General features: G+C 33.8%; 13 protein-coding genes and 3 non-coding genes across 17 annotated transcripts; 11 read left to right on the forward strand and 5 right to left on the reverse strand.

Moving 5' to 3' along the window:
• Positions 1–1104: 1104 nt before the first annotated feature.
• Positions 1105–1943, forward strand: LOC107496431 (leucine-rich repeat receptor-like serine/threonine-protein kinase BAM3; the record flags this gene model as incomplete). Its single annotated transcript, XM_021127197.2, is given in 1 exon segment — positions 1105–1943. A coding segment is annotated over 1 exon segment (356 nt), but the record flags the coding sequence as incomplete, so codon positions are not given.
• Positions 1944–4520: 2577 nt separating this feature from the next.
• On the forward strand, positions 4521–5900 carry LOC127740479 (uncharacterized). Its single transcript, XM_052251451.1, has one exon. The coding sequence runs from the start codon at positions 4521–4523 to the stop codon at positions 5898–5900; it is 1380 nt and encodes a 459-aa protein (XP_052107411.1).
• Positions 5901–16403: 10503 nt separating this feature from the next.
• LOC107496434 (pentatricopeptide repeat-containing protein At2g13600) lies at positions 16404–17942 on the forward strand. The gene has a single exon (XM_016117683.2). It carries the CDS (start codon positions 16404–16406, stop codon positions 17940–17942), a length of 1539 nt encoding a protein of 512 aa, XP_015973169.2.
• A 5501-nt stretch (positions 17943–23443) lies between these two features.
• LOC107496480 (protein CHROMATIN REMODELING 5) lies at positions 23444–38689 on the forward strand. Its single transcript, XM_021127200.2, has 31 exons — positions 23444–23857; positions 24637–25401; positions 25543–25601; positions 25828–26280; positions 27588–27812; positions 27960–28043; positions 28765–28824; positions 28920–29023; positions 29254–29305; positions 29437–29500; positions 30122–30215; positions 30291–30378; positions 30453–30587; positions 30903–31094; positions 31193–31260; positions 31606–31699; positions 31804–31928; positions 32025–32088; positions 32649–32861; positions 33170–33412; positions 33487–33597; positions 33772–33861; positions 34031–34213; positions 34354–34434; positions 34586–34822; positions 35602–35757; positions 35849–36026; positions 36114–36295; positions 36992–37345; positions 37435–37528; positions 37703–38689. The coding sequence occupies exons 2-31, from the start codon at positions 24765–24767 to the stop codon at positions 38182–38184; spliced, it is 5202 nt and encodes a 1733-aa protein (XP_020982859.1). The 5' UTR covers positions 23444–23857; positions 24637–24764; the 3' UTR covers positions 38185–38689.
• A 2488-nt stretch (positions 38690–41177) lies between these two features.
• LOC107496470 (serine--glyoxylate aminotransferase) lies at positions 41178–45331 on the forward strand. The gene is made up of 6 exons (XM_016117729.3): positions 41178–41344; positions 42017–42294; positions 42876–43160; positions 43614–43980; positions 44234–44444; positions 44958–45331. Exons 2-6 carry the CDS (start codon positions 42090–42092, stop codon positions 45093–45095), a joined length of 1206 nt encoding a protein of 401 aa, XP_015973215.1. The 5' UTR covers positions 41178–41344; positions 42017–42089; the 3' UTR covers positions 45096–45331.
• Positions 45332–47372: 2041 nt separating this feature from the next.
• Positions 47373–48446, forward strand: LOC107496435 (F-box protein At4g18380-like). The gene has a single exon (XM_016117684.1). The coding sequence runs from the start codon at positions 47373–47375 to the stop codon at positions 48444–48446; it is 1074 nt and encodes a 357-aa protein (XP_015973170.1).
• A 1277-nt stretch (positions 48447–49723) lies between these two features.
• Positions 49724–50824, forward strand: LOC107496436 (F-box protein At5g46170). The gene has a single exon (XM_016117686.1). The coding sequence runs from the start codon at positions 49724–49726 to the stop codon at positions 50822–50824; it is 1101 nt and encodes a 366-aa protein (XP_015973172.1).
• A 3165-nt stretch (positions 50825–53989) lies between these two features.
• Positions 53990–54634, forward strand: LOC127740480 (uncharacterized). Its single transcript, XM_052251452.1, has one exon. It carries the CDS (start codon positions 53990–53992, stop codon positions 54632–54634), a length of 645 nt encoding a protein of 214 aa, XP_052107412.1.
• Positions 54635–60906: 6272 nt separating this feature from the next.
• Positions 60907–64701, forward strand: LOC107496471 (probable magnesium transporter NIPA3). Its single transcript, XM_016117731.3, has 9 exons — positions 60907–61241; positions 61316–61372; positions 61678–61768; positions 61864–62024; positions 62101–62228; positions 62657–62794; positions 63581–63673; positions 63760–63880; positions 63995–64701. The coding sequence occupies exons 1-9, from the start codon at positions 61112–61114 to the stop codon at positions 64111–64113; spliced, it is 1038 nt and encodes a 345-aa protein (XP_015973217.1). The 5' UTR covers positions 60907–61111; the 3' UTR covers positions 64114–64701.
• A 527-nt stretch (positions 64702–65228) lies between these two features.
• On the forward strand, positions 65229–67325 carry LOC107496566 (mitochondrial fission 1 protein A). Its single transcript, XM_052252088.1, has 5 exons — positions 65229–65482; positions 65856–65991; positions 66116–66237; positions 66830–66893; positions 67019–67325. Exons 1-5 carry the CDS (start codon positions 65381–65383, stop codon positions 67102–67104), a joined length of 510 nt encoding a protein of 169 aa, XP_052108048.1. The 5' UTR covers positions 65229–65380; the 3' UTR covers positions 67105–67325.
• Positions 67326–71089: 3764 nt separating this feature from the next.
• On the forward strand, positions 71090–75178 carry LOC107496552 (GTP-binding protein At3g49725, chloroplastic). The gene is made up of 13 exons (XM_016117840.3): positions 71090–71589; positions 72212–72276; positions 72368–72430; positions 72515–72604; positions 72706–72818; positions 73029–73097; positions 73259–73403; positions 73492–73547; positions 73654–73704; positions 73820–73874; positions 73996–74052; positions 74293–74412; positions 74504–75178. The coding sequence occupies exons 1-13, from the start codon at positions 71214–71216 to the stop codon at positions 74990–74992; spliced, it is 1749 nt and encodes a 582-aa protein (XP_015973326.1). The 5' UTR covers positions 71090–71213; the 3' UTR covers positions 74993–75178.
• A 60-nt stretch (positions 75179–75238) lies between these two features.
• On the reverse strand, positions 75239–75310 carry TRNAE-UUC (transfer RNA glutamic acid (anticodon UUC)). Its single transcript has one exon. It is a non-coding gene; the product is annotated as a tRNA-Glu (tRNA).
• Positions 75311–75953: 643 nt separating this feature from the next.
• LOC127740774 (U1 spliceosomal RNA) lies at positions 75954–76114 on the reverse strand. The gene has a single exon (XR_008001633.1). It is a non-coding gene; the product is annotated as a U1 spliceosomal RNA (small nuclear RNA).
• A 1141-nt stretch (positions 76115–77255) lies between these two features.
• Positions 77256–77416, reverse strand: LOC127740730 (U1 spliceosomal RNA). Its single transcript, XR_008001589.1, has one exon. It is a non-coding gene; the product is annotated as a U1 spliceosomal RNA (small nuclear RNA).
• A 1740-nt stretch (positions 77417–79156) lies between these two features.
• On the reverse strand, positions 79157–86144 carry LOC107496437 (PH, RCC1 and FYVE domains-containing protein 1). 2 transcript variants are annotated; one of them, XM_021127205.2, is made up of 9 exons: positions 85641–86144; positions 85453–85504; positions 84430–84516; positions 83587–83676; positions 83165–83245; positions 82846–83040; positions 80612–82750; positions 79811–79957; positions 79157–79595 (listed from the first exon to the last, which is right to left on the reverse strand). In XM_021127205.2, the coding sequence occupies exons 1-9, from the start codon at positions 85652–85654 to the stop codon at positions 79212–79214; spliced, it is 3189 nt and encodes a 1062-aa protein (XP_020982864.1). In that variant the 5' UTR covers positions 85655–86144; the 3' UTR covers positions 79157–79211. The 2 variants fall into 2 exon arrangements, with proteins under 2 accessions (XP_020982864.1, XP_020982863.1); XM_021127204.2 differs by having other exon boundaries at positions 85453–86144.
• Positions 86145–97061: 10917 nt separating this feature from the next.
• On the reverse strand, positions 97062–101656 carry LOC107496533 (uncharacterized). Its single transcript, XM_016117812.3, has 8 exons — positions 101433–101656; positions 100592–100699; positions 99827–100480; positions 99209–99288; positions 98116–98583; positions 97929–98009; positions 97724–97812; positions 97062–97499 (listed from the first exon to the last, which is right to left on the reverse strand). The coding sequence occupies exons 1-8, from the start codon at positions 101437–101439 to the stop codon at positions 97418–97420; spliced, it is 1569 nt and encodes a 522-aa protein (XP_015973298.1). The 5' UTR covers positions 101440–101656; the 3' UTR covers positions 97062–97417.
• Positions 101657–107545: the final 5889 nt, after the last annotated feature.

The raw sequence follows: 107545 nt of genomic DNA on the forward strand, positions 1-107545 counted from the left end.
AAGTCTTTTTTTACTTTTTTCTTTTAAAAATATACACATTTTTTTCAAATATTTATTTTTATGTTTAATATAGGATGACTTGTGAAATATTTTAAAAGTAAATATTCTAAAATATTAGTATTTTATACAAATAATAATTAGTACAGATTTAATTATAAATTTTTATTTAATATAAAAATTCAATTACAAATATTTAAATTATAAAGATCTAATTAAAACTTTTATACTGATAAATTTTTTTATAAACTAGATGTTGTTTTAAAAGTTATTTCAAAATGAAAGGTCAAAGGGAATCTTGAAAGAAAATGTTGCATGGTTTATATATTCTTTCTTCTTTAGCAGTGCTGCAAGAATAGCATATACTTTGGATTACTTGTTGTTTTTCTGGGTCCACATGCATACACACTCTGCATCTACGTGAATTCCTAGAGACTACTTACTCACCCAAATTAAAGGTTCCACTAACACAAAGGAATTTTCTTTTGCTTTTTTTTTTTTTTCTCTAAATGGGTTTTGTGTTTGTGCTTTTGCATGCCTTGAAACCATAAATACTCTGAATTATTCAAAACATTGCACCTTTTTTTTCTTTTTATTTTGACCAACTCCCTCTATTATTATTACACATCATATATAATTATATATGGTATATGCCTATATATATTTATATTATATTATATATATATATATATATATGGTTTTTTCATCAAGGTTCCTGCCTGGGATCTAAAAGATATGCTTTCCCAAAACCCAAGAAAAAGAAGCATGAGCATGGTACAATAATAGATTCATCTAGATTATCTTTTCATAAATTTTAATTTAATTTTACAGTAACTTTTTTTATTATTGTTTCAAAATTCAAAATGAAGCTTCTTCTCTAGCTTTTATATATAATAAATATTAGTTTCTATATATGTCTTCCCACCCTCACTCACATGGTGTATGTCCTTAGAATTTTATTTATAAATAACTTTAATTTCTATTAAAATAATTAGTGTAATTTATCTATATATTTAATAAAAATTTAACTATGTCATATTATTTATCTGTTTGTTTCTCTATTTTACTGTGTTGAGCTTTTTTTGTTAATATGCATAATTTTTGCAGAATATGCATACACATTGAAAGTGGACGAGAAAAGTGATGTGTATAGTTTTGGAGTGGTGCTGCTAGAGCTTCTCACCGGAAGAAGGCCGGTGGGCGGCGATTTCGGCGAAGAAGGGCTAGACATAGTTCAATGGACAAAGCTCCAAACAAATTGGAACAAAGAGAAGGTGGTGAAGATCCTTGATGAGAGGCTAAACCAACACAATAAAATCCCAATGGAAGAGGCAATGCAAGTGTTCTTTGTGGCAATGTTATGTGTTCAAGAACAAAGTGTGGAGAGACCAACCATGAGGGAAGTTGTTGACATGCTTGCACAAGCAAAACAACCAAACACATTTCAAATAACAACAATATGATGAAAAAAGTGTATGTCTAGGGTTTATGTTGGGTTTAATTTTTATCACTGCTAGTAACTCAAGGTGCGTGTTTGGTTTGCGTTTTTATTTTTTGTTTTTATTTTTAGTATTTTCTATTTTTTAAGTTTTATGAAAAAAAATTGTTTTCACCTTTTTTTTCGTAAAATTCTGAAAATAGAAATTATTGAAAATAAAAGAAATAAAAATACGAACCAAACACACTTTTAATTTTGTTCTTTGAGTTTTCAATTTTCTGTTTTTTTTTTTATTTTAACTTTTATTAACACTTATTAGCACTAGAGTGAGAGTGAAGCAAGAGAAATGTGTTGTGAGAACATTTTGAAAAAGTCACTATATCTATAGTTGGACCATGATAAATTAGACAAAGAGAGGGGGTGGGATCAATGTTAATACCAAAACTCAAGTTTGTATCATACATTGGGATTGAGAATGAAGTTTGACTTCTTGGTTTGTGTTTGCTAATTCAGAAATGTTTATTTCTTCAGTTCCTTTTTTAGGTAAACCAAGTTGATGAGATATATGAGATTCATACAATTTTTATTCAGCATTTTATTTAAGAATTTAATTTTAATACATTAATAATATAAAATATTTTATACAATTGTATAATCTTAATTATCTTTTTAGTTAACTATTAACACGTTCAATATAAAAATTAATTATTTTTGCTAATGTGATGTTATAGAATTGGATGCACGTGTAAAATGATTTACATTGACAATACATAAATTTTTTTTTTATTTAATACTATTTTCATTGAAAAATAACTACGCATGTTTTAAGATTTTAGTTATTAAGAAAAAGTATACAACTCTAAAAAAGGATTATATTATTTTATAGAAAAATATTTTTTTTAGTAAACAATTGTGAAATAATTATTACAAAATTGAAAGAGATAATTAAAACATAGGGTAATTGAAAAAAATACCTATAAGAAAAAAAAAAGAAAATGAGCACAGACGCTTCTCTCACAGAAACGGATGAACGCTCGCCGGAAGAGGAAGACCTAATATCAAGAAGTAAAAAAAAAGTCAAGATGAATGGAGAAAATATCGTAACAGAGTGTATGGAAATCACAGAAGGAGAAACAAGAGAAACAAAGCAAATATCAGTTAGTGCTAATGATAATCAGAAAACTAATGAAGGTACACATGATGCGTATAAGTCACCTAGAAGGTCCTACCGGGATATGGTGGTGGAAAATGGCTTCGAAAAACTGAACCCACAAGAAATTGTGGAGATGGTTTCAGAAGAGTATGCTCCAGAAGATTTGGATGTGGACCTCTCCACGGAGGACAAAGTTCCTTTCAATCCCAAACCTACAATTGAGGTCTCTTTAGAAGAATATGAAGATTGGTGTAGACCCTGGAAACTCTCTCTGATTGTGAAACCTTTAGGAAAAACTTTCAATCTCCAAGCCCTTGACAGATGGGTGCAACGGAGATGGATGAAAAAAGGATCCATAAGAGTCATGGATTTGGCTGAAAATTTCTTCCTGGTTAGATTTTCAGATCACGATGATTATGCTCATGCACTTTTTGAAGGGCCTTGGATGATAGCAGACCACTATCTATTAGTGCAGATGTGGAGGCCGCTTTTCTTACCACAAGAAACGAATGTGCAGAAAGTTGCTGTATGGATAAGAATCCCAAACCTCCCAGCTGAGTTATATAACAAATTCTTCCTTTGGAAAGTTGGAAAGACGCTTGGCACAATGCTAAAAGTGGACGAGCTCACATCTATACACTCTCGAGGTAAATTTGCTAGAATTTGTGTGGAAATTGACCTGAGAAAGAAGATTGTTCCATCCTTTACAGCTCTGGGCAAAGATTTTAACATTGTTTACGAGGGATTACACCAAATTTGTTTCAACTGTGGCAAATACGGGCATAGAATCGAACAGTGCAGTGAATCGTTGACCGGAACCACCACCAACACCGCCATAGATCCGACGGGAGGCAGGATTCCCGGTGGAGATGAGGGCAGCAACGGTAAAGAGACTAATCAGGGACCAAAAAATCAGCAACTTATTCAAAAAAGAAAAGAAGATTCAGTGGAAACAAATCAGGAAAGAACACCAACTAGTTTAGGAGAGTTGCAACAAAATAGGCAAGCCTCACAAAACTAGGAAGCAAATCAGGAAGAAATTAAGGAAATTAAGGAGGACCAAGAAGGCAACCTATTTGGACCGTGGATGATAGTTAAGAAAAACCAAAGAAGAAACAAACCAAAATCAGATCCTTCTAAAAAGGATAAAAAGGAAAGTATACCAACATCAAGATTCCATATCCTTGCAGAGGAAATTCAGGAAGGTAATCAAGAAAATGAAGAAACTGGCCCGGATACTACTCCCATAGAGACGTCAGAAGCTTACAAGGACACCCAAGAAGCAAGAACTAGCAAAATAAGTGCTACCAAACAAACTAGCAAGAATGGAAGTAACTCTCCTAATCAGAGAAGCCAACAAAAACACAAAAACCCTATTCCTATCATAAAAGGAAAGAATACTGCCATTAGTAAGAAAACTCCAACAGTCTCCAAGCATGTAAAACAATCCAGCCACAACCAAAGAAACATCAAGGGTCTCCAGACAAATCAGGACAGCCATAAAGTCTTTTCAGATAACCAGACAAATAACCAGAAGGCACAAGACAACCAAAAAGATAAAGAAGAGAGAAACCAAGAGTATTGGAAACAATTCTCATATCTTACTAAACAAATTTCACATACTAACTGTATGCAGCCTACTTTAATGGGAGGACATTCGGATCATACTACCAGAAATCTCATCTCAACTATCATGGGAGGTGGGAATAAGGAGTATTCCAATAATACAGAAGCCAAAAAGCCTCCAGATCCAGGAGAATCCAGCAACAAAGCAGGAAATGATGACCCAATGGAGGGACAGCAGAGGGGAGAGGAGTGTCTCCGAAGCATAGAGGAGGTGGCACAGGCCACTAATGACAAGCCAATCGAGGCCTAGATTCCTGACTTATTTCAGGGAGTTTTTTTTTTCTACCTTGTTTTTTAATGGTTATTATGAATATATTAGCTTGGAATTGTAGAGGGGTTTCCTCCAAAGGATTTCCCATTATGATTAGAGACTTAACTTATCGTTATAATTTAAAATTATGCATCCTTCTTGAAACCCATGTCTCAGGAACCAAAGTTGAGGGGATCATTCGCAAATTAGGCTTTGACTCTTGGTGCATTAGTGATGCAGAGGGCTTCTCGGGAGGGATTTGGTGTCTTTGGAATGGAAAAGATTGGCAGGTGGAGCCTGTTAATGTCCAAAGACAGTTAATTCACCTAAAGATTAAAGATAATGATAACCGGTCTTGGTATTTCACGTGTATCTATGGCAGCCCCCAACCGGGAACGCGAAGTACCTTGTGGAGGGAGCTAGAAAGTATAGCAGCAACTAATCAAGGGCCTTGGTGTCTTGGTGGAGACTTTAATTCTATCATTTCTCTTGAGGAAACTGGGGGCAATCGTAACTTATCTCAAGACTCAAACAGATTTCAAGAATGCATGCTTAACTGCGGTCTAAATGATCTAGGCTTTTCTGGTCCGCCGTTCACTTGGCAAAGAAATCAAATTAAACCCAGGCTTGATAGATTTTTATGTAATTTGGAGTTCAATGTTTTATTTCCATCCGTTGGAGTGAAACATCTACCTAAATTGAAGTCTGACCATCTACCTATTCTCCTAGATTTTGACACCTTTGCGGTAAACGGGAGAGAGAGACCTTTCAAACTGCTCGCGTCCTGGCTACTCCATGAGGGCTACAATAATTTGGTGAGAAGTAACTGGTACAAACAAGGTGATCTCATCAACAACATTCACCATTTCACGGAGAAAGCCAAAGAATGGAACAAAGAGGTATTTGGGCAGATCTTTAGAAAAAAGAAAAGAATTCTTCTCAGGCTTGAAGGCATCAACCAAAACCTTTCTTTTAATAACAATCCTTTTTTGGAAAAACTACAAAGGGACCTTTGGAGGGAATATGAAATGATTGTGGTACAAGAGGAAAGCTATTGGATGCAAATGGCTAAATGTAAAATCATCAATTTAGGGGACAAAAACTCTAAATACTTCCACCAGAAAGCTAACGGAAGGAGACGAAGGAACCACGTTAATGCTCTAAAAAACAGCGAGGATGAATGGATTGATAACGTGGATGAACTGAAGGAGATCGGAGTATCCTTTTTCAAATCTTTATATGCTCCTAATAACTACAATTTATTTTTACCTGATTTTCCTATCACAGGTAAGTTTCCTAGGCTGATTGAGGCTGACTTAAACCATTTGAGCAGAAATATTACCCATGAGGAAGTTAAACATGCTGTGTTCAATATGGGAAGCTGGAAGGCGCCTGGAAGCGATGGACTGCCAGCAAAATTTTTCCAGCATTCCTAGGACATTGTATCTGATTCGGTGGTGAATTGGGTGCATATGATCTTTAGAAATCCTGAGAATATAGCTGGAGCAAACCAAACCTTAATTTCTATCATTCCTAAAGTTTCCTCACCCGAAAACTTTGCACAGTTCAGACCTATCAGTCTCTGTAACGTCTGCTATAAAATTGTTACTAAAGTTATTGCAGAAAGAATAAAGCCGCACTTGGGGTACATTGTCTCTAATACCCAGGCCAGTTTCATTCCAGGAAGAATTAGTGCAAATAACATTCTGGTAGCACAAGAGGTGATCCATACTATGAGGATGAGAGCTAGTGGGAAAGGACTCATGGCGATCAAAATAGACTTGGAGAAGGCCTATGACCGTCTAAATTGGAATTTTATCATTGACACTCTCAAAGATATTGGCATCCCGGAGAATATTGTGAATGTTATTCACTTCTGCATCTCCTCTCCCACTATGAGTTTGCTTTGGAATGGTTCTCCATCAGAGACTTTCAACCCAACAAGAGGCATTAGACAGGGAGACCCCTTATCCCCTTATCTTTTTGTCCTATGTATTGAAAGACTCTCTCAACTAATTAACTCCTTAATAGAGCAGAAAAAATGGAAACCTATCAAGTTGAATAAAAATGGTCCTCATCTGTCTCATCTTTGTTTTGCAGATGATCTCGTTCTTTTTGCGGAAGCAAGCAAGGAGCAGGTTCGAGTAATCAATGAAGCTTTGGAGACCTTTTGTAAAGCTTCTGGTCAGAAAGTCAGCCCCAGCAAATCTTGCATCTTTTTCTCCAAGAATGTTAATCACAATAGAAGAGAGGAGCTCAGCAAAGATCTCGGTATTCCACTAACCAGTAATTTAGGAAAGTACCTCGGCGTACCGCTCATCCACGAGAAGTGCGGAAAACACCACTTCCAACCAATTCTAGACAAGATGCGAGCCAAATTGTCAAGTTGGAACATGAAAACCCTTTCTCTTGCCGGAAGATGCACCCTTGTTCAAGCGGTTTTATCTACCATTTCGAGCTATACTATGCAAACAATGAAGATGCCTAAGGAGGTCTGTAATAAAATTGATAAAATGTGTAGAGATTTTCTTTGGGGATCTAATGTGGAAAACAAGAAAATTCATCTTTTGAATTGGGATACCATTTGCCAGCCAAAGGAATTAGGAGGGCTAGGATTGCGGAAGGCTCAAGAATCCAACGACCTTTTTCTCATGAAATTGGCTTGGGGGTTGGTGCATAATGAACAAGCTCTTTGGGTGAAAGTAATGAAAGCGAAGTATGGTTGCGGGGACAGCCTTATCCCAAAGGTTACTAAAAAAGCAATGTGCTCTAATGCTTGGAGAGGTATTGTTAAAATTTGGGACCGATTTCAAAGCAATTTAATATGGAGGATTGGGAATAGAAGAAGTATTAAATTCTGGAAAGATCACTGGATTCCTGGTATCTCAGATCTGAGCGAGTTATCGATGGAACAGATCGGGGAAGACAGAGCTAATGAGGATCTAGCAACCTATGCTACGGCGGAAGGATGTTGGAATTGGGAGAGGTTAGATCAACTACTCCCAGAGGAGATTATTGTTATGATTCGTACTGTTAAAGCTCCCCACCACTCTCTCGGACCGGATTCTCTAGGATGGCTACCAGAACCTCAAGGCAGTTTCTCTATCAAATCAGCCTACAAAAGCTACTATGTTGATGATAGGGATCCAGACCAGATTTATAGAATTTGCTGGAAAACCAGGGTTCCCCAGAGACTGAGAACCTTTGCTTGGCTCCTAAGCCATAACGCGCTGCTAACTAATCTAAAAAGAAGAGTTCGGGGGCTTACCGATAATGATTGCTGTCCGAGATGTCCGAATCTTGAAGAGAGCATGCTCCATGTGCTGAGGGACTGCCCTTACGCCTAAGGCATTTGGATGAGCAACTCAAATAGAGACCTGCAGGACCCTTTCTTCAGCCAGAACCTCCAAGACTGGCTCTACGATAACCTGTCCAGGACCTCTCGCACTAGCTGTGGGACTTCATGGCCCATTTTCTTTCTCACTTCTTGTAATATTATCTGGCGGAAAAGAAATGAATTAATTTTCAATCAAGATAACATCCCTTTTCAAAGAGTAATTCCAGAAATTAGAGGGGTGGCCAGAAACTATGAGGAAGTGTTAGACCTTACAGAGAGAAGCATCAAAACCCTTAGAGCGACAAACTCGATCCTTATTGGCTGGAAGCCACCGGAAGTGGGCTGGAGCAAACTTAATGTGGATGGCTCAGTCCTGCAAAATTCAAATTATGGCTCGTGTGGCGGCGTTCTCAGAGATTCGAATGGCCTAGTTATAGCAGGGTTCATGATGAACATTGGAAAGGTAACCATCACTAAAGCAGAACTTTGGGCAATCTATACAGGTCTTAAAATTGCAATTGATATGGGAATGGAGAAGGTTTAGATAGAGACAGATTCTACCTGTGCAGTGAATCTGTTGCAGCATGCATCTACGGGCCTCCATGATAGCACCTCCCTCATTCGTACAATTAAAGAGCTCCAGGCAAATCCAGGTGACTTCCGAGTGACACACGTCTTGAGAGAAGCCAATTTCAGCGCCGATGTTCTTGCCAAGCACGCGCATAATCTTCCGGCAGGGCTCCACTGTTTTGTTTTGCCTCCCCCCTTTCTAGTTCCAATAATTGAAGCTGATATAATGCAAAGAGTGTTTGCGAGAATAGGAAATGTCTGATTAGTGCGTTTGTTTTTAGGCCTCTGCCCCCTTCACAATAAAAAAAAAATATCAAAATGATAAATATTATTTCACAATAATTTAATCTTAATTAATAATTATTTATGGAGAGACAAATAATTATTGAAATAATGGAGTATATCGATTGTGTACACATAATAATGTATTCTGTGACTTATTTATAGCTTTCCTGCATAATTATTCACCTTATGCATCTGATGAAAATAATAATGAAATATGATGATGTCAAATGTTTTGGCATGAGGTAAATTTTTGTTAATAATTATTAGAGACATTTTTTTTAATCATCTCTGGTACCCCATAATTCAAATGTTTTGGCATGAGGTAAATTTAACTAGTATGTCTTGTCACTTTCGTAGGAAATTATTATTACTTTTCTTTTTTGGTCGGCATGGAATAACTTTTTTTTATATAATAAGTATAATTTTCATTATATATTTATTTATCGATATAAAATAAAATAATTACATAAATTTCAGTTGAAAATACTATGTTATCCTTTTAATAATATTTTAACTAATATTAGTTAGATTTTTACGTTCTTCAAAAGATATATTTATCTTTCTAAACTATATGAGAATATATAAATTTGTAATCTTAAATTTTTTTTTGGATTTTCTTTCTTTTCAAAGTTTCAGAAAACACAGAAAATTTGTTTATTTTCTGATTTTTTTTAAACACAAAAAAATGAATAAAAAATAAAATAAACATTAAAAAATATGTCTTTTATCTCTGAAACTACATTAATTCTGTTACATGTACATTTTTTTTATAATAGACATTATTTTGATATCGATATGTTTTTAACAACTAATATGCATTCTTTTTTGTTAATTAGAAACAGTTCTAAATATAGAAGAAATTTCTCTTCTATATAATAGAATTCATCTTTAAATATATAATTAATTAATAATAATTAATAGCTATATTTTTATATGAATGTCAAAATATGTAGTGTATAAATAATATTATTGAAAATACATAATGTAACAGCTAAAATTTTTAGATATGGATAATTCTAATGTAAAATATAATAATATTTGTTCATTTTAGTATTTTATACTGCTATGATAGTAGTATTGACGTTTTGTAAAAAAAAAAAAATTTGAATATAAAAAGACAAAATATCACTAATATTTTGTAAAAAAAAAATATATTTTTTAATTATAAAAAGACAAAATGTTATTGACGTTTTGTAAAAAAATATTATTTTAATTATATAAAGAGGAACGTCACAGACGTTTTATAAACACCCACAACAATGCTTAACACCTAATTTAGATTATCTTTAAAGACTTTATCACTCATAATCTAATATACAAAAATAAAAGTTCTAATCTAACTACCTTTTTTTTTTGGGTGTAGATCGTAGAATCTAACTAGCTAGGTACCATAATGTGTTGTAGTTTATACGTAGGTGGAGGTGGTTTGGGCCTACTAGCTAGTAAGTACTTTTTTTTGTTGGGACTAGAGCTAGTAAGTACTTTAAACATTTGAGCCACCTAACACTGATCCCTAGAATCCTTTTCCAGGAACCTGGGTCCATTACCAAAACATCTTTTTGGGCCCAATTTTTCTTGGTTGTTTAACCCAATATTAGTTCAATTAATTCTCTGACAAAAAACAAATCAATTAATTCCGACCAAAAATATTTACTAATTAACTTTTGAGTACCATTTGTACCTGAGGAAAGTTGTTGATGGTGACAAATATATCCACGAAATAACAAAATTAAAATTATAATTATAAAAGATTAATTTTGTATGATAAAATTATTTAAGTTCTAAAAAATTAACTAAAAATTTAAAATTATTCTTTTTAATCTAATCCAGCCTACCTTAATCCCTAACCCTTTATCTCTGAAAAAATTTTTCAATTCCTCTCCATATCACCATCATCACCATTGTCGTTCCCACTATTCTTTTTATTCCACTTCATCAACAACTTTTTTAACCAAAACCAACCTGTATAACTAATTAATACTGAGAAGAAACAGATTTCTAAAACTAAAGAATCAATAGGTGTTTCTATTTCCAGAATCATATTCATACAACATTCTCATAATCTCGAACAACATAAAAACATCAACGCAAGCGTATTGAACTTGTTTTGCTATGAGCCACACGTTATCCCACGACTCCGATTGACCTTCTAAGGCTTCTCAATCTCCAATTCGTGCACTCTTTTTGCAAGCCTCTTTAGATCGCTCTCTTCATCTCACTCTCACCTAGCATGCTCTCCGCCAGACCACTGTCGTCGCTTCCTTTTATTTATCACCACCATTCTCCTCATTTTCTTCATTGAAGAAATTTTAGCTTCCCTTTTCTTCTCTTTATCACTGTCTTCGCCGCGTCTTTTGGCCCCGCTGCTGTCGTCGCTGTACCTGGAGCAGTTGGCGCCGCCAAAGCACACGCAACGACGGAAGAAAAAACAGAGTTCGACATTGATCGAGGAGGTTTTGAGCAACACGAGAGTCGCTGTGATTAAGACTATGAAAGAATTGATGCGTGCGCATCATGTTGTGTTTTCCATGCTTTTTCATATAAGAAATCAATTCATAATGCTTAATTATGGAGTGTTTTTGGTGCTTAAGTTGGAAATTACTTTTATTCCTTTGATTTGATGAATTTTGTAGAAAATAAGAGAAAAAGAAGCAAAAAATACAAAACAAACTCAAAAGAAGAAAAGAAGAAGTTTTGGACATGCTTTAAAACTTAGGATACGTTTTGAAGCTTTAGGCCACGCTTTTGAAAGTGTGGCCCCTAAAGCGTGCCAAGAGAGTGTGGAGTGGCGTGCACTATGGCGTGTGAACCCAAGTGTGGATGGGCGTATATGTGGCGTGTGTGTGTGCTTAGCGTGCACTATGGCAGTGTTTGGTTTGAGAGACATAGACACGGTAGTACACGTTCATTGTTTGTTTATTGAGACATGGATTTTTAGCAGACACGGAAGGACACGCAAGTACACAAATACAAAAAATTTGTGTACTGGACCAAAGGGTAGAACACAAACTTTTAGACACAGACACAATTTTTTCCATTTTTCGAGTTTTTTCCTTTACAGATCTTCTTTCTCATTCTTCCATTTTTCATGTTATCTCTCTCTCTGCATCAGTTCTTCTTCCGTTTGTCCCTCATACTCAAACCACCATCATCACCTTTCTCCTCCCTTTCTCCGACCAAACAACCATTGCCTCTCTTCCTTCCCTTTTTATTCTCTCTTTTTTCTTTGTTCTTCACTTCTATTCCATCACCGCCGGCGTCGCCTTTTGCCATGGTTGCCTTTAGATTTGTTTTTCACGTTATCTTCAGATTCGTTGTTCTTCTTCTTCCTCTTTGAGTTTGTCACGTTCGCTTCTCATTGCCGCATCTCACCTACTCTTTCTCTTTGCCTACTCTTTTTCTGATTTGTTTTAATTTTTCTTTTTAAAAAATATTTATTGAATTAATTATTAAATAGAGTTCTTGCAGCCATTGATTGTTAAATTTTTTGTTCAAATTATTAAAATTTTTTGTTATTTATTTTTTTGGATTAACGAAAAGTCTAGTAAATAGTAATGGTGGTGGTGAAGGTAGATAATGAGGATATTATAGTCTTTTTAATAATTTATGTATCTTGTGTGTTTATGTTCCAAACATAAAATATGTATACATATATTTTGTGTGTGTCTCTCTTTTATTTATGTCTCAATGTCTATGTCCTTTGGTATACACTAATCAAACGCAGCCTATGGCACGTGGAGTGACGTCTCTTAAACTACACGCTTTCGAGCCCCCAAAAAGTGCACTATGAATGTGTGGAAGACGTGCTGAGAAGTGGCATGCTGGGCAACTTCCTAGAGGACAAATTCTAGCAATCTGGGCATGTGGAGGGCGTGCAAGAGAAGCGGCACACTGGGCCACACTTCAGCCACACTCCATAGTGGACACTGAATCTGAGGATACAAATCACTATTCTTTTAGTGTTACAAACCCGGCGTGTGGCTGGCGTGCCTGGGAAGTGGCATGCTGGGCCAACTTTCCATAGGACAATTTCCTGCAAATACGCAGGGTGACCTCTTCACTTTCAAAAGATCATAACTTGAGATACATATGTCCAAATGAAGTGCTTCTAACGGCGTTAGAAAGCTGACTTTCAGAAATTTTCAACGATATATAATAGTCCATAGTGAACACTGAATATGAGGGTGAAAATCACTAATCTTTCAGCTTTGCAAGGTTGGCATGTAGCCAGCGTGTAGAATTTCACATGCCCTTGAACCTGTAAACACGCTAAACTGACCTCTTCACCTTCAAAAGAGTATAACTTGAGTTAGAGAGATCCAAATGACGCGCTTTCAGTGGCGTCAGAAAGCTGACTTTTAGAGAGGTCCAAACCTTTAAAAGCCCAAAGTGTCACCAAAGTACTACTTCAAAGGCACTCCACATTGAGTCACTTCCAGAACCCCAATTCCTTCATTTATTCTTCAATTCTTCAAGTCTCCAATACGAGAATAAAAACTTCACAAGTCCAACCTTCAACCAAGTCCACTCTAACCTTTATCCAAGCCACAATTCACAATCAATCAAAGCCCAAAGGCCCACTAACAAGCAATCAAAGCCACAAGAATCATCTAGAAGTAGTTAGAAATTTTACATTTGATGTAATTTGAATTAAATTTCATTTGAATTTGTAATTTATGATAGCTATAAATAGGACTTTAGATTCATCTTTTAGACCACCACTTTGGAGGAGAGTCTTCAAACCCTCTCTTCTCACCCTCGTTATCTTCTTCTCTTCCATTTTCTTTCATACACTTTTTGTAAATATTTTGTTACGAGTCTCTAATTATTTTTATTGGGAAAGAGAGCTCTATTGCAATTTAATGGATTAATTTATTTTCATTATTCATCTTCAATTCTTCCTTTCTTGTTTCTTTAGAAAGATTTTTCGTTCTTCATTTCAATGATTCAAATGTTTTGAGAGAGAATTTGAATCTCATATGAATTCCATGAGAATTGAAAGAGGATTATGGAATTGGGGCTTGAGAATCTTTCTCCCAATTCTTATGAATTTGAGTTGGGATTGATATGTGACATATAATCAACTTATAACTTGATTCATGAAATTGTGTGGTTCTAAATTAGATACTAATCTTCATCTCTTCTCATGAGCAATTATATCAAGACATTGACAGTTGATCAAGTTAAGAGAAATTGAATTTTCAAGACATTGAAATTCAATTACTTATGATTTGCCAAAAGATAAATGAACGCATGATTGAAGAGGAGATGAAATTTATTGATCCTGAGAATGCAATATCTCTTGATTCCAATGTTCTTTTCGTTCTTAATTCTAATTATTTACCTTCTTACACATTATTTTCTTGCACTTTATTTTCTTACACTTTATTTTCCTGTACTTTACTTTTTTTGTAATTTAAATTTCAAGTTTTTTACATTTTCGTCAATGTACTTTCTTGTCATTTTATTGCTTTATTTACTTCTTGTTCTTTAATTACTCATTATTCAAATACGGCTGTCTAACTAGAATAATCAATTAACTATTGTGTGCTTAATCTGTTAATTTTGGTGGAATCGACATTCACTCACCATGAATTTATTATTTGATACGATTCGATGCATTTACCGATAATTCTACAAAATATTGACTTTATAAATTCCATATTAAGAATTGACGAGCCTTGTGCTAAAAGAAGTGAAGGAATTGATCGAAGGTTTGCCGAAGTAATTTAACAAATAGGTTTCGAAGGATTAAGCTGATGAAATAAAGAAGTAGCTTGAAGAAGCTGGTGCCAAAAAGGGTTAGGGATTACGTGCTTGTTTAGACGCCGTTATGTGGATAAAAAAAAGATATTTTTTTAATAAGAAAAGATTTTTTTATTTTTTAGTGTGTTTGAAAAATTTTTATTAGTAAAAGTAAAAGCATTAAAAAAATAAAAAAATAATCTTTTTTGAGAAACTATAATTTACATATTTTTTTTTAAAGATATTTTTCTTTTAAAAAAAATATGTTTTTCATATAATAAATAAACAAAGAAGTATTTTTATATTGTTATACCCAAACATAATTGATAAATAAAAAAATCTTTTTACACGAGATATCCAAACATAAAATTACTTTTATTTTTTCATAAGATCTTTTAAAAAAAAATAACTCAAAAAAATATATTTTTTTTGAAACTCACCCAAACAAGCCCTATAATGGCTTGGGTTAGGTTAACAAGAATAATTTGAGATTTTTTAGTAGTTTTTTAGGATTTCGAAAGTTTTGTCATACAAAGCCAATCTTTCATAGATATAACTTCAATTGTATTGTTTTGTTGCTATATTTATCAAATACAGTTAATTCACTTGGGTTGGTTAAGTGATCAATTTATTTGTCTGCTTAAGTATGTGTCGAAAGTTTGAATTTTGTGTACATATAACAATGTCATTAACTAGTGACAGATCTTTAGATAAAGTTTAAATCTGCGACGAATTAGTCTTTGTACTATCAAAAGATTCCGTAAATAACAAAAAAAATTAAATACATTTGCATGAGAAAGCATCTAGTCCTTTTCACACACAAACACAAACTTAGATGAATGCTTTGATTTTATGAAGCTTGGTCACTAACTCACACTATCAATATATATATATAAACTACCAAAAAAAATTTATATATATAAAAAGTTCACGTTGGTCAACATCAATCTATTATGTATTAAATATGAATAAAGTAGGATTTATCAACTTGTAAGATTTGTATTTATTGGCCATTATTAACATGTGATATCACGTTATTAAAATATATTTAGATGGTGTTTATTTTGAGGTGTTGAGACAGAGATTAGAATATTGAGATTCAATATCATGTTTGTTGGTGTAAAATTCCTATCTATATTCTCAAAATTTTAATATTTTAATACTTCTAAAATTTGGAGACACACGGGGCTAAAATTTTTAGAGATAAAGATTAAAATTTTAATAACATTTTATACTTAAAATATCTTATTTTAATTANATACCAAACAAAATACTAAAATTTATTTCAATTTGTATCTATTAATCTCTATCTCTCCATCTCAATTTTTTCATCTCTCTTCACCAAACACTACCTTATGACCTAAAGGATATGTTCTAGACTCCTAGACAAGACAATCCTTGTTGGGAATTTGTGGCTTCACATCTTAAAGTGAAAGGAATAAACTCTCTAGTGGACAAAGTACCATCCAAGATTTGTGTCTCTACTCTCCTAGTCATTTTGTTGTCCTTAATAATATTTTTAAGATACGTGTTAGATAAATAAATTTATGACAAATTTATAATAATATATGGGATTAGTCTTTTTTTATGAAACTAAAAGACTATTCTATTTTAAATACTTTTAGAATAACAAAATTTTATGTATTCGATTTGAATTTCAAACAAATTTAAGTGTTTACTAATAGATTATTAAGATACAAACCAAAGAAATTTATGAACAAAACCAAATTAGTTGTTTACTCTTGAGAATTAGCGAGTTTTAAAGGTACTTGTTCATATCTCATGCACAAAGCACAAACCTTTGATGCATCTCTTATCAAGATTTGCCTTGAGAACAGTGTCTACCATTGCAACTTTGTCATCCAATCTTTCATGCCAAACACCAATGTTGTCTTTGTTTCCCACAACACCCATTAGTAGTGATCCCCATTCATGGAACATTGCTATTTCAAGATGTCTCAAGAATCATAGAAACAAAGAAGCCATGATCCTTTTCCTCAAAATGAGGAACAATACTATTCTTGTTAGGCCAGATAACTTCACCTATTCCATTGTTCTCCCCTGTTGTGATCATCTGGGTCTTGTTTATCAAGTTCATTGTGAAATGATCAAGCTTTGTTCGGTTTCAGACACTTGTTTGTGGACTAATCTTATGCAGATGTATGCAAGTTTTGGTGTTTTTGAAGATGCAAAGAAGGTGTTCGATGAAATGCCTGTTAGAGACTTGGTTGCTAGAAATGCTTTGTTGTCCAGAATCTCTAAGTGTGGGCTGAGTGATGACTGCTTCAATTTGTATAAACAGCTATTTGAGGAAGGAGATTTTGGTGACGAGTATACTTATTCTATTGTTTTGAATGCGCTAGCGTCTCAGTCGCAAGTGGTGGAAGCAATGCAAGTCCATTCGAATGTGATCAAGTTGGGGTTCTGTTCTGATGAGTACATTTGTAATTCTTTGTTGGAGTTGTATTCTAAGCACAGTTTAGTGGACTCTGCAATGGCATTGCTTGAGGAGTTACCACATAAAGATGCGTTTTCATGGACAACTATTGTTACTGGCCTTTCACAAAGTGGAAATATGGATGATGCTATCTTCTTGTTTCATAAAATGCAGTCATCTGGTGTGGAGCCTAACTCATTCACCTTTGGCGGCTTGCTTAGCGCATGTGCCGCCACCAACTTGCTACAGAGAGGAAAACAACTCCATGGTCTTGCCGTGAAACATGGATTTGAAGATAACTTGGTGGTGGGGGCTGCAATTTCGGATATGTACTTTAAATGCGGCGAGATGGACCATGCATTGATGATGTTTAAGATAATGCCCGAGAAAGATATTGTTGCTTGGAATGGAATGATATGTGGGTATGCTCAGAATGGTGAAGCAAGAAAGGCCTTGAATGTTTATGATGAGATGATGCTGTTAAGTTCATCATCAGCATCCGAAATTTCGCCAAACGATGTAACTTTCACTGGTGTGCTTAGTGCATGTTGTCACAGTGGTTTGGTGAAAGAGGGTTGTGAATACTTCAGCCAAATGATTCATAAACATAGGATCAAACCCAAAATAGAGCATTATAATTGCATGGTTGACATGCTTGGAAGAGCAGGGTTACTTGAAGAAGCTGAGGCTCTTATGCTACAAATGCCTTATAAGCCTGATGATGTAATGTGGAGTACACTATTGGGAGCATGCAAGATGCATAGGAATTTAACAATGGCAATGAATATATCTCAAAACCTTCATATTAATGGGCCATGGAGTTCTTCAAACTATGTGCTGCTTGCAATTTCTTATGCCAATGTTGGTGAATGGAGTGAAACTCAGGAGGTTAGGGAAATGATGAATTTGAGGGGGCTTAACAAAAGTTCAGGATGTAGTTGGATTGAAATTGGAGGCTACCTGTATCCATTTCTTGCTGGGGATGATAAATCACATTCTCAAATTGAAAGAGAGCATCATCATGCTTTAAAGAGCATGTGTATTCACATGCATGGAATATATGAAGAAAATAATGTGCTGAATTTTGATGCTAATGATGATTGATGGTTCAAAATAGCTTATATTAATACCATTGAGCCTTTATTGTAAATTTATTTCATGTCCTATGGGCTAATTTATATGTTCTATTTCGGATTATATTCACTAATCACTAGTATATCAATATATTCACTTTATTTATTTATTTACTTATTAAATGTGTGTAAAAGTAATAAAAATGAATTAACTGATATGACAAAAGTCTTATTTGGGTTGGGCCTCATGAAGTAATTGTTGGTACTTTTAAAAAGTTTTGAGAATCTGTGCAGCTGTGCTATAATATAATAAAAAATAAAACAAAAATAGAGAAGCACTACATTATTGTGTTTAGTTTTTGGTCCAGGCCTAGAAATATTTTTGACCCAAAAGAGAGGGGAAAAAAGAAAAAAAAAAAAGAGCAACTTTCTTTCAACGTGTTAAGCTATGCTTAAGCCTAACCTTAACACTTCATTATCATTAAAGAAACAAAGACAAAACAAACTATCATTATTGGGTTATTTTCATCTCAGGACAAAACTAAGGAGAGAATGGGATGGTACAGATGTGCATTCAATGTCCCCTTTTCTTTTTCTGAAGTGTAAAAAATAATTTAAAAAAGTTGCCCCCAAAATATATATATCCTCTATCCTTTTTGTGGTTGTGAGCATAATTAAATCCATAGAAAATAGTTTTTTTTAAATAAAAAATCTTTTTATTTTTTAGTATATTTAGTAAAATTTTAATAATAAAAATGAAAATATTAGAAAAATAACAAATATTTTTTTAAAAAGTTAAAATTTACATCTTTTTTTAAAAGATTTTTCTTTTAGAAAAAAGTTTTTTTTACATAATAAATAAACAACAAATACTTTTATCTTGTTATATCTAAATATAATTGATAAATAAAAAGATATTTTTATATGAGATTTTCAAACATAAAATTACTTTTTTTTAAATCTTCTAAAAAAAGATCATTCGAAAAAATATATTTTCTTAGAATATTTTAAAATATCTTTTTAAAAAATATAACTCTAAACAATTTTAATTTGTAAGAATCTGATTTTCAGTAAACAACCTTTTTTTACTATTTTAAATTTACTTTACAAAATTTTGAACCACGACTTAATAAGAAATAGTGAGGCTAGCCCAATGGTAAAAAAAATTAAGAAAATGGCCATTAATATGATCAAAATTAACTTTATGAGAGTAATTAATCCCTCTAAATCAAGTTTGACTAATAAATAATAAATATTAGCTTCTCATTGATTTATTTTTCTCACTAGAGACTTTTTGAGACGGAAATTACTTTTAGTGACGGTTTTGCGTGCGTCGAGAAAAACTCTAGTAACCGAAAACCTCGGAATCAGTGGTTAAAATAATTTTTACCCAACTAAATGTGCCTCAAAATTTATATTAGCCATCCATTCATGATTTGCTCCTTTAAGAATAGATATTATCCATTAATTATTTTATAGCACGGTAAAAATTAACCGAACCGAATTTCTGACTAGTATTCCGCAAACGACTCCTAGAGACCCCAAATCTTCTTACTTGGCATCCAAGTAACTTGTATCTCCTTCTCAGTCTTTCACCCCTCTCTGGCTCTCTGCTATGCTTTTAACCTCGAGTAACTAACTGCGATTAACCGTGGATAAGCTCGACATATACGCGCTAACAAAGTTTCCTCGTTTTCACGCCCCTTATTCGTTGAAGTTCAGCCCTTGACCACGAAAATTCCAGCCCATTTTACCATTATAAAATCACTAAGACTTTGATTTCTTATTTAAGGAAGCATTTGCCACAAAATTCACAAAACACTTTACACATTTTTACACTCTTTTGACCAAATTCTTGAGAGAGAAAGAGAGAAAATTCTGCACACACTACCTGTGTTTTCAGCCTCTTATCCCACCATTCATACACTATTCTTCAAGTGTTCCTCAAGGACTCAAACCATACAAGTACAAACTCTTGTCCGTTTTCGCCAATCTTTGCGTTTATACCGAAACTTTTTCTTTTCTCTTAAAAATAAACAGCAACCATGATGAATCCTTACTCTCCTGAATGTATAGAGAACTCCTCTTGAAGCACCCATGGAGCACGCCTAAGGAGTTAAGGAGTTTCGAGCTCACCGTGGTTGAATTTTGACGTTTTGCGACACTTTAGGCCCAAAAACGAAACTCACCACCACCAGCTGTGTTTCTGCCCTTGTATGCACGTTTTCTAGTGTGAGAAAGATTTACTAACTGAATTACATAAGAGGTAAGGGTTAGGATTAGTTAGAGTATGTTTGTGCTTGTTTTCAGTGTTTATATGAGTCACTTTGTAGTGATTTTGTGATTGATTCTTAATTATAAAAATTCAGTGATACTTCTCTATTTTTGAACTATTATTTGAGTGATATATGAAGCTATTTGCTTCTGAAAAATGTATGAGACTGTCAAAAATTAATGAAGCACTTGGGGTTTAAGTTTCAAGCCTTAAAAGTCACTAAAAGTGGATAAAAATAAAAAACTGCATCTCTAAAAATTCAGCCACTAAATGATCATGAAAGTCACCCATATAAGGGTTAAAAAGAGGTTAGAAAACTGATTTTTAATCCTATGGAACAAAAGTGTAAAAATAAAAAGAGTGTTATGGTCATTTTTGGATAAAAAGAGAGTTAAAAATATAATTTAAATGAAAAATAAATAAAATTCTGAACTTAATATCATTAGGGGTAAGATATTAATTATATAAATTAGTTGAGTCAAAATTATAATTATAATAAAGTATCGGGTCTAAATAAAAGCTTTAGTAAAAGTTAGAAGTAAAACGGTAAAAAGTGGTAATTAAAATGAGTAAATAAATTAATAAAAGGTGAAATTGTTTTTCAGATCCATAAGGGTAGAATTGACATTAACTAAAAGTATTATGGATAATTTGGTCATAGAAAAATATTATGATTAATCCGATATCATTTTGACCCTAAATCAGGTTAAACGATAAATTAGACTACTTAGAGACATATTAGTAATTTTAGGCATAAAATCAAAATAAAAAATTACTAATTAATTTAATGAAGGGTAAGAATGTCTTTTTTAAAAAATATGAGGGTAAAATGGTGAAGTATACTACTGGTGAAAGTGTCAATAAAAGTCTAAAGAAACTAGAAAAACGAAATTATGTACAAAAAGGATAAAAATAGAAATGTACAAAAATTCCAAGAATAAAATGGTAAAACGTGACAAGGCTGAGATATTTTAAGAAAGGATCGGGTACAAGTTTTATTTAAAAAAGAAGGGCAGAGAAGTTCCTTAGAGATAAAGTTTATTGAGATGTGACGCGAAAAAATAACTGTAAACGTCAAGGTGTTAGAGGTTGTTTGGAGACGGGTATTTACCCACTGATTGCTAAAAATATGTTTTCCCTTTGTGCGTATATTATGGTGTCAAGTTTTGCGACGATTGCCTGTTGTCACGGACTGGTGGTATGCTTAACCACATCGACATGTATACACGGACGGACGCATTTGGGAAACCATATCTAGGACTAGTTCCTAGGTAACGTCAGGTTGCGGGTAGTCAACCGACGCATGAGCTCATGGCCTACATAGGACTAGACATGCATCATACTTGGTTGCTGCATTATCTATGTCTGTGGTTGCTTACTTGTACCTGTGATTGTATTTTGTTTCTGCTTCCTGTACTTTGTGTTTGTTTACTATTCTACTATATACTTGTGCTTGTACTTGTTTGTGTGACTTACCGACCTAACTGCGTGAAGTCTTAGACTTAGGCTGCACAACCCCATAGGATTCCTGTGTAGTACCCTGTTGGGAACCTTAGGTTCTCACTCCTTACATCCCCATTTCGCAGATGCAAATTGGCGAGATCTTCTTTGAGTTTCCAGTCTTGGGACTAGTGAGCAGTAGTAGCATTACCGGAGGGTCAGTGCAACTTCTCTTACTTCCACACAGTACTTCCGTGTTTCTTCAGCTACCAGGGATGACCAGTAGTAGTTATAATAGTAGTAGTAGTAGTTTTCTTTGCCCTCGCTTTGTATAGACTTTTAAAGGGCTATGTGCTTTATAAATACCTATATAAACAAGTTAGAACAGGTCCCAGACTAGGGTGACTCTTGTGAGTCGAGGCCTGTTAGTATAAATATGGAGTTTGTAAATATTTTTATGAATAAGCAACGACGTAACCCGATGTGAATTATGATGTACTAAATGAGCCTTCAGGCATATATATATATATATATATATATATAAGAAAAAACCATATTTGGATACTTCGCTATGCAAATATTTTTTTATCTTCTTATTTACATGTATTTTGTTCAATTTTTACAGGAGCAACCAGCTTTTGATAAGAAACAATTTGTTACTTTCATGAAGAGATACATTAAGTTGCTGACAGCCAAATTAGAGCCAGAGAAGCAAGAGCACTTCAAGAAGAACATTGAGGGAGCAACTAAGTTCCTCCTCTCAAAGCTCAGTGACCTTCAATTGTAGGTTCTTCCCCAATCTAATTACATTATCCTACTCCTTCAATTTTATAATAAATTACACTCACCTCTCTTGAGCTTTAAGTCATATAACCGTTTACATTAATCTTGTCTTGAGATTTATGTGATACTGTGGTATAAATAATTGATTTAGTAATTAACTTTTTATACATAAATAGCATAGTTATATTTAATAATAAACATTTTTTTTTGACGTGACAAAACTAATTCGTTGTGGATCAGAGTCTAAAAACTTGTTATTAATCAATAAATTATTGTATACATAAAATGTGATCGAACTCCAATAATTATTTAATCATATTAGTGAGTTATATACTTGATTAACTCAATTTAGTTTGCACATTTTCCACTTTGTTGTTTGTACCAAGAAAAATATGAACAGTGGAGTTAGGTCATTTTTGGCCTATAAACGAAAACGTTCCTACCCCCACGCCCTAGACCTTACCAAAAGTTACTGGGAAGAGAAACACCAACACGTTGCTACAAAATAAAACACCCTCTTCCCTTTTGGTGATTGATGTATCCTTGTTCCACACATACACTCTCCAAATTACAAAACACCCCTCCTTTTTACTATTATTATTTTTTGTGTCTAATTATGCATCAAAATATGACAATTCACATAAATTTTATTGGATGTTAGAGTAAATTAATTATGTGTTATAATTGCATAAAATTATATAAATTTGAATATACTTTTTTTTATATGTCGATCTACAATCTAAAATTTAGATTGTGTAATTAATTGATGACATTAAATATTTCACATGAACAATTCATAGAAATAAAATAGATGATTAAAACTAAAATAAGAAGGTGCTAATTTACCAACACCGTTTGATTGTCACGTGGACCTATCTCGTTGGTTAAAGAGTTAAAAAAATAAAAACGAAATGGCTAATTTTATTTATTTATTTTTTCACGTCATTATTATTAATGTGCCCTTTTTTGCGTGTCTCTGTAGAAAAAATAAAAAAATAAATGAATAAAAATAAATTAGGGAAAAGGGGAAAAAAAGGACTTTGGTTTTTGTTTTCTCTCTCATTCGCCTTTCCATTCTTTCGTTCTTTCTTTCATCTTCACATCGTCGTCGATTAATCCAAATCCCTCGTCGTTTCACTCAAAATCGGAAGTTACCGCCGCCGCCGTCGCAACCGGCGATTCTCAGCCACTACCTCCGCCTAACCTGCCTCATTCTAAATCTCACTTTTTAGCGTTTACCTATAAACCGTAAACTGATTTTTTTGCTCTGTTCCTCCGTTTTCCCTTATTTCGATTTCCGCCACCGGCGATTTCGTTTCCGGTGAGTCTATTGTTCGGAGGAAGAGGTGCGCACGATTATTAACCTGCGCACCGTCGGTTCATCGCGGTTCCTTTCCTTTCGGAGCCGAATTCCATAGAACTCTGTTTCGCTCTCTGTTTGGTGAAAGGTTAGAGCTGCGCTTATTCTCTTTCCTTTAATCGCGCTGTGCTCGCTTTCGATTCGTTCATTGCGTAGTGATTCGCTTTCGGAAATTAGGTTTTCCGATTGTCGATTTAGGTTTGTTTTTTCCCTCTGGTTAGGGGTTTTAGCGATATGCTTCGTTGAATTTGCTTGTTGATCCGTTGGTTTCCCTGCCTTGATTCTTTTTTCCGTTGATTTTGGGAGATTAACTTGTTTTTGTTTTGGTGTTGATGGTTTTGTGCATTGCAAGGGTGTGGGTTTTAGCTGAATTCAGTTTTGACCGTTAGACACTGGTTTGAAGCTGTGCTTACACTCGTTGCTGAATGGGAGAATTTGTGAACTTTCTTTGATGTTGACAGGATTGATTTCTGCCTATAATAAGTTCAATTGAGTTTGCTTTGCCAGCTTCAAAATTGAAATTGAACTTGCCTTCCCTCTTGCCAGTTGCTTGGTGGCAGGAGGTGTGTGGAAAACTAATAGCACAGAGAGTTTAACTCACTCATAAACCATTTGCTTGCAATGATTTTCAACTAAACTGTAATTTGTTTTTAAAAACTGTGCACCTTATTAGTTCTGTGAAAAGAAGAAATGTTCTTAAAAATTGCTGTAATGCATTTTCTCTGTCCTTATTACCTCGTGTTTTCTCTTTTGTGTATTGAAATTAACTTGCATTATTTCTGTAGTATACTTATGTTATGACTGCGTGTATCTGCTCCAGCTGAGCATAATTCAAGACCCTACTAAACATTTATCACTATTCTCCAGGTTTTTGGGAGACATCATAAACAAAAGCATCAAGCAATATATAGGACTAATTTGTTTACTATGATTAATCACTTTCACTGTGACGGAGATTGAAGTTAAGAAGATTTAAGTTAGTTATACATCACAGGATGGCTTTCTTTAGGAATTTTCTAAATGATAATGTCTCCCATAGCGTCATTGAAGATAAAGACCAAGAACAGAATGCTGATAGAGTACATAGATCAGTAGGTAATGAGTGTGTGGATGCAACGTCTGGTGAGAAGGAATTTGATATGAACATGGAGGCACAATACCAGAGTGATGGTGAGCCAGATGGGGCTAATGGAATGCAAAATGAAGCAACAACTGATGATGGAGTTGGTGAGAGAGAATCAAACTTAGAGACTACTGGTAGTAAAACAGCTATGGTTGGAGAGTGGGGTTCAACATTTTTTCAGGACTGCCGGCCTATGTGCCCTCAGGATGGTTCTGACTCTGGGCAGGAATCGAAAAGTGGATCAGAATATAGAAATGAAGATGTCTCTGAAGAAAATTCGTTTGATGGAAGAGGGGACAGATTAGACTCAGAGGATGATGAAGGACAAAATGAAGCAGGAAAAGCTCCAAGAGGCCAGTCTGTGAATTCATGGCCTCATCGGATGTCCAACAATGCCAACAGCACTGGGCGTAGGAGGTCTAGAATTGTAGATGATGGCGAAGATGATGATGGTGATAATGATGATGACGACGGTGATGCTGATTATGAGGAGGAGGATGAAGGAGATGGTATGTTAGCACTGCATTTGTATAACAATTTTTTCTTAGAAGGAAGTGCTGCACTTAAAATAATTTCTTGTCGTTGTTACTTATTATGGTTTGTTATATACCCATGATGCATTTTTAATATCTTTTTGTCATTTATTGCAGAAGATGACCCGGATGATGCAGACTTTGAGCCTGCAGCAGGTGGTCGTGCTGCAAACAAGGTGCTTTGTTTTTCTTTTTTCCTTTTTGTGTGTGCGGTCATTCTTGCTACCCAGTTCTAACATTTTTTTAATTAATTAATTTTTCATATATCTTATTCATTTTGGGGGACGAAGGGTTTATATATGTTATTTTGAGGTAAAAAATTGCTGTACTATTAGCTTTGAAGTTAACATATGTTTTTGTTCTGGTGAATTTCTAACTTATTATGCTGAACTGCTATTCCAGGATAAAGATTGGGAAGGTGAAGGCTCTGATGAAGATGATGACAGTGATGTAAATCTAGATGTTTCAGACGATGATGATGACGACGACGATGACGATTCTTACTATGCCAAAAAACCCAAGGCAAGGCAAAGAGGTAAAGTTGGACGAAGCATAAAGTCTAGTAGAGATCGCAAAACATATGCTTCGTCTGGTCGACAGAGAAGAGTTAAATCTTTTGAAGATGAGGAATCAACAGCAGATGATTCTGACAGTGATAGTGATGAGGATTTCAAGAGCGTAAAGAAGAGAGGAGCTCATGTCCGCAAGAATAATGGTCGCTCTTCTGCAGCCAGTAGTTTATCTTTGCGCAACAGTGAGGTTCGCACGTCTAGTAGATCAGTTCGGAAGGTATCATATGTTGAAAGCGAAGAAAGTGAAGAAGCTGATGAAGGGAAGAAGAAAAAGTCACAGAAGGTACAGCCTACATTTGACATATTTGAACATGGTTTTTGTCTATCTGATGTCGGTATTGTACTGTTAAATCTTTAGGTATTATTAATGTACTAAAATCAGCATTGCACTGTCAATGTGATATCCTAGAGGTTACTTTAAACATTTAGTAGAATATTGTGAGGAAGTTATATGCTTCTTTGGAAAGGAAATTTTTTGCAGAATTTGTTTTTTTAACATAAATAGAAAAATGTTTTATTAGATAGAAAATACAGAAACACAAACCTTCATGAATAGGTGTATTTTGCATAAGAATATTGTGCAACAAATTAAAAACGATGATAAAATTTGCGATATTTACATAGAGCTTACAGTGTTGCAACAAATCTACAATTTGCTTGTTTAAAATTTATTTATGGAAGATTGAGAATTTTAAGGGGTGCAGTTTAGAAATTGACGCTTTTATCCCATTCATATTGCTTTTTAAGTGAAAAAGAATGAATCCTTATTGTGGTTTGAAGAGGGTTACTTTTGTTGGCTTATGAATTTGAATGTTTTGTCTATAGAGAATGGTTTTTGGCCACTTTGATAACTATCCACATTAGTAAAAATTCAATTGGGGAAAAGTATTTTTATTTTATTACATTTTTAAAATTTTTTTTTATTTGAGGCGTGGTGGTGGAGAGATCTCAGTTGTTAGGTTTTGTTGGCATATTATGGAGCTTAGTGTAAAGTGGCCAATTTCATTTGTTGTGGCTTTCATGATGGAGATTTGTCATTTACGCACTATACCACTTTTCCAGAAGAATTGATAAATTGTATGTCAAGTGGTTATATATCTTTGTTGTGTGCTTCACCGGCCCTTGTCAAAAATCTAGTTAATTGTATCTATCAAATGTTCGACATACTCTGATCTAGCCATGATGATTGCTGGATGAAAAGAGTTTTTGGTTCTTGAGCAAACTTATTATCTCTTTTACATTACTATGATTTCACCCGACTTACTTTACACTCCTGAATTATCTATATTGGTGTGATCTTTTTTATAGCATGCACCTTCGATGAAAAATTTTATGACAAGCTATTTTAATGGATATGACTAGATACCTGGAATCTATATGGTGTAAAAGTTCCCAATCTTTATATAAGATTCGCTCTCAGACATGCTGAGAGTTTGGAAAGTTATGCTTTATAGATAATTCCTTTGATTGGCTTCTGCTCTTGTATAGAGGAACGCTTATCCTCTATCTTGTAATTTCCTACTCTATTTTAATGAAATTCTTCTTTTATATATACACAAAATTGGCATGATCTTTTAGAATATTTTTCAGGAAGAGATTGAAGAGGATGATGGTGACTCTATTGAAAAAGTGCTTTGGCATCAGCCGAAGGGCATGGCTGAAGATGCTCAAAGGAATAATAGATCAACAGAGCCTGTTTTGATGAATCACTTGTTTGAGTCTGAAATTGATTGGAGCGAGATGGAATTCTTGATAAAATGGAAGGGCCAGTCGCATTTGCACTGTCAGTGGAAGTCTTTTGCTGAGCTGCAAAATGTATGAAATTTTTTCCTATCGTTTATTTTGTATTCTCTATAGTTTTGGTTCTATTAATCCTTCATCTTTCATCATTCTTCTTCTATTACGACCTTTTTTCTTTTCCGGTTGAAATGTAATGCATTCTATTTATGTGTGATATTACAGCTTAGTGGTTTCAAGAAGGTTTTGAATTATACTAAGAAGATAATGGAGGACATTAGATACAGGAAGACAATCTCTAGAGAGGAGGTAATATTTGCAGGAGGATATTTTAAGATACTATTCAATTATTGTTAGGGCACTATAGATAGTCAGATACTGCAATACTACAAAATCTTTTGCTGAAATTTATTTAGGGAAGTAGTTTATTTTATAACTCCATGTTGTTGTTGGAAGGTTGCTTCTGGTACAGTTGCCTTACGGGTTATTCTTATAATACCATTATTAGCACGTTGTAGTGAAATCTTCTTTGTGGAAGGGTCTATTCACTGGATTGTGCGAAGTGGCCGATCATCCATTATAAATTATTCTTGCCCTTTAATGTTGTTTTCATTTTTACTCTTATTTTTTTCACCTTAATTTCTTCAATTTATTTCTTTTTTGTATCTGCAACATGAGAGAGGCGTCTTGCATCTGGCCTCATCAATAATTCGTTGAAGCATGTAGACAACCTTTTTTATCTTTTAAGCTGTTGGGTTGGGGGGTTAACTTATGAATGAGTTTTTATTTAATTTTATTTATTTTTAAAAGTGTTGACATTGTATGTTAATCTGTGTTCTAGCTCCTTATAGTTTTGATGAAATTTCTGATAGCAACTAGGAACTTATATTTTAACTTATCTTCTAAGATGTCTTTGTGCATGTGCTTTTATCCAGGATTTTCTCTTAACATTTCCGCAAATACAAAAACAGTTAATTTGGTATTTTGGGTCAGTGTTTACTTTTTAATGGCTTCTTGACTCCAAATGCAGATTGAGGTCAATGACGTGAGTAAGGAGATGGATTTAGATATTATTAAACAAAACAGTCAGGTTTGCTTTCTTGCAGTTCATGATTGTTATTGCTTTTGTAATCCCTTTTACTTGTTATGTTTGAAATATTCTTACTTTGAGCTTTGGAATTTCAGGTGGAAAGAATAATTTCAGATAGGATCATTAAAGATAATGGTGGCAATGTTATTCCTGAATACTTGGTCAAGTGGCAAGGATTATCCTATGCTGAAGCGACCTGGTACATTATACTACTGATTTTGTAATGCTTTTTTTCCCAGTTAGTTTTATCTGCATCCAGTTTCTTCATAATAGAAAGGAGGAAGGATTAAATCTATGCATCATTGGTGCATTTCTTTTTACAACTTCATACGCCTATTGCATATGGAGTTGCTTTTTACAGTTGAATGTGGTTTAACTGTTATTAGGTATATTTTCACACTTAATTTGGTTTTGCTCAACTGATATTAGGGAAAAGGACACTGATATTGCTTTTGCTCAACATGCTATTGATGAGTATAAGGTCTCTCTCTCTCTCTCTCTCTCTCTCTTTGGACGGTGGTTGGTTTTATTGTGTTGCTTGGATGTCTTATCAGTTGTCTGCTTGTATACTTTACTGTGTACTAAATTTTTTGTTCTCTCATATTTGAACAGGCTCGTGAAGCTGCAATGTCTGTTCAAGGAAAGACGGTAGATTCCCAGCGCAAGAAGAGCAAATGTTAGTATCAATTGCTGTTTGCATGTTTCAGTATTTTCTGCCCTACTCTTCCATGAACCCTTGGCATTTCAATTGATCCTTGCTTTACAGTTGGCATGGTTGTTTGCACAGTGCTGTTTATTTTCTTATCATTCAGCTAGTACATATCTTTTATCCTACTTGATTTGCTGGAAAAAAGCATCAGTAGTCTGGTAAAATTTTGCTAATTTTTCTGTTATTGCATAGCTTCTCTTTGTAGTTCTGAACACTAATATAGCTGAAAATCATTAGCATAATATAGCACAAAGCTGCTATAATTCCCCCCACGGCCCCACCCCCTCCCAAAAAAAAAAAACACATCACAGGAGCAGTATCAGACATGATTACTCTCTGTTTTTTAGTTTGCATATGTAATTTTCAAGGATAATATTTTCTGCATTCTTTTATTAAGGCATGAGGTTGAGTGTTTGATTTTCCTATATTTGGTCACTTTTTGTTTCTTTTAGGTGTTATGTATTCCTTTGCTTTCCTGATGGAGTGTTATTTATTATCATTATTAATAACAGTACAATTATACCATGTAATATTACCTCTCTCTAAATTCTGATTTTTGAACTTCTACTTTATGGATGAATTGTGTAGTAAGTCTGCGGAAGCTTGAGGAACAACCTGAATGGTTGAGGGGTGGAAAGCTCCGTGATTATCAGCTTGAGGGTCTGAATTTTCTTGTTAACAGGTTTGCATGTTTATAGGTTTACATAGGATATGCTTGTCCTTTTTGCATTCTGAATCTATCTATTCTATTTTGCAGTTGGAGAAATGATACGAATGTCATTTTAGCTGATGAAATGGGTCTTGGTAAAACTGTTCAGTCAGTTTCAATGCTTGGTTTTCTACAGGTACAGTATCTTCTTTGTTAGGTTACAAATACACTTGCAGAATGTTAAATTAATCCACTTGTTTCTTTATACAGAATGCCCAGCAAATCCATGGCCCTTTTCTTGTAGTTGTACCACTGTCTACTTTATCAAACTGGGCCAAAGAATTCAGGAAGTGGCTTCCTGATATGAATATCATTATATATGTTGGAACTCGTGCAAGTCGAGAGGTGAGGCATATATGTGTGAATTTTGGTTTATATGGGAATGAAGTATTATCTTCTTTCAGATATGTTAGTTTATCAGCCTGGCTAAGTATGCTAACTGCCAAGTGAGTAACATCAAAAGGAATCTTGCACTGACTTGGTTATGAACCTTTTTATGTAGCTTATATTGTGAATTTTCTTGAATCTGCATGCTTCTGTGTTTTTGTCCTAGTATTTTTTATTATCTTGCTTGATGTTAGAGAAGATAAGTAAGCTATATTTTATGTTGTATTACGGTGTTATTTGTAATCAATCTTTATTTTTTCTGTGTTGTGATAGGTTTGTCAACAATATGAATTTTACAATGATAAAAAGCCTGGAAAACCTATTAAGTTCAATGCGCTGTTGACTACATATGAAGTAGTTTTGAAAGACAAGGCTGTTCTCTCCAAGATCAGATGGAGTTATCTGATGGTAGATGAGGCTCATAGACTAAAAAATAGTGAGGCGCAGCTATATACAACACTTTCAGTATGTAATTTCTCACTTAATGTTATTGTTAAGTAGTTCTTATGATACTGAGGTCCATCTCCTTCTTATGATGGTTTGTGTTTTCTATTATGTTTTAGGAATTTAGCACCAAGAACAAGTTACTTATCACTGGAACTCCTCTACAGAACAGTGTTGAAGAACTATGGTATTAATAACAGTTTCCTTTTATGTTATGCTTGTCGAAATGGAATTTTCGTTTTCCTGGATTTGTATGATTTATTGATGTTCATGTTCAGATAATTGTCAGAAAAATGTTGATTGCACATTATATTTAGATTATCCTTCAGCCAGTCAGATGCTTGATGCCTGACTAGCTGAGTCGTCCATGATTGTTGGTTTATTGTCATATCACGTCCACTTGTCTGGGTTGTTTTATGCCTTTTCTTTTTCCCTTTTTTTCCCCTAAGTAGGTTCTGTTATTTTGTTTGTAATTTCATTTTTTCCTTCTTGTCTGGGTACTAATACCCTTCCCCTTATTCCTTCTTTATAGGGCTTTGCTGCACTTCCTTGATCCTGACAAGTTCAGTAGCAAGGATGATTTCGTACAGAACTATAAGAATCTGAGTTCTTTCAATGAGAATGAGGTATAAGTTGTCACCAATACCCTGATCTTTCATATTAATTGTTTTTTCTGGTTTTGAAATTACGCTTAGTGTAATTCACTGTTGATATATTACTTTATCATTAGCTTGCAAATCTTCATATGGAATTGAGGCCTCACATACTGCGAAGAGTTATCAAAGATGTCGAGAAATCGTTACCCCCTAAAATTGAACGTATCCTTAGGGTTGAAATGTCTCCCCTTCAGAAACAGTAAGTGAAAATTTTAGTTTGGGGAAGATTTTTGAGTTTGAAAGTTATTCCTGTAACTTACCTTCTAAGTTTCTACTGGTGTTTCCATTCTTGTAGGTATTATAAGTGGATTTTGGAGCGCAATTTTCATGATTTGAACAAAGGAGTTCGCGGGAATCAGGTTGTAATTCTTCTACTGATTCTATCACAGCAAAATTTGTAAATAAACCTACATTTATCCTAAATCCATTCTTAGCATTGATGTTTTAGATAGACTGGGCTGTAAAATGTCAGTACTGTCCTTGTTATAAATATTGTCTATATTCGTTATCATTTTTTTTAATATAATGCTTTTACTTGGATTTCATGTGTGGTTTCTTGATTCCATTCACCATTCATTCTTATAGGTAATAAGCTGAGCTGTTGGGGTTTCTTTTATTATTTAGAAGTTATATTTCTTTCTTTTAATGAAAAATAGGTGGTGGATGGACATGCATTAACATTTACAGTGTGTCAATAAGATAAAATATCTTTCTTTTTAAACTGTAATACAATGCTATTGGAGTGGAAGAATCTAGAAAATGTTGATCTCTATATTGCCAGTTGAACTGAGAAATTTTCTTGTTTGTGTCCACTGTTGAATTGAGAGGATTGATTTTATATTGCATATATACGTCTGAATATTTTTCTCCTTATCTTCATTACTAAATTCAATTGTATTCTGTTTCTTCTATGTTTCAGGTTTCCCTTCTAAATATTGTAGTGGAATTAAAGAAATGCTGTAACCATCCCTTCCTGTTTGAAAGTGCTGACCATGGCTATGGTGGGGACTCTGGAAGTAGTGACAACAGTAAGCGAGAGAGAATTGTCTTTAGCAGTGGCAAGCTTGTCATACTTGACAAGCTACTTGTCAGATTGCATGAAACCAAGCATCGTGTTCTGATTTTCTCTCAGGTTTGTTTGTTGAAATTGGTGGTGGACTTGCTTGTTAGATGGCTTTCGGAAGCTTCTAGCTCACAATTTTACATTGTACTACTACTGTCGTTTATTACTTTGAGGTTGCACACACTCTTTGAGATAGTTACACTCTTTTAATCGTAAAGGGTGAATCTAGTTTTAGGTGTTTTGGAGATTGTCTATTGTTGTTTACACATGTAATTTGTAAGACTGTAACTATCTTTTTTTGCTTTAATTTGCAAACACATATAAAATGCTTTAAGCATTGGTTCATCAATTACTGAGTTATCATAGGTGTAATGCAGATGGTCAGGATGTTGGATATACTGGCAGAGTATATGTCGTTACGCGGGTTTCAATTTCAGAGACTTGATGGCAGTACAAAAGCTGAGCTTCGTCAGCAGGCAATGGATCACTTTAATGCACCTGGAAGTGAGGATTTTTGTTTCCTCCTTTCAACACGTGCAGGAGGTCTGGGTATCAACCTTGCAACTGCAGATACTGTCATTATATTTGATTCAGATTGGAACCCTCAAAATGATCTGCAGGTAGATAACTCATCTGGTACATTATTAATCAACAAAGAATAATGGGTACTTACAGATTGCTGCGTGTCTTACAGGCAATGAGTAGAGCTCATAGAATTGGCCAACAAGAAGTTGTGAACATATATAGATTTGTGACGAGCAAAAGTGTTGAGGAGGATATTTTGGAACGTGCCAAAAAGAAGATGGTATATTCAGAGCCATTGGATATCCAACTTTTATCTCGTCTTCTAAAATATCTTTGCTTCCTGACCTTTCAATTATATTTGCTTTTACGTGAATATCATATATCTGCCTGGTTATTGACAATGCCATATGGGTAATATTTTACATTTTCTTTTTCATGTGAATGTGTTCTACAGGTTCTTGACCACTTGGTCATACAAAAATTAAATGCAGAGGGTAGACTGGAGAAGAAAGAAGCAAAAAAAGGAGGATGCTTTTTTGACAAAGTAAGGGCATTGTGAAATCTGTCTACTTCTACCTATTTTTGTCACCCTCTATCATGTCTTAGTACATAATTTAAAAAAATGAAACTACTGGATGATACCATATTTGTATAAATTGTGGATTCAATTCAATTTTCGTTTTAGTTTGTTTGTTTTGTTTTTTACATGACAGAATGAGCTATCCAAAATATTACGATTTGGAGCAGAGGAGCTTTTTAAGGAAGAAAGAAATGACGAAGAAAGCAAAAAACGACTCTTAAGTTTGGATATAGATGAGATTCTTGAAAGAGCAGAGAAGGTTGAAGAGAAGGAAGCTGAGGGAGAACAAGGAAATGAGTTATTAAGTGCATTTAAGGCAAGATATTTGGATGGGACTCTGGATATTATTTTGCTCAACTTTCATATAATTCTTTTTGATTTTATAAAGGGTTAAAATCATTCCACAGGTTGGTAAATTGCTTAGGTATTTCAACTGTTTAATTTTCTTGTTTCCAGGTGGCCAATTTTTGTAATGATGAAGATGATGAAAGCTTTTGGAGTCGTTGGATTAAGCCCGATGCTATAGTCCAAGCAGAGGTTTGATCCTGTTCTTCTCCATGGATATATTTTTCTTCAAAAGAAATATGCTTCCTTTAAAAATGGGTTTATTTATTCTTTAGATGTTTCTTGTCGAGTTTTGAGGATTATATATACCTCCATGGTTATATTTTTCTATTTCCTTTTTTAGGATGCTCTTGCTCCGCGTTCTGCAAGGAATATTAAAAGCTATGCAGAGGATAATCAATCTGAAAGAAGTAATAAAAGAAAAAAGAAGGATCCTGAACCACCTGAACGAGCTCAGAAACGCCGGAAAGCAGAGTACTCAGCTCCTGCAGTACCAATGATTGATGGAGCATCTGCCCAAGTGAGAAATTGGTCATATGGGAATTTATCTAAAAGAGATGCACTCCGTTTTTCTCGTTCAGTAAGATTCAATGACTCAGTTTTCAATAATTTCTAAGCAAAGTCTGTTGCATTTGGTGTGCCCCAATGGTTGAGGACCCTCTTGTATTTACATGATAAGTATGTTGATAATTTTAAGCAGTTAAGGCAAATCAGTCTCATGCTAAAGAAATGGCTAGTTATACACTGTAGGATCATCAGTTAAACTTTATGCATTTCCACTGTAAAATGAGTGGAGGTAGGGCTGTACGGGTGTAGATGCTCAGAAGGAAACTAGATTGCTGGAGCCTTTACTTATCCTGAGGATATGATGATGTGAGGCTCGAATTTTTTACTTAATAGCTTGTTGTGGCTGCTGGTGCCAAACTAAACTTTGGTCGGAGTTTGGGTAATGGGTAGTTATTTGCATGCAATTTAGCAGAGAGAAAGCACATTCTATTTCCTGTGTGTGAATCTGAAACAATTGATGTTTGGATTTCATTTCCTTCCATGAATTGTATACGAAAGTCATTAAAATGCATCTGGAAAGTATCTGCCTTGTTTGTGTAGTTTGCTACACTTGTTTTTCATTGATGGTATTTTATATGATCACCTGTATTTGTTTCTTGACATCTATTGTAGCGGAGTATTTTGTTGGCATTTTGAAATCGGGGTAGGGATGGGTTGTATGTCTTGTATGCTTGTAAGTGGTTGGCTATGTATCTGTCCATCCTTGCTGTTTTTGTACGTGTAATGTATGTGCTCCGTGTTAGTTTCTTTGCACTTAAATATTTTGTATGTTCTACCCAATAAAATGACCAGGTTATGAAATATGGGAATGAGAGCCAAATTGACTTGATTGTTGCTGAGGTTGGTGGTGCACTTGGAGCTGCTTCACTTGAAGCACAGTGTGAACTCTTCAATGCTCTAATTGATGGCTGTACAGAGGCAGCAGAACTTGGCAGTCTGGATCCAAAGGTTGTTTATATATATTTTCTATACAAATTTACTTTATTTATTTATTTACCTAATTTCCTTTGATACTTATACCGTCTAGTATTGTAACCAGGGGCCTTTGCTGGATTTTTTCGGTGTCCCAGTGAAGGCGAATGATCTACTTGCCCGTGTCCAGCAACTTCAACTCCTAGCAAAGCGTATTAGTCGGTATGAAGATCCCATTCAACAGTTCCGTATTTTATCATACCTCAAGCCTTCAAACTGGTCGAAAGGTTGTGGATGGAACCAAAGTATGTCTATCCTCTGTAGTTTGTATTGTGCATTCCAATGGGTTACTTGTTTGTTGCTTTTGTTGACTCTATCTTGTTCATGGACAGTTGATGATGCAAGATTGCTTCTTGGAATACATTTTCATGGATTTGGTAATTGGGAAAAGATTAGATTAGATGAACGGCTTGGTCTTAACAAAAAAATTGCACCAGCAGAACTCCAACACCATGAAACTTTCTTGCCACGAGCTCCAAATTTGAGAGATCGCGCAAATGCCCTTTTGGAGCAGGTCTGCTATTTCTTCAATTATAATCTCAGCATTATGTTCTTTTGCTTTCTCTATATGCAGTATGTATAGCTGAAAAATCTTTTAAGGGATCTTAAACTTGTTCCTCCCATCTCTATATGCAGTATGCTCTTTTCCACTATCATTCTTTCTCTCAATTTCAGTAAATACTTGATGCTAGCATGTGTTATACCCAATAATATAGGTTTATACTGGAAACAAATAAATAGGAGGCATATAAGCAACACTTGGAGCAAGGAGGTCTTAATGGGATTGGAGGGCTGGAAAGTAGTGGCACGAGAATGGAATTTGGTTTAGGGGATTAGGGAATGAGTATAAAAGGAGGCATGTGGGGATGGAGATGGGGGGAAGGAGTGAAAGCATGGGACTGGCACGGTTTGAGTGTTGACTTGGAAGGGAGGAAAAAACTTCTTTAAAGTGTGAATTGACTTTCTTTCTATTCATCAAATGTACTTTCTATGTATATAATCAAGTTGATAGTCTTTTCTTGTTTGTGTCTTTATCAGATCTCTTGAATCCTCTCCCTTTTTCAATATTTACGACGTTGAATGTGCAGTGCTTTTCAGTTGTTTCTTTGGTAGTTTGGTTCTTCATTGTTGATTGATGCTTCAACTTATTCTGTAATCAATTTTATTGCTTGTGACCTGCTGTGATGTTTTCATTCTTCTTTCTGTCTAGGAACTTGCTGTTCTTGGTGTGAAAAATGCTAATACCAGGGCTGGACGGAAACCTTCCAAGAAAGAAAGAGAACATATGATGAACAACACGCCACTGTTGCGTGGGCAGGAGAAGAAGAAAATGGGTTCTGCTAAAGTCAATGTCCCAATGAGAAAGGATAGACCTCAGAGACCGCAGAAGGTTGAACCTATAGTAAAAGAGGAGGGCGAAATGTCAGATGATGAGGAAGTATATGAGCAGTTCAAGGAAGTAAAGTGGATGGAATGGTGTCAAGATGTGATGGTTGAAGAAATGAAAACTTTGAAACGGCTTCACAGGTTGCAGACAACCAGTGCAAATCTTCCAAAGGAAAAGGTATACCTTTAGCAGGATTACGTCTTTCCTCTTGTTATGTACATTTCAAATATGTTGTCCCTATTTACTTTTCGCCCATCAACTTTTAGGTGCTTTCAAAAATACGTAACTATTTACAACAACTTGGGCGAAGGATAGATGAAATTGTCATTGATCATGAAGAAGAGCCATATAAGCAAGATAGTAAGTTCATTTTCCCTGTTGAAATTTTGAGTTTATTCATTTCAATGAGAAGATACTGTTCTCTGTATGTCTCTGGATCCTTTTTTTTTTGCGCCTGGTCTCTTATTTCCCTCTTAAGGACAAGTATTGGGCCTGTCTGGATCCCTATTAAAATTTATACTTGCCGATTTACAGGAATGACTGTTCGGCTGTGGAAATATGTCTCCACCTTTTCCCATCTTTCAGGGGAGAGGCTTCATCAAATATATTCCAAACTTAAACAGGAGCAACAAGATGAGGCAGGGGTTGGCCCCTCAAATGCCAATGGTTCAGCATCTCTTTCATTTGGCAGAAATGGAAACCCATTTGCTCACCAACTGGAGAGGCCAAGAAGATTAAAAAATGTTACAACCTACCAAATGCCAGAACCAGTTAATAGTACAGGGAAATCTGAGGCATGGAAACGAAGAAGAAGAGCTGAAAGTGAGGACCATTTCCAGGGTCAGCCACCACCTCAAAGAACCATGAGCAACGGTATTCGTGTCACTGATCCTAGTGCACTTGGTATCCTTGGTGCTGGACCATCTGACAAACGTTTTGCCGGTGAGAAACCGTTTAGGGCACAACCTGGTGGGGGCTTTCCTTCAAGGCAAGGCTTCTCTTCAGGTATAAAGTAGCTAGCTTTTTGGGTTCAACGTGGCTGGTTCTCTGAGTGTAGGCAGCTAGCTTTCACTCAACATGCACACAGCTTCAGCTATTGTATATTCTCTGGAATTTTTTTTCCACCCATGGGAATAAGAGCTTGCAGATCCATTTTTGGTGTCCTTTGGTGGGTCTGAGAAATATCCCAGCATATGGGATTTCCATCCTTGAAACACGTGGCTGAAGCCGATGAAGATCTGGCGCAAGATGAAATTGAGTCTTGCAGAGTTTCTTTGTTTTTCTACTTTCAGTTACTACCCTCTTGTGAAGATGAGCCAATCAAAGTGTTTAGAAAGCAAAAATCTTGAATAGAACAAAGAATATTACCCACTTGCTATAGACATACTTAGGAAAGTGTACATTGTCAGTTTTGCAATTTCATTGAACTTAACTGCTCACTCCATAAAGTATTTTAGTTGATGCAGACAGAAGTGTATTTGATTTCGTGGTAATTATTAAAATCTCAAGATTTTGTAGCTCTTTCAAGTGAATGAAAATTAAACTAGGCTTCTTCCCTAGTTGCTACTTTTCTCGCTTTTAGTCAGTGGGATTTTGGTGCTTTTCCTGTAATTCATAAAATGCATGTACCTAGGGATTTTGGTGATTTTGGTGCTTTTCTGACTTTCTGTTACTTGGATATTGTGTTTTTTTTTCCTGTTGGTCTGACAAGCTATCATTAAGGTAGTTGTTTTGCCGTAGGATACTGTGGACCTTGATTTGAGTTGCAAGGTTGTGAGTTGTGGACTTGTGGAATATATTATGTTGTAATATATTTAGAATTCACATACTGATTGACTACAAGTAGTTGTTTGATGTTTAAGTTAATAGAATTTGACAGGAGGTATTGAAGTTAAAATGAATTGGTTTCTTGTTAAACATTGTTAGATTTGATAAATTAAAACTAGTTTTACCATAAAGTATTTGACAAAACTTATCCCCGTCCCTCTTTTTCCTCAGTTGCTGGAAATATTTTTTGCATTGTATAACTAATGCAACGAAGAATGTGATGCATCTCTTATATATATGTATAAATATTTCTTTATGAGAATTTAGACTCCATAGAAATTATTATCACTTTTATAAAGTACAAAGGAAAAAATCCTCTAAAGCTGTAAGAAGAATTGTAAAGTGATAAAATAAGAAGTTAATCATCAGTAAATTTGTAATTGTTACTATGTAAGAATTTTACCATCTTGATTTAAAAGATGATTAGATTTTTATTTTTTATTTTTTTTATTTTATCAATTGTTTTTTTATTTCAGAAGAGTTCGATCCAATTACAATCAATATGTTGGGGGAAAAAAAAAATCTCAAGATATATCAGGAGGAAGCGAAGCAAATTTTATACTGAAAATCGAAGCCACTTCACTTTCTATACTATTGTGAGTATTGATTATGAGGCAGTTCCGTGGTCACAGGTGGATCTTACATAAGCAGCCTCAAACTTGGGAGATAAAGCCAAACATTGAAAGGAAATCCACAAAATCACAAGACACATTGCTGTGTGGCCTCATTTCCTTCCACAGCACCACCCAAGTGTGGTTGACATGCTATTATCTCTTTATCTCTCATCTTGCTATCTCAGCCTCACACTTCATTGTTCCAAAATTCCAAGCTCTTTATATGTATAGAATTTTTCACAACAGAGAAATGTTGTTTATATATATAATCAGACTTTTAACTGATATAAAAAGAGTTTAATTTTAATGCACTAAACAATATAAATTTTTTTATACAGTCATCCAATTACATAATTTTTTGCTAATGTAACATTATATATAAAACTATTTTATATTGACATTATATTAAAATTAAATTCAAATGTGTTTAAATAACAAGTGGTGGGGATTATTTTTAAAATCCAAAAACTAAGAACATTACAACGTTATTTTGATAACTAATGTTTGAACAACTTTTTTCTCTCATTTCTTAGGCTTGGTTTGGTAAAGCTTTTTGAAGATGTGCTTGTGCTTTTTAAAAGCTCAAGCTCCTCATTTTGTGTTTGGTAAATCAAAAAGATCATGTGCTTGTGCTTGCAGCTTTTAAAAGATCGGGTACTTTTGAAAGCACCTAGATAGAGCTTTTCAAAGTTGGCTTGTGCTTTTCAAAATTTAAAAGTCTAATATAACCTCATACGTTAACTAATTTTCAAATTTAATGTTTGCATTTATGTCTATTATAGTATTTTTAAATTTTAAAAGCTATTTTACCAAACACAATTGATGTTACTTATATTTATTAAAAGTTGTTTTTGATTTGATTTACCAAACATAAATGCTACAACTTTTAAAAAGCCATCTTTTAAAAGTTAACTTTTATAAGCTACTTTTAAAAAGTAAAAGCTTTACCAAACTAAGCCTTAATCTGTGCTTTATCCAATAAATCAAGGAACCTAAGTACATGTGTCAAGAAATATGAGCTTGGATGCCATGCCTGTATAGTTTGGACCAGTTTATCATGTATTCAATAAAGTAGATATAAAATTTCCAATATAAAAGTACTTTGCCTTCAATCGATATGCCAAACATACGATCATATCAAAGATTTAAATGATTGATTTGGTTTAATAAGATTATCACTTCCCCGAAATGATGGGATGTGATTAATATTTAATAAACATGGTGCACTATATAGTTGGAAAAGTATAATAAATAAAAAATACATATATATATAATATATTATAACGTGCCAAACAAGATAAGATGAAAATCAAGCAACATAAATAGTTGTTACAAGAAAAAAATATATGAAGAAAGAAGCAGTGAATTTGGACAAAAGAGAACAGATAAAGCATAGGAAGAGGGAGAGGCTGAAAACATATATGATGTGTCTTTCATGCGAGTGTAAATCCAAGCCAGAAACTGAGTATTCACATTCCTGGCCTCATGGTAGCAAAATCTTGTTCCCCCTTATCTGCCACGTGTGCAACTCAGTGGGTCCCACCCTTGCATCTGATTGGTTCTCCCGCTCTCTTACTTCATAAATATATTGTTATTGCAGTTTGCACTTTTGGTATGTAACATAAGCTTGTTACATGTTACATACTAACAAGGGAAGAAGAATTGCACGTCTTATTATCTTCCCTTAACCAAATTCCACACAACGAAGATCACTGAATATTCTTCACTTATCAAGGTACTCTTCTAAGTTCTAACATGCTTGAATTATTGTATATCATTATTGTTTTTGTTTGTGGTCTTATTATTCATACTTCATACATGTTCATACTTTGATTAATATGGTTGAAGTTTGGTGAAATTCACTGGAAATCGCTTTTTTATTCATGTTATGTTACCAAAATTCTAAAAATAGAAGAGTGTTTTGTTGAACTTCACTAAAGATTAGAAAAAGTGAGTGTAATTTTTTTCCTTCTTCTAAAAACTGTTCCATGTGTTTATACATATGATTCTTTTTATGAATTTTGTTAAATATTTTGTCTCTGTCTCGGAATATGAGTTGCTATCTCTGGTTTTGTATCTTAATTCCTTTCCGGTGACCATGATTTTGTTGAGTCGAAATCAGGCCGGATGACGAGTGGCAAGTTCATATTAATAGTATGAAAGAAAATGAGAAAAAGAAGCTATTTTGTGATGTTCTTTCCACAGAATATATATTATGCTTTGTTTAATTAAAACTTGGTGAGGATTCAAAGAGAGTTTTCAACTAAGATTTTCAGTTTCAATTATCAATACATGGTTTTATTATATGGGATATTTTGTCCAAGGAATATGTGTTATGAAATTATGATTTAATTTCAAGCAGCTTAATCCTAAAAGTTGCCAATACTTACAATTAAAATTTTTATAGGTGGTATCTTTTTGAAGGAAGAAGCCAAGAACGGCTTGAATTCTGAAGAGGTTGAAATCTCAAGAAGGAAAAGATGGATTACGTTTACGCGCCAGGAAGAAACCATCTCTTTGTTCCAGGGCCTGTCAACATCCCTGAGCCGGTCATCCGGGCGATGAACCGAAACAACGAGGATTACCGTTCTCCGGCGATTCCAGCATTGACTAAAACCCTGCTTGAGGATGTCAAGAAGATTTTCAAGACTACTACTGGAGTCCCATTTCTCATCCCTACAACTGGTATTGTATATTAAATTTAGAACTTCCCAAATTGTTCATAATAACCTATATTATCTATTTTGTCATCTAAAGGATTTTCATAGTTACCTTATTTGTACTCAGTTCTGCCTTGTATTACAAGAAACAAAAACTCCACTGTTGTGTAGCAGTATGTCAACTTAGTATACAAGATAAAATAAGTACACAAAATATTTTTTTAGAACAAAAACGTCTTTTTTTGAAAATGGTATTGCGAATAGTTAAATGGTTCAACTATCTAACAGTTCGCAATACCATTCTTCACATGAATTTGTTTTCGCTGAAGTAGCCACCATTTTTCTTAACTTAGTCGATTTTTCAAATGCATATCAATAAATAATAATAAGCGCCCAAAACATTCTCTTACTAAATTTACGAGACAAAATAAGTACACAAAACAATTAATAAATGCTAACAAAAATTGTAATAATTCAAGCTTAGATTACTTATGCATTTGGAATCATGATTTGTGAATTGGAACCAAGTGAAACTAGTAGAAAAACTAGTAGACGGATTATAATTAGGGTTCTTAAGAATTAACGGTTGCGAACCTTTTGTTTCAGGTACTGGTGCATGGGAGAGTGCACTGACAAACACATTGTCTCCGGGGGATCGAATCGTATCATTCTTGATTGGGCAATTCAGCTTGCTGTGGATCGATCAGCAACAACGCCTCAACTTCGATGTTGATGTTGTCGAAAGCGAATGGGGCAGGGGTGCAAATCTTGATGTTCTGGAATCAAAGCTTGCTTCAGATACTTCTCACACTATAAAGGCAATTTGCATTGTCCACAATGAAACTGCAACTGGTGTCACCAATAACTTGGCCAAAGTTAGACAACTTCTTGGTAAGTCTTCAATCGAATTGAATTGAATTTGTATTAGGGTTTCATGCAAGGTGAAAAACTCGTGTATAGTTATTTTTATGTGGAGTTGACAGTTAAGAACAATTAGATAGCGATTCTCAACTATCAACTCAACTGCATGCGAGTCTCCACCTTTATGCAATTGTGTGATCTTGTTTTGATTTTGTGTCTTGAATAAACTACATTTCTGAATATGAGAGATTTGAACGCCAACAATTATAATCATGAAAGATGTGATACTTATAAAAAAATGTCTTAGTCCTACCATTTGTCAAAGTAATCTAATCTTTGAGGGATAATCAATTTACATTCTTTTTATGGTTAGATTTGTCAGCGTTTAAGTCTTTCATAATCAGAAATGATAGTTTACTCATTTTGGTTTGCTCACACACTTGTTCTTCGATGGCACTGACAATGTATAATTGTGAGAATCAGATGACTACCAGCATCCAGCTCTGTTCCTTGTGGATGGAGTTTCTTCGATTTGTGCACTCGATTTCCGCATGGACGAATGGGGAATTGATGTGGCCTTGACTGGCTCCCAGAAGGCTCTTTCGCTTCCTACAGGGATGGGTATTGTGTGTGCAAGCCCCAAAGCACTTGAGGCTTCAAAGACTGCTAAATCAGTGAGAGTTTTCTTTGATTGGAAGGACTACTTGAAATTCTATCAGATGGGAACCTATTGGCCATACACTCCTTCCATTCAATTGTTGTATGGCCTCAGAGCAGCTCTTGATCTCATCTTTGAGGAAGGACTTGAAAATGTTATCATAAGGCATAAACGTTTAGGCAAAGCAACCAGGTGAGATCAGATATATTAAAAGACAGAGCCTAAATTACACTGACTTCTCAGCATCCATGGATTTGTCAATGTCATGTTTATAGATGAAGTTATTGTCACATTTTGCATACAAAGGTGTCAAATGTTTATATAGCTTAAATCCCAGCGAGATTAGTGTATCCTACTCATAAGTATCTTTGAAAATTAGAAATATTGGTAGAGTTTTTGCTTTTGATCAAAGGTATCTAATAAGGACTCAATGTGGTAAATGCAGGCTTGCAGTAGAGGCATGGGGTTTGAAGAATTGCACCCAAAAGGAAGAGTGGGTCAGTGACACTGTGACTGCAGTTGTTGTTCCACCTGACATTGATAGTGCTGAAATAGTGAGAATTGCATGGAAGAGATACAACATGAATTTAGGATTGGGATTAAACAAAGTTGCTGGCAAGGTTTTCAGAATAGGACATCTTGGCAACTTGAATGAGGTAACATTTATTTTCCTAAAACCAACATCATATTGCAAGACATTAGTACATGAAATTTGGAGACCTAGGCTTCATTTGGTAAAGCTTTTTGGAGAGTTGCTTGCAAGCACCACGTTTTGTGTTTGATATTTAAAAATATCATATACTTATGCTCGTAGCTTTTAAGTTTGATTTATTGAACATAGGTGCTACGGCTTTTAGAAAGCTATATTTCGAAAAGTAAAAGTTTTAGCAAACCAACACTTATTTATCATGTACTCTTTATCATGGAAGAGAAACTTTGATTCCAAAAATTCAGAAACTTCAGTTTATTGCTCACTCTATCTATTCTCTACTCTCTACCAAACTATGATAAATGTTTTAACAAAAAATGTAGCACCTAACTAATAAATTCCAAATCAATGCCATACCATAAAAGATTCAACAAAGATTTTACATTGTCAAATTGCTAAATTACTACATTGTTTCTACCTTTTCAAAAGTTAAATATTTCTTTTGAATCATATGTTGCAGTTGCAACTGTTGGGTTGTCTTGCTGGTGTGGAGATGATACTCAAAGATGTTGGTTATCCTGTGAAGCTTGGAAGTGGTGTTGCTGCTGCCAGTGCTTACTTACAGAACAATATTCCTCTGATCCCTTCCAGGATTTGATTGATTACAGAACCAGGCTACCTTAATTTCTTTTACTACTACTGTTCTTTTAATGCAAGGTACTTTCTGTAAGATATACATGTTATTGTGAGGCTGAAGAAGCTGAACATATATTGTGCTACTTTAAAATGCATTGCTTCTTTCATTGTCTTGTATATCAGAAACTACTACTAATACTACTTCATCTTATGATGATGACCTTGTTTTATGTACATTAAATTCATTATCATTTACTATGATGGTCACCTTTGCATAAATATAGAAAGATATCATTAGTATTTGAAGAGTTAAAGAATGTCACCTTAGAGGATGAAAGAGTATATGTATAATAATTTCTTGGGTTATGTTAGGTAACCAATAACTTTCTTGAATAACATAAACAACTACCAATCAAATAAAAATATACTACACTTCCAAATTCCCCACCTAAATCTTAATATTAGAATAACCATCCGCACACCTAGTGAAATGAACATCCGATATATCCATTGTTCACATTATTTAGCATTTTCATTGTTTACCTATACTTTTCTTAATTTCTTGTTTAGCATTTCATTGTTTATCTACCTATACTTTTCTTAATTTCTTAGCTAATTTTCTCTTTTTGCTCTGAAGGAATATACGTATAATGAAAGAATATATGACTTACAAAAATTATTTTAATTCGTTAATACCTAGAGAAACTAAAATGATTCATACTTAATACCTAACAAAAGTAAGCATTAATTACATTATATTTGTGAAAATAAACCCTGATAACTATCTTTAATTCTATTTTTTTTAATGGATTCTGATAAAACGTAATAATAATTTTTTCCAATACATTCAATTCATAGAAAATTTAAAAAATAAACATTTAAAAGTATGCCTGATATTTTCTATTATTGTCCTAAAGAGTAAAGACACTTGTTGGCAAGACCCCCTTTTTTTTATTTCTGAAAAATAAGCACTTCAAATTCAACCATTATTCCATTAACATCATTTGAGTGAGAGCATATCAGTTTAGGGTCTAAAACGTATAAACCACAAATTTCAGGGTGTTAAATGCAATTATTTCTATTTTGCCGCTGTCGGCGCGGCTTCGCGCTTCGTGGTGTGAACTTTTCTAGGAGCAGTGATTGGCGAAGCATAACAGTTTAGCTGTTTAGGGGACTATAACACAAAAAGCATTAAATTTAAGGAAATTAGTTGCAAATATTTTTATTTTGCTGCCGTCGAGTTTTTTCGTGGTAGCTTTGGCGCAACCATGATACATACAATACAATGCAGCTGTACTTTAATGCTATCATGATTCATGCCTTCTTTCACTATTTGAGAGTGTTGAATTTAGTTTAACTATTATTGAAAAGAAAAAAAAAAAACTACGCCATATATTTAATTCAAATGTTTAATCAGTATATTTTAATTTTTAATTTTCTAAAGATTTTTGTTTTATCCCTTCCTCTTATTTTAACCAACTAACAAATATATATTGCTCTTTCTCTTTCATTTATCGATATTTTAATACGGAACAGGAAAAAAAGCGCAAATAGTATTTTATATCTTCAATACTATACTTAGGAAATAAATACTTGCATGTTGACACTTGAGTGCTATTCATCAATCAACGTATAGACACTAGTTTGTAATATTTTCTTGTGCTCCTTAGTTCTTTATTATTGCATATTTTTTAACTTCTACCTGTTGCACCGTATTTATTCATGTTCTATTTTTAGGATAAAGGAAAAACTTTTAATTTTGTACAATGTAACTGTGCTAAATTTTTCCAACTAACAATCTATGATAGAAAAACTAGAATGAACTAACCGTTGTTCTTCATGTCCAAAAACCAAAAAAGCTATGCTCCCCTAGTTAGGTGTAAAAGCTAATGATATTTTTATCTAATTTTAGTAATTTTGTCTAAGTAATTAAGGTAAGTGTTTTTGTACAGATAGAAAAGGTGTAATATAAAAATAACTGAAGAAACTAAACATTATTGTTGATAACAGAATAATAGATTCAGGTGCAATAGATGTATAACGAGTTGATATTCTGTACAAAATAACAAACTTGCTAATACAAGAATTGTTGTGCAAAAATAGTGTATTTGTTGAAAAAATCACAAACCAAGCTATTCAATGATTTCACTCCTACAACAAGAAAAAAACAATTTCTGCTGGTATCAAACTTCCCAGCTATGCTTAAACCATTTTCATTTTTATTAAATCTATATTTCCCAGACATCTTTGCATTGTGATTGTTTAATTTCATAATTAAGGTCTCTCTCAATTTACAAGCATGGATTTTCCTTCCATTTTGACGCAAAAGAACCATCAATTAAACAGTAGTAGTAGTAGTAGTCCATTTGAGGTTCTCCCAGATGATGTCATACTCATAATATTCAACAAAGTTCAAGATGCCAAAACCCTAATCAGCTGTTTCTCTTTCAACAAGCATCTTGCATCTATTGTCTATCAAACCAATATCATATCACTCTCATTCCTTTCCCCTCATCATTACTCATACCTTTCATCTCTTTCCTACTACAAAACAAATGCTAGAAACATAAAAAGAAGGTATAATAATTATAGGAAATTCACCAGTGCTGTTTCCGTAGACTTGGTTAACTCTGCTGTCATCAATTTCCTAGCCACCAACCTCCTCGAAAGCGGAGGCGGCGACGACGAGTTCGACGATGATTCTCCCTCCCTGCGCCTCCAACCATTCCACCAAATCTCGCAACTCAACGTTGAGATATGTTCAGATCTGATCACAAGTTCCGACGATGTCTTCCGATGGAAAGCTAGATTTGGAAGCAAGATGAAGAGTTGGTCCTTGCTTTGCTGCTCAATGGTGCTTCAACGATTCGTGGTCGGTGATTGGTTGCCGGAATGGCCAAGATCGATGGCGTACAACAGATTCCGATACCGAGAGAATCGGATGAATTCGTGCTTCAAATCAGCGTTTGAGAGGTATGAGTTGGTAAAAGAGATGGCGGCGCAATTTCCGACGCTAAAGACGATGAAAGTGAGTGATGTGAATAAGGAAGGAATGTTAGCGATGACGGAGGAAGAGATGCGTGATATGAGGGGTTGTTCATCGTTGAAGGAAGAAGAAGAGAGTAATAATCTTTTGTTAGGGATGTGGTATGTGCCATTGTTGGAACTACCAATGGCGAATTGCACGTGGAAAGATGCAATGATGATTGTGATCCTTCCTGTGGAAAGTAAGGGTAGAGAGGTTGATTGCATATTTGACGGCAATGCGGAGGAGAAGATGATGTTCTCGGAGGCCATAAGAGAGATGCTCAAGCCAAACAAGGCTGACCACCGTGGCTGGAGATTGCAATCCGCTAAAATTCAATTCCGATGAGCAACCTCATACACATCTAACTGCTATCAAATATCTCTTTATACTTCTTTCTTTATGTGTATACTAGCCACTTAAAACTACTTATTCATTTCCATTCATATGTTATTATGTTGTATATATTGTACATATATATATATACTTGTGTGTGTTTTTTTCAAGAGCAGCGAAAAAATTATTCATCATTCTTCAATAAGATTAATTATGACATGCTCACAAATGAATAAAAACACCCACAAATCCTAATTCTTGCAATTACAATTGTTTAATTTCTATACTCTTAAATGTTAATTACAGCAGTTTTATCAAGTAGCAAAGGATATAGAAGGGGAGCAACAATTTTTATTTGTATACCTAACATTATTCATAATTTATCGTCAAATTAATTGTGCCACTAAAATTAAGTCATTAGAAATATCATTAATGATCACACATATTTATAGGAAATTTATAGTTAAGCACCACATATATTTTATTTGCCAATAAACAGTTCACTTATGTGTCAATATGTTAAACATGACCAATGTCCAAAACTATATGAATTATATATGAATAGGAAAATATGATTTAATAATATTTTACTTTTACCTGTATTGTAAATTTACTTAAAAAAAAAATATTTTTCAAGGGAATTTTGTTAGCCAAAAGAAAAGGATCGATGGATATATCCTAAGGAGTTATTGCAATAAAAAAAATTAATATATTGTCAAGATAATTTATATACGTACATTTGATTACATAATGACACAATAATAAAAATAATTGTTTTAAATATTATTTAAAAATAGATATAATTATGCAATTATATCGTCAAAATTAAATTAAAAAAACGGTGGACGGTGGAATAATTCTTGTTTTCAACGTATCTTTAACTTGGTTCCATCCCACAAAGAAAAAGGATATTTTCTTCCTTTCTTTAAAAAAAATATACCGGGAAAAGGACTTGTTTTATTGCAACTTAGTAGCAAAATAGCAATACTCAGTACTCGCTTATCCAATATTTTTGTTTGTTTCTCAAATTCTCAGTCCTAATCCCGTTTCCATTCACAATTCCCATTTTGGAAACCGCTAACTCGAATCTTCCTACAACCTTCGCTCTCCCCTCTGAGAAAACCAGGTTCAAAACCGCGTTCAAACGCTTTTCCTCTCCGTTACATAACCATATCAAACACTCCTATTTCACCATCATCTATCTTTCTCATACACGCACATATCTGACATCCCCAGTTTAAAGTTTTAACCTCTCTCTTTAACCTTTCCGTTTCAAACTTTCAATTCTAATGGGTTCAGTTTCTACTTACAAAAGAAAAGAGCCACAGCCAAACAGCCCCTTTGACACACTACCGGACGATGTTATCCAGCTTATACTCAACAGAGTCAAAGACGCTAAGACCCTCGTTCGTTGCCTCACACTAAACAAGCGTTTCGCTTCTATTATCCCCCAAACCGACGTCGTTTCACTCCCACTCTTCGTCTCTCAACGCCCTCACCACAACAATAATCAAAATAACAATGGAAATAATAACAATTTCAGCAGGGGCAATCCTGTAAATTTACTTAAATCAGTGGTCTGTTACCTCATCGCTAAATTCCGCCGCCGCAACAACCGTCACAGCAACCGCGGTGGTGAAGGCGATAATTCTGTCCCTGATTCTCTGTGCCAGTGCGCTCCGAAGCTACTCAAACCGTTCCGCCGCATCACGCACCTTCATTTCGAGCTCCACACCATTGGCGGCACCGTCGACAAGGAGTTCCTCAAATGGAAAGCGATCTACGGCCGCGAGCTCAAGACTTGCGGTGTTCTCTGCGCGACTTCGTTTCGCCGATCTAACGACGGCGAGTCGGTGCCGTTGAAAGAGGAACAACAGGAGGATGAAACGGTGCCTCATCCGCCGCCGTCGGTGCCGACTGAAGAATTCAAGGCTCGGATCATGTGGACAATCTCGTGCTTGATCTCGGCGTCGGCGAGGCATTTCTTGCTGAAGCAGATGCTAGCGCAGTTTCCGACGCTGAAGACGGCGACGATAAGTGATGCGAGGAGGCAGGGGAGGTTGTCCATGGGGGAGGACGAGATCCGAGATCTGAGGGAGTCGCTGAAGGAGGAAGGCGCGACGGAGCTAACGGCGGAGCGTGTGGTGCCGGACCTTAGGATGAGGATGTGGTACGCGCCGGAGCTTGAGCTTCCGGCGGCGAGGTGCGTGCTGAAAGGAGCGACGCTGCTCGTGATTGGACCTGCTAACAGCAAGGAGGAGATGGTTCCTCCAGCGGATATCGGTTACGACGGTGATGCGGCAGAGCAGGCGTTGTTCGCGGAGGCGCAGAGAGAGATCGTGAAGATGAAGAAGCGGAGTTGCTACGTGATGGAAATGACGTCGTTTTGACGGTGTGTTACGTAACTATCATAACTGAACGACGACGTCGTTTCAGACTACAATAATAAATGCTCAGAAAACGTGGAATTTTAGCTAACATGAATTAGAGGATAAAATTTTGCGTTGTAACAAGTTAAGCATCGTGTAAATAACAAAACCATATGTTAATAGCTAGAAAAGTTGCGAATAAGGTAGCCTTTTACGTCATTGTATCTGACTAATATCAAAAGGGTAAGACATTAACATTGAGTTTCATTAAAATGCTTGTCTAGGCTTGCTTAATTTTGAGTGCTAATTAGTTCATGCAGGGAGTAATTGTATGCATGTGAAGTACTAAAGGGGTTTCCCGTTACGTCACTTGAGGATTCGATTCATTGAATCAAAAAACTAATCACTAAATGATATGAAAGATGGGGCGGTAATCAAAAGGATAATGCTCAGAAAAACAGAGAGCAGCTGTTTTACACACCATATACACATATGCCAATGCCATGGGCCCATGGCATGTTTTGTCAATCTGAAAGTTCCTTGGGCTCCAGTGCAAATTGACATTTCTTAACGAAGGATGATATGTGTATATTTTTGTGTATATTTTAATATGTATTTTATCTTTATATTAGAAATGATGGATAAGAAGTAGATAGGAAATAAAAAAATTTTGCTTTTTGCTTTTATACTATAAAAATAAAATATACAAAAAATATATAAAATTATGGAAATATTATTTTATTTTTTAAATTGAAAATTACAAACTTTTTGCTACATGTATTTTTATAAAAAAATGTTAAAGAATTAGTAAAATTTATTATTTTTAAATAACTATTAATTAATAATATTTAAAAATATGAACTAAAAATATATTATTAAATTTTTAAACTAAAAAAATTAAATTAATAACTAAAATTACCTACATAAAATAATAAATTCTAGTAACTTTTGAGTTTTTTTTTTGCGTAATCATAAATAGTCTTACATTGGTAACGCATAATGACCTACTTAATTGATTAATTAAAATACTTAAAATTAATATAATTAATTTTTTTAATAATGTCATTTAAATTTATAAATTTAAAAATAATTTACTATTAAAAAATATTAATATTAAATAAATTCATATATAACAATAATATACAATCTATAATTTGGGATTACACGAATTTGTAAAATTACTTAATATAAAGAAAAACATAATTAAACTCTATAGTTAACGACAAACATTGTGAAATTGCCATATGTGTTCAATCAAGTCCTCTTTCAATTGTGTGATTTTGTAAACTTGAAAGAAGACGAAGAAGAGTAGAAGAAAATGTGAGAATAGAAGTGTATGTAAGTGGTATATATAGAGTAATAAAATATTAATTTATTAGTAGTGACGGTAACATATTAACGGCTAATTTTCAACGACTAATTTTACAACTGCTAATTTTAATAATGTGGTTAGCATTTTAAATTTCAAAAATAAAAATAACCAACCCAACAAAAAATTATTTTGTAAAGTATACAAATTAAATTTACTTTTTGATGTAAGTAAATTTAATTAATTATAATTTAATATAATTTATTTTTTAAATAATTTGTCAAATGTCAAGTTATTATTGAATATATAGAGTCTCTATTCAGAGGACTCTCTCTCCTCAAAATTAATGTAGAAATTCAACTTCTTCCTTTTTCAAGGCATAAATCCTTCTTTCCTTCTCACACAGTAGACGGGCTCCAAATTTTCTCCTCTTAAAAATGCTATAATAATTGATATATAAAAGTGTAAGATAATGTAAAATATAATCATTTATATATTTTTTATTAGTTTGTGCGCAAAAATTTGTAAAACATACAAAATTTAGTGTATTTATTAACTATTGGTTATAAACTATTGACCCTCTTAAATTGGCTGTTTTTTTTTATATGATTTTAATGTGTGAGTTAGCCTCAGTTATGTTGTTTTGGGAGGATTTACGGTGGTGTGACGGCGTTGAAGTTTTGTTTGGCAGTGTGAAGAAATCGGACCGTTCGATTTCATTGAGTAGAGAGAGGGCACAAATCGGACCGTCCGATTTGGTTGTTGCTGCTGTATACATATAAGTTACCTTTAGTACGCAGTAGTTCGTCTTCCTCTTCTTCGTGCAGAGAGAAAAACCCAGTAAGTTATGTAGCTTTTTTTCTCTGGTTCTCCTTTTTTTTATTGTTGCAGAAATAGAGAAAAAAATATTGTTATTGAGAGTAGCTAGTATATCACTGTTAGTATAGATGATAGAGTTAGTTTGAAAGTGTATTATTTTGGGCAAATTTTATTACAAACGTATGAAGGAGTTCAATTTGTATGTGAAAATCCATTAGATATTGTTATTCCATACACATTGTCGTTTGAGGAATTAAAATGTGTGATTTGTGAGAAGATAGATCCTCGTTTATCTAGGAGAGTGTCGTGTATTTTGTACAGGTATTCTTTATCCGTGTTTGGTGGGTTCGTACAATTTCAAACCAAGTACGTAACGGATGAAGCGAGCATGCATGAAATGTTTTCAATATATATTGAATATCGTCATCGAATGTCGTGCATCGAGCTGTACATTGAGTTCGAGCAGTCGGAAGCGGACCGAAATATTGAATTGGAAGATTATGATAGTGATAGCGAGGAGGAATTTGAAAGTCATTATGAGATCGTTGGTTTAGGTGAAGAAGAAAATGAAGGTGACGGCACTATGAACGCAGATGTGGCGGAGGTGGCCAATGTATTGGCAAACCAACAACCGTTTCAAGAGCCTTCTTTCATGCGGTCGTTGGATTTGGAGGCTATGCATGCACCGGAGTTTCCTCAATACATGAATGCAGGTATGTAAAGAAAGATAGTTATGTGATATGTGAATTACAATTTGTGTAATATGCCTTTGATTAATTTATTAGTTATTAGTTATTTAGTATGGACTATATTTACTAGGTGGTTAGGTAAATAAGATAGCTAACATGTAGACTATAATTATATATGTAAAAATGTAGATTATTATTATTTATGAGAATACGTATCTTGCTGTGTGATTGTAGCTCCTGTTGTGATGGATGGGGAATTCACGGTTGGAATGGAATTCAATTCAAGAGAAGCAGTAATCAAGGCGATGAAGGATTATACCATCCGTAGAGGTGTAGACTACATGGTGTATGGTGTATGAGTCAGAACCGATGACATTCTATGCTAAATGTACACAATATGGTACAGGTTGTGATTGGCTGATCTGGGTTACCAAAATGCAGAAGAAGTACTGTTGGGAGATAAGAAGGTACAATGGTAGTCACACTTGTACTCGATCTAGTATTTCTCAAGACCATTCGAAACTGGATTCCAAGACAGTTGCAGAAGCAATTAAGCCGTTGGTAGAGGTTGACTCATCTATAAAGGTGAAATCAGTCATTGCGAAAGTACAGTCGAAGTTTAACTACACCATCAGTTATCGCAAAGCATGGTTGGCAAAGCAGAAGGCGGTGGAGTCAATCTTCGGGGGTTGGGAAGCATCGTACGAAGCCTTGCCCATATGGTTTGAGGCTATGTGTCACAAGGAGCCGTCAGTGGTGGTTCACTTTGAGACTATGCCTGCATACCAGGGAAATGATTTGGTTCCTAATATCCGTGTACTGCACCGAGTCTTCTGGAGTTATTACCCTTGTATAAGGGCATTCAGACATTGCAAGCCAGTTGTGCAGGTGGACGGGACTCATTTGTATGGAAAGTACAAGGGTTGTTTATTGGTAGCAGTTTCACAAGATGGAAATAACAATATTGTCCCAATTGCATTTGCCATAGTGGAGGGAGAGACTTCTGAGGCGTGACACTTTTTTCTAAGTAACTTACGCCAACATGTGGTGACACGTGATGGTATAGGACTTATATCTGATCGACACGATTCCATCAGGTCAGCTATTGCTCGTAATAATGGGGCTTGGTCTCCTCCTAGAGCTTTCCATATATTTTTTATCAGGCATATTGAGTCAAATTTCTTGAGGAAGTTCAAGGCACCTTACCTGCAGAAGCTTATCGTCAATATCAGTAAGTTTGAATTAGAGGCACTCTTCTAAAATTATAAATACGATAGAATAGAATGTTGTTCATGGTTCAATGTTTTTTATCATAGGATATTCAAGGACGATTCGAGAGTACCAGATGCGCTATGAACAACTACGCGAACGGGGTGAAGCTTACACCAACTGGCTTGACAGGATCCCGCGTGAGCAGTATGCGTTGGCATTTGATGGTGGATATAGATGGGGTCACATGACCACCAACATGGTTCTTCATCTTCGTCCTCGTCGTCATCCTCATCCTCATCCTGATCTTCATCCTCATCACTATCCGGATTATCTACCAGGTACTTATCAATGTCATTATCAACTGCATTATTGGTCTCCTGAATTAGAGTCATTGAAATACGCCTATCTAGTCCACTCTGTCTTGTGGCATCAGCACTCCTAGATGAGTCAACAGACATTCTAGCTCCAGAATTTTCAGAGGAAGTGTGAACCCAAGGCATCGAATCGAATGACGTCCTACGTGCAGTAATCCCAGTCGGATGCGCCAACTGGTCCGTGGGTATGTCATGAACATTTTCTGAATGTGAGTACGCTGGCCATGGATCCATGAAACCAAGCAGCTGGCTGAATGAGGCTTGCTCCCCTGCATCAGCTTGTGGACCACTCCAATATTCTTGATGTAAAGGGACTGACTGTGTAAAATAATCTGATGGATATGTTTGCGGCACATACTCCATACCACACTGAACCTCCTGTGGGACCGGTGGCGGTGGCGGTGGCGACGGCGGGTGCAGTTTCAGTGCAGGCGGTTCTTGTTGGTGTTCCTCCTGATTTTGAACTGGAGGACCCTCTGGATCCTCTTGAAATACGAGATCCAATATCTGCAAGTGGGCACCGAATGCTCCACGGTACCAATGCATATAAATCTCCAAAGGATAATGTAAGGGCACTAAGTCATCAGCTAGAACATGACTATACCGATTGGTCCATTGCATAATCCAAAAAGAGTGGGTGTTGGACCAATCTTGATTCTTAGGTCCCGTTAGTACTTCCCCGTGTGATGTGCCTAGGTCCCGCTCTTGAGTAGGAACGTCCTAGATCAAACCAAATTGCCTATTGAATTGATCGGATGAACGCCACTCGATACATTCGAAAGATATAAGCGACACTGTTGCACTCCAAACAACTGAATGTTGACAGATGTCTAGTGGAACCACGTCCGGCTCAATGAAGTCAATGCCATAAGCCTGCCACACAAATTGGACACATCGAGACTATCAAATGACTACACAACAATTAATTCATGTCTCAAACTAAAGCAATTACTAGTAGTTTACAACATACATGTCCTTCTTGCAAATCATCCAGCAACCTCCTGTAGTGCGCAAGCGTATGATATCGGTAAGCAAAATTCTCACGATCCCAGTTGCGCCACCTGCCGTCAAAAATCCCTTTTTTAACTTATTGTGTAAAAAATAGAATACAATTTCTAGTAGAGAAATCAACGCATACATTAATTCATTTTACCTGTTTGCAATCGGAAACACTCGGGGATTGCCATGAATCGGGGCAAGAAATGGGAGACGGGTCCAAGCCCAAGTAAGCAAAAGTGTAAGCGGACCATCGATCTCCTTGCAGTTGACACGGGTTGCCCTACACAATGATCTGTTCAAGTGCGCGAGGCATGCTGAACCCCAACTATACTGTATGATCCCCGCAAAGTCACGGAACAAAAGCAGAAATTTCCAATGCACCGCTGCACCAGACTTATCACCAAACAGAATTGTCCCAACTAACAACATTATGTGACACTTGACATACCTCTGAATCTGAATATCATCAGTCAATACTGTGCGATCCTTCAAACCCCTAAACCACGTCAGTTTTATAAAACTTCCTCTACAGTCCCTGTTCCTCGATGCAACACCAAACTGGTGCAAGCACTCGGCCTCCATGGCCTCGAAACTACTCATCGTTGGTCCTGTAACCGGAACTCCGTTTGTCGGCAGACCGAGGATCATCGCCACATCGTCCAACGACACGGCACACTCACCAATCGAAAAATAGAAGGTGTGAGTCTCTGGATGCCATCTCTTGATGAGAGCATTAACCATTGCTGACTGGCATTGAACAACTCCAATCTGAGAAACATGATAAAAACCAGTCTCCCATAAATGCGCCTCAACAATTGGGTTGTACCGGTCCAGCGATAAATAGTGATCACATAACAACATTCATGAACCTTGCAATATCACATTTTTATTGTAACTATCAATACATAATTATATTAACAATGATCTGATTATACTCCATTATACATATATATATTTGTCTTTACATTACATTACAAAGCATACATATTATTATTATTATTGGTATATATATATATATAATAATAATTATTATTAATTTTAAAAAGCCGATATTATTAATAATATTCATAAAACAACATATATAAATAAATCTATCTAGATTCGTTCTTTTAAAATTGGTAAAATTATCCTATTATTATTATCATCAGCGATCAAACCTAATTTATTAATTCTATTTTTAAACTAAAATAATACAGATTTGTATATATTCTAATCTAAAATCTATATCCAGTTCGATACAATTAAAACAAAAATATATGAATTCAAATTTCCTTCAAACAAATAATAGTAATAAAAACAATAATAACAATAATATCCACAGATTATCAACAACAACAACAATAATAATAATAATAATAATTTAATTTCATTCATTCATCCAAACTAGCAAAAACATAATAACTAATCATATATTTCATTTCAAAACAAAGCATACTAACAAAAAAATTCAGAATTTTTAAATTAATTATTCTTACTCTATTTATAAATCCTTTAAATTTAACTAATTAGTTCTACTCTATTATTATTTTTATACTATTATTAAAATCTAATACATTATTCTATTTATTAAATCAAAATTTTAAATAATAAAAATTTATATAATCTGGATGTCCAAGATAATTAACAATGTAAAGTTATGGCTGATTCACTTCCTTAATTTTGGGTCTTCTTGGCATTGTCTTCGGTCCAATTTACAGCTGCTGTGTGGTTCTTGTAGCCTTCAACAATGAAGATGGTCTGAGTTTGGGGAGCAAATAGAGAGAGTTTTGAGTGTGAGGCTGAAAGGGATGCTATGAAAGGTGGGGATACATTCAATTCAACTTTCGGAAGCGTTGGATTCAACCAGGGGGGCCTGCATGCGTGCCACGTGGAATGGGAAACGAAATCGGACCGAGGGTTTTGTGTACCCCCGATTATAATACTTGGTCCGTCCGATTTTGGTACCTCCATCGGACCGTCCGATTTCTCTTTTCCAGCGATCATACAGCGGTGATTCACCCAACTCCCCCATAACTCAGCTATACACAACTATTTTCATCATATCAAAAATAAAAATCTCTCTTAAATTTCAATTACTGACTATTAATAAAAAATAAATTATCTGACTTATCTTTTATTTGTACCAATTATATAATTTTTGAATTTAGGATGTCTTTGTTAATAATAGTTATACATTATCTAAAGACTATTTATGTTATATACATGTTAATTTCTTCCAATCTTTTGTTTGGTAATGGAATAAAGAGGCATTGAGCCTAACTCTTAATATGTAATTATGTATATAGCATGACCATATTACCATAAGACCACTTTTAACGAAAAAGAATATCTACAAATTAAGAGTACTCAATAAATAAATTAATAAGTAATAGTGGAACTATTAAGTAGAGTATGATTCGGTTGAAGGTACAATTTTCTTTTTTAATTAACGGTCTTAAAAAAAATAAATTTTTACTGTCTTTTCTGAATCGATAAATCAAGAAATAATATATCTTAAATTTGAGTTATATTTAAAAATTTATTATTGGTCAATAATTTTTTACATACACAACAAATTTATATTTTCTAATAATTATTTAAAAAGACAAATAAGCTAACTAATTCACTAATTCAAATTGATTAATTTTTTATTTTTTTGGGTTTGTTAGAGAAAAAGTTCTCTTTAAATCACAATAGTGTCTAACAGAAGAATCCAAGACCAAAATGCACTAGTTGAAAACAAGCAGCCACGGCCCAAGGTTGGTTTTCATTTTTCGCTAATTAATTGTACGGAAACTTCAAACACTACAATTGTTGTCATTTTCAAAGTTGGTAAGATAGGTTCACCAAATTTTTTTTAATTCTTATTTTGAAATTCATCTCAAATTATCAAAACTATCATATAGTCACAACCTTGTATTATCTCCACTTAAAAGACGTGTTTTACCTTAATTTGCAAGGAAACAAAATCAAACTAGAAAAGTTGATTTAACCCTTTTGATATTATCATAAATTAAACAGCATTATTCCCACGGTCAAATTTCCATTGTTTGCCGACATTGGGTTAACGAACAGAATATTGTTTTCCGATGGGCCAAGTGGTTTTTATAGGCCCACATTTGAAAACGACCAAGACTAAATAGTGACGATGAACTCACACATAGGACAAAATCCATCTACCAAGACCAAAGAAAAAAAACAAAGAACAAAATTCACATCTACCACGGAGAAAGTGACACATGTCGAAAACATTTGACATGTGACTCTGTTGGCCCTTCTGTACAGTTGCCTAACAAGTAATGATATCCTTCTCCATTGGATTGGCCAGCTCAAAAGTTTTAGCAAAATAACACGTGTTTACATCTGGCTCTTTAATTTGCTGCGCTACCCCACGCAGGACCTTACTGTGCACTGCACTCTCTTCCATTGAACCGTCTTCGTCAAGTTTTACGAATTAAAGAACACAAATTGGTTTTGTGGTGTATATAATATAGGAAAATTTTTAAATATACTTAAAACACGGTATTTCGGTAATTTTAATAGTTAATTTTAATTAATATATATTATATATTTTATAATTAAAATTAATAGTTAAAATTATTAGAATATTAATATATTTGGTACATTTAAAATTTTTTTATAATATATATATTTTAAGAATGATACTTTTTTATTATTTTATTACCTTAATCCATGCATAATTAGACTCAAATTGAGTAGTTATTTCTAGTTGAAGCTTGTAGTAATTAGTAAAAATAAAAAATTGAAGGGATTTGCCGTGGCACTGGTTTTGACCATTTCATAATGACACAAGCAAGTTGAATTCTTTGTATTTATTTTATTCTTCGGGGGTACACAAACTGAGATCCAGAGGATAAAATGGCTCCAATTAAGGGTTGCATTTAAGTTGGTCAATATGATTGCATTGGAAGATTCAGGTTTGATACTTTGATTCAAAAGCCATAAAGCCCATCACTTATAGGATTCTTTTTCTATTAGATTTGGATTTGACCCTAAATTTTGGATATATGAGTATTTTGGGTGGTTTATTTTGTATGTCTCTACAATATTTTAAGTGATTAGTTATTAGACTTTTAATATGATGAATATCTTGGTGCAAAAAAAAAAATAGCAATTTGTTTCCATTTTTAAAAAAGTATCAAATTGTATTTTATAAAAGTGTGAGTTTTGACTATTAAAAACCGCTACAATAAATTAAAAATAGATCATCTCCAATTTTTTCAACATTTAAATAATTAGAACATCTATCATAAATTTTAAAAAATAAATGTTTATGCAGATAAATTTGTGTGATTAGGACATAAACTTCAGTTAAAATGTCATTTTTTTTTACTATCTTCACATATACTTTTTTAAACTTTAAAGTAGACTTCCATAGAATTATATTTTCTAAAATAATTTGTTTATTTTTCTTTTTTTCTGGACTTTATATTTCATTATCTATAAAAAGAATATAATACTCCCTCTTTTTAATAACAATATTTATATTTTAACATATATTTTATACTAATAATTAATTTTAATATATACGTTGATTAAAAATATATTCGGAGATGTTATAATTTAAAAAATAAAATTTATTGTGATTAATAAATTTGGTATCATACATATTATTTTTTGATTCCGCTTAAATTGATGTGAAATTATAATAGGAAGTGGGGCCCAGAAGAATGCAGCAACAAATAATTGGTGATAGAGTGGCACGCAGCGTATGATTCCCAGCTCGGCGTCGTTCCACAATCATGAAAACGAGCAATCATGATCTGAGCTTCCGATTTTGTCTCAGAGACGCATCAACTTATCGATGAAGAGACGAAGACGAAGAAGAAGAAGAAGAAGAAGAACGAAACAACATCTTCATCATCATCATAATTCAGAATAAGAAGAAAGCAACGATTTTTTTCATATGGCTTTGTCAAAACAGAACTTCACTGGTCTCGTCCTAGCTTTGGTTTCAAGTGCCTTCATTGGTGCTAGCTTCATCATCAAGAAGCAAGGTCTCAGAAGAGCTGCTGCTATTTCTGGTGTTAGGGCTGGTTCGTCAATTCCAATTTCTCATCCTTTTCTTTTTGTTCCCTATCGATTTCTCAATTTATTTCTTTATTTGTAGGTGTTGGTGGCTATTCTTATCTATTGGAGCCACTCTGGTGGGTGGGGATGATTACAAGTAAGCTCCCAATGTTTGTTTGTTTGTTTGATTTTATATTTGTTAGCTGGATTTTCTGTTACTTCAGTGGATATTATTCTCCTCGTTATTGGTTTTGATTTGATTCAATGATCTTATTATGGCTTAATTGGATCAGAAGGGAAAGTTTGTATTAAATAAGTTAGGTTGAAGTCATTTCATTTTGCATTGGTCTCTGGATTCTGGATTTGATATAGTATTTGAGTATTGGCTATTGATGGTTATTAGAATAGAGTCAGATTTAGCTGACTTCTTGCAGAATCTATTTCTTTGTGGTTTTTCTTTAGTGATTGTTGGAGAGATTGCAAATTTTGTTGCCTATGCATTTGCCCCAGCAGTTCTAGTTACCCCTCTTGGCGCATTGAGCATCATCGTGAGGTATTCGGCTTTACCTTTTCTTCTCTATTTGGAGTGAAGACAATATTAACCTCTGACTTCGGCTTTACCTTTTGCATGGCGATGGCATTTGTTAGTGCTGTTTTGGCTCAGATTATCCTGAAAGAGAAGCTACACCCGATTGGGGTCTTGGGATGTATAATGTGCATTGCCGGTTCCATCATTATCGTGATTCATGCTCCTAGGGAGCAACCTATCAAATCTGTTCTGGAAATATGGAGTATGGCAACTCAACCAGGTTAGAATTGCGCTTCCTTTCTTTCTTTCAAATCATTATAGTTCCTTGATAACCAAGGTATTGTCCCTGCATGCAGCATTTCTGGTATATGTTGGATCGGTGGTTGTATTGGTATTCATTCTGGTCTTCCATTTCGCACCAAGATGTGGGCATACCAATGTGCTAGTTTATACTGGCATTTGTTCATTAATGGGTTCCCTCTCTGTAAGTGAATTAACTCTTCTCTATCTTGTTAAGTCATCTGTTAAATAAATAAATAAATAATTGATCTAAACTTCAAAAGTTTATTTACTCAACAATATTTTTCGCAAAACGCACATGCAACCTGAGGAACATGGTTTATTGTTGAAAATAATTGGCTTTTTGCTATTTGCTGGCATTATATTTGTAAGACCTGTGTTCTAATAGTGAATTTCATTAATGAAGCTTCAGCTTCCATGTAAGTTTCTGTGTTAAGTTATTTATAAGTACTACAATGTTTTAGAATTTTCTCCTCTTCCATCAGTTATGTGGTGAATTATTTCTTGTGGAATAACTTTTGATATTTATTGTGAAATGTTTTTTTGTAGTGAGTGTGCCACACTGCAAAGATAAGATGTCTAGTCTTATATGAAATGGTTGTGATTTTGCAGGTGATGAGTGTCAAAGCCCTTGGGACTTCTTTGAAATTAACATTTGAAGGGAAAAACCAGTTAATCTATCCACAGACATGGTTTTTCATGTTAGTTGTGGCTTTTTGTGTCATTATGCAGATGAATTATCTTAATAAGGTTTGTTAACTCGATTTCTCTTGAGATTAGCACTCAGGCCTCTATTCTTCTTCAAACATTTTTGAGATCATTTGTGATTGGTGTATAAATCTGTGTTTTTCTGCCAACATGCTCGTAAGTGATGGAATAGTGACTGATTTTTGAAAATTTTCTATTTGATTTAGCATGTTAGAAAAAAAAGAAAAAAAAAAGGCGGTCTTGGCCCCAGTATTTAATATAATCCATATCTTTAAGTGTGACCAATGATTTATTTAGTGAATAGCAAATTTTTCTACAACTTGTGAGTATCAATGTATCATTGACCATGTTATAAAACATGCGCGAAGTCTTGCATTGTCTACTCTTATAAGAACCATTCTCCTTCTTTTGGGTTTGATTGTAAATATTATACAATAAAGTCTTATCTCACTTGGTGTGGTCGGCTACATAGATCAAATGATGCCAGAGCGCCCTGTAATAGATAATCATATTTGTCATAGATATTATGTTTTTGAGAAAAGAAAACAAAAATGAAGAAAAAAAGAAGTCATGTATAAAGTTAAAATGAAAATGATGTTTGATTGTTTGTTAGATCAGTTATATTGATAAAAACCTCTCAGTGACATAATAATCCATTAAATTCTGTGATGTTTGTATTCATATATCTTGTTGAAAATGTTGTCTCAATTTTATTTAGTGGAACATGAATAATTGCCATACTTTATATTTGTTTTGTGAATTACACACGATTCTTGCAATTTGAAATCAACTATGCTTAACTAATGTAACGTAATTGTAATATTTCAGGCTCTTGACACCTTCAACACTGCAGTTGTTTCTCCTATATACTATGTCATGTTCACAACACTTACAATCCTAGCTAGTGTGATAATGTTCAAGGTATCATAAACTAATTTTGGCATTTAATGTAAAATGTTCTTCTTTTCTATGGAGTGCCTAATTACCTTTCGAAATAATTCTCACAGGACTGGGATGGCCAAGGTGGTGGAACTATTGTTTCAGAAATATGTGGCTTTATCGTTGTGATTTCTGGCACGATATTGTTACATGCAACCAAGGACTTTGATAGAAACTCTTCTTTTAGAGGTATGGTGAATTTGATCATGAGACCTAATTTGGGTACTATTATCTCACTGGCCCGATTGCTGTCTAGGACCATAATTAATATTTTCTTGATTGCATACCTTGAACCAAATGCAGGTAGTCAACCTTCGTCGCCTACGTTATCTGTCCGCCTTTTCAACGGAAATGGAGAATTATTACTTAAGGAAGATGAGGAAAACATATCTCCTGGTAGTATGTGTGCAAGAAGACAATAATTGTACTAGATTGTTCAATGGTTTGATCCGTAAAAGGAAGTCCCAATTCGTTTAATCATTGAGGGAAGATAAACCCCCTTCGACCGGAGAGTCCAAAGGACTTGTTAAGTAGATGATACAAAGAGGTAGCTGCATGTACTATTGAAAGCATAGAATGATGGGGGATTTCAGAAGCAATGCAGGAATTTATTCACTGAGATGAGATGGTTGGGGTTCCAAACTTCCATATTGTACATTGGTGTCTACATTTGCAGGTTTTCTTCTGGCAAACGGTTTTGCTCTCTTTTTACAAAAAGTAGTGAATATTTCTGTAAGTAGTCACTGGCTTGAGACTAGTTCAAATATTGAACCTAGAAATTTGAGCGGGGAATAGAGATTATTAGTTTGTCAAAACCATCTGCATAGTGGGTTTGTTTTTTCCTTTTACATATATTATTTTTTAATTTTTTGTTTGGCTTAGCATAAGGATTTTCATTTGTGGCTTTGTAAGTATGATTAGTTCAAAGTTGTAAACAATATTCTTTTGATGCAGTGATAAACAGCTCGTTAATGTTTCTTAATGAATGAATATTATGGCATAACTCATAAGTAGGTTGGTATGAAGCATAGGCTCATAGTTTGAATTTTGAACATGTTTGAAGAAGCCAAGAAGGGAACCTTTCCTCTAAGAGGTTGGTTCCAATGTACCATACTACCATTCAATGCTAATTAGTCACATCTCAAAGCAATTTCCATGGCCTTTCCTCACCTAAACCTTTTTGCCTGTCTCACTTCTCCACCAAGACAATCTTGTCTTGAGAAAAGACAAATATCATGGCAAGAAGTTCATTAGTTTTGGTAATACTACTAGTAATTGCAAATTAAAAAAAGTAAAAAGGAATGGATTTATGATGGTATTAATAAAGTACACTATTTTAATAAACATAAATATAACAAAAATAAGAATAACTATAATAATTCATTGTTATATAAAATTATGAGATTTTTTAATTCTTAGAAGCAAAAATTAGTTTGACAAGTATATACGGTTAAAATTTAAAAATAATCTTAATTTCTTAAAACTAAAAAATACGATCACAAAACTTCATAAGACAGCTTCCAATTGGGATGTACAAAATTTGACGTAAGAAGAAAGTCTTCTCTTTTCTTTTCTTAAACCCTTTTTTAATTATTTTATTATCAGCGAAGAAAGATTTTTTGTCGGTCATTTCTTCAGCGATTCGTGAAACTCAGCTCAACTCGGTGGAAACTCGGTGGTTTTTGTTGAATGGCGAAGCTTGAAGCGAAGCTCGGAATGATAGTTGACTCCGTTGGTAACTTCTTCTCCGGCAAAGACCAGCTTCCCTGGTGTGACCCTGACATCGTCGCTGTAAGCCTTTTCTTTTTCTCGATTCCTTTTTCTTCATTCAGAATTGATATTTACTTGTGATTTCTTGTTATCTATTGGTCGTGATTTCAGTCTTGACGTTTAGGTCAAAATCAAGTAAGCGCTTGCAATAGGTTTAGGGTTTAGGGTTTAGATATAAATCAATCACATATCTTTTGTTACTTTAGTTAAGGAGGAGGAATTGCAGCTTCTATGAAACAATTCCCTGTTGTGATGGATCATTGTGTAATCAGTTAAAGCTATAGCTTGGAGCATGATATGTTTCGTTCACAAAAGAAATTGTTGATAACAATTGAAACCTCCTTGTCTTTTTATTGTTCCTTTGCTGCTTTTTATAACTCGAGTTTTTGTGCAGGGGTGTGAGAGGGAGGTTGCTGAGGCTGGGAAGCAATCCGATGAGTTCTTGCAGGAGTGTCTCTTGCGATTATCGTGGGCTCTTGTTCACTCCAAACGATCGCAGGATGTACAACGTGGGATAGCAATGCTTGAAGGTGGCTCCGAATTTCCTTGCATTTTGGGTTTTAAACATAAGAGTGTATATTCTGCTTAGTATTGCTGTTGAGTTCTGTTTTTTCATGCAATTTTGATTATCTCAAAATGATTTATGAATGCCAGGATCATTGCCTAATACATCTGATCCACTACAGCAAAGGGAGAAGCTGTATCTTCTGGCTGTTGGATATTATCGAAGTGGTGACTATTCAAGGAGTAGGGATCTCGTGGAGAGGTGCCTAATGGTATGTTCTATAAGCAAATAATAAAATCTTTAGTCTGCCCTTTTTTTCATGGTTAGATCAACCCCTTTACTTATATAGCATGCCGATTTTGGTGTTATTTTGGTTAGAAAAAATCACCTCCTGGCAAGTTCTGCCATTGATTTAAATTTCATTATTTATGAATGAATGTTTTAGCAAAGGTCCTGATTTTATTTTGTGATTATCTTCCAATATAAATTTCAATGTATACCTGCCATTTGTATCCTGTGTTACTACATATACATGAGACATCATATCTTGAAAAATAATCTGAATCTGTATATTTTCACTGTAATAATTTCCTAGTAGAAAGAAATACAATATGATCTGAGTAGTTAAGCTTTACTGTTCTCTGGTGAGTATTGTGAATTTGTGATGTTGAGAATTTCCTTGTCATTATATCTAATTAAGATTAAACCACCTTGAACACACTCAGACGCACATCAGATTTTAAGTTAGAACTCTGAAAGAGGGGGAATTGATCACTAGAGTCATGCATCTTTCTATGCTTCTTTTCCTTTACATATACTCGAGTCTTCGGTGCATATCATTCATTACATGCTTTTTTCCGCAGATTGCACCAGATTGGAGGCAGGCAGTGACACTCAAGAAGGCAATTGAGGATCGGATTACAAAAGGTTCCAATAAATTATTTTGATAATTTCACTAAACTACTGCCTCTGTTTTCATTTTGAGAACGAGAAAATGGGGATATTCACTCTGATATATAACACTGATACGGTTACTTTTTCGCTCATTGCAGATGGTGTTATTGGCCTAGGCATTGCTGCAACTGCTGTAGGATTGATAGCAGGTGGGATTGCAGCAGCAGTGTCTCGCAAGAAGTGATAGAACCCTTGATATTTTGCTAAATATGCAGAGGCAGCAAACTTTATATATGTGAATTTGCTGGATGCTACTTTTTCCCCTAAGAACCATTGTGTCAAAAATATACGTTGTTTAGACCCTACATTGAGAGATATTGCGTGTGAATGAATCTGTAGTTTCTATATGATGTTATCTCTTTGTAAATCATATTCCTTTTGATTGAAAAAAGAAAGGGTTGCATATTGCTATGTTCACATAATGGATTCTAGTAGAGTTTATAAATATATGCCTATGCATGATGATTAGATTTTTGTATTCATAGAGCTTTTTTTTTTCAAATAAAAACAAAAAATTAATATATTTTCATTATATCTAATTGGAATGCGAATACGTTTTGCGAAAATTACTCTCTAGAAAATGACCTAGCATACAAATTAACAAGTTTCGGATTTTTATTTTTTTTTATAATCTTATAAAAAGTATTTAATCTGACTAGTAGATTTTTTTTTAATTTAAAGACTCTTTTTGGCCCATGTCTTTTTGAAAATTGACAAGCCATCTCTTAACGTTTAAAAAATGACAAATTGATCCCTATCTATTTCTTCCGTTAGACACATCGACTCTTCTGTTAAACATATCAATTCCTGTCTATTGGCCACAAAAGGGTCAATATGTCTAATGGAAGAAATGGCGCCACAAAAAGGTCGATGTGTCTAATGGAAGAAATAGACAAGGGCCAATTTATTATTTTTTAAATGTTAGGGGGCGGTAAACGTTAGGGGGCGGCTTGTCAATTTTCAAAAAGACAGAGGCCGAAACAGCACATATCTTCTTCGTCTAGCCCGGGTTGCGCATAAGCGGATATCAGAGCAATCTAAGAGATTGTATTTCTTTCAACTCCTGCATTGAAAACTCTCAAAGACGTGTCTAAGAATTCACATCTGGCATATGTTGTCACCAAAGGGTTGCCTAAAGAAACTTCTGAAAAAAATACCATGGTGTAGTATGTAACCATGGACCTGTTTCCTATGACTCATGGCCAACATGCTAGAGCAGATGCTCAAAAAAAGACTGAGGGTGTATGCATTTGGCTTGAGATTTATATCAAGCTATGCAGAGAACTTATCCAACCCTTGCAAAACAGCAAACGGTATCCAATTACATTTATCCACCACCCCGCCGTCTCACTCGGCCACGACGGACACAATGGTTGGCTTGTCCTACTCCATCGTCGTGGACATCCTCATTCTGAATCATCTCATCTAGCCGTCGCCACTCCCGGTCAGTCGCCCGGGTACCAACGCGTCGTCGTCTCTCCACGCGCCTGTTATCAGGCACATTGGGCATTGGTACCCGCGCGCGGGGGGCCTGTGAACACCCTCTCTAGATGGCCTCCTGAGTGATCTCCTCCACCCTGGGATTGGCAAATGCCAAATCAGGCGACAGAAACTTATGGGCTACCCTATACCACCAACGCAGAAAATCTGCTGATGGTCCAGGATCACCCACACCTGATAGTATGACGGAAACCACCTATCACTACCCCTACCGTCCTTGGCATGGAGCCAGTCAATATTTGATGCGTCATCAGGCACGTGTTGAATGCCACCGAACTGCGGCAACACCCTATCCACCTGGTGCCACTCAATGACGGCGAAGTAAATCAAACTAGCACATGCGCGACATAATCGACTATGCTCCTCGGCTAAAATCTCCAGATGAACAACGGCCAGCACGTCCAGACCAGCATACGGCTCCCAGACAACCTACATATGTTCAAAGCATGTTCAATTAGTTTGTTAAATAATTATCTAGTACAAAAAAAGAAGTAAACTTGATAGCAATAAACACAAATCTTACATCTCGATCACCTAACCGGTCCAACATAAGCCGACACTGGATGACTCTCTCCTCCCTCCGGTCGGATATCGGTAAATACGTGGCCCACCTGAACGAAGATGTTGTTAAACAAACTAGTAAACTGTCACACAATTAAGTTTATTACTTTAACATAAAAATTGAAAACTCAATTCGTATTTTTGTTGAGTGTCGATACCTGGAAGCCAACGGAAAAGAAAAATCGTCGAATCTACGCGGTTGAGACTAGGGAACCGCCAGAAGATCCACGACTGCAGTAACTGGAGCGGGCCGGCCAAGTTCGTCACATTCCTGTTCGCAACCCGACACATGCATCGATATAGCCATGCTAAGGCTGTCGAAGCCCAACTGTAACTGCCCATGTCATCAAGTCTCGCCACGAAGGACAACCACCAAATATGAACCGGTTTGCACTCTTATCACCGAACAATTGAGTGGATAGCAGCATCATGATATATGCCCGTGCATATATCTGTACAGTATCCTCAGTGGCATCCTGCGGCAGCACCCTGAATCTCTCGTGAAACCAGGTGAAGTGAACCGTAAACTACTTCACCTTATTCGGTGGGAGAAGCTCGCCAAAGAGTTCCTGAAACCACTCCTAAGCAGGCCGCCCATCCTCCATCAGCTTCTCAAAATCTGCAGGCAACCGGATACAGGTAAACCATCCACGGGTAACCCCAGCTGGTATGCGACATCCTGCAAAGTGATGGTGCACTCCCCGAATGGCATGTGAAACGTATGCATCTCAAGACACCACCTCTCAATGAAAGCGCTGACGAGGGGTTCATCCAACCAGAACCACCTCATGTTGAGCCTCGCCAGATGGTACAGACCTGTCCTCTCCAGATATGGAATGATCCTGTCATGCAGAGGCATGTTCTGTTGCCTCCGGACACTAGTGATGCACCTACTAGGCTATAACAGGTGAGATGAAAAAACCAAAATCCAAGTGAGATTGCATCACTAACAACCATTCTAGGTTCAAATTAATAAGGCTATAATATAAGACACAAATCTTTAATTCAACATAAGCAAATACTAAACATAACATTGATGCAATCTAAATCTTCCATTCAAGAAAACTAAAAAACAAGACTTATAATTTTTTAAATTTTAGCATGCAAAAGTTACCATGTCATTCAAGTTACAAAATCTACTCTTTAAACCTACATGTTTAAAAGTTCAAATTTCAAAACTTTGTTTTCAAACATGAACGCCTATGAAACAACAAATTTGGGTTTCGACCCTATATCTTAAACACGAGAAGAACATCACTCTACTTAAGCATTTGATGTCATCTCCTAATTTCAAAAATTCTAATCCTAATTAACAAATCCAATTCCTAATTAACCCTCATCCTATTCCAAAATAACCCTAATCCTCTATTACATTTCTCTGTTATATGAAATAGAATGAATAAAAGATAGTAGACTTACCTCTTCGTTGATGCTGCCTGCTATGTGCGCAACACCGTTCAGACGGTAAAGACTACGTTCGTCTCCCATAATCCCGACCCAACAAAAATCCAAATCAATCCACCTTTCCACCTCTTTCTCTCTCTAGAAATGCTTTCTCTCCTTAAAATTTCTGGTGAGTGCTTGAAATGAATAATCCGTTGCATCCCTTTCGCGTATTTATAGGAGAGCATAAACCGTTGGACCCCTTCCACGGTCTATGTCCATTTCACATTCAAGTAGAAACTTTGGAACCCCTACCATGGTTTCCATGCATTTCCATTCCAGTGTAAATCGTGGAACCTCTACCACGGTTTACATTCAAGCAAAATCCATCAAACCCTTTCAACCGATTACATAGAGTTGTGAAAAATTAAATTTTCGTATCAAAGAACCAAAAGTTGTATTTTAGTAAAATTGAGAATCAAACAATTTAAATTGATAAATTGCCTTATTTTTTATTTTTTATAAATTTAATTTTAATACACTCGTATTCAAATATTTTTAAAAAAAATCTATGTAAATGAATTACTGTATAAAACATGTTATACTGTACATTAAAATTAAATTATTTTTATACAACATAATAAAATATAAAAAAGAATTATACTTTAGTTATTAAAGCTTTTAAGTTGAGACGACTTCATTGCAAAAATGAAAAATCCCACATAAGTATCAATCATTAGAAGAGACTAAAAAGTTCTAAAAAAGGGAAGAACTTGGTGAGTTGAAAAAAAAAAAAGTAAAAAACAGAGTCCCAAACACACTGTCGAATTCGAATTTGTGGAGTTTGCAATGTTGAGAACCTTGTTGGCGGCACGCAGTTCTCTGAGATCTTCCAGAAAGATCCTAACTTCACTCTCTTCACCTCCTTTCAAATGCTGGGCACCTTCTTACTCTTCGAAGCAGGGAAACGACGATTCGCACGAAACGGTGTCGTTTTTGTTGAGGGACACCGCCCTGCGTTCGAGGCCTCCGAGGTTGCTGGTTGTTCAGCCTCGTCTTCGCCCCGACAGACTCCTTCAGGCGAAGCTCAACGAAGCTCTGTGCCTCGCGAACTCGCTCGAAGAACAGAGAGATGGGTACTTCCTCACCGATTTCTTCGATAAAGAGTTGCCGCCACACATCGTTGTTCAAAACCCTTCCATGAAAGGCCACAAGGCTCGTGCAGGTTCTTTCTCTTTCAATCTTATGTGCTTGAACTGAATTCAATAGAATGAAATGAAATGAAGCCAGTCACTAATTTAGGAAGGTTGGTTAAGAATGAAGTGTTTGTGTATCATAGAACTAAAGTAATCAAACATGGGAGTTCAACTAAATTTGTGAACTTCAGGTAAATTTGAATAGTAAAACTTAGCTTGTAAACTTTTAAGAATTTGGTGGTAATGCCGCAAGCTCAATTTGGGGAATAAATTTGTAAATTTCAGTGTGACAACCTTTAGCCAGAAGGAATCTAACGTGATGTAATAGAAATTATTGAATGAGATAATAAATGTTCTGTTGTATTGTTTTGTTTTGGTGTTAAGGTTTAAGTGGAGAGTTACTAACTCAATGTTGTTTGGAAATACAATGAAATGGGATAGTAAGACTCAGGTTCTGTTTCGGTGCTATTATTGCATTCGGCTCAAATTGAAGGATAAGTAAATGAAAATTAGAATTGGATAGAATGGTGTGGATTCACTTCATATGTATGTACTTTTTTTTCAGTTTCATATGCAGACTTGTGATTTGCTCGCAACATTTTGGGCTTGAAACGCATTGTATTTTTGTAATTTGCGTGTTTCGCCTTGTAGATGCATATTTTGGTCCTGGAACAGTGCATAACATCAAATGCCATCTAAATAATGCAGAGTCCAAGGCAATGAAAAGAGCCAACTTCTTCTTTTTCATGTGATTGGTTAGTTGGATATTATGGGTTTGATTGTGTAAATGTGTAACTATGATGACAGGGTGAAGTGGATGCTGTTTTTGTTAATGCTATACTGTCTGGGGTTCAGCAACGGAATCTTGAGGCAAGTTCTAGCTGTGTGAGCCCCCCCACCCCCCAAATTTTGGAATGCTAAATTGATCTTTTACCAATGCCATGTGATTTCCAGAGGGCTTGGGATAAACCTGTGCTCGATCGTGTTGGTCTTATAATTGAGATATTCAATGCTCATGCCTTTACAAAAGAAGCAAAGCTGCAGGTGCAATTTATGGCTCCTTTGAGCTATCTTATAGTTGATGTTGTTATTGCTAGAATTTCTTGTTTCATTGTAAATGCAAAAATCATTTGCTATTTATGTAGGCTGAACTTGCAGCTCTAACATATAAGAAGTCGAGACTTGTTCGTGTTCGTGGTCCAGGTGGACGCTATACATTTGGAGCTGCTGGAGATGCTGAAGTTGTGAGCGCCAGGGGGTTGGTTTATATTTCCTTAATTTTCTGGTGTTTGGTATCACTTTTTAGCTAGGAAGGAAATTCTCTTTGTGAAGATCAATTAATTTACATCAATTCATTAGAATGCATAAATCCGATTGTATGTGAATATGTGCATCTTCTTGTCTAATCTATTCAAGTAGTAAATTATTGACAATAACAACATCTAATCTTGATAATTGACAATTTTAGGAGAGGAAGTGGTGGACAAGGCTTTATGAGTGGTGCTGGAGAAACTGAACTTCAGCTTCAGCGAAGAAGGTATAACTTTGCTTCTGAAATTTTAGGATACAGTTGTTCTCAAATCCTCTTTTTTGCTTATCTAGCATATCTTGTTACTTCCTTATTTGCTTCTCTACTCAAGTCATCATATATTTCCACATAACATGTAGTTTGGTTACTGAACTGTGTAATTCTCTTAGAATCTTAGAAAGGAGAAATTATCTATTATCACAAATTGAAGAGGTTCGCCGTACCCGAGCAATACAACGTGCTGGTCGCAAGAGGCATGGAGGTTCATTTGGACAAGGCTTAGCTACTGTTGCTGTTGTTGGGTATACAAATGCTGTAAGTGGTTTAAGTTTATTTGGTTTTTTCTATTTGTTGCATTTAGAAGTTAGAATCATCACGAATGCCTTTATTACATACTTCTCAGGGGAAATCTACACTAGTTAGTGAGCTATCAAACAGTGATCTCTACAGTGATTGTCGGTAAAACCACCGTTACTAATACCTATATGAATCTATATACTCTAATTCCAATGTAGCTAACTTTTGGTTTTAGATTTTTCATTTTTAAGTATTAAATCTACTGCAGATTGTTTGCAACAGTGGATCCTAGATTAAGAAGTGCTGTGCTGCCTTCGGGGTGATTCAACCTGTAACTTTAACTATTTATTCTAGTATCTATTGCTATACTCTCAGATTTGTACATTTCTTGTGAAAATTGATTATATTGCTTCACTGTCCTAATTTCCATATAGGAGGAAAATGCTTTTTAGCGACACAGTAGGATTTATATCCGATTTGCCTATACAGGTAATTTCAAAGCATGAGCAAATTGCCATGTCCTATACTGTTTTACTGATTTATATTCTTCAATATTCTTCTTCAACAATGAGTCAATTACCCAATGCACATTTTTTTCTTTTGTTTGAAGTTGGTGGAAGCATTTCATGCAACTTTAGAAGAAGTGGTGGAAGCAGACCTGCTTGTGGTAATATTTTGCATACCTATTTCAGTTGAAGTGCGTTTTTTAGTTTTTTATTTTAGGATTTGATTTCTTCTTTCATTCTGGTTCTAAATGCCTGTTTCATAAACTCATAATCCTGGCCAAAAAATAAAATCAAGAAAAAAAAATGGCAACTCAACTTTTTACAAGATTATCCATTTAGAAAACTAGTCTTTTATGTTGCTAAGGACAACTCTAATTGATGAATCTATCATTCCATAAAAGCATGTGGTGGATTCAAGTGCTCCCAATCTTGATGAGCATCGGTCAACAGTTTTTCAAGTTCTTCAACAAATAGGGGTATCAGAAGAGAAGCTTCTGAATATGATTGAAGTTTGGAATAAGGTAATGTAATTTGAATGCCCTTCTACTGAAATGCAACATTTTTTATAATTTTAAATGTTTTGATTATTAATTTATTTTTGCAAATGCTTAGATTGATATTGAAGAAGAGTGCACAGATGCTGACGAAGCCGACAAATATCTTGATGAAGATGAAGAGTCTGATGTAAAATCCATGGCAACAGAATCCGAGACAGATGTTTGCGAGCAATCAAGGGGAGAATATGAGGCCATGGAAGAAAAAGAAAACTACTCTGATGGTTGGTTATACGACGAGGATACTATGGTTGACGAAAGTGATTTCGGTTCGCCTTCAAATGCAGATGACCAACAAAATGAGCAGCCTAACAAGAACAAGATCTCGGAAACAGATAGCTTGATAGGACAGAACGGTCCGCACGTCAAAACATCTGCGGTGACTGGAGTTGGTCTACAAGAGTTGCTAGAACTAATAGATGAGAAACTAAGTGCACAGGATGATGAGAAGTTGAAGGGTGCAAAAATAGTGGAAAGAAATATCTTTGAAAGAAAGTGGAGACCCTCACATACACAGGAGGATTCTACCATGGCAGCTGAACAATAGGATACTATAGCATGCTCCATCCTCAGTCATCAATCATGAATGTAGTTTGTTTTAATGAAGAGAAGAGCAAACATGTTTGTTTTCCTTCATTCATAGTGTATTGACCTCATTTTCTGCCTAAATGAATGAATGTATTACATACAATCAGAAATAATCATGTATCTGTTGGAGAGATTGTTGCATAGAAGCTCAAACGTGTTGCTGTTTGCTGTATTATAAATAAATACTTTAAGCAAAAATAAAAATTTCCGTTGCCGGGAATCGAACCCGGGTCTCCTGGGTGAAAGCCAGATATCCTAACCGCTGGACGACAACGGAAATGTTGATTAAAGTTTGCAAATGTTTTATACTAAACTTAAAAAAACAATTGCTCAAAGATAATTCCTATTATGTTCACATGTGCAAATTGGGAAGAGTAGATATTACGCCCACACATACAATAATTTATCACGATATATTTAAATACGTTTTGTGTATTTTATATTTCAGGTTTTTTACTTTTTGTAATACCTTATTCATATTCAAATCCATTATAAATATATATTATTATTAAAACCTGTTATTAAAGTTTTAACACTTATTTAACGTACAATTGTAAGGCTTGGACTACATTTATTTATTTATTTATTTATTTACCGAAGATAAAGAGATTGGACAACATTTATTTATTTATTTACTATTTAAAGAAGATTAGAGACTCCGGGCCATTATGGCCATTTGGTAGCTCGTTGGACTCTGAATAAGCAATAGGTAATATTTTCCCGATGGAACTAACAAACATAAATGAAATTAATTACATTACTCGATTGGACTTTCCTGAGAAGCGAGGTTGAGAAAGTCAGAGTATAAACTCAATTGAGATTAAAAAAAATAAAAAATATACTCAGTTGAGATTATGGGCCACTAGAAGTGGTATCAATATATTTGACCGGCCCAACAAATTTTTTTTAACTAGAATTGGATAGGGGCCGCGCGAACGCAGGCCCCCACTGCCACAAATTATGACGTAGGCTCCACCACTTGGGTAGACCTTAAGCTAGCACCCTTCCCAAGTGCAATGGAAGTCAGCAGCCTAGGACATGAGCCTTCTTGATCGCCCATTGACCCCGTCCAGGTAAGTATGTTGCTCATTTCCACACACTTTTCTTTTATAACTCCACTTTCCATACTCCCTCATTTCACCTCCTCGATGTGAGACTCTTTCTGGAATCCAATAACAATTTCTCCAGCTCTACTACAAAACGGTGAAACACGATAAGTTTATCACAATTAACTTGAACGAATTCTTTTGTGATAATAAAGTAGAAGGACCATGAACATGAGAGTATATAGAGACCACAATGTATGATCTGGCATTCCTAATAAAGTCTATGATATATATGACGAGAGAGTAAGAGTTTGCTTGATATGGATTTCCATTCCATCTTCATGAGTACGAAATGAATTTAATTGCTTCTATGCTGTCTTTGTAGTGGCATGCCCTCATGCATCTAATTCCATAACAGCATATATATTATCTGCATATCATGGCCATAAACAACAAAAGTATCAATGCATTTAGTAGAAGTATTCTTGGTTATTACTTATTAGTTATAGTGGATTGCTTTGTTAGGAGCTTCATAAACATATAAAAAAATCAGGGCAGCAATTACAGCTTTAAGGAGTTAGTTGTACAAGATTGTTCCAGTTTTCTAAATTACATGGTAAATTAATGAAGCAGATGATGTTGATATAAAGTAGTATTTGCTCTGATGTGTAATCGGACAAGGGAAAGGCTACTTTTTTGGCTCTATGACAAAATTTTATCAAATTAGACTGCATATCAATTTTGAGATAACATTATCCTCTCAATATATATATGTAATCTTTTTCGATAAAAATTAACCCATTTTTTTATTATTTTATTTATATTAAATTTTAAATCCTAAATCATATTTTTTTTGTTGAATTTAGAAAACAATAAACTTCATTGAATTGTTGATTATATGTTCCACGTTGTGTTTTATCAAAGTATAATTTAATTGAGAGTTTCAAACACGTATTAGCAGGAAAAATTATTGAAACGTTCAAACCCCTTTAATAATTATGATCAGGTTTACTTAAAAGGTAAAACTTAGAACCTGTGATTTAGTACGTTAATTTTCTGATAGAACAACCAATCTATCTCTAATGGGCTTTCAATGGAAGAGAGTCACGAAGAGTGGACTAATATAATAAGCTCAAAAAGGAATTTGGGCCCAAGAAACTTTGGAACTAGAATTGGGCAGGGGCCGCGCGAACGCAGGCCCCCACTGCCACAAATTATGACGTAGGCTCCACCACTTGGGTAGACCTTAGGCTGGCACCCTTCCCAAGTGCAATGGAAGTCACCAGCCTAGGCCATGGGCCTTCTTGATCACCCATTGACCCCGTCCAGGTAAGTATGTTGCTCAATTCCACACACTTCTATTTTATAGCTCCACTTTCCACACTCCCTCGCTTCAGCTTCTCGATGTAGGACTCTTTCCGTGACCCAATAACTGCAATCTCTCCAACTATGTATGCTCCACCTCATTTCTGTCTGAATGGAAGATGGCTGACGTCCAATACGCTATTACTTTAACATTCCAACCAGTGATGTTAGAAAATCGTTTTGTTTTTACTAATAAGATGGGAGTGATTAGAGCACAACTATAACAGTTTATATTCACAAGAATTTCGCCTGTTTGCCTATTTGCTCTTCCTTTTGGGACCGGTTTATCCTTTTAATGATTGAGTGAGAATTCTTTTTTTCCCCACACCTTCTGTGGTGTTAACTCATTCTTTCTTTGACCTAAACGAAGCGCTGCAGAATCATCTAGTTAATTCCCAACATTAAATATAGATCAGAAGGGAAAAATACAAAGTACTACTACGTTTATATAAGTTATGGTTCAATTATTCCATTCGAAAGATCTAACAAACATTGGTATCAGTGTCAGATAAGAGTGAGTATGATAAAGCTAGCTATTGTTCCAAGTACAGCAAAGATTTGAACTGGGTATTGTGTGTTCCCCGCCAACCATGCCCATATGGCTAAACATACACTTGTATACATCCGCTAGATATTGATATCAATGCGTTTAAGATGTCTCCATTTCCAACAACATAGTAGAGTGTGTAGGCATCAAAACAACAGTGTAGTTTATATTCATTATTATCAATGACCAATTTTTATTTTGTCAGTTCTTCCCTTGAAATTGGTTTATTCTTCAGATAACTCCCTTTAAGCCATCGGAATTCACTTGCAAAGCAAGTTTTTGTTCTCACACCTTCCATAAGATTTTTCTGACCCCAAACCCAAAGAATAAAAAGATTTCTGAGACCAGAGCTTCTCACTCTTAAACCTAAAGCCAAACCCTATTGAATTGCAAATCCTACATATCGACTAAAGTATTTAGTATATTTCGCCTGTCAAATGGTTGAGATCGAAAATCCAAGGCTAAAGGGAACCTCGAAGTGATTTCCGACATTATGAACTAATATGCTAGTCAGAGGAAAATCGTAAAGTACTACATACAAAGATATGATTTAATTATTCCACAACCAAGATGTAATTCACATTAGTATATATGAGAGTGAGGATGATAATGCCGGCTAGTATTCTAAGTGCAAGTAAGATTTCAACAAAGCATTTGCTCCGAGGGCTATCTATGTCAACTACTTAGAGCCATTCCTTCCATGGCTGGAGGAATTTATAACCGTGTGTATGTAGAAGAAAAATTTGCAAATGCATTCGCTTATGAAATTTACACTGCAGCTACTCTCAACCGAGACTGCAACCTACCAAGAATTTACATTTCTCACCCTCAACACCCCCCACACAAGGTAAACATATAGGGAAAAAAATGGAAAGCAGGTTAAAGGAAAAAAATTACAAAATCACAATCATTCCCTACTGTCTCCTACTATGCCAAACCCCAGCTCCCTTCAAGGCATTATATTTGATGGAAGCCGAATGCAATTGATCAGTATGAGCTTTTGCTGCAATTCCAGTCAACGTAAAAAAAAGTCATTTACAAGTTGTCACATCAGTGAGCCAGGTCTTCACTCCCAACACCAACGCTGGACTTGTCAATCATGCGAACATTGTATTGCTCATATACTCTTGCACGATTATGAACTCAGGAATTGCTACAAGCTAATGAGGAAAAGGCAAATGAGTGCTGTCAGTTGATAGAAGGGCATTTTCTATAATGCATTAATACCTGAAGCGAACTCTCTTAAGATCTATTACGCCTCCAGGAAGGGAGGTGAGTGTAATATATACACCAGGTTCATCTTGCTCAACCCATTCATTCTCACTCCGGGATTCGCTCTCCTTTGTTCTGCTCCCATTTTTGTTAGTTACCTCTGACTGGTTCTGTTTATTGTGACCAGCACTACTACGGTTGCTGGCAGTGCTGGATCCATTTGAAAGCAACTGATTATTTGATCCAGTTAAATCTGCTTCTGGGCTTGTTGCTTGAAGATTCAATCGATCAATGGAAGCATAGCTAAGCTCATTGGAACCAATGGAAGCAAGAGAAGGCGATTTGACATTCCTAGCTGCTCCTACAGGTAGCCTCTCAGCCATGTCCTTCAACTAATCAGTGCATGAAAAAAAAAAAAACAGAATCACTTAGCATAACATCCAATACAAATCTGGAATACATAAGCCTAAAGAATAATTAGTTTCGATTTATGAACGTTATGTGTGTCTCTGTCTCTTTTCTTTCTTTGCCATGGGAATGTGTAGGTATTTTGGGCTCTAACAGGTTTCTAATTTCTCAAATACTTTAAAAGTATATAAGTTTCTACCTGAGCGGTAAGAGATTTGATCACTTCCTTTGCTGCTTTGCACTTCGCAGTTTCCTCTCCAGCAATTGCTATAGCATCTTTTAGCTGTTTGGTTGTCCTTTCCAACTCAACTTCTTGAAGTTGCGCTTTCCTAGTCAGGTTTTCCACCTAAAAGAAGGAAAGAAAATGAGGCTTGCCGAAAATAGATGACCTTGTGAGTTACACTATCGACATCAGATATGATCTACACCAAACAATAAACTATTGTCCACAAGCCATCAGACCACACCCTCAAAAACTAATTACTTGAACAAGCAAAATGAAAAACAAGATTAGATATGAGAATTGAGAAGCATTAAGTATGCTGCTTGGATTGCAGAATCTTATTTAGTTATTCCTGTGAAACTTTAAAATAAAGAACCGGGTCACCTCAAATAGTGTATTGCCACAACCTGGTATTTCAATAATTGTACTGTATATACATGGCAATATTACATATAAAGCACGTGCTTTGCAATTATATTGCCTTGGATTTTAATTTGCAATTCATCTCAACCATTAATTAGAAAATGCAGCAAGTCATTAAAGTTGCTGGCCATTAATATGCATCCCATGGTGAATTTGTCTGCTTGTCATTTCCACCTAGTATCCCAGTCATTTGCTTTCAGATATTTATTCACATATATTGATGTCCTAAAAATGACCAGTTGATGCACCAAAAAACGGGTGTTATTAAGAGCAGATTTTATAAAACTCCATGCAAATTACGAACATTTAGAAGCAAGAAAGGGAATCAATCAGCCACGGCATAAAATAAGGTACCTGCTGTCTTAATTTAATAACCTCCTGACTGAGGCTATCATTGGTCCTCTTAGCATCATCCACAACTATCTTTGGGGAAGTAAGACCTCCCAGTGTTGGAGTTGGAGTAGTTGAACGTGGTGGACTAGGTCGTCTAGATATTGGAGATGTTGCTCGGGAAACAATTCTAGATCCAGGAACAGATGCTGAGAAGAACTTCTTTGATGATCCAAAAACAGGATTAAAAGATTTAGAAATATTCAGTGCTCCCCATTGTGAACCCCCATTTGGAACAGGAGAGACGCGACTACTGTTGAATTCCAACTTCTTGTTTTTTTTAGAAGATCTACTATCCACTTGCTTCAAGGACTCCATTGAAGAAAACCTAGCAAGTTGACTACGAGATCTTGAATCCATTTTATCATCCTTATCAATTAACTCAAGTGACCCTGGAACGATACTTCCTCTTCTGCTCACAGAAGAATGGGATGAAGAATCAGTTTCCATAGATTTCCTTAGTTTATTAAAACAGTTGTCACAGACGCGATAAGGTTTGTTGGGGTTTGGTGCCATTGAAGCCTTAAGAGATTTCTTACTGCTACATGAATGACAGAAAACAAGTCCACAATTATAACAATTGTGACGTTTTCTTTTGAAATTAAATGGAAGACGACAACCAGAACACATAGACTGGTCAACACCAGATACCCACTTATGTAGACAGATAGCTGCAGTGAAATTAGTACCACAAGCAACACTTTTGACCTGTTTGTCTTTCAATGCTTCTACTAATGTTGGGACATTTCTGTCATCTGTATCCCCATGGCCTAAACGACCATTTGCACCCTTACCCCATGTGTAAACTTCTGTCCTTGAAGTTAAAACTGCAACATGATATGCACCACAAGCAATCTCCTCCACAAAACTCTTTGAAAGCTTTCCTTCAACACGGCTTGGTAGCTTCCCATCAGCTTGAGGATTTCCCAACTGACCATAGACAGGACTACCCATTGTATAGACATGCCCAGAGGTGGTAAGCGCAACAGTCAGACTATGTCCACAAGCAACCTGACAGAAATTGGGTTCAACCAGGGCTGCAACACAGGTTGGAACAAGTTTTGCTTCCTTATCACCATGCCCAAGTCGACCTTTGTCTCCATCACCCCAAGTGAACAGCTTCCCTGAAGAGCAGTTGCTGGAACTAGAATTTCCAACCATGACTTCCACAACTGCAGCAGTATGCCAAACACCACAAGCAGCCCGGACAGTACGAAGACCCTTGAGGGACTCTACTTCCCTAGGTAATGAAACACTTTTACGATCTCCATGACCCAAAACACCAAATGTACCATCACCAAAAGTAAACAATTGCCCAGCAGAGGTTACGACAGCAGTGTGCCACGGTCCACAAGAAATAGATGAAACATGTATGCCCTCCAGGGGGCCATTTACTCTTTTTGGGACCCAGTGGCTCACTTGATTACCATGCCCCAGAAGACCATAATTGTATGTGCCATCACCCCATGTATAAAGATCACCAGAAAGCGTCACAGCACATGTATGATATTCCCCACAAGCTACAAGTTCAATATTTGTATTGCTTAAAGTTTCGATAAGCTTTGGATGGAGAACATCAGAATCAACACCATGCCCAAGCCTACCTCCTGATTCTTCCCCCCAAGAGAAAATTTCACCTTGTTTGGTCACTAAGGCCGCATGTCGTCCACCGCAGGCAATATTCTGTACATCAAGAACTACTGCAGATTCCAAGGCTTTTGGAAAAAGAGAGTCCATTTTTACACCCAAAGAACTCCCAACTCGATGAGTCCCACCGCCCAGAACACCATCACCTGTACCTTCCCCCCAAATGAAAACATCCCCTAAAGCATCGCCATCATCATGACCAGAACCTTGGCTAGATGAGCTAACAGCACTTGATAGACTAACTCTAAAAGCATCCATACCCATTGTCTTCATGTGACCATGCATACTATCTGATCCTCCAGATGACACAGAGTGGACTGAAGCACTTGCAGAATCTGGAGGGAAGAAACCTTTTGGTGGGACAGCATACAACATCACATCAGATAATGCTTTATCTAAACCATTTTTAGGAGGGCTGTCATAAGGACTGTGAAGCCGAAGGTGATCCCCACTATCCTGAATAGCACAGACAAAATTCTTTAAATAAACATCTTCAACAGAAATGCAGTGAAACAGGGAGAAAACAAAGGGGTATAATTATATATTTATACCTTTTGCAAGCTTTCATTACTACCAAATGGAGAATTCATGGGAGAACTTCTTCTGGTGTATGTTCTAGGACTATTAGCTTCAGATGGAATACCATCACTTCTTGACTCTGTCCTCCATTTTCGGTGATGACTACGTGAAATTAATGCTTTTAAACCACTAAACCAAACTTCAGCTTCATCTTTATCTTTGCAAATCTAGCAGAAAAGTAGGTGACCAGATTATGTTAAGCTTTCAGCATATTCAAAATATCAATAGCACCAATGCAACGACCAACTGCAGCTAAAAATCCCAAGAGGGGAAGAATAAAGAAATTCGTACCAAGTCCAGTGACCTATCATTGTAGATAAGAGAAAATGACTGGTATTCCTTTTCAGGCCGTGGATACCTTTGAAAGATAGGCTGAAAAAGATAGGACCCATATTTTATCAATCATAATAAAGAAGCCAATCAAGTTAAATGACTTCATCGATGAGTGAAGGAACCACAAATATAATTACATAAACAGGCGTACCGGAATATTCATAATAAAACAACCATGAAGCTTTACTGGTAGACAAATAATAAATGTATATCATATTTCATATATTTCAACTTTGATAAGCACATTACTTAATCATGCAAACATCAAATGGAACAGAACCATCATATAACAACTAATCATCTGATAGGACATATCACTGTTGACTAAACCTGATGAAGCAGAACAGCACCATGATTCAACAGCAAATTTAAAAACCTACCGTGCGTTGTCCAGATATAATTCTAGACACATGGCTCAGTTTAAGGTGCTTCTCTTCTTTCCCTGAGAACCATATCAAAACAGATTCATCCTGAAAGACATAAAAACATTCAAATTTTGGCAGCTGGATTTTTTTTTCAAATAAAAGGCATCTGGAAAATTATCTAGCAACAAATTGTAATCTAATGGAAATGACTCGCATATGGAAAAATAACAAGATTGTCCACTAGCAAAAAATTGTTGTAACAACAAATACATTTGCCAAACAAAACTAGTCAAGACTGTTAAATCCTCATGGTTTAGTAAAAGCAATATTAGGTTTCGGAATTTCAATTTGTAACTCAAAATTTATGTAATGTTGGGCAGAACATTGTAATCACCATGACTAAATCAAATTTTAACAATGTTTCTTCTTCAAGCACTCCTGAAAACCTGATCATAAGATAATCTAACTGCTCTTTAAGCCATTGATGGATTTATTTTGGTAACTAAAAACAAAACAAAACAAAAAAACAAAAAAAAATACAAATATTTGCAAATTCCTTGTCTATTTTTAGAGAATGCACTTTCGGAATGTCATCTTTTTCACTATTTAATTTGTTGGATGAATACTTTGCATTCTGCCCTCCTCTTTGAGAAACTATTTTATACTCTTTGTTATTCCACTTCAAGCATCCCTACTGTCTTTATCCCCACTACTTCTAGAATAAATTACTTAACTTTTATTTAAGGGGAAATAAGTAAATACAGAACAAAAGGTAATATGAGGCACTGATTTTAGTAATTGAATATTAGTGCCAAACTCAATTCTTCATAAAATATCAGAAAATAGTGCCAAACTCACATTGGAAAGCCGGAACGGGCAAAACTTGGGCTTCCCCCTTCTTCCATACTTGAGCAGGTAAGCTCCTTTCTTTAAAGCAGTAATAGCCTGTAATGAATATCAATAAAGCACTTCAGTCAGCACATCTGAAGATAGTACAATGCTGAGAAAAATGAGGAATCACCAAATAAACAAAGCAAGATAAACGACAAACATCATGGCTTACCCTGCCTAGAGACCAAAATTCCACATAAGACACAAAAATAGTTTGAACCATGGACAGAAGAGCATCATTTTCAGTGTCTAGCCAAGTGCTTCTCGGGCACTTGAGTAAACCAGTGGAAATTGTCAATGTTTTCACATTCATAGCACTTACTGTCAATATTAAAAATGTCCAAAGATACATCTATAACGAGAGTATTCTCACCAATTAAGACATGGAATATTCTTCTATGATCACAAATCTAACACCTCATATGTAAACATACTCACAAGTTGGTCTCATCAACTTTACACTCACGAACTTAGTTACAAGACCAACTAACACCATAGTGAGTGTGTCTAAACAAGTAAACATTAAGTCTTAAACTTGTGTACATAAAGAATTTTCTTAAGAAACAGTGAGATCTCACTCTTTCTTCACATAGGGCAGTGGTTTCCTATACATGTAACACGTGACAACAAGACCTGGCATGCCATTGAGCAATCAAGCCCTTCTGCGAAAGGCTGCGTAGCACAACACATACACAAAAAAAGGCAACCTACAAATAACCTGACATGATGATCCACAGCTACGAGCAGCTGAAGCTAACTAATAAATCAAACTTACTGCAACTATACTTCCATTGACTAATCCAAAATATCGCAATCTAGTGAAATTAATTAACTCAGTTCATCTAAAACTTCAATTAAAACGTTCCAAACAACAGTCATCACAACAGCAACGAAAATCCAATTACGATGCCAAAGTTCCAAATAAATCGGAAGGAAAAATATAAAATAAAATAATCTCTATGTATATATTCAAAGAAAAAACAACGGTACCTGCTCAATGTCTCGTTCTACAGCACCGGTTCTGCTAAGATCCGAAGTCATTCTACCAGTACGTGACATCATCCAAAGCCAAAATTTGAAGCAAGAAAATGAAAACAAAAAGAAACTAATTAGAAACTTCTTTTTTGTTTGGCTCCTCAAATTCTAAACACCAATCTCGCATTCAACCATTTTCGTACCCGAACCCTTCCATTCATCAATTCGAACGGAGATTCCGAACAAAAAACCCTCACTAAACTCCCAAATTCGCAATCTGAAACAGCTCCAGCACCAAATCCATCATGATTCACGGCTCCATCGAGCACCTCACCGCACCAGAACACTGCTCCACACAGCTCCGAAGCTCAAACTCAGCTCGAAGCGTACTCCGAAGCTAGCTCCGAAGCTGAAAGAAAGCTCCTAGGTCACGGAAGAACAATTCGATCGCGTAACTCCGCAGATTCCGGTGATCCAAGCGTCGTCGAGCTCGCGTCGGCGCGGCGGAGACGAAAATCTCGGCGACAGAGTGCGGCGGAGAAACGAAAATGGAGAGAGACACGGAGAGAGAAGGTAAGGAGCTCTGATCTGAGAGAATCAGTTGCAGAAGAGAGAGAAAGTGAGTTTCTAGAGAGAGAAAGCTTTTTTTTGCGAATTATAAAAAAAAATAAAAGCAACGAAAAAAAACAGTAAAACACAGTGTTTGTTGTCTATGGCTGAGAAGTGTGTGTGAAGAGCTCAAAACAGAAAGAAAACAGAAAAGGAAAAAAAATTAAAATTAAAATTAAAAAGGAGAAATTGAAAAAAGTAGAAGGGGGTGAAGATTACCCCTGAAGTTTCGTAAAATTTCGGGTTTGCCACTGTACTTTTTGCGGTAATTATTGTTGCGTTTGTTGTTTAGACTTTAGAGTGTATACTGTATAGTATTTTTATTTTATTATTTTGAGGGAAAAAATAAAAAAGAAAAAGAAAAAAAGAAGAGATTTGACTAATAAAGAAAGGAAATGTATTTGGAAGAGGAAGAAAAAAACAGGATAATGGTTCTTTCTGGTCAGTATTGAGTCAATGCCTTTTAGAATTATTAATTTTTAGTTTTGGAGAAAATAAATTTTTCAGAGATTTTGTTTGGCTATGTAGTGACTAATAACTAACAACAGATAAACTGAGTTGTTATAATTATTTTAATTTAGTATTTGTTAATATAATATGTTTAAATAATACGAAATAAAAATAATAGTTTGATTTTAAATGCAGCAAAAAAAATATATATATTTACACAATATCTAATCAATTATGAACATATTAACAAAAGTACTGGAGTCAATAATTAAAATCTTTATGAATAAAGTTATTTAAAAAATACAAAAAAATTGTTATTTTAGATATATAACAAGGCCTAAAGGCTAAAGCGAAAAAGGAAAACAGTTACACAACAACTAGCTTAGGGAAGTGGATTCCAATATCAATACAAAATTATTTTCCATCAATAATGTATCAAAATTAATTTACAAAAATTGGTAAAAAAAAAACAAAACATAAATAAATTCTTAAATAATTTAAAAATAACAGTAAAATATCATTTTTTATAAATAAAAAATATTCTTTGTATTTTATTCAATTTTGTAAATATTTAAATATTTTTAAAAAAATGAATATAAAGATTATAGTAAAATTCGGTCACTAGATGTGTTATTTAAAAAAAAATTATTCATTCACAAGTAAAATTCACTTGGTGTAAAATTATCAAATTGGATAAAAAGATTTTTTTTAATAAATCTAATATATATAATATCTTATTTTTTGTTAGTCATATGAAATTTTGGATATTATTTTGTTAAATTATATTCTTACAAAAATAAATGAATTATATTTTTTATCACTTTTTCTTTGTTAGTGTTTTCAAATAAAGAAAAAAAGTGATACTTTTTATAGTTTTGTTAGGCATTTAAATTTTGTTGGCAATTAAGTTTAATTAAATTGATTTAAACCTAATAAAAATTAATTTTATTAGTGAGAGCATAAATATAGCCCATTAATATAAATAGTCGCATTCTACATTTTTTTCTCTTTTTTTTTCTCTTTTTTCTTCGCATATTTTTTTTCATTGTGTTCTTTTATTGTTGTTGTTATTATTACTTTTTTTTATTTTCCCTCCTCTTTTTAGAGCCCGTTTGGAAAGTAGGAGAAGCTACTTTTTTTTTAACTTTTAGATTATAAAAAGTCATAATTTATGTGTTTGGCACTATTTTAAAAAAAGCTTTTAACTTTTCGAAAAGTTAATTTGCAACTTTTTAAAGAAGTAGAAATATATGACTTCTTGCTTCTCGAGAAGTCATTCTACCACTTACTTAAAAAAAATTAATTTTAAAACAAAAAAATTTACTTTCCTTCTTGACTCAAATACTAACTCTTCATCACCATTTTCACACAAGGTCTGCTAAAAGCACTGGCCTTCCACCATCATTCTCACACAATATTCCAAGTCTCACCATTTTTACATAATGAAACATCTGATGGAAGTATTGATCCTCCACCACATTTTCAGACAATATTACATCTGAACAACTTACTGTATATATTCCTTCTAAATATTTTTTATCATTTTATCACTATTTTTTATTATTAAATTTGTATTCAAGTGTGGTATGAAATTTCAGTTTTAATTTTATTTTTTTTCATATGTAATTTTATAGCTTATTATTATTTTCATAGTTAATTATAACAAGTTCTTGACATCAATAAAGGAGAAGAGAGTTCTAGTAGGAATAAAAATAAAAAATAAAAAACAGCAATAAAATATACATTGACACACATTTTATATTTATTTTTTATTTTCACCTACTATATCATACACAATATTAGTGATTAGGTTATGTAAAATCAACATTCAATATTGAAAAGTATTTGTTATCATCGTTATTTTAATATTCATTCTCTTTTGTAAAAAAAAAAATTTATCTTTTGAGTTATTTATCCAAACGCTACAACTTTTTAAAATAAGTACTTTTACAACTAAAAATCAAAATACAAAATAACTTATTTATAAGCTGTTTAATAAAAGTCCTTATGTTTTAAGCTCCTTAAGTTATTTACCCAAACTGCGCCTTAGTGATTTTGCAATATGTGTTTTTTTTTTGAAAATAAGAGAAAGATAAACAAGAAAAGAAGATGATGATGATAACGACGAAAGAGGAGGAGGAATTTGTTTGTGTGTCGTCATTATTAAATAATTTCGGTGAGATGCACTTGGTCTGTACTTGTTTTAAATTGAATTTGTTTGTATATCATTATCATTAATTAATTTTAATTTGGTGCATTTTGGATTTAAATAAGGTACACTTGGTCTCTTGTTTTGAATTGAGCTTACTTGTGTGTAGTCATCATTAAGTAATTTCGGTGCATTCTAAATTTAAATAAAGTGCAATTAGTCTGTACTTGTTTTGAACTGAGTTTATTTGTGTGTCGTCGTCACTAGGTCATTTCAGTGCATTATGAATTTGAACTGTTATATATATAATAAGAAGAAGATGACGATGATGACAACAACAACAACGATAACGATGAGGAGGAGGAGGAGGAGGAGGAACTGGTTGGACTTGATTTTTTTTGTGACTAAACAAGCAAAAAAGCAAAGAAAAAAAAACAGACGTTTATCCTAAATCAACAAGCATAAGATACTGAAGCTCATCACGAGGTCCCAACCAAATAACATGAGTTAAATTGGTCTTGACTGCATATCTCGCTAGCCAATCTGCCACAGCGTTAGCTTCACATAATCCATTTAAAATATTCAACCCAAAGTCTTGACAAAAGCTCCTGGATCTTATGAAAAATATCATCCACATTACAATTATGCTCATTTGCCAAATTATTTAAAATGTGCAAAATACCAAGACAATCTGTTTTGCACACAATATCTCTCAAGCCATAATTTCAAACTAAAATCAGACTTCTCTAAACATCAAAAAGTTCACATCTCTGTGATAGGTCTTGGAAGATAGCTACTAGAACAATCCAAAATCCAACGCTCATTAGAATTTTTAATAACAGAATCAATTTCTACTAAGTTTTAATCAAAAAATAAAATCGTTCACAATTAACTTTAAAATTATTATCTGTTGGAGGTTTCCACCTCATTCGATCCTTAAAAATTATATAATTGGTATTGACAAATTTTTTTAAATCATTAGCAGTTATCCGAATCATAGCAACAATTTTGTAGTTTCACCACCGATCTTCATTGTTAAAAATATTATTGCAACCATACTTCTACACCCATCAAAAATTCATCTTTATAATTGTTTCATTGGTTAGACTTGATTAAATATATTTTACTTAGTCGTAGAGTTTTATTTTATTTTTTAGGTGAAGAAAAATGTGACTTTGATTATTGTAATATCAAAATAATAATAATAGTATTTACCTTATCCATTTTCATTGTATCACATTCTATGTTATTTATCTTTTCGATAATCTTACACAAGTCAAGTAAAATATTCTAAATGTTGATTAAACTATATAACACAACTTTCTTGACAATTGATCTGTGTTTTCAAATAACACGTGTTAACGAGTGTTATTTTAAGTAATGAAAACTGAAGCTAAACATATTAAAACATACATAGTGTTATTTATTCATATTAATATAAAATAATGAAGTTATTATTAAATTAAAAATAAATATGTAAAATAAAAATTTGAAATCTAAAAATAAAGTGTTTCCTAAACTTTCTTTTATGCTTGAAATTTTTCGAGATAATGGCACAACCGAAAATGGCGGAATCACTTTTTTCTTGGACCCTCATTGGCTGGCGGCTACAAAAAGATCTCCATTTATTTTCTTTTTCTCCATAAAATGAAACTATTTTCCTTTTCCTTTTTTTTTAAAAAAATGGTCAAAAATAATATTTTGTAAGAATATTAATGTGTACTTTAGAAGGAAAAAAAAGGAACCATAGAATTCATTATTCATTACGCATTACGGGTGTTTTTAATGAGAAAAGGTAGAATGATTATTATTATTTTGATTTATGGGACATATGGCATGGCCTAGGTTTAAATTTATTTGGCTTTTAACACAGATCAGAAGACAAAATAATTTTTTATCTCAAAATTTTGGAGCATGCATGAATAATATAATGGTGCCATTTGATACGTCACTTTTCAGGTACATGTACGTGAGAATGATGTTCCTATCAAATTCGTATATCTTATGTTTTCTTGAAACAATTAAAAAAAATTATCACTCTGAGAAAAAATGTCATTATTATCTACAAAAAATTAAAACGTTAATAAAATTAATTTTGAATAAATAAAATTAATTTTATATTCATAAAAATTAATTTTTATATAAGAAAAATATTCAAATATTAATTTCATCCATAGTTAATTTTATCTAAATTTTAAATGTTTATGGATAAAAATGATAATTTTTTCATATTTCATGAGTAAAAAATTAATTTTATTAATTTATAAATAAATTGTCAGTTTTCTGAACTTTTATAAATATAAATATTGGTTTTGTAAAAAAATAACTTGGACGTTATTATATATTATTCTTTTGATTCAGCAATATAAAATTTGTTTATGAATAAGTATAGAAACTTAATTTTGTAATTTTATTATAAAAATATTTTTTTTTTATTTTCACTTTTTACAAAGTTTAAAATATATAGTTAAGATTTAAGGTTTAGAATTTAAGATTATGAATTAAGGTTTAAAATTTAATTTAGAATTTGGGATAAAAGAATTATTTACAAAAATATGGTTGATATTAAATGAAAAAACAATTATTTTTTACTTGAAAATTTTTATATATATACTAATTAGTAATAATAAAGGGAGAGACGAGAGAATAACTTTTAACAATAGTAAACATTAAAAAATAGATGAAAATGCAATAAGGAGTGGGAGTGGGATCTTATCATAAGCATCTCCCAGGCTAAATCCTATGCTATTATTTATTATTGAATTAAACTTTGTGTTGCTTTCACTTTCATTCCATGGGGGAAGTTGATATTGACACCTCTCTCTTTAAGTTATTATAATACTAACACAATCAACTAAAAGCAAGGCAAATAATTAGGCAACTAAGTTTTACTTAAACATGCATGGTAGGATTGATTAAAGTGGTAAATACTTTGATTTCTAACAAAAATTATTTTGTTAGAAAACTAATATATATCTTATTTAAAATTTTTATAAGTTGGATTGAGTTAGTCAAATTATATAAACTTCTTCATGATGTTGACTTTTTAAAACGGTAGTTATTCATGTGAAGATGTCTTTATAAAAAATTAAAATATTAATATATACTATATCTAAAAATTTAGTTAAATATATCAAGTTATTTAACAATTATGAATTAACCAATCTGAAATGGTCTAATAGTTAATTTATTAATTAGTTCATTTAAGTAAGAGTCAAAAATTCGAATATATTGTCTTGTGTATGTAGACATGCATCTACTCATAAACCAACAACGATAATTTAATACAACAGTATGAATACGATATCAAGACAAACTCATGATAATACTTTTCTTTAATTTTATTGCACTAGAAAAAAGATACTAAAAAATATACTATATATAGAACTCCATTTGCAGTCGAATATATCTGGAAAGGGATTTATATTTGTTCTAGGATTTTAGAAAGGGAAAGTACGAGGAGCCAATAGAATACTTACAATATGTACAATGGAGGTTTATGGAATATTAGAGATATAACCATTAGTGTTACATTTTCTCATCCGCTGAAGCTTTGGGGATGAGTGGTATCATAACATGGTATTAGAGCGCTAGATCCAAAAGGTCTAGAGTTCAATTTTTGGTGAAACCCAAAATCAGTTTAATCTTTTGGGAAAATGTTTATTATCCCTAGTATTAAGATGGTTATTCTAGATAGTACGGAGAATATTCATTTCGTAACTCAATAGCTCATTGTACACATTATATAAATAGACTATTGTCTCCTTAGTGAAATCCTTTTAAAAAAAATGGAACAATTCTATTCAATAAATCTTTAAATAAAATTTTAATTACGATAAATTAATCATTAATCTATCGAATTTACCGTGAAAAACCAAAAAAGTTATCTAAGAATGGGACATGCAAAAAGAAGTATTGGGTGAGTAGAAACAAGGTGAAGATCCATGCATGTGCACCATGGTTGGAGTTCACAAACACCCATGATGCCCTAAGCAATGGCATGCACTTTGTTATTTAATTTCCAACCTCCTTTGCTAGTGATTGAGACCAACGCCACTGTGCTACACCTTTTTGAAAAAGTTGGCCATAGCCACACATCAACACAAGTCAAGAGATGAAGGAAAATAAATAAAATTCATATACATATATATGGTCCCCCATTTTTGCTCTCAAGTTATGTGGTCCTAATTTTTTGAAAAGGCATTAGAATTTATTCTATGTGTGTGTGTGTGTGAGGTTGATGTGGTCATGAGAGTTTATGAAGCCCATAATAATTCCCTTGCCACATGATGAAAAGGGCCTTATTTAAGTCTCTCTAAATTCATCCTCAAAATTTAATAGTAGAGGTGTTACTTTCATATCATGTGGGAAAAGGATGTGATGCATGTTTATAATTTGGAAATGTCCTTCAAGAATTATAATTAAACATAAAACAATCAAGCTATATTTACATACTTTATAATAAAATATTGTTTTGGTAACGGTATTTTGACTATTTTATTAACAATTTAATATGTATTTGTTATATTTTCTTAATTAAAAAATAAGTTAAATATACAATTGATTAAAAACAACCAAAGTTTTATATGGGTATTAATGTATTTGATCTATGAACAATGTTTTTTAATATAAAAGATAAATTAAAGTATATTTTTTTTCTTAAAATTTGTTTAAAATTTTAAAAATATTTCTAAATTTTATTTTGTTTTAATTTTGTTCTGAAAATTTGTGAATTGCATCAAATATACCTCTAAATTTGATAACAGTATTTTCTTAACAATTTAATATGTATTTTTTATGTTATTAATTAAAAAATTATTTAAATACACAGTTAATAATAACTAAATTTTTATACGGGTGTTAATATATTTGATCTATGAACAATGTTTTTCAATATAAAATATCTAATAATGATTATTTATTTGGAAAGATCTGTAAATATAGTAAATTGTACATAATTATCCTTGTTCATGTGTTAACATTCCATCAAGATGTGTTTTTTTTTTTTTCAATTTAAATAAGATTGTTTCATGTAAAAATTATAGATATCGAGTTTGGACTTTGTGAATTAAAAAATTAGGACAAAGTTATCTTTAATTTATAATAGTACGAATATTTCAAATTCAAAAAGAATGACTTTTAATATATAAAAAAAATTCCGTGGTTTTGGAAAGGGAAAAAAAATTTTGGTCATGTTTGATTTGCAAGTTTGTAATTGGTTTAGACTAATTGGTCAAATAGTATAATCAATTTACACCTTGAGGTTTGTGAATGTTTAATAGGGAGAAAGAAAATAGAAAATAGAAAATAGAAAATAAATGTAAAGTGACAGTTATATAGATTAATTATTGTAATTGCTATAAATATAATTAGTATTGAGAAAACATGTCACGCGTGATAAGTGATAACTGATAACACGTAGAGTTAGACTAGAGATAATTTCTTGATAAATATTTAGTTCTATCAACGTGAATGTCTGTTTTTATTTAAATTAAATTTAATTATTTTGTTAATCTTTATAATTTTATCAAATTTTTAATTAAATTTTTATATATCTTATTTAAATTGGGTCCTTACAAACAGTATTTTTTATTTTATAATTATATTTTTTTAATGTAAAAAATATTAACGGTTAACTGAATATTTTTTTTACAAATTGAAAGTATTCATAAATAAAAATTTAATTAGATATTTAACCGCATATATTTTTAAAAGAAATATTCTATTGGGAATGATTGCGAATAATAGTATTCTTCAAGGAGAATTGTTTGCTGTTTGAATAGAATATTTTTTAGTTTGGGATGTGGGTCAACGAGATGTTATTTGTGAGACAGATTGTGTGGAAGCATTTAATCTTGTTACTAATTACCAAGATGGTTTTGGGTTTATTGATCTATTGGTGCTCAAAATAAGAGATATCATGCATTGGAATTTGCGTGTTGACTTTCGTTTGATTATGAGATATGCAAACATGGTGGCAGATATTATGGCAAAAATGGCGATGAAGTTACAACTTTCTCATGTAGAGCTTCTTTTATCTTAGGAGGAGTTTAAGAATATTTTTAAAAAGGACTGTCCCTTTATTTAAGTAGATCTTTTGTTTTGTTTTTCTTGATTTAGTTTATTTCAGTTAAAAAAAAATAAATATTGAAAATTTGAATTTTATTTATATATATAGTAATAATTTTTAAATAAAATTCAAATTTATAACAAATTGATTCTTATCCGGTTAGATTGAAAAATACCATAGAAAAAAAAATTAAAGAAAACAAGGATATCTAATTTGAAAGATGGGGTATGTAAGGATAAATGCATTGCACTTTACACATGCATATATGATATATAAATGAAATTAAATCCTTGAAATTGAAGTAACCTGTCATTGAGAATTATTTAGAGAAGTAGACCAAACCCTTTTAAAAGGTCATTTCTCAATTTTAACCTATATGGAATACAACCAACCTATCATGCATTCATTCACCCCAATCTTTGCATCAGCCTGGCCATTCTGTGAACTGTGAACAATTATGTTATTATTATTATTATTATTCTTTCACTACATTCTCTTCTATCTTGATAATAGTAATACATGTAACATGTGGTCCTTACAATTATTAAAGGGAAACTACCTCTTTTTTGGTGTAATTTCCATCAAAACTTAGATATATTCATAATTTCATCTATTCCCTATTTCATAATATATATTACATCAAGTTTTTGTAGCTCAATTCCTTTCGCTTTTGGTCTATGCCTATATATATATATATTACTAAAGTTGGTTTCGGAATTATTATGCTGGATAAGTCTTCTAAAAATGTAGTCATGGACAAAAAAAATTCTTAAAAATGAAAACGGCAAAAATAAAAGAAAGTGAAAAATAATTAATTTGGGTTGGTCAATTGGTTAATTCACTCGTTCACTTGAGTAAGTGTCGAGGGTTTGAATCTCGCCTTATGCATGTAGTAACTTATTGGACCTTAAATGAAACTCAGATCTGCGACAGATTAAAAATACCATTAAGAGTATTTTTGTTGTTTAAACTTTTTAGAAATATTTTTGTTAACGACTAGATTTTTATGGTTTATTTGTTGAGGTTTATTCAATTAAAATATATAAATAAAAATAAGTTTAAAATCATAAAAACACCTTTTAATAATAATGTTGTGTTTTATTAAAAGTTGTTTAATAATATAGCATTTAAGAAGAGCATAAACGATTTTTTTTTCTAATCCGTCGCAGTACTGAGCTCTATTTAAGAGTTTGCCATTGACAAATGAATTGCTACATACACAAGACGAGCAGAAATAATATTTATATGTTCATATATAGAGTAACCCAAAAAAAAGGTATTATCTATTCATCTCCAAAAAAAAAACTCTTAATTTATGATAATGACAAATACTTCAAAAAATATTTAAAAATGTGCTAAAAGTATTCAAATTCCAAAAAATATTGTTTTTGTAATGGAACCATGAACATGACACTTTACAAAGCATGGTGGTTGAGGTGTAATTTTTTTTTTGGGAATAAATGTCACTACATATATCTGCACAAGATTAATTTTTTAGTGTTTTTAATTGTTTTTTGGGGTCCATAGAGTGACAAGCGTGGAACCACCACAATATGCAGCTTGTTGGATTCTGGGCCTGGGCCTGAGAGGCTAGTGGGCCTAATGGTCCTCTTTTGTATGTATTAGCAACACATTTTTGTATCTTGTGATAATGAATATGATTGAAAATGAGAAAAAGATAATAGATAATATGGAGAAGAAAGGGATCACACCCAAAACAGAAAGAAGAATGGGATCAAAAGATAAGTGTCTTGAAAATAGAAGATAAGAGAAGGTATAGAACAAAGATAATAATTCCAACTTCCAAGCAGCTTTTCTTTGAATAATTTGTATTTTCAAATATATCTATTTTTTAATATAAAAAATAGTTATTTTTTTGTGTGTTGTTACTAAGGACACATAAAAAACTACTTTATACTAATAGTATATCAAAATTAAATTAAAATAAATACTAAAAAAATACTAAAATTGGACATGTTACATTAGCCTAATATAGAATTTTGAAACAAACTTCATTTCTTTAATCCAATGCTTCTTGATAAAGATAAAAAAAAAATAAAATAAAATAAAAAAAATGGAACCAAATTGGTTGACTTCAACCACAAGTTGAACATTTTCCAATTCAAACACATCCAATCAACCAAACCACAAGAGAAACCTCAATGCATGATGCAATATCCAATTCTGTTTTTGAAACATTGCTTCAATCACAGGCCTAATATTAAATTCTTAGGTGAATGGAATAAATCATTCTTAAATTGTTAAGAAAGCATAATAGCATATAGACTATAGTAGTAGTAGTAATACTAGGTCAATTCTTCAAGGCAAGGATCAAAATGCACCAAATTAAGAAGCAAAACAACTGCCACATTTAAACCAAGTAAGAACAAAATGACATGTATAAAAAGCTGCATTTTTGGATACTTGTTCCTACCTAACACAAGCAGCATCAGAAAATGAGATATTACATCACCAAAAAAAGGATAAAAATGAAAAATTCCAAAGTGGGGAATGGAATAAGGCTTTTCTTTTTTACAAAGGCAAACTAAGGGGAGGAGCACAACAAACAGCAATGGAGTGTCATTCAATCATTTGAGGCAATTCTTGCTGCTCAAAAAAGTGGATACCATGTTACTAGGAACATGTTTGGAACTGTACATACTCAAAGGCCTAAAGGAAATACCACATTGTCTGGACAACACTTAATCCAGCGAGGAACTCGAATCGAGGCCGAGGGATTCATCCTCGCTAAAGCTAAATGGCATCGGCATCTCTGCAGCAGATCTACAATACAACGTAATTCGTAATGCTGTTAGATGAGGGATACATATATAATAACGATGAACCAACCGTGTGAACCAAACAAGTAATATCATTCATCCAAAAATACAAGACTCAAATCAATAAAAGGGTACTAAATGATCTTTGTACAGCAGGAAAAAAAATGAGAATATAAGATAATAGAAATCAGAAGAGGTACATAAGCATATGCTTGTATATATATGCACCTCGGGTTTTTCCTTTGTTCTATCTCAGCAATAGGTGCTTGTTTTGGATTGAATTGTTTATGCAGATCAACTTTTGCTCGTTTCGCAGCCTATAACATAGCAAAGCAAAACATAACACACGCGCGGAAGAAACGGAGTAAGATCAATAGCAAATCCAATGATAAAATACCACATGAATAGATAAATTTACCCGTCTTACACTCACCGTGATTTCATTTGGAAGCATCCTTGCTCCATAAGAATCGTGATACTTTTTCACTTTCCTCTCCCCCTTATGCAACTCTTCCTGCACATGTGCAACCGAATATTTAACACTTTAGGCCATGGTAAGCCGAATAAATTGATCATTAAACACCAAACACATAAGAAAAAATAGAAGTATATTAACAGACCTTTGCCACCCTCATAGGTTGTAGCCCCCTTTCTTCAGCATCCACAGGCATTCGAGGATGACGGATTGAATTTGCGGGCTTGGGCTTAACATGTTCACTTCTTTTCACATTTTTTGGATTGATGTTATCATAGCCTTGCATCAAATCTGTCTGCTTAACCATGGGGTTCTCTTCATAGTGATCACTATGGTTAGAAGCAGAATCAGATCTCATCCCCTCAATACCATGCTTCGAGACGATACTACGAACTTTAGTATAAGCAGATGCTTCTCCGTTAGAGTCATCATACAAATCCGAGGAGTTCCGGCCAGGAAGATGGTTGGCGTAACCATAAATGGGTTGCCTCTGTTTAATACTCTGGCGGGCCTTCTTATCCTGCTTATCCGGTAAATCAGAGTCATGCAACGAGCCAAATTCAACCCCTTCATGTGAATCTTTGGAACTAAATTTAGCATAAGAAACATATTTCTGCAATACACAAGTAAAGGAGTGAGACGGCAGGGATACTCATACCACAAGATATCAATTACTAGGAACTGAATATAATTTAGTTTTCGACATAAAATATTTAACAGTAGAATTGAACAAGCTCGAGTACATCATTCCTAATATTACTTAATTATGTCATTTCAAAGTTCACCTTGATGTCAAGATGACTATAAACAATGACATAAATACAATTATGGAAATAATCACTTCACTACATTTCATTCCCATTATCATCCAAACCAGATATGGACAATAGTCTTCTCATACCATACACAACAATTGTGACACCAATATGCACTCCAAGATGATAAGTTATCAAATGTCAACGGAATCTTAGGTTTGCCATTGGCAACTAAGAAGAGCTTATAGTGCTATCAAAGGCCAGTTAAGAGTACGGAAAGATATTGAATCAGAAAAATAGTAAGAAGTCCTACATTCCAGAATTAACATATAAGTCATGGATCATTAATTTGCAATGCTAAAATCAGGTTGCTACCCAATCTTTTTTTGGATCATATATCATAGTTTAAACAGATTGAGTTTAACTAGTCGGCTCATTAAAATAAAAGAAGAGTGCATTATAAGTTTTGATTTCATTACTTACTGTGCTAATGTTGGATTGCCTTTTTCCAGTGGAGACTTCTGGGGAAGTAAGAAGTGCAGGATTTGCAATGGTGTACGGTTCTGCCATAGAATTCATTAGCTTAAAATTGGTAATTTAAGAACCCCAATATAGTCTTAAAATGACTTGATAAATTTAGGAATAAGATACAGTTCAAGTTTGTTAAAGGTAAAATGAACCTCTCACATCTCAGCTCCGATGTAACATGTCTAATAAAACTAGAAACAACAAAAAACAGCACACTGAATGGAAATTAAGGTGCCGCGAAGCTTAAAAATGTGCGATTGTGTGTGTAGTAGGTGATATTCATTTCAAGAGGGCATCCATTAAGTTCACCAAAGCATTTATGCGTTGAAGATGGCCATGATGCAGTTTAGTCAGAAACATTTACTCCCATACTTGCCCCTATTAACCCTACCTAAAGTTTTCACTGCCTATGACAAAAATTAATGTAGAATGCAACTTTCTAAAATATTGCCTTTGCAACATACTTCTTTAAGCTTAAAAAGAACTAGTTTTGTTCCAACACAACAACATTTACTCTTAAAATGATAATTGAATGTGAGTTCGGAAAATAGAACAGAATATGTCAAAACATACCATGAACTGGATCTGCAGTTTGGCCTTCAAATGCCCCTGGGGGAAGCTGATCAAATTCTATACCAAGGAGTGGACCATCTTCTTGATAATGCCTCCCTAATTGCTTCTTTACGGCAGTTATAGCAGCATGTTCTATCTCGCCCTTGACTTTCAAATATCCTGATGGTTTATATCCTATGTTTCCACCCTTGGGATTAAGGGGAGGAAGAGCTCCATTGTGAGTCGGATACCTTGAAGGATCCACATCGTATGGATCCTGGCCTTGAGGAAACATGCGATCTTGCAAAAATGAGCCACTATCAGATGATGTATCATCCATTTCGCTTGCGTTTTCTGCATACTGGTTCCTATGTCCGTAGGTCATATCCGGAACTGACAAATCACGATTGTACAGGCCATGACTTTCTACCTCTTTCGGATCCACATAACGGTAATCACCATGTTTGCTGCTTCCGCATGAATCTTGCCGTCCACTACCACGGTCCTGGATGACACCACTTGAACGATCTTGTCGTCCATTACCAATCGCTTCATCTTTCAACAACCGTTTATCTTTTAACCTTCTGTGGCAAAACCATCCAGAAATTTGCTTCTCCGTCAACCCTAGCTCCTCAGCAAGATCTTGTTTCATTTCCTCCGTGGGATATTTGTGCTCTGGAAACAAAGGTAAAAAGCAATTCCTCAAAAATCACTAAATTAGTCAATAGAAAGATGCATTAACATTCACAGACAATTAAAAACAAACAAAATTAAAGGAACTCGTACCGTTATAAAATTTCTCCAAGGCCATAACCTGGGAAGGTGTCTTGAGTCTTCTTTTATTTTTTTTCTCTGTAGAAGCTTTATTTTCATCTGATTGCAATTCTCCTGATTCTAAACACCAACATAAAAGAAAGAAGTTCAATATATGCAATGAACGGGGAAAATTACACTACTCAACTTGATCCACACCCACTAGATACCGCCATTGATATCATTTCAAGCATAGATAGAATTTGAACTACAATTTCACATATTGGAAACCATATGCAACAGCTTATTTTCTTGCTCCTAATCACCTAATCTACTCCCTATTTCTTCAATGGTTTCTAACATTAACTCAGCTGGAAAAAGAAAAGGGGCCAAGTTTTCTAATCTCATAAGAGGCCTTTCACAAAGAACCAACAAGGGTTTGTGCTAATCAACATCTCAGTACAAATGGAAGAAGAAAAAACAACAATGACAACCAACATAGAAAGTAGATCCAGCCTTGTACACAAGTTTATGGTCATTGAGAAAAGCAAACAAAACATATAACAAATTAAAGGCTTAAGAAAAATGTGAAACATTAAAAAAAAAAAGAACTAAGACATGGAAATTGAAAATTTTTGTACCTCATTTATACCCTTATTAAGTTTGACTCACTTTCCCAGAACCCAAAGACTCCATTTTTAACTCATTTGTGCATTACACCCACCTACCCACTAATGCAATTCAAATCCTGAGCTTCCAATCATGCCTATTTCATTCAATGCATGGAAAATAATCGAAGTAATTCAACAACGAAAATGGAACCAAAAATCCCAAATCTTGATTAGACCAAAAGTTCGAGATCAGAAGACAATACCTTCCATGGCTGTGTGAGGAATTGGGGTTGAATCCAGCTTCTGAATTCAAGCTTCGGTAACCAAAAGTGCAAAGATTTTTCCCCCTTTTCTTTTTTTGTTTTCTCAGTGGCTTCTGAGAAAAGCGAGACCCTTTTTTACGCCAAAAACAAAAGGGTATCCAAAAAACGTTAACTTGTTTGTGTTTATATGTTATTGGTGTTGCTTATTATTCTATGCGTTTTCAATTTTGGGTGGAGAGACAAATTGGAAAAACATCAATGAACAAAAGAAAAAAAGAACAGCATCAAGAATTGTTCTTCTATGTTTCTTGTTTTTTGTTTTTTGTTTTTGCTTGTTGCAATCACCTTTCAATTCACATTGGTGAAAAATTATAAAATTAAAAATAATTTGGGGAATAAAAATTGAATAAATAATAAAATTTTATAAGGCTGTTTCGGTTTCTGGATTTCGTTTGATTGAAAAGTTAAAAAAATTCAATTATTTAATTTTTCCAGAATATATGAAGGAGACTGAAGAGATGGAAGGAAAGTTTATTACAGTAATTAATTATTTTTAATTATTTTCTGTAAAATTATAAAAGCAATTAAATGGGCATAATCTGCTTTTGATTTGGATGCATTTATTTCTTTATGGTTTTAGGATTGGACCTTGCTTATATCTATATAAACTTCTTTTATATTGTTATTTGTGTTCCAAAAAGATTTTAATAGTTTTGTTTTTCTCTTTTGAAGTCCAAACGTTTGAATTTTAGTGGAGTTTATCTTTTTAGGTAAACCCACTAATTTGATAGGATAAATGGAATGGAATGCAAGTTCTAGTAAGACCAACAATAGCCTATAAAAGTAAAAAAAAAAAAATTGCATACATGGCGTAGTAAATTATTTAATTTTAAGATCAAAATTCAACGTTTTGAAATACTTTGAAAATCAAAATAAAATTAAAACTTTGGTTAAACATTAGAGGTATTTAATTTTGATATAAAAATGACAGTGCATAGTAGAATATGGATGAATTTGGACAGCAAATATTAATAAAAATGATTCAATTAAAGAGGAATATGCATAGTTACCAAAGACGATGATTTAATGGAATAAAAGGCAAAGTTGGAAGTGGCTATGGCGGACAAACGCCTCGAAGAAAGTAAAACGTCTGGCGTGATTTGTCTTTTATGATTCTCTACCAACGGAAGCTTTTCGAAACCGACATGAACTCTGAGTCGTGTGCCTTCGATGTGACGAAGGAAAAGAATCGACAATGTATTGCTTGTTACGTTGTCAACAGGCACAAGACATTTGGATGAGATTTGATCCATCAATTCTTTAAGTCGGTGAGATATGTTTTTCTTGATGAGGGCTATTGTTTTGGGAAAAAAAACCCTATTTTTTTCTCTGGCATTTGGTGGATCTGGAGGCATTAAAATTAGAAATTCTTTTATTCATATGAAGTTTAGATGCAACATAAAGTGGTGATATTGGATAGAAAATAAAAGATGAATTTAGAATAAGTTCAACCTCAACTTCGTCAACTATCGTTATTTAATAATGTCAATTGACAACTTTTTTAACTTGATTCTTTTAAAGTTATCTGTGATGCTACCAATATTTTGAAAGCTCAAGTAGCGGATTTTAGGTGTGTGATTAGAAATCATAAATGTGTTTGAATAAAAGGTTGTTTGGGAAAGATTTTAATTTAGAGCATCAAAAGATTTGAATTTTTTGTAATATAGAGATGGGTGATTTTAGTTTGGAAGTATGGCTTAAAGAAAATTGTATGCGAAATAGACTTAAGAGAAGTATTTATCGTTACTCAGGATGAACCTGCTTCAAAAGATAGAAAAGATGTAAATTTGGTATTGCATATTCATAAAATGCTTGAAAAGGAGTGTGAAGTTCGTTTTAGCCTAATATTTTGAGAGGAAAATAATGTGACTGATTTGATGACAAATTTTGGTATTTAGAGTCAAAATGAATATATTGAATAGTCTCGTACTCTTAATAATATTGTTAAAGTTCTTCTTCAAAATTGAGATGCTGCTTGTTTTATATTTTTTGTTGTCTTTTTTTTTAGTTTTTTTTAGACACCAAAAAATTTTGATGTAAATAAATTTTATATATATCTGATTAGATTAATGTGTTTTGAAGATTTTTAAATAATAAATTTGAAAATAAGTTATTTTTTAACATGACAATCTATAAATAAATTTACTATATGAAAAATTAAATTAATCTAATTATGTATTGTTACTAAAAAAAGAATTAATAAAAAAAATTATTCCTATATTCACGTATTTTTTTTTGTTTTTCTTCTTCACCACTTAAAGAGAAAAAAAGAATGAATTTGAAGTAGATGATGAAAAAGAACAGTAAAATTGTATTAACAAAATTCAACACACATATGAACCTGAAAAACATAACTTGGAGGTGAAATCCAAAGGTAATAATGGTAATAGTTTATTAAGTTAGTTGTTTCTTTAATTTCATGTATACATTTTTATAATTTAGAGTAAAATATCGTTCTTGAATATCTTTGATTTTTATTATTATTACTTTATATTGCTATTTTTTATTTTTTAAATTACTAAGACTTTTAACAATTTTTAAATCAGGTCATATTTTATAACATGCTAGACTTAACTCGTTAAATATATTTCATCCATGCAGGTGATGATAGAAGCAGTAAGGAAAAAAAAATTAATGGCAAAAAATTCTAGCAAAACGAAGCTTCTTTCAACCTATTTTGAGGAGATGAAAATATTTAGAATGTATAAATAATACAAAATGTACGATTATCATCTTTATTTATAAAGAAAAAACTCAATTCATATAACATCAATCATGATGTATAAAACATAGAATATATATAAGGACAGATTAATTTATATAATTATAGAGGCAAGTGTTTCCACTAAAATTTAAAATTATTTTAAGTAATACTTAAAAAATTATATATAAATTGTCTTTGTTATGTTATTAAATTTAATTTCACATCATAGTTTTACTATGAAACAAGTGTAATTATCGTGCCATGCAAGTCTTGCACGTGATAAGATCGAATAAAATATCAAAATGCTAATTAAATAAAAATAGAAAAATAGTATAATAAAATTTATAAAAAATAATAATAAATAAAGCAAACTTCTAATAAAATTTTAATTAAAAATTTAAATTGTAAACAAATTAAAAAATTGATATCAAGGTCAAATTATTAATTTTAAGAATATAACTTATTTAATCTATTTCACGTGTCAAAAATCTAATATATTATAATCTATTCAACGAATGAGATCAAACCCTACATTTTAAACGTCTTTGCCTAAGTAAAAATTTCAAATTATCTTTTTCCTAATCCTAATTTTAACACTTCTCTTTCAAATCTCAACCCTCATTTTGTTCTTTTTATGGATTTTACTATCTCCTTCACCAACACTACTGCCATCGCAACCAACCGTTAGCCTCACATTCTTTCTTCTCCACTGTCACAACAGCAACAACGACAGTGATGATCGAACATGGTGACGACAACAAAGCAGCACCTATTTCACTTGACCTTCTTCTTCTTTTTCTTCTTCTTCTTCTTCTTCTTCCTCAAAACGTGAGTTGATAGAGTTAGGGATTCGCAGAATCAATCATGTCAAAATCTAAATCCACCACTACCACCTGAGAAACCACAATCGTCGCTATTCCACCGTCAAACCGATGGGATCGTCAGCGGCGTTCTTCGTGATCTGCATCCTTCATTCGCCATTAGAGTAAACTAATTGTTCTCTGCTTCCAATCCCTAAAAATCCACCAACGCCACAATATCATCCCACCCATTCAAAATGAATCATTAATAATCGGTTTTAACTAATAACATCAAATGCCATGACAGATGACTGCATCAAACGACAACACATTATTGCTGCAAACCCAATATGCGGAATTGAAACTGAAAAAAATAGGGATAGTGTGAACAGTAGAAGTGCCGATGGTAGTGGTGGTGTTAGTGAAAGAGGTGGTGAAATTTATGAAAAGAATAAAGAGATGGTTGAGATTTAACTTTTAAGAGAGAAATGTTGAGATTAGAGTTAGAAAAAGGATAATTTAGGTTTTTAGCTGTTTTTTAACGTTTGGATAATTTTATCGTACATAACTCATCTTTTATAAATACAAGTATAATTACCCGTGTCATGCACGTGATAAGATCGAATAAAATATCAAAATGCTAATTAAACAAAAACAGAAAAATAGTATTATAAAATTTATAAAAAATAATAATAAATAAAGCAAACCTCTAATAAAATTTTTCATTAAAAATTTAAATTGTAAACAAATTAAAAAATTGGTATCATGGACAAATTATTAATTTTAAGAATATAACTCATTTAATCTATTTCACGTGTCAAAAATCTAATATATTATAATCTATTCAACGAATGAAATCAAACCCCACGTTTTAAATGTCTTTGCCTGAGTATTTGTCTTTGGCAAAAATACCAAAACAAAAAATTATTGTTACATTGGACGATTTTAATACGAAAAAAAAACATTAAGAAAGATTCTAAATAAAAAATTACGTTGGGGACGGTTTCGATTCTGACTCTCAACATTAGGGACCAAAACAATACTTATCCCTATAATTATCATATTATGCATTATTACTTAAATGCTAATTATACTATAAGTATAACAAAGATATTTTTATAAAATAAACTTAGAAGAGAAAATAGTGCATTCATTTTGGCAGAAAATGGATTTATGAGAAATCGACACCTCACTTTTATTAGCTAGAGAAAAACCCAATTTTAATATATTAAGTAGAGAAGCTAAGATTGTCATTTAATTTTCCAGAGCTTATCAATTGACGCAGCTTTCTATGTTTTTAACTTCTTGTTAAGATTCTCACAAATTTAAACAGTAAGCTTTGATTTAATCAATATATGCTTAATAAAAAATATTATGGTTTCTATTCTAGTAGAAAAAGTTTCGATACCCATAATAAATGTATGCTTGCACAAAAATAGTCCTGTGTGATTTAATCACAACAAGTGTAATTACCCGTGCCATGCACGTGTTATGCACGTGATAAGATCGAATAAAATATTAAAATGATAATTAAATAAAAACAAAAAATAGTATTATAAAATTTATAAAAAACAATAATAAATAAAGCAAACCTCTAATAAAATTTTCATTAAAAATTTAAATTGTAAACAAATTAAAAAATTGGTATCAGGGTCAAATTAATAATTTTAAGAATATAACCCATTTAATCTATGTCACGTGTCAAAAATCTAATATATTATAATCTATTCAACGAATGAGATCAAACCCCCACGTTTTAAATGTCTTTGCCTGAGTATTTGTCTTTGGCAAAAATACCAAAACAAAAAATTATTGTTACATTGGACGATTTTAATACGAAAAAAAAAACATTAAGAAAGATTCTAAATAAAAAATTACGTTGGGGACGGTTTCGATTCTGACCCTCAACGTTAGGGACCAAAACAATACTTATCCCTATAATTATCATATTATTATTATTATTATTATTATTATTATTATTATTATTATTATTATTCTTAAAAATATTTTCGATTGATAATTGATAAGTAGTTTAATAATGTATTAAATATGAATTTTATATAATTATGCATTATTCATTAAATGCATTCATTTTGGAGGGAAAATAAATTCATGAGAAATTCACACCTCACTCATTAGTTGAAAAAAATCCAATTTTAAAAGATATTTTCTTAATTTAGTATAATTATGTATTATTGCTTAAATGCTACTTATACTATAAGTATAATAAAGATATTTTTATAAAATAAACTTAGAAGAGAAAATAGTGCATTCATTTTGGCAGAAAATGGATTTATGAGAAATCGACACCTCACTTTTATTAGCTAGAGAAAAACCCAATTTTAATATATTAAGTAGAGAAGCTAAGATTGTCATTTAATTTTCCAGAGCTTATCAATTGACGCGGCTTTCTATGTTTCTCACAAATTTAAACAGTAAGCTTTGATTTAATCAATATATGCTTAATTAAATATTATGGTTTCTATTCTAGTAGAAAAAGTTTCGATACCCATAATAAATGTATGCTTGCACAAAAATAGTCCTGTGTG

The sequence above is a fragment of the Arachis duranensis genome, chromosome 7, assembly GCF_000817695.3.
Source record: "Arachis duranensis cultivar V14167 chromosome 7, aradu.V14167.gnm2.J7QH, whole genome shotgun sequence".
NCBI lineage: Eukaryota > Viridiplantae > Streptophyta > Magnoliopsida > Fabales > Fabaceae > Arachis > Arachis duranensis.

What these genes read in the sequence shown, in the direction of transcription:
- LOC127740479 (XM_052251451.1), top strand. Translation starts at nt 4,521, where the DNA reads ATGAATATATTAGCTTGGAATTGTAGAGGGGTTTCCTCCAAAGGATTT.
- LOC107496434 (XM_016117683.2), top strand. Translation starts at nt 16,404, where the DNA reads ATGAGGAACAATACTATTCTTGTTAGGCCAGATAACTTCACCTATTCC.
- LOC107496480 (XM_021127200.2), top strand. Translation starts at nt 24,765, where the DNA reads ATGGCTTTCTTTAGGAATTTTCTAAATGATAATGTCTCCCATAGCGTC. An exon ending in CCAGCGCAAGAAGAGCAAAT is followed by an intron (nt 29,501 to 30,121) that starts GTTAGTATCAAT and finishes TGAATTGTGTAG; the next exon opens with TAAGTCTGCGGAAGCTTGAG. An exon ending in GTGTTCTGATTTTCTCTCAG is followed by an intron (nt 32,862 to 33,169) that starts GTTTGTTTGTTG and finishes GGTGTAATGCAG; the next exon opens with ATGGTCAGGATGTTGGATAT.
- LOC107496470 (XM_016117729.3), top strand. Translation starts at nt 42,090, where the DNA reads ATGGATTACGTTTACGCGCCAGGAAGAAACCATCTCTTTGTTCCAGGG. An exon ending in CGTTTAGGCAAAGCAACCAG is followed by an intron (nt 43,981 to 44,233) that starts GTGAGATCAGAT and finishes TGGTAAATGCAG; the next exon opens with GCTTGCAGTAGAGGCATGGG. An exon ending in ATCTTGGCAACTTGAATGAG is followed by an intron (nt 44,445 to 44,957) that starts GTAACATTTATT and finishes CATATGTTGCAG; the next exon opens with TTGCAACTGTTGGGTTGTCT.
- LOC107496435 (XM_016117684.1), top strand. Translation starts at nt 47,373, where the DNA reads ATGGATTTTCCTTCCATTTTGACGCAAAAGAACCATCAATTAAACAGT.
- LOC107496436 (XM_016117686.1), top strand. Translation starts at nt 49,724, where the DNA reads ATGGGTTCAGTTTCTACTTACAAAAGAAAAGAGCCACAGCCAAACAGC.
- LOC127740480 (XM_052251452.1), top strand. Translation starts at nt 53,990, where the DNA reads ATGACATTCTATGCTAAATGTACACAATATGGTACAGGTTGTGATTGG.
- LOC107496471 (XM_016117731.3), top strand. Translation starts at nt 61,112, where the DNA reads ATGGCTTTGTCAAAACAGAACTTCACTGGTCTCGTCCTAGCTTTGGTT. An exon ending in CTAGTGTGATAATGTTCAAG is followed by an intron (nt 63,674 to 63,759) that starts GTATCATAAACT and finishes TAATTCTCACAG; the next exon opens with GACTGGGATGGCCAAGGTGG. An exon ending in TAGAAACTCTTCTTTTAGAG is followed by an intron (nt 63,881 to 63,994) that starts GTATGGTGAATT and finishes AACCAAATGCAG; the next exon opens with GTAGTCAACCTTCGTCGCCT.
- LOC107496566 (XM_052252088.1), top strand. Translation starts at nt 65,381, where the DNA reads ATGGCGAAGCTTGAAGCGAAGCTCGGAATGATAGTTGACTCCGTTGGT. An exon ending in TGGGATAGCAATGCTTGAAG is followed by an intron (nt 65,992 to 66,115) that starts GTGGCTCCGAAT and finishes TATGAATGCCAG; the next exon opens with GATCATTGCCTAATACATCT. An exon ending in TCGTGGAGAGGTGCCTAATG is followed by an intron (nt 66,238 to 66,829) that starts GTATGTTCTATA and finishes TTTTTTCCGCAG; the next exon opens with ATTGCACCAGATTGGAGGCA.
- LOC107496552 (XM_016117840.3), top strand. Translation starts at nt 71,214, where the DNA reads ATGTTGAGAACCTTGTTGGCGGCACGCAGTTCTCTGAGATCTTCCAGA. An exon ending in CTTCAGCTTCAGCGAAGAAG is followed by an intron (nt 73,098 to 73,258) that starts GTATAACTTTGC and finishes TAATTCTCTTAG; the next exon opens with AATCTTAGAAAGGAGAAATT. An exon ending in TGGAAGCAGACCTGCTTGTG is followed by an intron (nt 74,053 to 74,292) that starts GTAATATTTTGC and finishes ATTCCATAAAAG; the next exon opens with CATGTGGTGGATTCAAGTGC.
- LOC107496437 (XM_021127204.2), bottom strand. Translation starts at nt 85,524, where the DNA reads ATGATGTCACGTACTGGTAGAATGACTTCGGATCTTAGCAGAACCGGT. An exon ending in GCCCGTTCCGGCTTTCCAAT is followed by an intron (nt 83,677 to 84,429) that starts GTGAGTTTGGCA and finishes TATGTCTTTCAG; the next exon opens with GATGAATCTGTTTTGATATG. An exon ending in TTATTAAATTAAGACAGCAG is followed by an intron (nt 79,958 to 80,611) that starts GTACCTTATTTT and finishes TCCTTCTTTTAG; the next exon opens with GTGGAAAACCTGACTAGGAA.
- LOC107496533 (XM_016117812.3), bottom strand. An exon ending in AACTGCAGATCCAGTTCATG is followed by an intron (nt 99,289 to 99,826) that starts GTATGTTTTGAC and finishes ATTCTATGGCAG; the next exon opens with AACCGTACACCATTGCAAAT. An exon ending in GGCAATCCAACATTAGCACA is followed by an intron (nt 98,584 to 99,208) that starts GTAAGTAATGAA and finishes TGTGTATTGCAG; the next exon opens with AAATATGTTTCTTATGCTAA.